We start from the raw sequence: 112,111 nt of genomic DNA, 5'->3' as shown, positions 1-112,111 counted from the left end.
CTTGGTGCTAGCTGTTGGCTTTACTGAGAGCTTTGCTCTTTAGCTTGGTGTGTGCGATGTTTCTGTACTGCTGTGCAAACAGCTAATGCTGTTTATACTGTTTTGTTTTATACTGTTTTGTTTCTACTGGGTCAATAACTTTGACCCAGTAAAGAGCCCCCACACGTTTAGTGTATCGAAGTGGAGGCCTGCGGGGGCGGTTTGGTCCTGCTTCGAAGGTGAAGGCGGGAGGATGGACAGAGCAACGGGTGCGGGAGGGAAGGAGGAGGCCTGACAAAGGCCTGGGGCCAAATCCATGTCTGAGCTGTTCTGCTGCGGGTGCGTACTGCAGAAGGTGCTCGCGGAGGGATGTGCTGGTGCCCTCATGAAAACTTTGATTTTTTTTTTCTCTAGAGGCGCTCTGTGTTGTTACCAACCTTGAGGGCTGGTTACTGCGAAGGCAGGTTGGTGTGGGGGAGCGAAACCGCTCTCCTCAGCACCACAACCCGCTCACCCTGTCAGCGTACAATCCGCTGTTGTTTGGACTAACACCCCAGTACCACCCCCTTACTATGACGAGCAGAAATGCGTGGAAAAAGGGGTTTAACGGTGCACATCGCACCGCGAAGGATGAGGGGAAAACACTCCCAACACGCCCGCACCGCCGGCAGACTACAACCCCCAGCCTGCACCGCGCCGCGCCGCCAGCACCGCGCCGCGCTATTGGCCGTCCGGAAGCCATCCACCAATGGCAGGCGGGCGTGTTGGCAGGCGGCGGAAAGGGAGTGTTGCCGCTCGGGTCGGAGCGGGGGAGAGCGGTGTCCCCGGCGGCCGCCCCGGCGGCATGGGGGGCAGCGGGAGCCGGCCGGGCGACAGGAGCGTCTCCTTCGGCCGGGACGAGCGCGACCGCGTCCGGGTGCTGCAGGGCGTCAGGGTGAGGGGGCGCGGAGGGGCCGGGCCCGGCGCCGGGGGGGCGCCTCCGCGTTGGATCCCGTTGTTTTTTTATTGCTATCGCCTCGTCCCCGCCCTTTTCTCCCTAAAATTCCTTTGGAGCGAGCCCTCGCGGGGAGTCCCGTCAGGGTCGGCTCTGAGGTTTTCACTGCTCGCCCTGCAGAAGTCACCCGAGGCCGTGCCGGGCTCCTTTCGGGGCGCTCAGCGCGGGTGAGGGGGCTCGCGCCCGGCTCCTCGTGACTGAGGAGCACCAAAGGAGCAGAGGAGAGGGGCAGCCCCTTGGGGTCTGCCCGGTGCCCCTCTGCTCAGCACCCCCAGGGCCGGGGGAACCTGCTGCTGCTGCTGCTGGTGGTGGTACAGCGACCTCCGTCAGCTCGCCGTGAAGGTGGCCATCTGCGTTGCCCGGTGCCTGGCCGTCTGCAGCTCCTCGTGAGGTCCCGGTGGCTGTGCGCAGGCTTGTAGGCCTCTCTGCCTGGCTTCCAGGAGGAAGAGTTTCTCTTCTGTTGGTTCTTCTGTTAGTTTGTTTTGTGAAATGAAATAGCCCTTCCCAACTCTTCGTACCAAAGAGGTTCCTTGCCTTGTGCAGTTGTATATACAGAAGTAATTCTGCTCGGCCTGCCCATAACTAAGTCTGGCTTTGTACAGGCCTGTGCATTTCAAGAAAAGCAGAACAAAAGTTGCCATAGCCCCTTTATTTCTCTGTTCCTTTGGACATCTCTCAGGGTAAGAGGGACTGGTGCAGAGCACCGTGCCTATACGTGCCTGCGGACTCACTGCCCGGGGTTGCCGAAGGCCGACTGCTGTCGGTGTGTGCTTCCACGGGATGCTGACGTAGGATTCTGGCTTTCAACCACCACTAATTTCCATTAAATTCACGTGGAACTGAATTATTTTTGAGATACCTACTATCTAGTACTGTGTATTATCTAATAAGGCTGGTTTTCCATAGAGAATAAGGTTAAATTCCTAAAACAAGTAGATGCTGTCCTTAGCTTTCAGCTGTATTGGAATCGATACCGATAGTCCTCCCGTTATCATCCCCTGCTGTGGGGATGCCTTGGCATTGCTGCTTGTCATTGCCTTGCTGCCCTGTCATTTCTCTTGTGGTAGGCGTTACATATCTGGGGTTATTTCTCACCAAATCCTATTGCAAAGGCACTGTGCGCATACACGTGTATTTGTAAACAGTGAAAGTGTAAAGCGGGAGGGCAGAACACCCATGACGTAAGTGGCAATATTTGGTCTCCTTCTATGATAAGGTCAGCTTCTTAATGGCACCTAGTCCTTCTGGACTTTAGCAAAGCCTTTGATACTCTCCCTCACAGCATCCTTCTGGATGAATTGTTCACCTGTGAGAGAAACAAGCTCACGTACACTGGGTGATGAACTGGCTCAACAGCAGAGCTCAACACTAGCGGTGCTCCCCAGGGCTCAGTTCTAGGGCCAGTCCTGTCCAACGTTGTTATCAATGCTTCTTATCAGCATCAAGGTGCTGGTAAAAGGGCTGGAAGGCCACTTGGGTTGCATAGTCTGGAGAAAACAAGGCTCTGAGGTGGCCTCTGCTCTCTGCATCTTCCTGAGGAGGGGAAGCAGAGAGGGAGAGGTGCCGGTCTCCGCTCCCTGGGAACCGATGGCAGTTCGCAGGGGAACGGCACAAAGCTGCGTCAGGGAAGGTTCAGACTGGATAGACAGAACAGCTTCTTCACCAGGAGGGTGGTCAGGCACTGGAACAGGCTTCCCAGAGAGGTGGCTGATGCCCCAGGCTTGTCAGTGCCAAGAGGTATTTGGATAATGCCCGCATTAATATGCTTTACCTTTTTGGTTAGCCCTGATGTGGTCAGGCAGTTGGAGTAGATGGGCTTTGAAGGCACCCTCTGTTCTATATTTGATTCTATGTTCAATTCTATTCTTGCAGTGACATGAAAACTAACAAGTTGGGTACTTTTATACTGAAATATATGTGTGCTAAGTGCTAAATTGATTCCTTTCGCATGTATGCATGTTTCAGCTCTCTGAAGATGTAGTAAACCGAATGAAAGAAACTCCACAAAGTAAAAGGGACAACCAGAGATCATCCAGCGGCACAGCTCCGTTTTCATCATCTGCAGAAGGGAAGCCCAAATCCCCTACAGGTACCTGTCCCTGTCAGGTCTACTCTTTTGACACACCTCTCTGCTAACTGACTGACTAACTAAGCTAACTAACTGCTGCTGGATGTTACATAGCATGTGTGTATCTTTTCAAGGCTGCCCTGTTACGAGAGGAGCTCTTTGATTAGCCTATAACACTTTTACATATGTAGGTATCGGCATCATTGAACATCTTGGCCGTTGCAGTCCTGTGACATTTCACGTGTTTCTGAAAGGTGGCTGTATCATCTGGCTGTCGGAGCAGTTGAAATGCTGTCCTTCTACTGCTGTTGTTGTGTGACCTTAAGTAAGACAGCGTGTTTTGCTAGGTCCTTTCCTTCTCTGGCTTTGGAATGCCACTCTTCTTAGATGCGTTAATGAACTTGTATCACTTTGTGAACGTTTCTAAGAATGATTTCAAATAAACATGAAGTAAGCGGGGCAGAATATTTTTATCTTTTATTTGTAGAAACTTGATTTATTGTCTCCTTTCCATGCCCAGGGAGTATGTTGTAGATGGGTGGGGAAATACTGCTTGTTGTTCTTTGGAAATAAGCTCGTGCTGTGGGGGCAGGATGGACTGACTAAGCACAGCTTATGTGACAGTCCAAGTGGATGGTGAGAACGTGATTTCTGAGCTTGTCTTTCTTTACAAGTCTCAAATGGATTTGATTTCTGTTAGTTTTCAAATATACTTTGTTGATAAACATTATTCGTATGTATTTAAGGCATCCAAAGTAATGTGAAGGTAATGAGCCAGGTGTTTGCTGTTAGAGTTTTGTTACTTGTGAGATCTTTCTAATTATAAGGAAAGCAGGAGCTTGACGGTAAGACTTAGTTGAGCTAGAAGAAGCAAATAGAAAGTAGGACTAAAACTATGCTTATGTTTCAGTATAAAACAGGGCGTGGGGAGGGTAGGTTAACATTTTTACCTAGATACTTCTATAGCGTGCCTTGTTCAGTGTGCCTTGTGAAAGACGGTGTTGTCAGGGTCTTTCTTTCCTGAATTTTAACTCTATCAAATTTAGATTTTCTTCAGACTTTTTTATGTGTATTGTTTTTTTCTCTTGATGGGATAACACTCACATATGAAGTGTTCTCTTCTTATCAAATAATTTATGATGTGATGACGGACTGTTTTCTATGACACTTGTCACAGGCTTCTGTTCTTCTTTCTAGGAATCCGGCCACCAATGGCAAGTAACTCTGGTCAGAAGGCTTCAGTTGCGGAGCAGGAATTGTACAGGAGGTGAGGTGAAGTTTGTGAAAAAGGCATAGTTTAGCTCCTTTTCGACTGTATATATGATTTATTTCACTCTGAGTGCGGTGACTGTAAATTTTAGTGCCTGAGAATCCTCTTTGAAGCCTTGTTCAGCTAAGGGCTACTGAACACCTTTTTTAGATAAGCCTGTACCTTAGCCAAAAGGAGCGACTGGGGGAGCTGTGAGCAGATGGAGTGGTGTTTGGAGAAACAGATAGGGAGGACCAACGTAAAGAGTTGGTAACTGTAGAAAATGTGTATTATGTGCATTGCAGGACCAGTTAAGCCTAAATTTGAGTATAGTTGCCTTTTCTGAGACAAATGAGGGAAAGTGTTTGATACTAAGGGATTTTTAAATCTCAGATGTGGTCATGGGTTTAATTCAGTTTACACCTAACATTATCAGATCCATTTTATGTATCTGACTCCTTTTCATAGACTAGACTTACTGCCAGTCAGCCAGTACTAGAGTGCTATGAATTTTTTCATTCAAGGGTATTTAAATTTTTTATATTCATTTATCTTTAAAGATATTCATAAGAGCGAGGAAAAAAACGTACAAGAAGAATGTCCTCTATCAAAACCAGAGGAGTCTACTCCTAGTTCTAGGTATGCAGGGCCGTGAGAACTTCAGTGTCTGTGTAACTCAGTGGCTTTCTGCTACAAAACTGCTGGCCTGTTTTCTGCTCTGTTTCCTTTCTTAAAGATGCTGTAAAAATCGGTCTTTTCCTGAAGAGCAGGCCAGCAGTTTTGTAGCAGAAAGCCACTGAGTTACCCAGACACTGAAGGTGCTTGCTTGTAGAATTCCCCAGGCTTGAATTAGACTGAATTTCCTTCATGGCAGTCTCTGAGATGCTGGTGTCCAGGCGATAGACGTGACAAGGATGCTCTCTCAGCACTGTCACTGTATTTGTTCTGTGATTTTTTTTTCCCTTGTAGAATAGAAGAAGCCCTGTCAGACCAACTCCTTTTATTGTAGTACGTTTCTTGATTTTTTCCAAAGCAGTATCTATTTATTTAGCTAACTACCTTCTATTATCACCGTTTTCAGGTGATAATTAAGCACTTAATAGAGCTAAATATAACTGAAATATAAGCTTCTAAGGTGCTCAGTGTACTGTTGTTGTCTGTGCTGTGTGACAGTGAAGTTTGCAGGTCGTGTTTACAGTTTGTTGGACTTGGAATTCCTGCTGATAATGGAGGGGCTGTGAGCAGGCTTTGTACCAAATCGATAACGCGTTTGCACTTTGGCTCTGGTCAGGGCTAGTTCGTGCTAAGCCGTGACCCTGTTGCCAGAAGTCTGCTGATCGCCTTCTCTGATCTCTTACAGGTATGAGCAGGAACAGGCCCTGGTCCAAGAGGAGCTGCTCCGGCTGGCCAAAAGAGAGAGGGAAGCGGCCGGTGAGGCGCTGAACACTGCCCTTCAGCGGGAAAGGAGCAGCACTAATGAAGAAAGGCAGAGAGCAGCCCAGCTGGTGAGTAACAAAAACCTCCAGTGTGCTCCCACGCAGGACAGACTGAAATCTCTCAGCTCGAAGGGATGCACTGAATGTCACTCGTGTGATGAGTTTAGAACCTGACTGAGGCCGAGGCACTCATCACCTCGTAACTCCTCACTTTACTCTTTGGCTTACAGTGCAGTTGGCAAGCTGCGCTTGCAGCCTGTCACGCAGTGGTTCCAAGGCCAAGCTCGCAGGGAAAGGCAGGAGCAGTGACTGTGCTGAGGACAGCCTTAGCTGTGGGGGAAAAAGGATGCACGGTAGGTCAGCGTGGTGCGAGCCTGTACGAGGTGGTTGTCTCAGGTAGTGCAAGCATATGAAGTGCGTGTTTCAGTATAGCCCGGGTAAGGTGATGCTGATTGTGCTTGCCGCAGTGAAGTCAAACTGCCTGCTCATGCAGACTGTGTGGTGGTTTCACCCTGATGGGCAGCTAAGCTCCACCACAACTGCTCCTTCACTCCTCCTGCTCAAAGGGGGAGGGAAGAAAATAATGATTGGGAAAAAAAAGCTCACAGGTTAAGATAAGGATAATTTAATTAAAGGGAAAAGAAAGAGGAGGGGAAAAAAACAAGCAAAAGGCTGCACAGAAGCAAGGAGAGAACAATTCTCTACTTCCCATCAGCAAGCAATGTTTGGCCACACCTTGGGCCTCAATACGCCCAGTGGCTGTTTGGGAGGACGGATGTCTTCATAACAAGCCCCCCCCCCTTCCCCTTCCCCAGCTTTTATTGCTGAATATGATGTGATATGGTATGGAATATCCCTTCGGTTGGTTTAGGTCAGCTGCCCTGGTGGTGTCTCTTCCCCACCTCTTGCTCCCACCCCCAGATGGCTCTGGGGGTGTGTGGAGAGGGTCTTGGTGCTGTGCCAGCACGGCTCAGCAGCGGGCAGAGCAGTGGTGTGATGTGATCGCTGCTCCAGCCACCGGTGCAGAGCACGGCACTACACGGGCTGCTGGGGAGGAAGTTAATTCTGTCAGCCACTCCCAGTACAGGCTGTGGCGTTTGAAAAGTTTATTGAGAGAGCTAGGCTGAGGGTAATTCGCTTTGCCTACTGCATGCTGAAGGGACAGCTTAGGAAGAGGGCAGACTTGAGGAATGTTATCTTTATTTGTGTGTCTTCCATCCTACTGATGTGTTGCACGCACTTGATTTAAGCGAAGAGCCCTTCTGTGAGCATGTTTTCTGCCTGGTGAATAGCAATAGGCATGGCTTACCCGGGCTCGTGACTGGGCTGGGAAGCAGTTTGAGGTTATAAATCTGCGGGGTGAATAAATAAAATGTAAGTGAGCATCGCTGTAATGGTTTGGACAGAAGGTTCTAGCTGTAGTCCGTCTCTAACAGTGACCCACGGCGGATGCTTACGCAGAATGTGAGAACAGGGCAGACGTAGAGTGGTGCTTCCCACCTCCATACCCTGGCAACTTCTGGGGTTTAGAGCCTTCTTGGACAAGAGGCTGTTTTATTGCCTTGGTGCTTAACAGTCGCTGACGAGCGTGCCTTCTGTGAGGATGTCCACATGGGGGTTTGGACCCATGTACGCTCTGACTGTCTGGCAGCCTGCTGCACGTGGCTGAGTTGGTAGGTCTCAGGCCGCTCTGCTGGGTGTAGCTTGGGAATTGCTGTGTTGTAGGAAGCTTCTGCTTGGCGGCTTGTACCCGGACCACGGGAGGTCGGTGAGTGCTGAGCCTTAGGAGAGCCACGTCTGAGGCAGGTGACTGCCATTCCTCTGAACAGCAGGTCTGGGCCAGCGGACACGATATTAACTCTCTTCCCGCTAGAAAGAGAATGTTATCTTTATGAATGCAATTAACAAAGCTCTGTAAAGGGGGCTGGGAGGGTGGGGGAGGCTGGTGGATTTAGTGCCCAGCCTGAAGATAAGGCCCAGCTCAGAAATAGAGCCTGCCCTCCCGCAGTGAGACGCAGAGAGTAACCTCGGAGATGCGTGACTAGCAAAGGCAGGCAATATTTGTGGAGTGCGAGGAGGGCACCTCTAAAATGAGTAGGGACCTGACCTCTAACATACAGAAGCTGTTCTATTATCTGAATTAGCTTTTAATCCTGCACTGTCACATACCCAGATATTGCAAACTTGATGGTCTGCAAAAATCTGATCAGGCTCTCTCTGTGTAACCCATAAAAGATAAATAGTGGCCATGGAATGCGGCGCAAGAATGAGAAACTGTTAAATTTCATTGCTCTTTAACTATCTCTTTATCAGTCATAAATTTAAGATCCTTAAAAATGGAATAGTCTAGCCTGTCCTTCCAAAGATGAGGTCAAAGCTATTGTCTGTTGGTTTCTAGGTGTCTTCCTAAGCAGTAACTGTTCTTGCCAGCCTTTTTAAATGATTGGAATCCCTATCAGATTTGCTTTATCTCAGCTACAGTTTCCTTTCAGGCATGGTCACCTTATTCTACTTTCTTAATCCTACTCAAATCATATCTGTCCTCTGTCTTCCAGTATTGTTTTCTTCCTTTATTTGGAGCAGTGTTCGAATGGTTTTTGCTCACTTTTTTGCTTTCTAGCCCCAGAATATGAAGCAAATAATGGATGTGAGCTGCTCTTTCATCTCATCTGTATCTGTCTTCTCTTTCAAACAGAAGAGTAGTGGAATTAGGTGTACCTGGTGGTAGTCTAGGTGCAGATGGAACTGGAAATTATCTGCTGAAGTTTATAAGGGAAACAGCTTTCAGTTTTTAGTGTGTTTTTGTGGTGTTTTTTTTTTTTTGTTCTGTTTTGTTTGTTATGACCTACTAGGGAAACCAGTGAAAAATGGGACAACTCCTATGAAGGAAATAACAAATGAATAATTTGCTTCTAACAGCACTTAATTTAGTAAGAATTGAAAATGATGCCGTGTATCAGTAGTAAGGTTTAGTTTTATTATTGTTTTGATACTTGCAGTAAGGTCTTGCGCTGCTCTGTGCCCTCACTGTATCAGTAGCTTGGTCGCTGGTAGCCTTCCCTCGTACAGTTGTCTCTAGTAGTGCTGCAATATTCTCCTGTAACTTTACCACTTGTGGACCTTAAATCCAAATATGATAGCTGTATTTTGAAACAATTTCATTTTGCTTGTGTTGGACATAACTTGTCATTTAATCTGCTTTTTGCGGTTTTTGTCCTGACTTCTATTATTAACAGCATCTCTGTAACGTGCTTCTGTGATACTGTGCAGTGTCCTGCTGAGAGCACGGACTACAAATAACGTTCGGTAGGGAACTTGCTGTCAGTTTCTGGGGCCAGTTACTTCGTCATTGATGGGGCAGGGTGCAGATTAAAACTGGTTGTTTTTTTTCTTAGCGGTTCACTGGTTGCAAGAGGGTTTGAGAGTTAAGAACGTGGGTTCTGTTCTACATTTTTGTCTTGATCTTTTTTTTTATGACTTTGAACAAGGTACTTAGCTTCTGAACAGGGCACGTAGATTCTAGATACCTTTAGGTTTTGACTAAAACTCCATGAAGTTTAAGAAGCTAAACACCTCTGTAAGTGGAAACACTGCAGCATTCACTTCACTCTTGGAGTGAATATGGGTTTTGATTAACCACGTGGGACTGGCTCAGATGGAAGCAGTCTGCTAAGCTCCTGTGGAAGAAGTCTCACCAGTTTATATTAGAGAGAACGTGTTTTGTTTGTACGTTGCTGCAGGATCATGGTGCTGGCTGGATTCTTAAATAATTTAATGCCATGAGCACTTTGAGTACAACAGGGATAATATGTACAGAACTTCAGAGCAGTGCCTAGGATGTTTAACTGATGCTAGTAGCATACCTTAAGTCTCGTGTGAAATAAACAAGAATCAGTACAGCCATCTTTTTTTTATTTTTTAATTCTAGCACAAGGAATTTCTGAAGTTGTCATAGTCAAGTTATTTAATTGCTTGGATGTGTTGTGAATAGTCTCGCCTTTTCCTAAACCTTGAATCTTTCCTATTTAATTTCCAGTTAATCAAAACCTAATCTCTCAACTTCTTGGTTCTTCAGGCTTGCTTTCTTTTCTTTTTTTCTTTCTTTATTTTTTTATTTTTTTACCAACAAAAGAAACTTTTTTTCCCTTTCTGCTTTTGTGATCTCCTAAGGCTGTGCAGCATATGCATCATGAGCCTTCGTCTTGGAGCCAGTGACTCCCAGCCTGATGGTTTTTGCTGAAACCTTTGAAACAAATCAATGTGGAATGGGGATGGAGAAAAGCAGGAGCTGGGGGGGGGAGAATAAACGCGATTAAGCGAAGACATCTCATTACTACTCTAGAAAGGGAGGATTATAACTTATAAAATAGGAGGATCTCATTTAGGGGCCATGTGTGCCTGTGTTATCAGGACAGAGGGAGAGCAAATAGAATAAATGAAATTAATACTTTGAAAAGAAGCATTACGCGGATTTCAGAATTGAACTAATATGATTTGTGCAAAGCCCTGAAGTTCTTATCTCCCCATTTAATACCCCTCGGATAATGGCTTTGTCAGAGTTATTGACCAAGAGTCGTCGTCTTCCTTACCACTTTGAAAGAATGAATTCAGAAATGGGGTGATGGTAGGACAAACTTTGCACCATAATTAGCTGTTTCAGACAAGACTGAAGGGCATTACTTGCTGTGCGAAACCAGCCTGGACACAACTCCTAAATTGCTGGGAAAGCCGTTCGCCAGCGGTTGATGACAAATGGTTCACCGTTCCCAGTGCTCCCGGGAATTTGGTGACTTCTATAAATTTACAAATAAATAACGTGCTCTGCTCGCTGGGCGGCAGCCCCTGCTTTCTGGTGGCTCCAGCTCTGCACCGTTGTGGTTAGTCAGGCCTGGGATGTGAGTGTGGGAGGAAATCCTCACAGGAGGAAGGGTTTGTCCTGTTGCTCCAGCGGCTGGTGATAAGTGGTCATAGGCTGCTGGGTTCTTTTTTGAATGATTTGCTGGCCAGAAATGAGCTGTGTGCTCTTCGGAGCCCTCCTGAATCAGTGAGAGAGGAAGGGCGTGTGTTGAGCAGGAGCGACTTTGATCAGGACAGTGGGTTTTGATATCGGTGTGGTCTTGTGCGTGTGGGATTCTGAACTCTTGAGCTTTCCACGTTGAGTGCATTGGATGCTTACACCCTTGTTTTAGTGTACATAGCGTATATGTTTAATGCGTACCAGTTAAAAATGCCTGTTGCCATTTTAACTGTTATGTTTTCTTCTCCAATTCAAAGAATGTGGAGGTAAAATTGGTGAAAGCTTAATAGCCTGTACATTGCTTGCTATAAAGTGGTGGTAGTAGGGGAGCGATCAGCTGGAATAGTGTGGGTTGGGGGCGGTTGGCCCCCAGGAGGGAAAGGAATAAGTCAATGCCCATTTCTGGAAAGTTTTTGTTAGGTTTCAAGGTCACCGATGAAGTTTCAGGCCAACTTTATGCTTTTTGCCCAGTGTTGTCAACCAGTATCAGCTGCAGAGAGATGCAGCTGAACTGGGACTGAAGATGGCTTTAAACATGGTGCTGAACACGATTTAGTTTTGTTAAGGCTTTCATTTACTTTGTGGTAAGCTGGGGATCAGCTTCATCCTGGCTGATTAACCCACAGGTAAACATCCCTGGATTAGGCTGGGCTTTTGTTGCGCGTAATCTCTTCCCATTGTGACAACGAGCTGCAGCGGCCAACTGAGGCCCAGGAGCAGCGGGGTGTTTGTGACAGCGTGGGGACAGCAGTGAGGCGAGGCTGCGTTTTTAAGGTCAGGCCTCTATCACCAACACTTGGCCTTGGTTTGTGTACTTTTTTTTCCCTCCCTGGGTATATGAACTGATGTAGTGAAAGCCCCAGGTACCGCCCCTGTGAGTTTTGCCTTAGGTTTGGATGCTGCTCACCTCAGGGCAGTTTTGTGGTCTGTTTGCTTTCAGTTAAAATGTAGCACATTGAGCTAAAACCCTTCTATTTTAAGAGTTGCAAGTCTGTATGTAGGAAATAGTTGGTTCTTGGGGGAGACTTTGCTGACACAGATGTTGGGTTTTAGTCTTGAGTTGTTCTTTCTGTAAATGGTTCTTGACTGAAACTTTTTTTTTTTGTGGGTGAAGCAGAAAACACTGAATTAAGTCAGGAAATAATAGTGCAAAATGAGGAAAAAGTCCAGTTATTTGTCTTCACATTTGATTTTTTTCAGGGATGTTATCACTTGTGATTAGCAACAAGTACCTACGTGTGTTTGTTACAGGAATGACACTTTCTTCAGATCCGTTTTTATACTTTGTTTGGAAAATGACTGGTGCATTTAGCTACTAGAACACAAATTGGTACGTGTAATTTGGGTAGTGCCAGTGGTAGGAGCAGCACCTCCTAGCGGTTTGGCTGTTTGCGGAGCACTCACATACCCTTAGTGCGTGCACAACCAGCTAGGAAATCTGCCTGGGTTAGCATGAGTGGTGGTGGCTTTGGCTAGAAGTTGCAATGTGGTTGTTTCCGATTGCTTTCACTAACTGAATAAAACTGCCTTTTAAAGATGTTGACATACATGGAAGGATGTAGATTTTTTTTTTTGATTTAAGCCTTAGTGATTTATTACAAAAAAGGCCCTGTCATTGTCTCTTAACGTGTATATTGAAGCAAAACCAGGGCACGTGTACGTGTGACACTCCCAGATGGTTTCTCTCTGTGAAGAACTACGTGTTGAGCAGAGCTGGCTGAAGGTATGGCACCTCTGGAAGGGGCTCCTGCTGGCAAAAGCCGATCCCACTAGGCAGTAACTGCTGCTAGCTGAGAGCTTGTGGCACACAAAACTTCAGAAACAAATGTGTGCCTTGAAAACAGCTGAAGTGTTTGAACAGATCTTAGGAAATTCAGATCTTAACCTGTAGTGTCATAACTGGTGTTTATTTTTAAATAGCCTTAATTTTTTAAAATTGCTTTTTAAAATTCTTTCTGGGTCAGGACTTGGTAATTAACAGATGTGCAGTATTCCTTTGCCTTTACCAAAGGCTGCCTCAGCCTCTGATGAGCTGTCTGCTGCGAGGCGCGTGGTCGAGCACGGTCTCTTTGGTGTTGGTGCTTCTAATTAGCAGGCGGTGTGTCACCGAGTGCCAACGGGCTATCCGAAGAGTCAGACAGCCCTTAGTTCTGAGTCTCCTGTCTTTATTTTTATATTTTAGACTATTTTTTGACCTGAAAAAGTCTATTTAGTAGCAGCATTAATAAGGTTATGCGTTCCGTTTCTCTGCGTTTTTAATGCTTGATATGGAGACCTCCTGCTGCATACGAGGCAGAGTCAGAACACTTGGAAGCAGTCTGCTCTTCTTCCCCTGGTGAGGACTCTGGGCTGGGTTTTGTAGCTCCATGTGTTGTTTTCTGTGTTGCAAGCTATTGATAGGGGAATTAAATAGCTGGATTACGAGTAGCTTCAGATCTTGTTCCTTCTATTCCTCTCAGTCTCGCTGTCTTTTTTTTTTTCTTTTATTTTCTGCACTTTCCTTTGAGGAATGCATGTTAATCAGCAGAGTCTTGAAAGTTAGTGGCCTGTTAATCTATATAGCCTCTGGACAGAACATCCCTCGTTCTCCTCCACGGTTGGGTTCTTCTCTGGCTGCTGTCTTCTGTAGCAGAAGTGGGTGCGCTTCTGCAGTGAAAGAATTAATTCTTTTTATGAAACCATTAAATGTTTAAGGAATCCCTATAGAAAGTAATCTTGCAGTATTAGATAATGGACTTCGGAAAGGTTTGCGTTAAGTTTAAACTTGGCATGACAAGGATCTACATGTGTGTAACCTCCAGCAAGCTACTAACTTTTGGCCTCTGAAGCATCAGTGAGGTCTAAGTTTAACTAAGACAATTGTGCAGAATGTTTAATAAAACCAACCAGGATTTTAAAAGAGTAAATTCTTTCTCCATCTTCTCTTGAGGAAAGGCAAAGGTGTTATCTGGCTGGGGGTAAGATGCTGCATCTGTACTCCTTATTTTCCCTGCTACTGCTGCTATGATTTGTCAGACATTTATAGCATTTTTTTGAACAACTTCCAATTTTTGCAGCTAGTCTTTTATCTCCCGACTCTGAAGGTTAATTTGTGTTTGGAGAGTTTTTGCAGATTTCAGCAGCTGATGGTCGTTTGTGAGCTTCTCATTTTTGTAGTCTCTTGGGCTAAGGGACGTTATCACAAGGTTGGCCTCTTTTTAAATCCTACAGCTGCAACAAATTGAAGTTGTCTGTGGTGCTGCCTAATTCCCCTGTCTCGGCTTCAATTCTCTTTTCCCTATGTTTCACTTCCTTTTGTCTACAAAGTTCATATATTCCACAGAAACTTCTTCCAGATTAATTCCTTCTAGTTACGGGTTACAGTAAAGCCATTCTGTTGTTTAAGAAGCAAAAGATAGGATTAGTCTTCCTTTTTCCCTATCTACAACTAGATATTACATTTGATAGTGCATGGGGGTGTTTCAGTAGCCTTTCCTTCTGTACGAGCCAGCACGGCTTGTGGTATAAGATTGTTGTAGGTGTAAAGTACAAAATACAGTTCCCACAAGCTTGGTTAAACTTTTTATTTTTGGATTATCATTTTGTTTTTCTGTTTTATGTATTTGGGAGCGTGCATCTCACTTGTTACTTGGTTATAACTTCCCAGCGTTTGTTGTATTCTATCTACAAAATGACAGTGTTTGAATCCTGAATCAATGAGCCTTAGAAACAAGCTTGAAAATATCCTTGAGATGTTTGAGAATGAAAGTGTTATTAAAAAGAGAGCAAGATTACAAATTTAAAGGGCTAATATAATAGCTAGGAGATAAGTTTGCGCTGAATGGAAATCAGATTGGTCTTGCACTCGGATGATGGGGATGTGAGGTAGGTGACCGCTTGCCGGATGTCATTTCTGTCACATTCCCTAAATGCCATGAAAACTAGCTTTGATGCTTCTGCTGCCTTGCTTTGGAGCCTTGATGTACATGTCTTGAAGTGAGCCTCGCTGGCAACAGAGGGGGTGGTAAGGAAGTTGCTTGTATCTGAGATGGGAAGAGGCTTCTGCACCAGGATGCTGAGAGAGAAATGGTGCAGGGTTCTTTCTGGATCCTGATACGAGGGGCTAATAAAACAGCTCTTTCAATGAGGTAGAATAAAAAGAGTACAGATAGCAAGTAAATCTGACACCCCTTCATGTGCTGGGAGCCCTGCTTTACACAGCATGGACCCTCTAGATTTTCCCATGGCATGCTGCACAGATCCCATCTGTGGAGAGGTTCCTCTTTTTCTGTCAGTCAAGCTATTATATTTTTATAATATAACTGTATTACATTCTTGTAATACGGCTGTTTAAGAAGCAACTATTCATAAAGGATGTTCACATGAGAGCTTCTTGCTGCGCTTTTAGATAAAGGTGCCATTAACTGCCGGTCCCGAGGGCGAGCTGCCCGCAGACTCCTGGGTTGTGCTGAGCTGGGCGGTTTCATCCTGCAGCACAGCACAGGCCTGAAGGCCATGCTGCATGAGCAACACCGCACGGCACTGTGCCTGCGTGGGTTCGGTCTCTACCTCCTCAGTACGCAGTGGTCTCCTGGTCAGGATCACCGCCTTCCACGCCTTGACCCACAGGCAGTTAAGCTGCAGGTTATGCACCTAAGCTGTTCAGCTAGTAGGTTTCCTGACCGCCTGGACGTTACTGTGTGTAACGCCCATCTGTGCACAGCACAGCCCACGTGGGGTGTTCCAGCGGGTTCCCATACAGCAGCTGCTCGTGCTGGTGCGTGGGCTTCTCAAGCCCTGAATGCCAGGCCCAGCAGACCAGTTGTGCCCTGTTCAGGATCACAGCTCCTCGAATCAAATGTCTCCGACAAGGCTCCCATTACAAATAGCCTTCCTGGATTGTACTAGGAGACGAAGCTGAGAGTACATGGTATGAGGGGGAAAAGCAAAGTAAGCACTGAGGTTATTTCTTTATTTGTCATCTTCAAAGAAAGTTACAGCAAGCTGATACGAAGAGCAAATTTCACTGAGGCTTTTCCCAGTTCAATTATACCCTGTGCTACTGCTGGACATCCTACAACATGCTTCTGTTCGCTGATGAAGTTTATTTCAATTCTTGTGTGCTTCCCTCTCCCTCCCTGTCTCTCTCTGCCTTTTTAGTTTCCCGAAGCTGCAGGACGGTTTGCTCCAGCTGCCGCTCTCGGTGGTGGCGTTATCAGCCACGTGTGCGGAGGGTGAGATTGCAAGCGCCACTGTTCTCCGCGATTCTAAGTACCAGACAATGTTTTACACGGCGTCCCATTCTCTAGCTGGCTGGTTGGACATGATGTTGGTACCTTATCTTCACGCTGACACACACTGGACATTAATAGAAATACATCGCTGAGGCACATGTGTGGAATTTCAAGCAGCCTTTCTAGCTGTGCTTTAGATAGTCTATTGTGTGCTTAACCTCTTGGAAGAGGTTTTGATGAGAAATGCATTATGTTAACTCTTGGGCAGCTGGCTGGACTCTCTTAGAGTTTCTTATTACAGTCAGCATAATATCTTCCTAATTGCACAGTGCTGATGTATTTTGGAGTTTCAGCGGATTTAAACCTATCTTTCCATGAGCAGCATTCCCACTTCCTAATGCAAACACATAGAGAAGAAATAGCTATGCATATTGCTCGGGGGGAGGGGATGGGAAATAAATGCTTCAGAGGGGAGCGAGCTGCCAGCAGCCTTGTTTAACTTTGTCTGAAGTCTGTCTCTGTATTATTTTTGGCTCCGATTGCCTTACATCAACTAAAAACATGACCTGGACGCAACTTCTGCTATTTGCCAGGAATTCCTTCTGCTTTTGGAGCACCTCAGAATTTTTATTGCTTCCTTTGCACTATATATGTACACTTTCTTGCTTGTTTGTTATGGCCATCTGCAATTATCTGTATTATTTATGAGTGCTGAGTAAAACTTGATGGAGAGTAGCTTCTTGAAAGGGACTGTACTAGGGGAGAGGAAATGAGCTTATGATTTTCTCTTTGATTTTTAGACAATGAAAATAGAACACCTGCAAGCTTATGAGGGAGAGAAGGAATTAGAGAATTAACTGGCTTTCTTCCTGTCTGCATGTTGCATTGGGGGGTTGGAGCCTTTTTAGCCTTGAAGACTTTGTGATAATGGGCAAACTTGAAGGATGATGCTGTATGAGTTGAGAGTAAAAATTGATCAAACAGACAGATAGAGCAGGGCTATGTATAATTACTGTCCAGAAGAAAAAAGCTCCATGGTTTAATACCTGCTCAAATAGCACTTTATGGTAAGGATACATTTGTTAAATAACCACTGCTCTTGTAGTTAGGAACGAGAGCTTGCCGTGTATATTCGCTGTATCTTCAGTCTAATGCTTTTGCCATGGAAAATGTCGTTCACTTTCTAGCAGATAACTTCAAGCCCCTTTCTTTTCCTAAACACACGGGCTCATCTCTCTTCTCTCTCCTTTTCCCTTCTGTCCAACCTCTGAGCAGAATGGATTTGTTTCTCGGTGTTCATCTTGCTATAGCTGTAATTTGGCACTGTCAAACTGAAACCAGCTCCCCTCTCTATTTTCTGAACTTCCAATACACAAACAGTTCCCTATAAGAGCTGTTCTCTTCCCTGTTGAGGACCTGAACAATCACTCATTTTTCTGTTTTCCTATGATATGCTCTCCCATTTCAACGGCTAGATGTGGGAAAGGGGAATTGGGAACACTTTTTTGTTTCAAACAACAAAACCATATAGTTGCAATTGAACTTTAATATTTCCTAAATCCTCTTCCCTGATTTTTTTCAGGGCAAAATATATATTTTTTTCAGGTACAAAACTTGAAAAAGCGTGAGAGCCTCAAGCTGCAAAGCCAACTGATTTTTTTAAAGATAATGAATGTCATTCCAGCCTATAGTTTTCTATCATTTAAAAATTTGCCCTCCTCACCCTGCATGCCATTTCCTGTTCAAGGCTCTGCATTTGTAGTGTAATTTTCCTAAGTTTTGTGCTACTGAAGGTTGTCATAGAGTTCTGTTAAAACCGTACTTCCCTGTGATTTCCTGTTGTAGGGTGACCTGTAAGAGGTGGTTCCCAGCGTTCCCATAAGAACGTGATCTGGTTCCTTCACTGGTAACAGAAGTGAAGCATATCAGCACCTCTTACCCTGCCTGTGTAACTAACTACCAGGCTCTCAGGTCACCGTGGCCTTGTGCCAGGTGATGCAGAAGGTCTAAGTGCAGCCTTGAAGTTGTTAACAGCAACTTGCATTTTCTTTTCTTTAGAATAGCTTAGAAGTAGTTTGCCGAGTTTTATGCATCTGGGGTAAAAATGAGAGTTTTCACTGTAATTAATCTAGAGTGTCAGTTTGTGCTCAAATTAAGTGAGGACCATTAGCTGTTCTCATGCTCCAATAATGTCATTCTGCTGTAGCAGGCTTATTTTCTAAGGTTAATAAGGAATGTGTTAAGGTGTCTGGAGGGAAGGGAGCTCTAATGGCCCTAGCTATCGTTCTCTTGTAAGGTGGGGCTTGTGTAGTTGGTAAATACCTTGCTGCCTCAGGCCTTTCACACGCTGGTTGCTCCCTTGGGAAAGAAAGCAGTTCAGGAGGTACCTTGGGTGTTCTTCAGATGCGACTGAAGCAGTTGGACAGAAGACATTTTCTCCTGCATAGTCTCACTAGCATGAATTTTAACCCCTCTTAATTTCAGTGTTTTGATGTCAAATATTTCGGGGGTAGGTAATGGTAGATGACGTTTTTCTGACTATGTGTGCATGCAAAGTTGTGCCTTTTGTTGTTTGCGCGTGTTTAGCAGTTAGATCTGTTTTCTGCACATCAAATACATCTTACTGGGCATTCTTAAACTGCAGTGAAAATTCACATCTTTGTCTAGAACAAAACCAAAGCCTTCCATATAATTAAACGAATCTGATATTGTTGCTCGCTGGCCAGCAGATGTTGCTGTTGAGCTGGGTTAGGCTTCACTGTAGAGTTCAGCAAGTCATTTGCCTATTTTAAGAGTTAAAATGCACACTGATTTGGACCGAAATTTCATGCTTGATAATTCCAGTCATCTACTGGCAAATCAATATACTGGTGCGTCATGTATGCTTGTGTGTATGTAAAGAAACGGCATTAGAATGTCTTTTTTGACCTGCATTTTTAAATTTCATTATTGACTCTGAATTCTTAGGAAACTTCACTTTCAGTGAAGCAGTTTTGATTTTTTTTTTTTTTTTGAGGGAGGGGGGTTTGTTGGCCATTCAAGTGAGTCTTTAAGGTGTGTTGCTGCAAATGGAGTCTAATAATCCGAGCAGCAGATCCTCATTAATACCCCTTTGACTCTAGGATCTGGGAAGAAATCTATTCGCTACCTCGTGGAGAATCTGGGAGATGAATTACGTATATTATTTGGGGTCAAAACCACTGCTCAGCCTGGGCTGCTCTGTGTATTCATCTTGCAGACTGGTCTGCTGCTCACTTCTTTGGGATGGGATTCTAGATGTAGTTCTCCTATTTTGTGACCGGCGATTTTTAATAAACATTTTGGTTGCGTGCCAGTGCTGCTACCTAAGCTGAGCTCGTACGTGTTTTTCCTGCTGAGAGCAGTTTGGAAGCATCGAGTATTTCCAGAAGGTGGCAGTGAAGGGACACCCATGAAGACTGCCAGGAGTGGACCAGGAACTGCTGAGCTCTCAAATTGCTTGCATACCAATGAAACGTCTCAAAGTTTTTACTTATTTGTTTTCATTCTGACTCTAGCTTCTCCTGGAATTACTGTAATATTTTTCAGAATGAGTTTACCCTGTGCATTTGCAGTCCATTGGTTTCTGTAGAAATAGATCGTTTAGAACTGCGAGGCCACTGCACGCTGGCATAATTTACAAATTGGAGATCTGTGTTGAATGAACCTGCTTCTGTCTTCTCACATGCTTGCTGGGGCTCGCTGTCATGCCCAAATGCACGGGGTCTGGCAGCTCGCGCGGCTGCCCTGTGTTCAAGCTGCGGAGGAAAAGGGCAAGGCTGTTGTCAGGACAGCGCAGGTTTCCTCACAAGTGACGTGGGATGTCCTTAGCCACCTCAGATTTGTCTTTAGTCCCCAGGTCCCTGGCTGGTTTCCATTAATACTTTCCAGAGGGGGAGGTAACTACTGCGGACTGCAAGTTGGGGTTTGGAAGTGGTGGGAGGACAGCAGCAGATGCTGTCCTGATCTTGTCTCGTGCTAGGTATCAAGGCGCCTCTATTCCTCAGATCCTCTTCAAGATTTGCTGTTTTGATATTATCTGTGAAACTTGGTCTGTAAAGAAAGAAAAAAAGAAAAGGAAAAGAAATTGACTAAATAGCTGTGTCCCTTTGGCTGTCTGCACTCAGACTATGCAGGCTGTCTGAGAAGGCCAATAGCAAGAAGACACCTGAGTTTAAGCAGAAGTTAAACATGTGCGTGCTGTGCTGTTGTAAAAGCAGGATCTCAGGTCGGTCTTCACTGATATTGCAGGTTTCTGACCGACTTGAGTGGTTCGGAGTTTAAGACATAAAGATGATCTAGCTGGCCGTGGACAAAGTGAATTACTGCGCTGGGGCAGAATCTTCTCTTGAGCAAGAAGTTGGTGGCTGGCTTGAATCCCTGCAGATTTTTAGGGAGGAGATTTGTATCTTTTCATCTGTTTTCAAGACGGAGAAACAAGAGTTATAAAAACCACTTAAAGGTTCAGTTAAGATTTATTCTGGCTGCATAACTGCCTCCTGTAATAACTTTAATATGCATCATCCTGAAACTCCTAATTGGCCTCAGTGTTGGCAGGGCTTTCAGACCCCGCAGAATCTCCAACGTTCAGCAGCTTTTAGGAAGGACTGTAGCCAGAGAAGCACAAAAGATGAAATGGCTGCCTTATAAATTCTGACTGACCTTGATAGTCCTTGCTTTAACAAGCCAGGAGGACACTGTGGAGGGCCATCTCGAGAGAGCAGCGGCGGGAGGGCGTGTGGGAGCGCCCCTGGTAAGGTGAGAGGAGAGGCTGGGGGAGGCCTCGTGCACTCGGTGAGAGAAGATGGCTGTGTTTTGGGTCAGATACCTTCTTATCCCAATGTTTTTGTTGTTGACTGGAGTCTATTGGCTATGGAAGACCTGTGGGTTGAGTTAATTTGACCCATCCGAGCCAGTGCCTTCACTTGGGAAGTGACCCCAGACAGTTTTCCCTCACTAGTTAGTGACTGGCTGGTCCTTGGGTGGGCTCTCACCAGACAGACCAGAGACTGGGTGACTGGGCAGGCTGAAATGTTCTCCAGCTCTCCTCCGTTCCCCTCCATGCCTGGGTGGATGGTGGCAGCCTGCTGTGTGGTGTATCGCTGCTGTGAATGACACAGGGCTGTCATTCTCGCTCTCCCGGGCTGTCAGTTGGGCACCTTTTGCAGACCCCGAATTCCCTTTAAAACAAAACATTTGGCTTAGTTTATTTTATCCATTAAGTAATTTAACTGCTAATGCATAATTATCTACAGCAGTGACACTCGTCTATGCTTTAATTATCACAGAGCCGCACAATTCCCCCTCCCCCCTGCCTGGAAGTTGTCACTTGTGCAGGGTGGTTTTGCAGAGATAAGTGTGTAATAACGTGGCGGTGCTTTGGGTCTCTCACAATACTCGGGCAGTCGCTGATTGCTAAATGTAGGCAATAGAGAAGAGGAGGATTTTGGTCTCTGTCTTCTATTAGTGGCTCTTACTGATGTGGAGCGAGACATTGGGAAGGAATAAGCTTATAAAAACGTCATAATACAGGCTTGAAGATGAAGATGTGAGCAAGTGCTGATTGAAGGCATTACGCTTAAAGGTGTTCAGAAAATTTAGAAGCACAAGTATTTGTTTTTCTTCTGAAGAAATTTAAGAAATGAGGTGACCATGATCTTGGGCAGCAGCCCAGGAGCCCTGGCTGTGTTTGAGAGAGTTTCTTTGTATTTCGCATTTTCTTTTTTCTTTTAGCCTTCAAGCTTTACTTCCAGCTCTGTTTTCTGTAAACACCCTCTCTGAGTGCAGAAGAGCCCGGCAGAAGTCTTTGATGCCGTCCCTCATAATGAGGAAATGCAGCTGAGCTACAGGTTGTTTACTCCTGGGTTGGGAGAGGATACATACTTGAGTGAAAGACCTGCTTTTTCTTAACACCTCACTCCCTTGCCTGTTAAGGAGTGATTTTGTTGGTAGAGAGGACGTGGTCAGTCCTGTCTGAATAAAGGGCAAGTGGGCAGCATGACAGCTGTGTCCCTGGAAGGTAAAGGTCTGTGTGGGAACAAAATGTTCTTTGAGATTTCTAAAAACCTTGCAAAATCTGAATGAAGAAGAAGATGGAGGGGACTTATAATTGCACTTGCCTAGTTCCACAAAGCTAAGAGAAGTGGGTCGTAGACACCTCATTTAGCTTGCAAGGATGCACTGAGGCTTGTGAATGAAGAAAACCTGGAGCATGTGTCACAGAGGTAGCAAACTGTGAGAAGGACCTTCTCTTGATAGAAACGAGGACAGTATGAGGAAGCAAGGTCTGTTTATTATCTTTTAATAGATGGAAATGAGGCCATTTATTGGTGTTATCTGCTGACAGAGACGTTCTGCCAACTACCTTTGTTTGGAGCGCTGACCAGGGCGTGTAATACGTAATTGTGTTCCAGTTTCCATCCTGACGGTTCTTAGGACTGAAATTACTCTTTCATATACAATAGCATTGAAATCTTTTCCTGTATTGTTACGATGAAAGTCAATTTCTGGTTGCTGACTGGCAGGAATGAGGAGGGGAGGACTTTACAGCTTGTGTTACAACAAACGTCCTCGGTCACCATGTATCTGCTGCACTTCGCTGGCAGCAGTTGCACCTGTTAAAGCACGATTTCTTTGGCCTAGATGTATGTCATATATTTTCTTTGGCCCAAGGACATTGTCTTAAGTGTGACACTTGAAGACTTCACAGCTTGCTGATTTCTAAATCTTTCCATCAATGATATGCTTGTTTTCTGTGCTATTTATCACCACAGTGCTTTATGGACTTTCCAGATAAAGGAGGCTGGCGTGCAGTGGTCAGTTTGGCTTTCTTCCTCTCAGGAAAGGACGTTATAATAAGAATCGTATTTTTTGCAGGAGGTTATATACTCACCCTTTGGTAATGTAGTCTCTCAAAACTTTCTTTCCAGGCACCTAAACACCATTGCCTAACTTCCAAATGTCTCTCCTGTAAATACTACTAGTTGAAATGCCTTTCACATCTGGCAGTGGCTGTTCACATTTTGAAGGTGGCAGAACAAATCCCAGAACAGGTGCTTTGGCTTTTGGTTTTGTTTAAAGCATGCTGGAAAACCTCCCTGTACAGGCATGGAGGTAAATACTGCCTTAGTGACTTTTTGGACTCATCTTGTGAAAATCACTTGTCAGGTTTAAAGTTTCATCAGCCTTTGTTAGTAGTTTCTTTGGAGCTGCATTCATATTGAAGAGCTGTAATATACTTTCCAAATAGGAATGAGATGAGATGTCTCTTTTAAAAGTACTAGTTCATGCAAAGATAAAAAGAAAAATGAGGAGACAAGGAGGGCTACGTAACGGAGGTGATAGAGCTCATTGCCTCACTTCTCTGTTCTGGCATGAGTGGGAAAACATGGGGAGAGCATTTCTTACCCACGTGGCTGGTTGGCCAACTTCGGGGGGAGCACCTGGGGAAAGCATTCATAAATGATTCAGAGGGGTCATGTGTGCTTGTTGGGTAAAAGCAATAATAAAGCATACCTTGTGAAAGAAAAGTGGGGTAAGGGGGCGAATGGCACTTCCCGGCTCTGCGTGCCTATGCGATGTTTTTGCCTGCTGTATGTTGGTGGGTGTGGAGAGAAAGGATCCCCAGCCTGGCAAGTCAGCTGCCAGTGTGGCTGATGATTAATTGCCCTTTTTAAATTGCAATTATGTCAGTCATGGAACCCGTGAATATTAATTCCTGATTTGCTGCTTGAAAAATGGAACAATGATGAGCCGGCTCCATTTTCCTGATGTCTCCAAAGTGGGCTAGGTGCTACAGCCAGGAGTTAGTACCGAAAAGGAGCGGTGCTGTGACTCTTTGTGTTGTGTTGTCACTTACCTCTTCTTGTTCCGTGTTTCTCTTCCTTTCCTCAGAATCCTCTTGGTGCTTACAGCAAATTTTCCGTACTGACGTTAGTAGGCGGTGGGCTGGCACCTAGAGCGAGCTAGTCACTGCAGGCAGCGCTGGTTACCTGGACGTGGTGCATGGCTTGCCACCATTCACTGCTGCTTCCCGAGTCCCTTCGAGACTTCGGAGTGAAACAGGGATTGCTTTCTGGCTGCTCCAGCTCTTTCTCTTCATCCCAGATGTGTGTAACCTTTCGTTCCGTTTTACTTAAATCTTTTGAAGTAATTTTCTGATTGTGCCAACTTGGAAGGATATTAACAGGCGAGCATCACTACGCTGTGACTGTTTTCCTTTCAGTAATCTGCACAAATGCATGGTTGATGAAAATACTTTTCTTCTATGGTTTGGGTCTCAGTTATCAGTCATGATCATGTCTCGTATTTTCTGCATGAACCAAGACAAATTATTGCTTGTGCTTTAGTTTCCTTGGAACAGTAGTTACCTCAAGAAGTGTTGTTGTGATGTGTTGATATTCATTGAGATCTTTAAAGGTGAACAGATTGCTTTTTGTTTTTTGTTTTAAACAAAGCAAATTGCTCCTCCCCCCCAAGCCTTAGAACATTCTGCTTGTTTAGATCTTGGTGCTTTGCAGGGTTTTAAAACTTCTTTGAATTTCTTTCAAAGCTTTTCCAAGCCTTCAGTTATAAATGACTTCAAATGCCTACATATTTCATTGTTTGCTTCTCGGGTTGGTATCTGCTGCCTTATCAAATTGACCTTTGATGTGTAAGAAACATAATTATATGGTGGAAGTTGCAGAAATTCAGCCTTTACTATTTGTTCTTTCAGTTGTCCATTTTGCGTGGCAGGTAAAAGTTGGCTGTTTCCTGAAAAATTTTCAGAATGGGGCTGTGGACTAAAGAGCTGAAAGAGGGTGTGTAAATGGCAGGTTATTACGTGGTGTTGCTGGAAAAAGAGACTGTTACTTGGTGAATGCTCTCATTTTTACCTTTTTCATTTTTTTTTTAAGCTGAAGTGGTGTGGTACTCACTTTCACATCTCAATGTTCTGCGTATAAGAGAGAAGGCCTTGCAGGAGACCCATGCAATTTGTAGTAAGGAAGATCATTAGTTTGTTAATTTTGATCATTGTTTAGTGCTTAGCTTCATAAACCGCTATCGTTATAGTTCGGTTTAGACATCCCTCACTCCAGGTACTGTCCTGCTGCATTAAAGGCACTGAGTGATTGCCCCTACAGAAGCAAGGGATTGGACTTGAAGGCTGCTGGAGGCCACTTTTAGGTCTGTGTTCGAAGAAAAACAGCTGCAGCAGGGAATAGGTTAAAAAATAAAAATGTTTTCAGTTTTTGCTTAGCATTGCCCTTTCCTGGAGGAAAAGCATGTAGCAGACACTTAGTTGATTGCGGTAAAGACTTCTTACCAGCCTGAAAAGGCGTCGAGGGCAGCCCTAGGACTGCAGGTTCAGCGCTGCGTTCTGACTTCTCTGCTTTCCCTGCTTTCCAGCTCTCTAATTCAATGGTAAACCGCTCGTTTTCATTGGGCCCTTTCATTTTGGAAAGCTCCAAGCAGTCTTGTGTCGCTACTGTTGCCCTTTCGGGTGAAAATGAAGCATTTCATTTTACAAAACAAGGATGTTGGGTAGAGGGCTGTTTAACAACCAAGTTAGTTTTTGTCACTGGTTCTCGTGGGTGTTACTTTTATCCTCCTTCTCATTCTTCCTGTTTCCTTGGTGCACTTTATCTTGATTCTCTGGTGGAGGAGCTACTTTGTCTAGCGCTTAATTTAGGGCCCCTAAGCATGACTGTCAGATGAAGAAGTGGTTGCTTTTACTACAGCTCTGCAGAGACACCAGAACTGCCAGACAGCCCTGGCTCCTCAAAATGTTGTTTTATTTGTAAGGAGAACGCACTTAAAAGTCTGCAAAAGGCAAAGTTTTCAGTTGCGCCTGGCTAATACAAAAGTTTCCACTGTGTGATAGGACTGGAGCAATCAAATGCTGCAGCCTTTATTTCTCTTGGAGCAGCGTCTGTTTTACCCAAAAATGCTTTGAAAACTTTGTGCTGTCCTTAGGAACCGAGCTTCAGTGTCACACCACTTGCCCTTAGGATAACGTTTCCTAGCTAAGTGGGTACTCTAAACACTGAAATAAGCATTAAAATAGTTTTGAAATAGATTTTTTTTAAAACTTATTTTAGTCGGATTTGTTTCTGTAGTTCTCCTTAACAGCACACGTTACAAGCTCTCCTTACAGGGTGGAATGCTCGCTGTTGTAGGTGTCAGCCCGACAGACGAGCACGTAGCCCGTGTCACAAAAGCGTAAGGTGTGTTCGCTCATTCTACTGACACAAGGTGCAAATACCAGCTCTTCCTCAAAAGTGCCAAGGGAACATCGTGTTTAAAGACCATGCAGGCTCACGGGTGATCTCTGGCTTTAAAAACACGTTTAATTATCTGGCAAAGAGGGGGCGGTGTGATGCTCCAGTGCTTTGCATTGAAAAGGAGTTGAAGCGTACGTGGCCGGGAGCTGCAGGTTCCCATCAGAAAGTACAGGCGTTTTGGAACAAAATGCACTGACTGTCACTGGTAATTCTGATTGTTAGGGACAATAAATTTGCTTGTTAGGGACTGCAGGTAAAAACTAAAATTTGGAACGGCTCTTTTTGTTGTACAAAATAAAGAAATGACCAACTTGTATTGTGACTTAGGGAACAACCAGTGTTGGGGAATACTTGGCAGGAGAAGGGAACCTGCTTTTGTGTGTGTTTTTTGTGTGTGGGTGGTTTTTATCCTTTTTTTTTTTCCTTTTTCCAACGTGATGTTAATAGACCTTGTCCTTTTTACTTGGCAATTCCAGAGCTTGTGAGTTCAAGGTAAGCTCTGCTTCCTCTGGGGCTGTGGTCTGAAAAGGATCCTGCTCTCACTGCTCAAGCACTGTGACCAGCAGCAAGAGGAGGCTGGGGGCAGAGGAGGACGACTTTGGCTGCTGCCTGTCTCTCATTTCTGTCAATGCAAAGAGCTTTAGAGACAAGTAATATTTTGCAATTGAGTTTCTCTTTTAAAGACACTCTGATGCTAATGTTGATTTAATAAGGTTCTCTCATTCTCTCTCCTTGCTTAATTTGAAACGTCTAATTTTGTGCTTCACAGTTCTGAACACAGAATTAGCAAGGGAAGAAGAGCCAGAGGCAGGGGGAGCAGAGTGCCACACCAGAAGTTGCCAGGGGAGATTGATTCAATAGAGTGAAAAGGTGCAAAAGGTTATATGACCACAGTTCAGAACAACGTGACGGTGGTGCTAATGAGAAGGAAAGCTTGATCCTTTAAAATGTTTTAAGGTCTCTGTAGGTGCATAACCAACACTAAATGGAAAATGGAGCACTGGAGCATTGGCTCTTTGAATTGGCTTTTCTTTTAATTTTATATATGTGTATATGTGACAGGAAAGAGAATATTATGAGATAAATACGCTTTTAAAGGTTTTTATTTTAAAGGTTGTTTTGATAAGTGTGGCATTCACTTTCAAAAATGCTGAGAGGTTATGACAGATAGTGAATGTGGTCTTGCTATTTTATTTTGTCTGCACCTGGCTGTTTTTTCCTGCTTTAGCTTTATGCTAGTGGAAAAAGATATTGTTAGCCTCGGACATTTAATTCCTTTGTTGATCTGGGGTTAAATTTAAACTCTTCAGTGACACAACGCAAAAAGATTATCTAAAATATTGTACAAACAATAGTAGTAATGCAAGTTTTTTCCTTTGCTTCCTGCTTTGTTTGTGTACCTTTCCTCTACCTGTTAGGAAACCACTCCTTCAGCTGGGTGACAGCTCTTCTAACGACCTAGTGGACAGTGGAAATGAGTACAAGTTGTGCTCAGCTTCGTTTGATGAAAAGCTGCCAACATGTTTCATTGAAAACCTCATTAAATCACAATTAAATCTATAGGAAAAAACAGGCCGTCACAGTGAACACTTGATTGATGAGATATATGGTTTTCAGTAAATCGGCTCCTTGCTGTTGGAGCTCGCTGAAAGCTGCAGTGAAGTCTCACCACAGAATTCCCAAAAATCTGTCCAGAGCGCTGTGGGAGATGATCGCTGCCTGTGTTTCTCCAGTCCCACGGCCTTGGTTTGGTACAACTCTCCCTTTTTTCTCTCAAACTCTACCCCTCTGCCCACCCTCACTGTTCTTTGGCAATAGGAGCTGAACTTCTGCTGAATTGAGTGTCGGACTGGGCAGAGTTACCCCAAACACCTGTCTGGGGACTGCACTTGACCAAGCAGCCAGCATATAGAGTGAAGTTGTAGGGCCAGCTCTTAGCAGAGAGCCTAAAAAACCCCGAACCCACCTTGAAAGGTAGGTTTCTTTTTCCTTTCCTTTCAGCGCCTTCAGTGACAAGTCTCCAGCAATATTTGTCAAATCACTTAGCAGTCTGGTTGTTTCTAGTCTACTGCGCCGGTCAACTTATTTGATCAATAAATCAATCAACGGGTTCTTAAAATTACTTTCATTGACTTTGGAGGTGTAGTGTACAAAAGGAGCTCACAAAATAAATGATTGTATGTGTTCCAACTGTAATTAGAGAGCAAACAGTGTGGAGATATGTTTGTAAATAGTATCTGGTACAATAAATACAGCAATCTGTCTTTAGGGTTCTGCGATACTCTGAGCTGGATTGACTCTTTCAATTTGCAAACTCGTGAAGCATGAATCTTGGCTCTGTCAGGTCATCCGACTGGTATAGTTAGAGCATACAGTATTTTAAAGCTACATTTCAAGCTTCTTGCTTTTGATCAAAAGGTCTAGGAGTAAATACTTTGGTTCCTTAGCATGTGGCATCATGTTCATGCTTCAGGAGCTCCACTGAGAAGGAAACAACGTTTCTTTTTTTTCCTAAATAAAATTCTTCGAACTGCTTAACTCTTCCTGCTGCACCCGGTCTATACTCTCTTCCTTGCGATAGCAACAACACCTGGCTTGTGATCCTTGCTGAGAGACTGACAGTTACTGCTCCTTTGTAGAGGGAGAATGGTCTCCCCCCTGATTTTTCCGAGCCACCTGCCTAGAGCAAGAGTGTGTTGCATTACCCAGTAAATGGGCATTGAATCAGCATTGAATCCTTGTAGTTCTTACAAATGTTAAGCACTTGCACAATGTGGAAAACTGCTGTTTGCAAATTGTCCTATCAAATGGAAATCAAAATTTTGCTGGCAGTGACATAGATTTGCAAGTTGCTCTTGATACAATCATGCCCCGGAGGTTGCAATAGAAAAATAAAGAATTCAGTTTTACAATAGCCTGAAATTCTTGTTGTCGCTGAATCTATACTCTTCTTCTTGCAAATAATTTCATTATGATTTATGTGGGCTTCATTAAAACATGCAACCTTCCAGCATCTTCTCTGATTCCAGCCTTCTGGGGAGCCAGGAGAGTATGTAGCTGAGAACCAGCACGTTCACTTCCTAAAACACACAGTGGGATGCAAGTGCTTTTGAAGCAAGAATCGGAGTCTCTAGTGGACTTTTTGTCTGTAGCTCAAAACCACAATTTAATTGGCAGCCTTTTCATAACACTGACCACGGCCTAGGATGTGGGGAATGCTGCAGGCCAAGACAGAGATACGTTTTCAGAACTGGTTGTAGGGAAATGTAGTGCTGCCTGCTCGTCTCTCTACGGTAATCATGGGAATGAGGGAGACTGCATTGAAGTCCGTGCTCTCTGTGGTCCTTTCAGTAAGGCCTTGGAATCCACTTGATTTATTCTAAATCTTGATTGCTCTTTCATGCAAACGTCCTGGGAAACTGGGAGGTTGGATTTTTACCCCCAGAAGGACACCGACCTTGTAATGCTGCATAAAGTGTGCCCTGTCTAGGATGAAGGAGCAGAGAGAACAGGAAAATTCACAAGACTGTTGAAGTGGGTAAAGACATGTTCTGTAATGTTTGAAAGTCCTGAGTCTTCACCTGCAGAAGGATTCGTAGAGACAGACAGGGGATGTGTGATCATGACTGAAGGTTTTCAAGAATTTTCCTACTCAAGCGTGTAATTAAGACAGTCTTTGCCTTATTAAAAAGTAGATTCAAAGTCAACTGAATTTCTCTTAAACTGTGTAGTATTTGAGATAATCTTTTTTTAAATAAAAATAAATTAGTTTTCTAATCTTGTAGAAGGAACTCTGGATTCGCTGTACTATATTAAACCTGTATCCAGTGGCTGGTCCCTATAAATATCTGTTTTGTTTAGACACAGGTAAAAATTGCATTAGTGTCTGGGAGCATGTGCGGATTGGGAATTCCTTCTCAGCTCGCATGGCTCATTGTTTTTGCTGCTTGGAGGCACGTGGGTTGATTATTCATGTCATCATGATTTCTTGCAAAATAGTGGTTGTGTTTGAAGTAATGTTTGACTGTTTGACTTGGGAGCTAATATATTTAGTATTTAAGAACCTGGCAAGAGAAAGCTATATCCCCAAATGCATGCGCAGAAATGAGATTGGGATGCAAGCATGCGTAACTGTTATTTTCCCCCGTCTGTACTGTCCCTAGAAAGCCATATGCCACCCTTAGGCTGGCATAATGAGAATCAGTATTAATGATTACGAGCTAGAAATAATCCAGGAAGAGTTGAGTGGCCTTTGATTCTAGCTTTTTGAGAAAATACCTCATTGACTCAGCAGGGTCTGAAATACTTTCTGGGATAGAAAGTCATAATTAATGGAGAATTTCCTGATGCCCTCCCTTGGGAGCGTGTGTTTTTTGGGTGCTTTTTTGGTTAAATTGGTCAGGAACTAGGAGTCTTATGTCTAATAGGCAGAGCAGGGATTTCAGCAAGGAGGTAAAAATTTAGAGGGAGTTGTTGACTCACCTGCTACCAGCTCTGAGCATCTTGAGTGTACATCTCTGGAGAGCCAACGCTCTGCAAGATTCCTATAGACATCGAGTGCCTTGTCTGTTGGCAGCCTACAAAATGAAAGCTCTGTATGTATGTATGCGTCTGGAGAAGTGGTGATGGGAAAAGGAGAATGTGGGAATGGGCTGCGGTATTAAAGCAGGCAACAAAAGCAGATGGTTTACTTTGGATTTTATAAAAATAGGTTTCTCTTTATTTTGTTTCAAATGAAAACTATCAACTGTCAGCAACGCAAACCTATTTGCAGCAGCGCCATAAGTATTAGAAGTGCGGTTGTCCCTGAATCGTGAAAGGGCAGAAGGTTTTTCTGATACTTCCTACCTCCATATTTATAGGATTGTGTACGCTCTGTATACATTAGCGGAGCAATTTCATCTCAGCCTTTTCTTAAAATTGATTGCTGTTCAGTTTCGTCTCTTCCTGCTTCCTTTCCTGTGTCAGTTGGTTACATCTCTGACTTTCATTACATTTAATAGTGATACTGTTCAATTTTCCGCGAAACTGGAGGTGTTTAAGGGTCTGGAGTGGGTACTGAATGTCTAGATAGATTCTTTAAATTCTTTAATTCCTACCATCATGGAAAAGCTTAGAGCTGGATTATTGCCGCATGGAGAAATGACTCTTTGCTCATTCAGTGATGAAGTCTGGTCATCAAGATGTTAGAATATGTGCTGCAGAGCTCTTCAGATACCGACACGAGTGCAAAGAGTTGTTGCCAGCAGCTGTCTTAGGTTTTGGGCACCTGCTGCCTCTCATTTCTCGCATCTCCCACTCTATCTTCCACTCCCAAAGCTGGCAGTGCCCCTAAAAGTATTCTGAATTGAGTTCTTCAGTGGGTGATCTCTACTAAGCTGGCAGTCTGATTCTCAAGTCATTGGTCATGCCGTAGTGAGATTAATTATACGACAGTGTTAGTGTCCATGGCGAAGGAATGGACTTCTGGGGTGAAACTGGTTCCAGTCGGGTTCCAGCGGTGTTGCCCTCCCTCAGGCCACTTCTGCACCACGCTGATCCCTTCTGCCCATGCCACCAATTGCAGAATTGTATTTTGATTCTTAACCACCTTTTTAACGTTTCTCCAGACCATGGCAGACGTGAGTGGTGTGGCTGTTACGGCAGTCGTGCGTGGGCGATGCGGTGAATGCATCTGGAAAAAGAAAGCGCTGGTAATTGTCCATATGCGTGAGATAGTTTTGGCGCTGCGTTCATGATTTCATTGGAAGTCGGACTGTTGATACATGTGTGGGAAAACATCCCCTGCTTGCAGAATCCGTGCTCAAATGCAAATTTTTTTTGTACCAAAATGTATTTTGTACCAAAAATGCATTACTAATGTAGTTCCCATATCCAGCCACACTCTTCTCGAAGCAGACTGTGTCTTGTCTTCCGTATATACCAAGGACGACAGGGGTTGCTGGTTTGACCTTGGGTCCCATTTCAGTAACAGCCTTTTACTTCTGGTACAATCAAAGGGAGTATCTTGGTTTGATTTTGCCCTCAAATGATTAAGTTCAATATTTATTCAGCTTCCAGTGATTGCTATCCAGAGGGTTATCTGGAAGAGAAATTAACCCTTGCTTTAGCAGACGAGTGCAGCAGTATTGACCAACAGTGCTAAAAGCTGGCTTGTGTCCACGGGAGGGCATCATAAAACTAGCAAGCCTCGAGCTGGGAGCTGGAAGTGACTTGTGCATGGTTAGGAAGCAAGGAACCCAGATAAGTTAAACTTTAAAAATATTTGTGGACATGATGTGTTTTTGTTTATCAATGATGGTAAATGCTGGTCTACTAGAAGATCTTAGCATAGACTTAAGTAGGTAGCAAAACTTAAACCAGTAGCCCTCTTGAGATTTTATTTTTGTACTTTATTATATTTTATTAAGTGTGTGCTTCACTCCAAAAGTATTTTTTTTTCCCAGCACAGGATTATACCCTATTGCATCTGTTGCCTTTCCGTGGAGTATATCCATCTATTCTTGGGGTAATCATTTTTCTCCCTCATCAAGGGTGGCAAAATGCCCACCTTTGGCAGTACCTGCAGAGTAGATGCCCTGTGGTTAACAAGTGTAATTCTGTTGTGCGTTATAGTTTACAGGGATAGAAGAGAGACTACCTCTTGGTGATGGGTTCCTTCTCCCTGCTCTCTTCTCAGCAACAGCCTGGTGCCACTGAGTCAGTGCCCTGTGATTATTTTGTCATATAAGCATTTGTCCACCCGGTTCGATGGCTTAGGTGTCCCAGGAATAACATGCAAATCCAGTGGGGAGCTAGCAGCGTGCATGACCTACCTGCTGAAATAATAATGTACACCATAAAGAGCCCGCTGTTCTTCCTGCCCATCTGCTGAGGATGGACAGCCTCACAACTGCTAAAATGTAAAAACAACTAAGCGCATCTGTCCCGACTGTAAAAATCAGTGGGAAGAAAAATGTTATTCAAATCAGGCTTTTGTCAAGATCGGTCAGTGATTACGGGTGAACACCTGTTGTGTGCTGGCTTGTTCGGCCAACGACCTGGTGCCAGTATATCAAACCTGTCTGCGGGAGGGGGGATTGGCTTCCCCAGCTGAACTTTCGGTGTTCGGATCCACCCTTCTCAGCTGTTGCAGAGGATGAGGACGGCCGAGGCACGCGGCGGGTGTTACCTCACCCCTCAGCTACCTGCAGTGGTCGCTCTGTGCCATGCGAGTGATGGCAGATCCCATAAACGCATTGCGCTCCGCCGTCTGCTCCCCCTGGCACTGAACTATGACCGAGAGGAAGGTTCCTCCTGCCTTGTCAGCCCCCGTCAAATAAATAATCGTAATAAAGCAGGCCGGCGTTGCCGAAGTTCCTGCGTAGCGAGTGTGCTGCTGATTGAATGGGGCCCTGAGAGGCAGGGAAGGCTCGCAGCCCTTGACAGCAAACGAGGGCTGTGCCTGCCTCGTAAATGCCTTGGCTTCGGGAGGAGGTGTTTATGGGCATGAAACGTTTATCATCCTGTACTTGCCTTGCTGCTGCTGGGTTACTGGAAGAGTAAAAAGTAGTAATAAGTAAATAAGAGGCGATACTGCAGCTTGCTCGATCTGCTTGTCTTTTTGCTTAATTTGGCTTGCCAACAGACGAAGGAGCGGTGGAAGGCAGCTTGGATTTAGCAGAGGGGTTTGGGCTGTGCACGAAGTATTTGGTTGCCTGTGGAGGGAGATCTGGTTGGAAATCCCACCAGTCAACTGACTTGCTGTGCGGAGGCACTCCTTGAAATTGTCCAGGAAAGATCCCTGGCTATTTGGGCGAGCTGGCCTTGCAAAAAGATGCTTGTTCTTCACAGGGAATTTGCAGACAGTGCAGTTGTTGGCCGCCTCCTTCCGAGTACGCCCAGCATTGCCCCGTTCCCTGGTGTGTGCCATGGGCATCAGCATCCCTAACAGCGTGCAGTGCCTTGCCTGGCTCCCTGGGACGGCTGCCTCGCAGCTGGCTGTGCTTAGCTCCTGCTCTAAAGGGGGATCTTGCGACAGTCTTTGGGGTTTTTGCTTTGTTTTTATTTGGGGGAACGTGTGCTTTTGTTTCTGCTTTAATAGCACAGTTCCCAACAGGGGACAGCACTGCACTGTTTAAGATGCTTGTCATTTTTAAGGAACTTTTCTAAACTTGTCATACTAAAAGCTGTATTGTGCAGCAGCAGGCGGCCTCCATAAATCACTGATTTCTCTTTTTCTTCTCTTTTCCTTCTTTTCTCTCTTGCGCTCTCTTTATTCCAAGCCTGCGGATTTGGCCGCCTGGGTAAGCTCTCTTTTTTGTCTGGATCTTGCTTATTCCAAGTGTCATGTTGTTACCGTGCGCATAGAGATTGTTATTGCTGAGCACAGATGCAGGATTTTATTTTCTGTCATTACATTTTAAAAGGTGTTCAGCTAGAAAATTGCATATTATTTCCTCCATAAAGGTTTTCACTGGTTCCTTTTGTGTAGCTTACAGCTGCTGAAACCAAACTTGATCTGGTGATGTGTGTAGTTGGCTAAGAGAGCAGCAGAAACAGGAGGAAATTAAGGTTACACCAGTACTGCTTTTTGAGGCTGCGAGTCTGCATCTGGGGTCTAAAAACAAAACAAACAGTCGCCTGCCTTCGAGAGAGTGCGAGAGAGGACAAAAAGCAAGCGATGCCGCGGGTCCCACGGGGCTGGGATGGCGGCCGCCGACAGCTCCCTGTTAACGGTGATGCTGCTGCAGGTGGAAGTTGGGCGAACGCTCCCCAGGGCTGCTCGTCCGGCAGCAGCTCCGTGGCCAGCTGGGCTGTTGGGTCTCAGGCACGGTGTGTGCGGGCTGCCCCGGCTGTCTTGGTGTTGCCCTTTCAGCCCTGCCCTTCCCCTTAGGATCGGTCAGGAACGTGCCAACTAGCTGGGTTTGGAGGTAGTTCTGTTCTTCAGCCAATTCCTTTGTCTGTCCTTGGAGCCTTTAATAGTGTTTGGTTTTCTTCCCCACCACCTGGGCTGCTACCAGGACTGGAGGAGCCCCAGGGAAGCATGAGCTGTGAGAATTTGCAGTTGGGAAGGTGGCAAGCGGAGGTGCCCGGCCCAAACGTCCCTGCCGTGTTGCTGCAGAGATGGAGGAAGCTGGTCACTCCTCAGCAAAGACAGGATGAGGTAGAAACAAGGCATCTGTAAGAGCCTTAAGGACCTTTCTTCATCCCTGTAGCTTGTTTCCTTGGATTGCCTCTGACTGTTTCTCTGGGTATCATCTCACTAGTTCATCTGGGGCTGGTGGATGTGTTTTGCCAAGAAGATAAATATTTTTGCACTGATCTTGCCAAGAGCTGTGACTTGCTTTTGAGGAAGTTCTTTATAGATAGAGGTATGGACCCTTCCCTCTAGCTTGACTCACCCTTTGCAGACAGAGTTTTTTTCTTTTTTTCCCCCAGCAGTCTCCCCAGATCCCCGAATCCCAACGGTATTGCAGGGAGGCATGTCCTGATGGTAGCCGTCAGCTGGGGGGGCTGTGCATTATTCCTCAGAGCCACGTTCCCTGCTGTAACCTGACCCTGCCAAGAAGCCCTTTTAAAGCAGATTTCCTTCTTAGTTTTCATGTTTAACAAAATGATGAGAAGGGCCTATGATTAAAATTAATAAAAATCTGGTGTTATTTCACAGGGGGGAACCAAAGCTCCTCTGTGAATGGCTGTAGCTCGAGCGAAGCTCGGCTCTGGAAGACCCAGGTGCACAGCCTGGCGTGTCGCATGTTGGCTGCAGCTCAGGATGGGGCTAGGAGCGTCTTGCTTTGTTCATAGAGAACGAACCAATGATATTTCATTACCTCAGTTAAGAAGCTTGTAAAATATTTCTTTTGGCCTGTCTGTCAGCTAGCGGGCCAGTGCTTGAATTCTTTAGCTGAGCCAGTATGTAATGCGTGGCTTTAAAAAGGTGCTTTCACAGCGAGTTCGAAGTGGGTTACTTGATAAAGGGAGGGGAGGAGGCAGGGAGTCGCGCAGGACTGTGCCCCAGCTCTTTGTCACGGTTCAAAGCGGCACCTACATAACCTGATAAAAATTTGGGCTCTGAAAAAAAAAGTGTAAAGATTAAAAACTAGGAAGAACTTGAAAGAGCCCCCAGCCAGTCCCTGTATCCACGCGTATCTATGCCCCTGGAAACTGTAGTAGTGTGCTTGTAGCCAACCTGCACTGTCCTTTTGTACGAATGTAATGCTTTTAACTTCTGGCACCATTACAGCGAATTCTTGGGCATTCCCTAAATATATCCTATAGCTCGTTTTTGTACAGAGGGAAATTGCCTATTTTATACATTCTGTTTTGCAAATACTTGGCTGTCCCAAGCTACTCTTCAAAATTTTGGGCGCGTTCCTGTATTCTACAACTAACTACACTCTGCCTCCCTTCCCTCTTCGTTTTGTGTCTTCTCACTCCTTGACGCAACCCTCTGCTGCATTCTACAGTGCAGTTTCTTAGATGTCATCTCCAGACTTTGGTCATCTGCTGCATGTTCACGCTCAGATGTCGTTTCAGCAGTGGGGATGAGAAATGCCGCTTTCCGATGTATGGTTTTCAAACCAGTGTGTTATCATGCACGTCTTCCCTCTTCCTTCCGTTCTCTAGTTCTGAAGGCCTTTATGCGAGAAGTGTATTTGATGCTTTGTTTGCCACCTGCAATCTCAATCCCCTGTGAAATTATTATCATCTCCATAGCAGCCAGTTCTGTCTGGGACATCACAGGCTTCTGACTTCAGGTAGGGAATAAGAGGCAGGACTAGAGGAACTCTTAATAAATATCCTGTATTCAGACAAAATGTCCCTTGTTGCCTAACCCAGTTTGGAACAGTGAATATTTCAAATGACACATGCTCTGACTGTACCATTCATACTTCAAACACCATCACAAAGTGTACTAAAGTTTCTAGTAATAACAGCTGGGGGGAGAGGGAAACAGACAGCAACTTTCAAGCAGAGATTTCACTAAATCGAATGTTTCTCAGTGTACTTGAACAGCCTGAAACAGTAGCAGCTCTCAAAAGATTTAAAATATGTTTGAGTTGCAAGTAGAAGTCTTCTCTGCTCCCCCTGGTTCATCCTGCAATTTAATGGTGATAACGTGGGAGAGATTAGCTAGGAAGCAGAGTGGTATCTCTACCGAGCTCTTGCACACCAGCGTTGTTACGTGTACTGTTTTCATGCTCCCAGAAAAGTCTGCTACCCCAGGAGATTACACTGCTACGTAATTCATTTGTTTAGACTAAAGAGACTCGTGTGTTTTTAGGAGTTGATCTTTTGACTGTTTTCATCCTGTATTACACTTCACACTGAAAGCACCTTCCGCCTGAGTTGTGCAGAAGGAACAGTACTATGTTACCCTTCTTTCTTTTCCTTAGTTGTTTGCTCCTTAAGGAGATGCAAGGCACTTGTTTAGTAATCTGATTTTATGGGCGTTATGCAGAAAAGCAGCCGGAGAATCAGGGTCCTTTGGTTATCCACCAGACCACTCTGCCTTCTTGCGTCTGTTTCATTTCAGTTGAAATTGCTTAGTCCTGTACAGAGGATGGATGGATCTTGGTTCAGAAGAACAGCTCTGTTTCTCTTATGAGAAAAATGGTAATAATTGTGGCACTTACAAAGTGCCTACTATCAGTGCCCCCGTTGTTGCTGTGCTGTCTCTTTGGAGCTCATCTCTGCCCTGGCCTCCTCCTGCCTGCTGCTGCAGCTGCTTTGCGAGGTGGAGGATATAGAACAGCTCTGGTTAAACCTAAGCCAGAGATTTTGCCATGGATCAAGCATCTCTGAGAGCAAGGGGATTTATATGTGAGTCTGTAGTGATTGTGCCTTACCCTGGCCCTGTTGTCTGGGATGACAAACGTGAGAACCATAATGATTTTTTTCCTTTAAAAACAAACTGCCCCCCCAACGCCTATTTCATGTGCTCGTACTTTACTCATTTACTCATCAACCATCCCTCACTGCCTAGCTCAATGTCTCTTCTTAGCCCTATTGTACAACTGCAGTTCCATCAGTAGGGGAGCAGAAAGGAGGAAATACACAGCAACTTGCTTTCCGATGTCATTTTTTCCATTAACAGTGGCACGGGGATGTTCCTGCCCCAGCTGCTTTATCACATGGGACCAGCATTTTCTGTGATTGTACCATCATTTAAGGTTAGGAGCAGTGCTGCTGGCATACTATGGGTTAGCAAGGTGCGTGTTCACGTTAAAAACAGCATTATTAGTCAGTTTGAAAGGTCTTCTGTCTGGTGGTAACTTATGAGGCCCCAGAGATCGTGGGGTGGGGTAGAGAGAGAAACACAAGTGCTGTTCTTCTTTCTATTGTTGCTTTTTATTTTTAGGTTTAAAAAGCTTGGTTCAGTTCCATCAATGCCATGTTTTCTTAATGCTCGTTCAGTTTAGGGGTGGGAATGCAGTGAAGTGCTGCCGGTCTTAAAGAGCTGAAAGGCAAAAGCCATTGCTAGAAACACAACTTGGTTTTTGTTTTTCTTTTAAATGGGCATTGTCTAGATGATGGCCGGGTTAGGCTTTGAGGACGTTTTCATATACCAAATTTGCTCTTATGGAACTGCCACAGTTAAACCTTGGAAGAACGAAGAGAAATTCCTACCCGTCTCCCTTCTAGATCTGCATCACCCAGCCGGAGGAGCCCTGGTGTTTGTGCAGAGAGCACATGAAGAGAATACTTAATTGTCGTAGCAGTCTTATACAGGTGTGTAAAAGCACATGCATAGGCTGTGAGGATGTGTTGCTTACAGAAATGCTGCTGTAGACTTCCGTTCGGTGTTTCCGTCGTGATCGTAGGGGTGTGTTATATCTCTAGGAGTTTGCTGACACTCCAAGGAGCAAGTGTTGATGAAGTGGAGGATTTGAGGTTTATTTTTAAGGCAATGTGAGGAATGTTGAAGTGGAGCAATAAACATCACGATTCATGTAACGCACTTTGATGAGGTGGACTTCTGAAAAAGATGATGGGAAAGGCCAGACATATCGCCCTTCTGTAATTACAGGTTTTCAGTTAAAAAGGAGAAATAAAAACAAGGTAATGAGCTTGAGTATGATACTACTTAGAGTGTTTCAGACTTGTGGGGATAGTCCAAAATGACCCAGAACACTGAAGGTTTGAAGTTCCCCTGGCAGGGATCCCATACGCCCGTCCTGAGCAATGTGGATTTTCCGCGTTCCTTCCAGCCTGCGTCCCATGTGCTTTCCTTGCCCTCGCGCTCTTTAATTGCTTCTTCTACTGATGCTCCTTTGTTCTTCTTCCCAGGCCATGGAGCTGCAAGGCAGGGAGGCAGAGCTGAAGAGGCAAGAAGCCTTCTATAAAGAGCAGTTGGCCCGCATTGAGAGGAAGGTAAGGCTAACTTGTCTTTTGTTTGTGGCCTCCAAATCCTAACGGGGTCAGTTGCGGATCTGAGCAGAGAAACAAGAAGCATTGTGCTGAAACCTGGAACTGTTAGCACCCTTTATCTGCACACACCCCCCCCCCCTTACATAATTAAATAATGATAAAGTTGTACAAACCAAATCTTCTGAAGAAGTCACTTTTGAGATGTATTTTTTTTTAACTAGATGATTTTTTTAAAAGGTTTATGGTAATTCAAACTCTTATTTTCTTTTTCACCATAGGGTTTAGGTGAAAGCTAGGTTTGCTGTGTTTTTTATTCCTTTTGTTAGAAATCCTTTGCTAAATTAAAAAAAAAAATCACAAATCTTGCTATAAATATGAATTAAAGTTGTATTATTAATTTTTCTCTGGGGACCCCAGCAGTTCAAACTATGTTGCTGCAGCACACTGCTGCTTGCTGGATAAGCCTCTGAAATGAACATGATTTAAAGAGGCACCGTCAAGCATCTTTTAAGCCTGAAATGACCTTTGAAAATCCATTTAGGGATTTGAATCTCTCCCCTAAACGTGGGATTTGCTTCTCTGTTTAATTGTTTACCATGATGAGTTTTTAAAAATTGATGCCTTAAAAATAGGAGCAGCCATGCTGTTCCTTATGAACTAATGTGGTTTTCACTTCCTGGCAAAATGAAATAATGTTATAAGTAGTCTTTGTTTTTTAATAAACGTGGAGAATAATCTTCTTCAATTTGAAACAATTAGACCTCCTGACAGGGAGTTGCATACATCCGACTTGTAGTTATGTGACTAAAAAGAAATGCAAAGCAATGAACAAGGTGGATCGTAAAGAGACAGAGAAATCAATCAGCTTTACTACCAATATGTAGCATGATGGTGAATATAGAATGCAGGAAAATTGCAGATTATAGAAATTGTAGAAAACTGTTGGGATATCTATTCCCTTTGCTACTGCATGATTGTCCATGCAGCTCTTTTTTAAAGCCGTTGATGATAAAACATGCCCATGAGCAATTTCACGTGATATGATTTTGCAACACTTTAATCCGTACAGTTCATTAAAAAATAAACTATTAGAACTACCACTCAGTGTTGCATTCAGATTTTAAATTCTATTTCTAGATAATGGGGATTGTTCAGTGAAATTGCAAACAATCTAGCAGCTATCGTTCTAATTATCACAGTTGTCCATATGTTCATACGCAAAGGGAATTTTTGCAATTTCTTGGTCTCATGCTGTGTGCTTCTATTATATTCTTCTCTCCAGATCTGGTCCCACAAAGCGGAAACCGCAGGGAAAATTTGTATGTGTGTCTGTCCTTTATGGACAGCGGAATGGGGAGAAGTTTGTGTCCAGTCTGCATTGTCATAGTCTGGAAGTCTTTTGTTGTGTTTTGAGTTTCCTTTTCAGAACTGTATTCCTTTTACAGGTAACCTTTTAAACAAGGTGATGGATATTTTAGCGCAGGATCTTCTCAGGGGGGTAAGGTGCTTGGCCATGGTCCTGTTCAAATTGTGGAGGTGCACAGAAACTGCCTTCTAGTTCTGAGGTGTACAAAAGCAAGGAGATATAAATTACAGGGTTTCTTTCCTCTCTTGAAACACTAGATAGTTTCTGACCCTTAAACACTAGCATTTTGCTGGTAATAAAGTGGAAGAATGCCTTCAACTGTTAGTCTGGATTGGAGTGGGAGGTGGTGGGGGCTAGGAGAAAGAGGAGAGAAATGTACTTGAAACAGTGTAATAAAGCTTAATTGTATTAGTTTTGAAAAAGGTTTTCGATCTCTCTGGATAATTTTATTCCTGTAATGGTTGGAAAGATGGAAAACACAGCACAGAACAATCTTTTTTATTAGCTGCTGCTTTTATATAATTCTGCTTTTATTTGTTGAATACACGCAGACCTTGACATTTATTTATTTATTTATTCCTTTCACTGTGCGAAAACCTTCCAACTATTATATATAAAAATATACGTATAAACATACATATGTATTTATAATGTATATATTAGGAAAAAAAATCAGGGGATGAGGTGGGAAGGAGCTCAGCAGTAGCAATTCGCTTTCTCTTCTCTTTTCAGGGGGATGGTCATTTGGAACATGGTTTGGAGGTGTTGGGCTGGGAGTTAATGGTTGTGATGGCTCAATGTGGAGCTAAAAAACCAAAATTTCTCCTTCTAGGGACCAGGCTGTCAGGAATTCTCCCTCTCCTCACCTTTTCCATAACTTCGTTTTGGCTTTGTCCCCGTTTCTGCATGACAGCAGAATTCAAGAACAGAAATCCTGCAGATTTGTTTGGAAAGGATATTTAGCACACTTGATTGAGACAACCAAGTACCTTCCTGGTAGGATGCTAAGAACAATAGCATTATGTCTGAGGAGCATTTTTCTTACGACATAGTAGCTGCTGCACTGAATCAGGCAGACTGTTCTTTTTCTTCTGACAGTGGTCAGTTTAAAAGACTTAGAAGGAAGATGCAAATAATCCCCAATCCCCTAAATAAATTAAAAAAAAAAAATGCTTGGAGAATGACTTGGAGAAAAGTCTTCCTAAGTGTTGTCAGTCAGAGGCTGACACATGCCCTGCTGCAAAACAGTTTATTTTCATTCAGTATTTTGATTCATTGTAATGGAGCTTGGATTACTGCCAGCACTCTTCTATGTGTCTCAGCCACTTTTTTCTGAACTTGTTTAGCTCTTTGCCATGATAGCACGTGGCGTTATGTGCCACAGGTTAACTACGTACTCTATAAATTCTGTTACCAATTTCAAATACTTTTTGTCACTTAATATGCCTTATGTGAAAGGAATAAAAGGAATTCTCTTCATTATTCATTATCTGTAGATTTCTGTTCTGTTCCCTTCCCATTAAGCTGAGCAGTCCTCACCTTTTTTCAGCCTCTGCTTGTATATGCTTGTATATGATTTTTTTTCCAGGTTTCTCATTCTACTTGGTTGTCTCTGAGCCCTTTTCCTCTTGCAGTTCTGTCTTTGAGATGTATTGACCAGAATTGAACTCAGTAGTTCCCTAGAATGCAGCAGATTGTGTGAATATATTATCCCTTTATTTTGTAATCTCTAAAAGAGTACTGTAATCTACTGGACAGAGCACAGAATTGGAAGCAAAAAACTCCACATTTTCTAATAGTTGTTTCTCTTTGGGGAGTTTGAAACAATTACTTAGCCCATCTATCTCAGTTATTCCATCTGTAAGATGGAATAGCTTATAATGGGAGGGCAAAGTGTTGTGAAACAGTAAAGCTACAGAAATGCTAAAAAGGCTTTGCCTTTAGTTTTGCATGAGGTGAACTATGGGTGTAACTTATTTCAAAGAGACCTTAAACACTGCTTCTCTAGACAGTCTTTTATTAAAGTTTTCACAGAAAAGGGCATGTATTAAGAAATAATTCCAGTGTTTCAACTTTGGAGTTTTTCCCTACATCTTCTACTAAAGCCCTGGAAAAAGTAAGACTGAGTGTCATGGTGCTTTGTCACAGCAAAAACGCATCTAGTTCAATGTGCTGGTCCTGAGTCACTAAAAGAGGATGTCCAGGGACTGAGTGCAAGATCAGGGCAAGTATGTGTGATACTTGTTCCACGTGCTTCTTCAGACTGTGGTCATTTGTGATTCAGATATCTGTGTGTTTACTAATCCTAGATGGTTTGTTTATTTTCCGTAGAGTTGTCTAGACTCTTCTTGCTCATTCTGTAGCAAGCAGTTCCCAGCACGGCTGTATGTTGTGTGAACAAATGCTTCCTTCTGCGTGTTTTGAACCAGAAAGCTTGAACCTGTTAATTTCATTTGATGTCCTTTCTTCATGACAACTGGATCAGTGACAGTAAGTCTTCATCTCCTTCCTGCCTCTCATGGTGTTGCAGATCTCTGCCGTATCTCCTGATGCCCTCTCTTGTTGGGCTGAAAGGTTCTGGTTCCTTAGTTGCTTCCTATGGAAGACTTACCATACTTTAATCATCCTGGCTGGTCATGTATGAAACTTTTCCATATCTACTTAATCCTCTCTGAGAGGTGGGAACCAGAACTGCACGCACAGTGGTCAAGATGCAAGTGGACGGTAACTTTGTATGGTAGCCTTATGAGAATCGTTGTTCTGTTCTGCTTCTTTCTTAGGGGTGCCTAATGCTTGATTTGCATTTCCGACTTAGGTTGAGTAAATGCTCAATGCTGCTTGCCACTGCTTCCAGTAGCACTCAGCTCTTCTGAGCGCATGAAGCAGCTGTCCTAGGGTTGAACCCACACTGTCATTCGTTGTTGGGAGATATTCTGCTCAGTCCGCCTTTATTTAGGGTGGTCTTATTATGTATCAGATTGTCAGGGATTGTATGTGTGTGAAGGGCTGTTAGGTTTTGTTCTGCCTGCAGTGGATGCTTTATTGATCGCTTTTCTCTTTTTAAAAAAAAAACAAACAAACACCATTTTTATTCAACAAATGCTTTGCAGACGATTGGGATACTGGTGTGCTCTTGATCTTCCATGGTAGTTCATTGTAGTTGTTGGTTTCAGTCTCTTGGGTTGCTTGGAAGTTTTTGTTTTGGAGTGCCTGAAGTATTTTGGTAACTGGGAAAATTGCAGGAAATGGATCCTTTGAACCGACCATTTCTTACGTGACTGTGTAATTGCTGGAGTTTGAAGCTGATGATGCAGACATTCCCTTCCAGGCCGATGTTTCCAGTTTGGCTGTCTTAATCTCCAGTAAGTAATCCAGTAATGAGACCTGGGTAATTGGGTAGAAGCGGTTAAACTTCTAACTCTAATTTGTCAGAGTGATTTTACACGTCATCCATGTAATCTGGAGTTGTTTCACAAAAAGTGGGTCTTGTCTCAACTGCTGCGAAGGCAGCTTTGTACTGTGGAGGTTCTCTGGGTAGAGGGGATGAGAGCTGGGCCTGGTTCTCAGAAAGGAGAACCTTAGAAACATGCAATTTGAGAAGCTTAAGCTGACGTAGTTTCATGCCTATATACATGCCCTGAGAAGCAGGGGCAGGAAGGAGATGAAAGGAGCTTGGTAGCACTAGTTAGCATACATACTGCTGAGAGATGGTATTTGTATTAAGGATTCTGGGTATTCGTGGTCCTGCCATCTCCTAATGGTAGAAACATCCTTAAAGTACAATCAGAAAGAAATGCAGGTACCAGGGGATTTCACTTAGCATATTCGTTGTATACATTCTCCCAGAAAAATGTTTGATTTGTTTTGCTGTTTGGCCTCTTACTCGGTTTAACCTAACAAAAGGTAAGGGTGGTGCTACAATACAGAAAAACCTGGGTAGCTCTTTGGAGTCGTGTAAAACAGCAAAGAGGCTGGAGGTAATCTCGGCAGATGAAGTGAAACTCTGTGCTATAAATTGATGTCTCTTCTTTGTTTGGATTTTCCTAAGCTCCAGCTCCCACGTTATCTTTTATTATGTGGCTATGGACTACCGTGAGCAGTAGGTACATTAATATGCAACGTTTTCTGCTTGTAGCTTTTCAGAGCAGTACGTAGCAGAAGCATTCATAAGATGTAGCGTATTTATGCAAGTGGGAAAGGAATGCATTAAACAAATACAATTTTTTATTAATAAGGTAGACTGAACCTCTTTCTCTGCATAACTTCACAAATCTTGTAATTTTGTATGTAGTATTCACCTTGTTTGTTTTGTTTAAATTAATCTCCTTTTGCCCATGCACTTAGCATTTAATTTGCGTTTGTAAGGCGTTTAGGGTGCATAAAGAATGGGAGGAGGTGAACTTATTTTGGCTTGTTACTGTTGGCCTTGATCCTTGTTCTTGGAGCAGTTTCCCACTTCAGATGCACCAGGGTCACCCCTGCGTGCGAGTTCCTTGTCACTTCTGTGCCTTTCGGCCAGTAACTCATCTCAATAAAAATACTGCCAGAGAAAATGACAGTTCCCTGAAGAGAGGGGGAAAAAAATTCCTTCCAGAATAATCTTTTCATAGGGGCTCTTCACGATCGATTTTCAGCCCATTCTGTGGGGCTGAACAACCTGATGTCCCTTGGCAAAGATGGCAGGGGATGTCTGTTGAAGGGGACAGGGAATCCATTCCTCAGTTGGGATCCCCGGATGCGTTTGTATCCACGAGACCTGAAGAGCGCACACCTGGCTTTGAAAAAGAAAGCTGCATTAAGGTGTTAGTCTTCAGCTGGGCCCCTTGCCCTCTCAGTGGGAGTTAAAGATTCAGTGCCCTTTTCTAAAGGAGTGGATGTGTCTTGGGGTCACCTGCCAAGACACCACTTATTTTCTCAATAAAATGGCCTGTAACATCTTAGGGCTGCACGTGAGCTGTTGCTGTGTGTAATGGCTGCTTTGTTTGCCTCCAGTCACTAACTTACTGCTCCGGAAAGTGCTGGGGGGCACTCGAGGAAGAACAGCAAGGGTGAAACAGAGTTCTCCACAAATGCGTTTTCCATTCAGAAGTAGTTCTTGTCCCCTCCTTCATAACTGAGTCTTACAGAATTTACAATTTGTGTTTTTTTCTAACTTAATTTGTTGAAATTTTATCTCATGGCCTGCTACAAACTCTTCCTCCCACTAAAACAGCAGTTTTATGTGAACCTGAAACAGCTGCGATCCGAAAAAGCAGTTTGCCGTTCAGGCCAGTGTAGCAATATAACGAAGCACCCAGTTCATCGAACTGTTGATTTCACCTTCTGAGCACAAGAAGGATAATCCCCGGTATAGTTTTCTGAAGTGGGCTGATAAGATCCTTCCTAATCATCCAGATCACTTCCCAGTTGCTTGGGCTGTCTGTCCGAGGCTGTGACGTTCCCTTTCAGGTGGCGGTGGCTCTAGCAGTCTCTCAGGGCACAGCCTCTGGTATTTAGAGAAGGAATATATTTAGGGAGGTTTTGTCCCGTTTGTGAGTTAAATGTCTGAGCAGGAACAAAATGGGAAAAAAAGAATGAACCTGGAATCGCCGTCTGAACCGCTCCTGACCCCCATCCTCTTCCTCTTTCCAGTTATTCACAGACAATAAATGTCATACAGGGCGAGGAGGGAACACAGCATCCCTGATTCCCCCCTTTTCCCTGGCATCCGTCAGGGCTGAAGAGCACGGCGAGGAGCTGCCTTTCCATCGCCGCCCGGCAGCGTCCCTGCCTGCAGGGAGAGGTCGCTTTGCTGTCGCCACTGGCCAACTTGCGAGCTGACATCAGTCCCCTGTGCTCAATCCACCCATTTAATGGTTGTTTTGCTGAAAGCTTGTAAAGTTTAATAGTTAATATACCTCAGTACACCAGCTTTCAGAGATCAGATAAATTGATTGGTAATTTGATGAGCTCAAAGAACATCTATAATAGGGTAAATAAAATGTGTTAGATGTCAGCACTGCCTCTCTGCCTTCTCTGCAGCGTGTGCGCTCTCTCTTCAATATGTGTTGACTGATGTACAGTACATTACATCAAATTACGAGCAGCCTCTATGCAAACAGCAACTAAGTGTTTGCTTCCTTTTCAGTCTTCACGATTAGTGTAGAGATGCATTTGCAGTCTGCGTGCTGAAGGGTGAACTGTCAGAGCCTTACGGGTGATTTTGTTTCTCTGGCATTTAGAGTACCTTTGCAGAGGGAGAACGATGCTTATGGGCTGCTTCGTCTTGAAGGAATCCATCCTCAGGCTCAACTTGTGAAATAAATGTGGCAACGTGTGGTTTGAACTTAGTGTCTTAACACTGAATTTAGCAGCTGAATTTAGATAACAATCTGGTATCTGGTCTCATCAGTGTATCACTATGAAGACTTGTTAAAGGCAGAACAAAAAGACCTAGAATGTAATCTTGCCTCTTTGTTAGAACTGAGCACCAGAGTGTGCGTCCAGTCTGGTCCAAAAAGAGCAAAACGAGCCATGCTTTTTGTTTTCCCTTTGGGAGCTTTGTCCATTATCTAACATTTCTGATACCACCCCCCCATTTATATTCACCCCAATTTTCCCTTCATTCGTTCATTTGCTTATTGCCTATTAGCGTAGACTTCTGTTTTGTCTTTTTGCTGTTGATAAGCTTGTTTATTAGCAGAAAGGTATTTATAAGTGTGTGTATATACAGGGAGCACTATTAGCAGTAAAGACAGAGCTATGTTCTGGTGGAAAGCAGGGCGCACATGCGCACACACATACACTCTCTCAGCTATTTTTTACTGTGGTGTAGTTGTACCCTAGCACCAAGTACATTATCCTGCTGCAATAAATACCAGTGCTGCCTGTTATTTCTGTGTAATTGGCCAACCAGTGTACAATTAATTTTTGGCCCTGTTACTGCAGCATTGGCTACTTTATGAAACTGTAGAGAGTTAGCACAGTGAATTGATTAAATATGTTCCAGACCTTAGGCTGGAGTCTGTGTGTCTGCTGGGATTTGGATGATTGAAGCTTGCGTTCCTCTTGGGACATTCCAGATTTAGACTTGGTCTTGGAAATTGTTTCAGGTAGACAAAACTTCCCTGTGTGTGGGATCCACTTGTATAAGACCCTGACTTTGGGGACTGTGAGATTTCTGTTTCAGCCCGCAGCGTTCCTTCCGCATGTGGCAGGAAAAAAGGCATCAATATTGTGACCGAGGCCCAGGTCCATTTCGAAAATGTCCACGAAATTCTAGCTTTGCCCTTATAGAATATGCGTTCGTCATGTTGCTGGAAAACATAGCTAATAATTAATCTGAAAATTGGGCAGACTCCACAGAACATCTCAAATTTGTGCTGAATTAAGTAGTCCAGAGATGGAGCTTTAAAAAGGGACTACTCTGCATTTACAGTGGCTATACCTTCTGAAGTGAGGGTGTTTAGTGGTTTACCGTGGGTGTGTTAAATACATGTTTCATGAAAGCCCAGGGCCTCTTCTCCGAAGGTTTTCCCCCATCTGTCAGTCATTTTAAAGAAACATACAAATAAGAGCTATTCCAGTTTCTTGAACATATAATGCGCGTTCCCAGAATGACTCAGAAGTAGCTTGTAAATAACATGTTTTAATGTTCTTAAATATATGGGCACCATCAAGCTCACTGTGAGGTCTTGAACCACTACAACTTGTATTTGTTTTGCCTGTCTCAATCTCCAGACCCCGGGATGATGTCTGGTGGGTTTCTTTTGCGTGCTTGTTTTGGGGGGTTAGCTGCTTGTTTCACTACCTATTCTGCTGCCCCCAAAATGATTCCCATCTCCGTTTACCATTAAACGCCTTGACTCTAATGGGGATTACCCGAGTCACCCATTCGCAGTCTAGCTCTATTATAAATAAATCCAAACTAATGACTGATTTTGTGTGGTGTTTTTATTGAAGATAAACATGTCTCAGACACCCATGTGCAGCGTCCAACCCTGACGAAGGCTGAGAGGGGAGTTTTGTCCTGTTACGTGCTCACCAGTAGCCACCAGGTAGAAGATGCTGCCCTGCATAGGGGCTGACCCCAGGGAGAGGCCAGAGCCAGAAAATGCCGGGTGGCCACTTGTCCCCTGTCTGTCTGCAAGGGGCAGTGGGGGGGCGAGAGACGGGAGAAGTAAATGCAGGAGCTGAGGTAAAACCCTCAGCCCAGATTTAAGAAGACTTGTAGTAACTAGGTCATTTTAAGAGAAGAGCTAGCTTTCCTTTTCCTTCCCAATTACTGCATTTCAGGCCTTTTCATAAGGAAGAAAGGCTTAATTCCTCCTCCCTCCTCTTCCCTCCCCATTCTTCTCAACAGAAGCCGCGTTTTGCTTATATAACTTCAAGCTGCAATGTTGCTGTGAGCTCTCATGCCTGGGTCAGTCCTGGAGTGCCTGGATTTTCTTCCCCTGGAGATGTCTCATGATGTATTGGCTGGTATACAGAAATCATCTAATTTGCCCTGACAGGCAGCAAGCCTTGAACTGGCTGGACTGTGGTTTCTGAACCAGGGAAGAAGACTCATGTATGGGTGTACAGAACTGCTGTGTCGTGTCCCCGCCCGGGCATGTCTATGAATCGAGAACCTTCAGCTGCTCTCCAGAGCCATTATTTTCTAACTTTCGTTTTCATAGCAGCTATGTATACCATAAACTTTCCTTTGGCCTCTCAGGGGATTAAGAACAGTACGGGAGGCCTTTCACCTTTAGGTCATTCCTTCAGATACAGCTTCCGTTAGCAGCAGCAAAAAGCCATTACTTCTGAGGGCTAATCAGTCATTTGGGTGGCACCGAGATAATAACTCTTCTGCCAGTTAGAGGCAAGTGTTTATTGCAGCAAGGAAAAAAAAAAGTGACCTGGCTGTTGATTCTATGATAGGCAACGTGCGTCCCAGTGAGGAATACCGAGTTTGTCCTTGCGAGGTGAAGCTAGGACAGGGCTGGGTTGTAGGTTTGTGAGCACTTGCTCTGCGGAGAGAGGATTTTTTTTCAGGTCTGCAGTGTTTGTGTTGGTTTCTTGTTTTCTTCCTGTTGATCTCCAGCAAAAGCATAGTTGTGTCCCGTCTTAATGTGCCTCTTATCCGATTTCTGGGCTCAAGCCATCCCCAGCTGAAGGGCCAGGATGCTCTTGGTCAATAGTTACGGGGGAAAAAAAAAGATATACATATACACTTTGTTCATGAGCCTGAAAAATCCACTTAGAGCACCGTTTCCCAAGCCTTTTCCTATAATACCCTTTACCAGCTATGGCAACAAACCCCAAGTAATTACGGATGCTTATGCCAAAATAATTCTTTTGGAGCTTTGAGCTTCCTTTCATTGCTACCTCATTTAGTCCCCAAGACAAAGCCTGGTGCTGTTTGCATGCAGTGCACCTTGCTGTTAGAGATTGTTCAGAGGTTAAGTTCGGAGAGTAGATTTAGCTTAAATCTGGGAGTATGATGCCCTGCGTATGCGACGTTCTGCCCTTCACGTTCTTGAGATGCCCTGGCAGCAAGGCTTTATGGGACCCGTCTGGTTTCAAGTTAATAAGTGATTATTCCTATTATTCTGTGCTGGGCCAAAAGTGAGAAATGCCTTGTTCCTCTCCCTCCGCCTGGACCCTGTACTGGACAGTTTGAGGCCGGTGGTGCCCAAATGGCGTTCGAGGCTGTGGGAGACGTCGCGCACCAGGGCTGTGGCAGCCACCGGCAGGGAAGGAGCAGCCCTTGCCGGAGGACGGAAGGATGTGCCCGTGTGGCTGCCTGCGCTCTGCCCGGGGGTGTTTGATTTCCATATTAATATTTACTTCTCAGCAGCCCCACTGTGAAAGCGCCTTTCAGCTCACTGGCAGCCCATGGTCCTTCTGCTCGGAGGAGCTTCTCTTTGGAGGCTTCACAAGCTCTTTGCCAGCTGCAGAGGTGTCTTTTCAATGCCTCGTCCTCTTCAGAGGAGGCAAAACTACTCTGCTGAAAGCCACGTGAAAGAAAAGATCACTAAAAGCAGAGAGAATGAGACTGCCAAAGATGGAAAGGAAATTGCTCACAAATACTTTCTGATTTCTTTCTTATCCCTTTTACCATCCCTCCTCCTTTGTCCTCCTTGGCTTTTTATCTCAGGATAAACATCGTGTTTATTTTCAGTTTACTGTGGGGAGGATTTCAATCCATTTTGAATAGCAAAATAAATACAAAATGATACTGGTGTTCTTTTCTCTGGAATAGCTGCTGCCTTGCGGGGAGAACAGGCAGTTTTGTGAGAGGTATTGTAAAGACAGGCCCAAAGAATCTGTGTTACTCCATTTTCTTTTTCTTGTTAGCAGCGTTTTATATTGTATTTTGTTTTCCTTTTTAGATAATAATCAATGTTTCTTGGTAGAAATCATCTAATAACTTGTTTCCAACTGTAAAATAAATATATCATTACTTTATGATGTTTGTCTATGTATTTATTAATAAAGGGGTATGAAATCAAGTCATCCTAGTAAAACTACTTTTGAGCTGTGGAGCTGGGAGCTTTTTCCAGGTATTCATTAACTAAGATTTCCAGCTCACTGAAAGATAAGTGAACATTGTCTCCATTAAAAAAAAAAAAAAAGTGAGACCCCAATGCTTAAGGTTAGTATTTTCTATAATGGCTTTTGTTACTTTTTGGTTGTCTGTGTGCAGCTTATTTTTTCAGATGTGCTGATTACCAGTAACCTGAGCTTGAAGTTTTGAATAATGAGCTCCTGAGCATCTCCAGACAGAGCCACAAGCCAGCGGGCACTTCTGAAAGTATGGATTTGTCTGTGTCATTAACCATGTACAGTGACCTGTAAAGTCCTAGCGGTCTTTTTGGCTGTAATCATTAAACCAGCCTCTACTACAGGAGAAAATGGGAAGAGAAGCTGCAAGCAGAGTGAGAGAAACCTGACTGAAAATACAAATATCTTCAGAAAATGCTCTGGGAGTAATAATAATAAAGAAAAAGTACGGTGGCAAAATAAATTGCTGCTGATACGATTTTTCTTCCTCTCCCAAGTTTGCCTCTAGTATGGCAGGTTCTCTCCCTTCGATAAATAAATGCAAAGATGAGAATTGCTGCCAAAAACTGTCACATTTCTGGAACTTTCAGCCCCTGATTATTCACATTAAGCCTCCCCCCCCGGCAGTACAGTATTCTGAATATGTACACCCACCGTTCTGTCAGATCTGTGCAGTCTGCGTCTGGTTCATCTTCTGTGTCTTTGATGTGCTCCATAACGTAGGCAAAGAGAGGTCTGATAGTCTCTCTAAAAACCTGACAGTTTGTGTGACAATCTGTCCACGAATCCACAGGCTCCTTGTCAACCAAATGAGCCTTTGAATATCCGAGGTTTTCGGAACAGTGCTTGCAGCATTGCATATGCACTGAGGGGAGAGTACAACAGGCTTCCTCGTAACCTGAGAGATGTCTGCATTTTCCTTAATCATTTCAGGGACATCTCATCATTGCTTGTTGGCTGGTTCTCAGCCCCGCACATGTCGGGGTTATTTAGCAAAGCTTGATTTACTGGAAACTGCACATGGAGAGTGATTTGCGATTGGGGGTAGAGGAGAGACCCTGGGAGGGGGGTGGGACTTGCAGGCTTTGGTGTGCTTCTGGCTTTTTGTTTGTTTGTTTCTTACAGTGACTCTCTTCCTTGCAGTTCCCTTTGCCCATGGATGTGATGCATTTGCTTCAGTATTTTGTAGTCCTCTTGCACGTTCCTCTGCCCTGGGTCCCTTCTCCTGCTCTGGCTTCCCCTGGGACTGCAGCACGTTGCTTCCCTTAGCTACCTGTTGTGGAAAAGGATGGGATCGTGAATACAATTTAGGTTCTGAGAAATGGGACAGGACCTGTTAGCAGGGCCAGTTGCCTGCAGTTCGGAAATGGCCTGAGGGATATTCTCAGCAGCGAAAGCAGGGAGTTTTAGCTGCCGCATTGCCGTCCGAGGTGGTGGGAGTTCTGCTGGAGGCTCTGTCAAATCCCAGCTTTGGTGTGATGGCAGCAAACCTTAGCTATAATATTCTCCTTGTTTCTTCCCAAAATAAGCTTCCGTGATGGGTCTGACAGGGAAATGTACTTAATATATATATTTTTAAATGTATGACAAGTACTTGATGACTGCCAACTTTCTATTTTTTCCCCCTCTGAAGTGCTGGTCAGCCTCCTAGTGAAACTTTTACTGTGGTACTGCTGATATTCCGGTAACTCACTTCTTCCCCTCTCCTCCCCTTCCATTGCCGTTGATTCTCCGCACGTGTCAGTCTTTCCCAGACAACGCCTAGCTGGTAGAGGCAGCATCCTGTGCTCCTGTACTTTGTTCCCGGTGTTGTGACAGCTCTGCAGACAGGACCTGTACATCACAGTCTGTGAGTGGTGGTGCGTCTTTGCAGCCTGGCCTGGGGATTCAGCAGCCCTGGCAGTGCCCACGGGCTGCGGGCACTGCATTATCTGCGCGGCTCAGCCGGGTTTCCGAGGTCTCCAAAGCAGATGCTGAAAACCCTTGATGTTTAATCGATGCGTGGGAAGCCTGTTTACCTGCACTTGTCAGGTATAATTGATTCGGGCATTTACTGTGAATTCTTCACCTAGGACTTCTCTCTCCTATATTAAACTTTCTGCTAGGAGAGAGCGGAGCGATGCTCTCCCGGCGGTTTTAACATTAATCTGGGCCTTTCACATTGCTAGTGCTGTCCTTGTCAGAAAGCCTGGGTTGCCTGCTGGCATTTTATGGCCTTTCTCTTTGAAGGTGCTTTTTACCTTCCAGAGTTTGTGTTTAAAGAATTACTAATGCTATATTTGCAGTCTTTTAGAACAGCGTGCCATAAAGCAATCTCATAGAAATGCAGCGTTTAATTCTTTCTGGTGTTTTTTTGCTGCTTCTTCGCCTTTTAATCACTCCTTTAGTAATAGTTTCTTCACGTCGTTGGCTGTCTTTCTGACGTGAAGATAATGTGAGGCTTTTCTGCACGTTTCCAGTGAGGCACTCACCAAGCTTGCAGCTTTTTGCAGAAGTTCTACTATCGTCTGGTCACGAGGTACGTGTGTTAACTGGGCTTCTTCCAGGGTACCTTCCCGGAGACAGTCAGACTCCGGTGTGCAGAGTTGGTCTGGGACTGTAAACCCATTCTCACCCTGATGGTGTATCTCAGTGTGGGACCCGGTTTTGGGGTGTAGCCTTGTTGATTCACTGCGTGGTGCAGGGCCAGCAGCTTAACCTTTTTGTGACTAGCTTGTTATCCACAGATTAAACCTGGCTGTGGCACGTCTCCCCAGATCTACCTCCTTAAACTTTTGTGAGGATTGGTATTTTGTGGGATCTTATCTTTGGGACTCTGTCTAGATATGTTACAGAGTTAATATTTTGCTTTAATTGCAAGATAACATTGCAGTCATGAGAAGATCTGTTCGAACAGGAACGTAGTTCTGCCCAGAACTAGTTTAACTTCCCTGTGTTGTTACTGTGGACATTGCTCTTTTTCTGGCGTCTCTGAATCTTAATCCAAAATTTATGATCTCACAGCCTATTGCCGAAGGAAAGAATAGAATGACACAAATTCAATGCTCTCATTTCATTATTGGTCTCAGCGGGAGGAGTGGATGAACCCACACATGAACAGCAAACAACAGAGCTGTGTTTAGAAGTTGGCTTTGGCTAAAAAAAAATCTTTTCTCCTTATCAGCAAGCTGTAGTTGCTTGCATCTCTTCTTTATTACCTTTTGAGAAAAAAAACACTTGAATTCTCATAAAAGCAGTTTAACCCTTGGCTTCTGTGCTCTTCTGATGTGCTTTATATGCAATTTTCTCTTCCTTGTTAATCAGCCTCTGTGTGTACGAGCACTTGTGCTTGATAGGAATGAGAAAACGCGAGCGATATCTTTTAGCTAACTGCTGGCTGATACCAACAAATGGGCTGAGCAGGAACTCGGGAGGAGCGAGCTCAGGAGGTGAAGAGATTGCTTCTTGCAATGTGTCCTGAAATTCCCGAGCTCCCTGTTCTGGACCAAGGTTGATAGCAGTGATTGATGGTGTAGGTTGATTGCAACAGATCCAAGGGGTCATCCGGCAAAAAGATCGGTTCAGCTCATCTGCCTCTGTACCTGTGGGAGGGGTCCGGGTAGATGGGGTAATTTTTCAAACCTGTTAGGAGCCATTTGCATGAGGCTTCAGAGAGATGAGAACTAACAGCCTGATTTATGGCGCGTGCGAACCAGCAGCCTGGGCAAGTCCGGGGGGCCTGGGTGTACCTTCGCTTCCCTTCGGCAGCGATGCGAGCAGTTTTCCAACGCCTGCACTGACCGAGGTTTTTTGGTACCTTTCTGCTACTGCCCGCGGCAGCCGCCGTGTCCCAGGCACGTGCGCGTTCCCTGTCCCCAGGCAGGCGGGCAGCAGCCGTGCCGACTTACTGGGAAGACGTGAGATCTTATTTCTGACTTCAGAAGCAGTTGGAAGGAGGAACTGGAACGTCTTCCAGTTGATGTTGGATACAGAGCAGTAACCTCTGCTTTCCTTTCCCTTTTCTCTCCCAGTTTTGCAGTGTTCCCTTCCCCTGGGGCACACCGTGCCTGCCCCATAACACAGCACTGGCTCTTGCTCTCCTCCCGGCCCGACTGGGGCTTGTGCCTGGAGGTTTGCTGGAAGCTGCTGAGCGCCTACAGCAGGAGAGGGCTCGAAGCGATGCGTCTGTCAGGTGCGAGGCAGATTGTACCGTGTAATCCCCTGGCTGTCGTCTGCAGCATTTGTCAAGGCCTCCGCTGGCCTGCTCCGTTTCATCAGAGGTATCGCTAGCAATCATCTAGGCTGGCAGCGTTTCAACAGCTGCTAATCCTCTTTGTATCTTTAAGCACTGTGACCACTGACAAGCTTCTATACTCCGAGGTGTCAAAATATCTGAAGATAGCTGTGGTGGTTGTTATTTATTTATTTATTTAATCCAAACACACTCTGATCTATTGACCCGGCCTGAACCTGGTGGAGAAATCTGTATCCGGGTCTTGTTTTTTTTGCTGCTGCTGCTGTTTGATGTTCACAAAGAATTTTGCCTAAAATCTGATTCATTTCTAGTTCCTTGTGCTCACGTTGCTTGGTTTTCTGTTTTACGTGTTACCGCAAGTAGTGCATGTTTTGCTGAAGTTGTAAGGAATGTGGTTTAATGTCAGTGTGAGAATGAGCTGGCAGGGTTTTCTCTTTACGCTTCAATTACTTTCCCTCCTGAAATAGCCTAGAGAACTCCTTTTGCTGTGTTGTTTTCTTGCTTCCTTTGCTATGTGTTGTGGAAAAGACCTGGGCAATGTAGCGAGATGTAGCTGCGAGTGCAGGAGTTTCTCTGCGTGTTTGCAGCAGTGGAGGAATGCTGAATTAAAATTACTCCAAATTTAGCTTTAAGTTTTAAAATCAGTTCCCTTTGGAAAGGGAATTTTTAGTCCCAGGGTTTTTTGGGAAGAGTGGGGAGCAAGGGCATAGCGGCAAAGCTGTCGTAGAAAAGAAGCAGCGTAAAGGAAAATGGCTCTGTTGGTCTTTAGGCTCTAGTTATGTATTTTTATAACTTCTTGGTGTTTTTATTATTTGCTACGAACCATCATTTAATAGCAAGGGAGAATCTTTCAAACAAACATTTCTTTGTTTAGGTTGTTTGTCCTCTCTGGAGAGCTCTCTCCCCATATGACAAACCTCTGATGTTCTGGAGTTGGCTCCCCTAAGGCTCAGCTTTATTGAGAGAAGTGAAACATTTTAGGTGGTTCATTCATTCTTTCTTTGTTTCTTGTTATTTGAGCCCTTATGGTGTCCTTTGGTCATGTTTTTAAACTTATTTCTGCAACTAAGACTGCCAGGAGCTTTATTTAATAATAGTTGAGGTCTCATGTTCAACTTTTTCTTTGTGAGCTGCCATTTTATCTCAAGCATCAAATATTGCGAGAGTAAATTAAAAGCAGCGTTGGTGTCTTGTAATTTTGTGTTGAATGTTCTGTTTTACTGTGCGGCTGAATATCTTTTTATGAAGCCGAAGGACTTCACTGAGATTATGGGCAGCTCAGTCTTTGTTTCAAGTGCAAATGCGGCACCTTGATGCTGCCGAGCGGCCTTCAGGAGCGGGTGGCTCTGCTCGAGTCACCAGAAGTCTAGAGGTGGTTCCTGGCGTGGCTCCTCGTTTGCAACCTCATTATGAAGTCCTAGGTTTTTGTTCGGCCTTGTAACATCATGCACGGGCACAGTGTGATGGGGCAGAACAGTGAAACGAAGATCTTGCATCTCAGGTTGCATAGGTGAGGATACCTGGAAACTTGTTCTGTGAGCAGAGGCCCCCCATCACAGAGCCTGCCGTGACTGTGCCACGCTGGAAGCCCCTTGCCTGCTGCTCATTCAGCCCCTCTTTGGGACAAAAGTCAGTGCCCCTTTCCCAAGGTAGGAAGAGGCCTAGAGGCGTAGGGAAACCTGTTTAACAAGTCCACTTGTTGAACAAACTCGGGTTTAAATGGTAAAACTCTGTTCTTCTTACTCGAGGAAGCATTTGAAGATAATGATCCAGAGCGTCAGAAATACTGCTTCACTGGGTTTCGGGTTTCTGACGGGCAGAAGAAAGAAGACAGGTTTGATCCAACGCAAGAGGGTCACCTGGATCGCGTGCAAAGATGTTTCCTTTTCATTTTTAAAACCGAGCAGCTTTGAGCTTCGGGTTGAACATCGTCTGTGCCCCTCTTTGATCTTTGCATCATGCCATGTTCCTCGCGGTTTCTTTGAGGCCAGGGCTCCCCTCCTTCCCCTCGCTGAGATTCTTGCCTCTCCGTTCAGGTTCTCACTTGCCTGCTTTTCATCAGCCTTAGGATCCAGAGCTATTTCGTACTGGTTTCTTTCCCAGCTCTTTTTGTCCCCGTTTGTAGTTGATTTTGTTGAAGATGGGGCTGACCATAGCACTGGGCAGGCGAGCGCTCTCTCTAATAACCTGGGCAAGGTTGTGCCACAACCACTTTAATCGACAGTGCAACCAGCAAATGAATCTGTTGGCTAGTTTTTCTTTCCCTAGGCGGGTTAAATGCCAACCTCATGCTGGGTCTCACGTACAACATATTTGTTCCTGTTTTCCTCTCCTGCTGCTGTTTCACTGCAGAGTGCTGCAAGCTAATAGTATCTGACGGGGCTACTTCCTATTGCCTGAAAAATGTTTAATTTTACTACCTTGCTTTCTCTCTTTCCCACTTTCTCTCATTTTGATCTCTCAAATCCAGTCCCTTTGAGAAATCAGACAGTATGAAATATGAAAATTGCTTGGTTAGTAATCGGAGAATGGTGAGACTTACGAAACCCATGGAGATAACGCTTACATCTACTTATTCATATTATTTAATTTTTAATGGCAAATTTAATTAATGGAACACAGGTCTTGTGGTTTCATGCGTGAATAAGTAACAGCAGGGATCTGAAAGTCATGAGGTCTGTTTACAGGACAGAGAAAAAGTCTCCATTAAAAGCTGAACTTTTCATTATAGGAAGGAGTAAAATGGGTTTAACAGTGTAGAAGTTTGACCATTATGTAACAAGTAAGTAAATGAAAACATTAATGGCAATTTTGCTGGCCAAATGCATCTTGAAGTGGTTACTCATCCATGATTTTTCACTTTAAGTCTGTCTCCTAGGTCAAAGTTTGGAAATGCAAAGCCTGTTCTGGTTGTTTTTCAGTACGTGACATAAATTCAGGCACCAGAGATAAATGCTTAAATATAGCACCTTGAAGTCTAGGCTTTGAAAACCTTTATAAGCCTTCCAATTAGCTGAGCTTCACACAACTTCAGTGATACAGGCAGCTGTTATCCCTAGCTTGCAGATGGAAAATGGTGACTTGCCCAAGATTGCCCAAGTGGCAGAACCGCTAATAGAACTTGAGTTATATCTGTCCTTTCCTTTTTCTAACCACTGAGCAGTATGTGTAGTCTCATCATTTGCAGGACCGCAGCTGCATTTGTGGGAAAATAAATGAAGAAAGGCAAGAATAGTGTTCTATATAGCATGAGCAAATTTGAGGAGAGACAAGACAGCAGCTAGGACTGGCCCTAAATGAATAGCTGTCCTTGCTTTCAGTGCCATTTTGTCACTTTTTTGATTGATCGTTGCATATTTTCTGCATGTGCCTTTTCAGACGAAGGGCCTTGCAGATTGAGCTTTGAGTGAGGCAATTGCAGCTATTTCGGTATGAAATCCAGAGGCTTTGCCTGAAGCAGCTTGATCAGCAGTTCAGTGACACGAGCCCTTGCAGCGAAGTCGCTGGGGGTGTGCAGCGGTTCCCTCCTGCTGTCTGTGCTTGGGAGGCCTCTCGGTGCAGCAGAGAGAAGGAATTCATCCTCCATGCTCAGCGGCTGAGCAGCTCTGAACTAAGACTCCTTCTGTGCAAGCTCAGGAGAATTTAATGCAAACGTCTTAAGCCCTGCAGCAAGACACTCCAGACTCTGTTTGGCAGAGCCTTAACTGATACCTGATATGCCTCCCTACGTTGTTAAAAGGGAAACAGGCTGCATAATTTTCTTCTAAAGAATAAGTAACATAAGCAGAGGCACTGAAATGTAAAATGGATTTTCCCGTGCTAGCAGCCAATTTTGATACTTGCAAGTCAGTAACTTACAACATTCTTCACGGCAATTAGTGAAAAAGAACAAAACACAGCCTAACTCAAAATAACTCGGTGCAGGAAACACCTTGTTTTTGTGGTTGCATGGAATAATCAAAGCTGACTGTTGGTTGTTGGCGACCTTTCCCCTCTTCTTTTCCTTCACAAAGGTGAAGCTTATAACGGAGGACATGTTGCAGCCTTGATGCATTTTCTTGGAAATAAAATGAACTTTTTGTGCATTTTTTTGTGTTCTTTGAACTGAATATGCTGTTTGTTGTTGGAAATCGTTATTAATTATAGAAGATAACTACCTGACGGGATAAGATCTGAGACGCCTTTCATTTTTCAAGCTGAGCATTATGTTCTTTGTTTCAGAACGCCGAAATCTACAAGCTGACGTCTGAGCAGTACCAGGAGGCAGCCACCAAGGCAGAGGAGTGGATAAAGTGAGAAACCATTTTTGTTCTTTTCTGCAGTTCCGGTTGCGTTTCCTAACGTTGTGTGTGTGTACAGGCTCTGGATATCCCTGTAACCAGAGTGCAAAGTTACCTCGTGTCAGGTAGTTAGGGGGCTGAGGAGCTGTACGCCAGCATCCTTTCTTTCTGTGCCAAACTTGACAGAATTTAGTATAAAGATGTTAGATCTTGGAAGGGGAGAGCAAGAGGGAAGACATGGAATAGAAAATTGAAATTAAATGGGAATATTTACCGGGGTTTTCAAAGAGGCAATGGAACCTGTTCGATCTGCTCAAACTTTGACCCAATGTATTTAGCCTTCACTTTGCAGCATTGGGCTTGCGTATAGAGTATGAAAAATGTCAATTCTAAAGTTTTTCGTTGTCCAGGGAAGAAAAAAGGTAAATAGCCTAAATCAGCCCTGTAAATTTCAATCAAAATAGAGTTGTAATTATCATAAATGTTTTCTTAGAACAGATGCAGTGATTTTTCTGATCTCTTTAATTGGCCTTGGCATAATTAGTGAACCTTTAATGTTGTCTTTTTACCAGGAGCCTATTTAATGTCTAAATTCCGTTTGTATTTGCACGTAGTGTTATATAGCTTATTGTTCCACATGCACTAACAGCTGTCCAAGAAAAAATATTTTCTGTAATTCTTTATTATTAATGAGTCCAAAGCAATTACACTGTCACGAGCAGCACTCAGATCTCAGTTGGGTAAACAGTTGGCCAACACGCAGTAAACTGGAGTAGCAACATATGTAGTCCAGTTGGGTCCAGTCCAGATTGTATGAAACTTAATTGCATAAATAGATAATATAGCAATGATGAATATATTAGTAGGGTGTGCAGTACATTGTGCTGTCTTTATTTAAAATTGTGTTTGGCTGCCAAAGTATCACATAACCTGTTGTAATTTCGCATTTTTGTTTGGACAGTCAAGTAATAAGTTGCTAAAGAAGCCAAACCAAGGCAGCTAACACATCACATGCGTTTTCATACGGTTCTCCATAGTAGAATTCTTAAGTTCTGTTTTTAAATAAAATTAAAAAAAAAATCATAATCCATAAAGTTCTGAGAGTCTTTGATCAGTTCAGTCTTCGCTTGAATTTGCTTCTACAGGTGTGTGATCAGATGTAAATTCTTACAACTTTGTAAAGGAAGAGGTGTGACCTTGGGTTACGTTCTTTACTTGCTATTACACACTGTAACAAATCTATATTTACAGCAGTTGTAAGTTGAGTTACTGAGGTTTTATTTAGTGTCTTCTGATTCTTAAAGGGGTTGAATATTGGCAATGTGGGAAACCCTCTGGTAACAAGCATTTCTCACAAAGGTCAGTGGCTGAGACCACAAATGCTAATGACTTCTTGCTTTCAAGATTCAAAAAATGCCTTTATGATTTCTTAGGGGTCCCTTCCACTTTACTTTGAGTCCCTAATGTCTGCCAGTCCCTGGCTTCTGGCCTTATTGTACATTGCTTTTCTGCGTGAAGGGCATACGAATGTGAGCCGTTGTAAAGGGACAGTTTCCTTGGTCTGTCTTCCTCACAGCCAAAAAAGACACCGGCCCTGCCATGAATTTCACTGTGAAAATATAACATGGCTGAGAAGTGGCTTGAGAGCAGACAAGCTGTGTGGCACCAGCGAAGCTGAGGGAGGAAGAGAAGATCTTATTTTTTATTCCTTTTATAGGTAGAAGTTGTTGGCTGTAACCGGTGTTGCATTGAGCTGCGTGTTGGAGCACACAGTCTGGGACTGATCATGCCCTTTGATAATTGTATGTGAGGGAAGAACCATTGCTTTAGGTTACCAGCTCGCAGTGTGTGTGACTCTTCAGCAGTACGCAGCCATCCTTTTTGGGATTGTTGCCCTGATCTGCAACATGCGGCTCAAACACCGAGTGCACGTGCCTCAGGTGTGGGTCATGATATGGGGCAGCGTCAGGGAACTTCCTTCGTACATTGGCATTCATGCTGATTTGCTAGGAATTGAAGTTTGCATGTTGTGAATACTCTTAGGTTTTGCACATTCGAGTCTTTGTACAGCCTGTTTATGGCCATAAATTACAAGATCCTGTGAATTCAGTGGAAATAATTGTTCATCTTGGTTTGCAATTTCATGTTAGACATACAAGCACAGTAAGTGCTAAGCTAGGTAAGACTGATTTATGCAGATCTGGTAACTTGGATGACATGAATAAACTGAAACTCCAGGAAAATTACATGAACTGGAATACAGCCAAATTAAGAACGAAGCACAGGTCCGCCTGCTTGCAGTGCTGGGCGACGACAGCTCCTGGAACAAAGGGAAATCGGGAGTGGCATTTTCTCTATCTAATGGGAAGAAAGCATCTCCTTTCCCTAGTGTCTCATCCCTGGCTTTACACCATCCTTGTGTTTCACGGTGAACTCTTAGCCCTGCCTCTGGCACTTGAACATGGTGAGACCAGTCTACCCTGTACTTGTTGCCTTTTTCCCCTGGATGTAGGTGTAGCTGATGGAGGAAGAGGGGACTGGAGTTGGGGCTGTTTCTGCAGTGAGTGCACTGCTTTTTCAGAGTCTGTGTTGAAGCAAAGATAAGAAATACCTGAAACAAAATTGTTTTCTTGGCATTTATTGACCTTTGTAAGTCCATTATCAGTACCTACAGCTCTGCACAAATGGTCAAGTTCCGTGGACTATTTCCTCTCCTTAGTGATTATCAAGCATTTCTGCATTTGAGAATATCGTGCAAGCTTTCTACCAGTGACCCTCTGCAGCACGCCTGTGAGGTAGGCAGGTAAACCAGCTCCAGTTGTATAGGAACAGAAGCGTGGAGCTTCATATTACAACACTGACATGGTCATCAGCTCTTGGTTCCTGCTTCAAGGAAAGATGCTAGGCTTGATGGTGTGATGCACTTTGTTCCCCATCTCTTCGCCTGAACCCATCTTCCTCTTGTCTCTGCATTCCCCCACCACAGCATCTCGTCCTTTGTTCTGGGCTCTATCCAACCTGTTTCTTTCTCCCTGGAAGAAGATCCTAGCAACAAGAAACCACTGAACACAGCTTTCAGCACCTTAAGCAACTTGCCCTTGTTGCTTACATGCTGTGGTGAATTGGACAGTTGCCACGGACATATTGTCTCTCCGATGCTATTATAATTGGTGCATTATTATTTTTCTCTTCTGTTAACCAGCAGAATTAAAGTCTAGGGACCTAGAACTTTTTTTTTCCTTCCTTCCTTCCCTGTTTAGCAAACTGCACATCAGTAACCACCCACAAAAGAAGCAGCGTGTAAATAAAAAGCCAGTGCTCTCCGCCCTTCACTTCGTTCCACATCCTTTTCTCAGTGTTCATAGAGCCATGACTCAGACTGGGTTTAGAGAAGACAACTTGCTAATCCCCTCCCTGCTACAGAGAATAAAATGGCATTTCGTTCCAAGCTCTATTAATGCGCTCGCTCCGGGGATAAAGCAGCACTCCCAAAAGGCAGTGCCCAAATTTTTTTTCTGTTGCATTGTCTTTGTCTTCTTTTGAGTGTTACATTTAGATTAGCTTCTGAGGATTAAATGTTATTACAGTCCCTGAATCTGTTAAGGGGAAGGAAAAAAAAATCAGTAAAGAGGTTATGGCTTAGTATAGGCACTCTAGATTTATCCTCAAAATGCTTTTTTTTTAAAAATGTGATTTATTTTCTTTTGTGAAGGCTGCCTTATCATATTTTTATTTTATTTTCATAGTTGTTAAATTTGGATGCAGGGATTGCCGTGGGTGGGGGTGTGACTCGCTCTACAGGGTATAGCTGCGGGAGTGGGGTGAGGGGATTAGGAAGCTGTTAAAAGATAAAATTGTTCTGAAGCTGAGTTTCCCTCCGAGATCTCCTTAGAGCTTGCTGAACCCTCCCTGAAGCTGCTTACCGACGGCCGTGTTGCTTTGCATGTTGTGCTGAGAGAACTGAGCAGGCTCCACGCTGCTATCGAGGAGCGCATAAAGAACGCCGGTATCTTACCCTGATAGAGATCAGCCTTGAGTCCAAGGCAGCTTTCCAGTGGAGAAACTGCCAAAGAGATTTACTCCATATGGGACTTCATATCTAAGAGTTCCATTTAATGGTCCTAAGATCTTTAAATTTAATGGACATCAGTATTTAAGGTGATTACATTAGGAAAATTGGCAAGTAGTAAGTATCCTCCTGGGCTGAACATGGAGCTGGGAACCAAACTGACTCGGTGGGGGTAGGGGGAGAAAGTTCAGAGATGGACTGTCTGCTGGGAACGGGGAATTTATGGCTCCCTTTCAGTACTCACGGAAACAAAGATTTTATTGAATTGCACAAGATTTTATGAGGCTGATGGTCCCTCAAATAAAATGGCATCAGTAACTGGAACCTCACTGTTCCGGTTCCAGAAACTGCCTTTTCTTCCTTTTTTTTTTTTTTTCCTTTGTGTAGATCTGGAAAGTTTATAAGATACTTACGTGGTGAAACTTGAATTTATTAATTTGAAATCTACTCCAAGGCCCCAGCTATTTCAACAGAGGGCTGTGCCCAGGAGTCAAGCTCTAAAGTAGTTATGTGGACAGCCATGAAGCCTGAGGAGAAGAAGGGTAAAGACATCATAGTTTTCAAACAAAATTGCTCTGGGATTTCTCGTGTCATTAGATTAGATAGATGATTAATTCAGTGTTGAAATTAAGAGCCTCTGCAATAGGGGTTTAAGAGTTTTCAGGAATAAAAGACTGATTAGTACTTGGAGCTCATCCTCAGCCTTATCTCAGCACAGTGCTTTTGTACGCTGCACTGATTACACCTTCAAAAAATGTTTTGGCTCCATCCCAGTCCTGTTCTTCCCTCAGAGCTTGGTTTGTGTTGATTGTTCCTACTTCTGTCAGTGGCGAGTCTGTTCCATGTAATCTCTAAGTAAAGAGATGAGTTATTAGTCAAAGCTTTGCTGTTTTTCACGTTCATAAAGTTGGTCTTTGTAGGAGATTGGAATATTGCTGTCAGAGACAATAAGGTACGAGCTTCCCCAAAGTTATTTCAACAGCAGGTAAAAGAGGAGGTGGATCAGTTTTGACTTTGTGTCATTTTTTATGGTGTGAATATCTCTGAAAGAAAACCTTCTGGGTCTTTGTGAAGCAGAAGTGAAAATGATTTTGTCTCATTTACATTAGCATGTAAGGATTTTCTTTACTAATTCTGGAAGGCGTGTTGTTAAGCAGCTGTGTCTACCAGTGCATTGATTTCCAGGAGCTGTATTGTTCCCCTACTACTTTAGGAATATAGCTTTTGGTAACAAAGTCAAATACACGTAACAAAGTTTTGTAAATGTTCCGCTTGGGCCAGATTATCCTTTTTTCAGCTTATCTTTAATTCCTGAAAATTGATTAGATTGCATACCTTACCCAGCTGTTGTATCTTCTTTCTGAAATCCAGTTCCTGAAGATTACAAAGCTGCTGCTTTCAAACAAGACTTTCCTTTTGCCCACTTAGTAAAATAATGTTCTAATAAAAAATAGTGTTAAATAATGTTCTAATAAAAAAAAATAGTGTTCACAATATCATCTTTCCTCTTACGCGTGTTGAGGGATGACTAATAAATCAGCCCGATGGACTGAGATTGCAGTTCTGTTAGTGCTGAAAAACTGGTGTAAAATATTAATACATCTTTTCAAAACTGCAAGGGTTTTTCTTCGCAGGTACGTGGGTAGAACTTGGGAGCTTATAAAATAAGACTTGAATAGCAAAGGAAGAGGTGCCAAAGACTCCATGGAGTCTATTAGGGATGTTTCTATTACTATCGATTTTTACATGGAAAGCACTTGTATTCTGCAGTAATGTTGCCATTATAAAACCCTTAGATCAGGGCTTGTTGGCAGGCCAGATCCAGATTGTTTTCAAAAGCACGGGTATTTGTGCAGCTGTTAAAACAAAACTCAGACATGCTTTGTGCATCGGAGTACATGAAGTATTTCGGTTCAAAGCTCTCCATCATGGTGAATGCAGGGAAAATTGAAGCAGATCGCTGCCCTCGGTTTGGGAATTATGTATGCCACTGGGTACCTTGGTGGAAGGGAGATTTCTCCAAGGTTCACAGTATTTTATTATGGTTTTAGATGTAATGACAGGTCTGCAGCCAAGCCCACAAGTTCTCTGTGCCTTTGCTGCATCCCTCCCCTTGGCTTCAGTTAGGAGAGGTATTGTGAATATTAACGAAGGGCCCAGCCACGCTCGTGCCCGCTGTGTTTCTCTGCCTCTGTCTTCCTGCGTGTGTGTTATGTAGCGTGCTGCTGGTACTGGCACGGGGCTGATTTGTAAAGGATTGAGGTTTACAGTTGTCTGGGGAAGCTTTCCAAAAAGACTGGTGAATTAAAGATGTCAGTAGCAATAATGCCTGAGAAACCACTTGTTACCAGTGAATTAATGACTTGTTTGCTAATTAGCGGCCTAAAGCAAAGTTGAGGTAACGCTCCTACCAATCCGGTCATTAATTCACTAACAACTGATTTCAAGGGCAGTGTTGCTGTTTTGAGCAGTAATTGTGTTCCCAATTCCGGATTACACGCTCCGTGCAAAACGTCACTGCTGCTGAGTCAGGCTCCTCCCGGAGGGGTGGAGGGATGCAGGCAGAGCCCGAAGGCAAGCGCTGGGGCGGGAAGTTTGAAGAAATAGTTTGTTCTGTGGCTCAGAGCTGCTCTGCTCCACTTGCCCAGGTGATAACCACAGCGGCAGGACGGGGACGGCTGTGGTCACCCTACCGCATGGTGGTCAGCCTGCACGGAGGAAGGTGCTGGGGCTCGATATTACCGGCTGCTGAGAGGCTGAGGTCTGTCCCTCCCTTATGAAGGGACAGAAAAACCATCCCTGCCACCAGACCAGGCTTCGATGTCTTTTCTTTCTTTATTTGGTGTGCTTTTGGTAATTGCTGAGGTTACGCTGAAACCACCAGTTTTTGGGCTAAGGGCTCCGTCAGCAATGAAGTCCCAAGATGAGGCGATGCTCAGCCTGCTGTCAGAGCACCTCGCTGGGGCTGTTTCCTCCTTCCCATCCTTTCCTTTTCCTCCTTAGTCCTGGAAGCGTCTCCTGCCTGCCCAAGCATCTCCTGTCTGCCCGTCTGGAGCACACATACACCACACCAACCAGAATTGTAGCTGATTTGGCCCAAACCAGTGACATTCGGAAGACGGTAGCACTTCTTTTCAGGGGAGAATATTGTTTCCTTGGAGAGAGCACGCCGAGATGTGCTCCTGGGGGCTGAAGCTGCCCGTGAGCCCCACTGACGGCACAGTGGGGCAGCTCCAAGTAGGCGCTGGTCTCATTAACTCACCCGAGATGTTTCACGTCTTCTCTGAATTTAAAAGCACGTTATCGAAATGATTTTCTATAAGGGCTTTTTCAGTTCCCTGAGGGCTTCTCGAAATTATAATATTTATTTAAAAACCAAAAAAAAAAAAAAAAGAAAAAATCCCAACCTCTCCCCAAACCCAAACGTGAAGGCTTTGTGCTTCCTCTGTGAAAGTGCCATTACCCCGCTCTCTGGGGGGATGAGTGGCTGCTTAATGGGGATCTTGCTGAGTCAGTGCTCGGCAAATTGCGCAGCGTGGTGCCAGGGGGCACTGCGGGTTCGGAGATTAGAGCACGCGCACAGAACCAAGGGGATTTTTTAATAAGGTGGATGTTTAGCTTCAGATCCCACCTGAACTCTAATGCTGGCAGCCTCGTTCTCCTCCCAGGATTTCTCTACATCTTCAGCAGGTTACGCCGCTGTCAGTGCTGAATATCCTAATGGAGCCGTGGTTTTGGCCATCACCAGTGCCCCTTTGTGTAGTCTGCTGTAACGCCTGTAACGAAGGGACCTAGCGCAGTGCTTAGGAAAGTAGTATCTTAGGAAAGTAACTGCTGGAAAATTTAGAAAAGTAACAGGGCTTCTAAAAAGAAGCGTTTTGTTAGCAGTCTGACATCATTACAAGATCTTCTTACATAAGAAAAATGTACTGGACCTGTCCGTCCCTCAAGTCTTGTGGTTATATGAAATTAGCGTAACAGATACCTAAGGATATTTTTGGGAAAGGTTTTAATATACCAAAAAGAATACAGGTCCAGCATTCTTTCAGCAGGCAGTTCCCCAGCTAACCCGGAGATCATACAGCATTATCACAGCCCATATATTCGTAGGGTCACTGCTGAATGCATTCTATAAGCTGCATGCGTTTGCTTCCTGACCTGAGATCTTAACCAGTTTTTAGATGATGTTTTTTTATCATGAGAAAGAAAATCCCTATTCGGGTCACTTGTTGGACTGTGTGTTGTTTTCAGATGCAGTTATTGCTTGCTATATTGCTTTTCTGCCTTGTGGGAGCTGAGCCAGCTTCCCTTCTGATTCAGAGAACTCCTTCCAGCAACAAGATTCTGACTCATTCCTGCTTGGCTTCCAGAGACCATTTTGCTGCTAACTTTAGGCTCTTCATCTCTGCTAGTCAACTTTTAGTAGCTTGGCATCTTTGGGAAAAAATGGCGCATGGCTTTGTGGGCAGGAGATCCAGTTCTGATAACTTCTGGATCTCTTGGCAAGGCAGGGAAGAGGCTGTAGTTTTCCTTTCATCTTCCAAACTGACAGTTTCTCATAACTCAGTATTCTGCCATCATAATCAGTAAAGAATTCACATCCAAACGTATGCTGAAATTATGCACTTGCGGGGAAAAGTCTCTCATTATTCCAAACCACTTGCCATGTCCCGTGCGGAATACTAATAGGGACGGTTAGTTACTGGATTTGCAGGTTCAGTGGGGTCTTGCTTTCCCTGCTATCCACCCCAGAAGACTTAAAGCCACCACCAAACCCCAGGACCTGCAGCTTTCGGGGTGCTGCTAAGGAAGCCAGCTAAATCTGGCTGAAACCGCACCTGTACGAAGAAGTATAAATTGAAGACGTTTAGGCTTATTTGGTCAAACGGGAAGTGGCTGCTTGTGTATGAGGTTCAACCATGAAGGAGGACAAGAGAGTTTATGCTGTGTTGGGGTAAGCGAGACACAGAGCTGGGACCTGTGCTGGAGGGGTCGCTACTGCTTTACATCAGTTTCATCACTGTAATGGAGAGACTTGTTGCCTTCTGTGGACGTTTCAGAATTATACATTATATAAAACTGCTAACTATTAGTTATATTCCACTTCAGTCTGTATGTTTTGGATGGGGGTTTTGTTGTTTCGTAAAGAAAATGTGGCTGGGTTCGGCTGTTTGCACTGACAGCCAAACCGTTTGAGCAGTGCAGTGACACAACAAGTTGCTGACACTACTGAGATTGGATATTTGTTTTAGCTTTGGGTCTCGGTGATAGAATCTAATTAGTTACACGGGGGAAGATTTCAGAACAGTTTCTGAGTATCCGTGATTGGAAGGGAAGGAGTTATCTGTCCTGGAAAGGACAAGGGTGCAGCGAGTGCACAAATTGCAGCAGGGAATTGTGTGACAGCTTCAAACAAGCTGTCAGAAGAGGAAAGGAGACTGGGAAGTGCTTGAGTGACAAATTTTCTAGGATCACAGAGTCACACAGAAACTCACAGTACTTCATAAATATGTATTCATTAGGCAGCTCCATGGACAAGGTAGGGAAAAGGAGAATCAGGTGGCCTGGTACTGAAGTGCAGCTGTCAGGGGGGAGAAAGGGAGAGGGGAATTAGTGCACCGTGCAGTGTTGTGCTGCAGCCAGCGTGGAAGGACGTGTGCGAAGGATTTCGGAATAAAACCACTTCAGCTGAAATTTGGAGACGATGCCCCTATTATGGAAATTGTCACGAGGCTCCACCTTTCCTTCTAATCTATCTCCTTTACACAACGTTACTTCTACACCCCGTGCGTTCCATCCAGATCAGTGCAAAGCCTGGTGCGCAGGGTTTTCAATCCGTGAGGCTGATCAGAGGCGTTTTCTTCCTGATCAGGTTAGTTTATTCTCACGAGGCATGCAGTTTGTTTACACTATGCTAGATTAGCTAGCTAAAATATTACTGAGTTTTTAGTAGATATTTGGGTAATCTATTAGGCATCCTCCATCTCTGACTTCTCTTGCCAAACAGCTGCAAATGACTCTTCCCTCTTTCATTCAAGCCACGTTATCAGTCTCACATCCAGGGTCAGGGAATTCCATAGGTTGTGGTGAGGCCGGCGTGTTTGCTTTGTGACAGTGCCGCGTCCTGGAGCCTGTGATGAAAGTGAGCTTTCTTGGCTGTTTGTTCTGTGCTGATGAGTTTGTTACATGTGAATGAAATGCTTCAATTGTGTTTAATTTTCTGCTGTAAATGTCAAGGATGCAATAATGAGAGAGGATGGAACCTTTCTATGTGCTGTGTACTGCATCTGTCTGGAGTTATTTTCCTGACATGTTAAAGAGGAGCCATCAGAGCCAACTGCTACCCAAGGGAGAAAGCAGTTTTACAGGTCAGTTAACCACTTAGCGGCTTTTGTGTATGTACAGTACTGCGTGGCTGCACACCACATTTATGTGACCAAAACATCACCAGGCTTACTCTGAAATGCGTGTGGCCTACCCTGGATATACAGACGTGCTAACCAACTCTTTGACACGTCTCTGTTTCCTTCCTGACACGTGGAAGCTGCTGCTGCCTGCCCTGGGCTTTGCTCTGTGCTGCCCGTGCACCTCGTTGCTGACCTCCGAGGTTGTCTGCGCTGTGCTAACCGTGGTGACTAATGCGGTTTGCTCGAGTTAGCTCAGACACTGCTTGCAGTCAAATAACGCAGCAGAAAGTAGCTAAGCCAGTTGTTGCGGGGTTTTGCAGCCCACAGGAAATTCCAGGTTGCTGCACCATTTAGGCTGCTTCTTGCAGCTACGTGCTGGAGCTAGCTACCCTCAAGTTGGCATGTGCAAGGGACCCTGTGTAGCTTTGGCTTTCATGTTCTGAGTAGAGGTATCTAAATGTCTAGGTTTAGATACCTTCCATCTCAGTCTTGAGTTTTTTCTCAGCTTGAATGGTTTCCCAGAGTAAAAGGTAAGAAGAGGATCTTGCTCTTACCTCCATCTGGAATCACTGTTCTACCCAGGAAAGCCAAGCGGCGGTGCGCTGCTCACTGTGGAGCTACTGATTTTGCACTAGTCGAAAGAACTGCCAAGTCCTAAGGTTTTAAAGTTGTATCTTCACTTGGCTAGCCTGATCTTTCGGCAGAGTGGAAGCGCTAGCATATATATACACATCTTCCAGCTTCCCCTTGCATTCCCATACCGAGTCCCTAATTCTCCTCCCGAAAGGGGAAGCCGTCAGCAGCACTAGCAAGTAGCCATCGTGCTATGCTTGAAACCTGCTTGTGGGATCTGTATCCTGGTGATACTGCCTTGATCAGCTCTTGAAATGAGGTTGTATGTTTGTCTTCGAGAGCTGTGTGGCTCCTTGATTAATCGGCGGACGTTTAGACCAGCGCACTACCTACTGTTGCAGAGCTTATGATGGAAATTCCTGAAGAACCTTGCTTTAACCTCCCAGACGCGCAGCACTTCTTCATGGGGTTTATAGCCATGTAGAAATGAATTTGCCAGGACAAATGAATGCAGTTACTGACTGGAGCAGCAGTTACCTGCCGCTATTGAACAGGTAGGAGAGGGTTAAGAAGAAAACCTCTTCTGAGCCACTAGATTGGCCCCGACTAAGATGAATGTCTAATTCACTCCCAGCGTCCTTACTGCTGCCAGTAATAAAAAGCTTGCTTCACATATTCACCCCACTGCAGACGTTTCTCTTAAATTAAATATCAAGAGGACATATAATAGCACGATTCCACGCCAAGCCAATATTATCAGATTGATGTCAGCAGTGATAATAGAAGAAGGATAAGTTGATGAGATTTCATTTATTAAATAAAGTAAAGGGAATACGCAGCGATAGAGAGGATTTGGTAACTCTTGATGTGTCAAAATGCAGCGAGATCACACTCGTTCTGTCGTACCTCGAGGGATCGCAGAGAGAAGGATGCCCTTTGTTTCATTTTACGAAAACCTCTTCCTTCTTTTGCAGTCAGACCTGATTTAGCCCCCTCACTGGGAGGGGGGAGCAAGATCTGAAATCACGGACTTCCCGTGTACCTCGCCTTCTGTCCCGCTGCAGAGCAGCGGAGGTTTTTCCCCACTGTGATGGGGCAGGCACTGCTAATGAGTTTTATTCCTAGATTCATCCTTTTCTTTTTCTGCCTGTCATCTTTTATCCGTTCTTCTTTTTCTCTTCCTTTAAACAGATGAGAGCACGCATTACTGGTTTAATCTTTCCTATTCTGTATGACCTGCAGTTGTTTCTGAGGTACTGTCCCCTACCTCCCTGTCTGTATATTCCCCTGGCCTTCCCACCCCAGCCCTTCTCTTTTGCCTTTTTCCTATAAACGAGCCTCTTGCATCTGTTTTCATAATAGCAGCAGCAATTACAAGGCATTTTATTTTAGACAGAGGCTAATTGCCTACCTTCTTGGTGGGAGCATATTATGCTTAAAACCATGCCCCGTTTTAGGAGAAAGGTCAAAGCTTGCTGGTGTTCTGCTCTTTCTGTATTCAAAGCTCGTCCCTTCTCCACCACGTTCCTTTCCCATCACTGCTTAAGAAATAATAATAAAAGATGTTTGCAGTTAGATGCTGCTGGGCTCCGCCAGGTTTTTTGTGTTTAGTTCCTTTTCCTTGCAGATATGGATGCGTAGAGCTGGGCAGCAACTGGTGTGCGGGGCTGTAGTTCCCACTGCTGTGCAAAGGTTGCAACCTAAAATAAATAAAAGGCTTAATGGGAGCAGGAGGGTGACGTCCCTGAGTCAGTAGATGGGACAGGAGTAGTGGTTGCTCTGCTGGGAGGAAAGCTTCTCCGAACCGCTCACCAAAGCAGTCCAAATACCCTTTTTGCTCCAAATGGGTATGGGAACTGCTCTGTTGGACGTGGATGACTTGGGTGTTCCTGGACTCTGCGGGATGTGCTTCCTCGTGCCGAGCTGGCCCTCACTTCTCGTCCCCTTGTTTGATAGATCCCGCTGCATGGTGCAGCACGGTGACAGTTCTCCCCGAGCAGCAGTCGCGTCCCGTTTCAAAGTGAAATGCCATTCGCAGTAGGATTTAACTGGTTTTGTTGAATTTCCAGTTCACTTACGAATGCACTCGTAAGTTGGTTTGTGTGATTCGTATTGATAATTACCTCGGCTGACTTCGTGGTGCATTGATTAGTTTCTCTAAATCTCTTCTGAGAAGGTGGTGCAACTGATGCAGAACTAGACTTGGAGATTTTATTTTGAAGACACAGCAACGTATTGATGCAAAGTGAATATTGTTTATGGCTCTGGGTACCCGCCTTTCAGTCGCCCAAGAAATCCTCTGCGTGGTGAGAAGACACATGTACCAGTGCTGATGGAGGTGCAGGCTTGGCAACGTGCTCTTCTGTGCTCAGTGATCCCTTGCCTCTGGTAGGCTTGAGGCAGTAGCAGGTGCTCGGTAGCTTCTTTTTTTATCATTTCTTGGCTTTTAAATAGCCCTCTGCGCTGGGGGCTGGCTACCAGGGGGCTCCTCGAGCAGAGGGGCACCGAGTTTGTGCTGCTGTCCGTCCCCCAGCTGGCTCCTACCTTTGTTGTTACTCCAGGTAATGCAGACTGATGCCACAGGAGACACAGTGAACGAAAACATAGAAAAACCCTTAATTATGGTAGCTTAATTATGATGGCTCTCCATGCTGACAATGTCAACCTCAAGCATTCTTCTCTATATTTCTCCAAGATATTTGTGCCGTGCTGTTGCAATGAGTACAGAGCGTTTTGTGGCATGCTCTACCTTTTTCTTCCCCCAGCTCTCTGCATGAAAATTACAAAATGCCCTTCAGTTTAACATGGCTGAGTGTAAAAAACCTAATTTTAAAAGTCTTAACTTCTTCATTGAATGGAGGGATTTGGTGGTATTTCCTGACCTGGTATTGTTTGGTATCGTTTCCACAGTCTCGCTGATTTGATTAGAGTGATATTAAAGTTAGTGACAAAGCAAAATGCCAACGTTATGAGTTTCTGAAGCTCCCTCTGAGTTCTCTTCTATTCCAAAATTTGAAGATTTTTTGGAATATGGATTTTTAGGGGATTTAAAGGTGATTTGCTAGAGAACATAGAAATTACAAATGCACGCTAACCTCTAGGGGCTGTGTGTGGAATAAGTTTCTTCTAAAAGCTGTAAGGTGGAAAAAGAAGTCGGTGTCATATTTTGGTGGTTTCTGATCCAAATATTGGTGTTTTAGGGTGTGGCTGTCACACTGGTACTGAAGAAGCCTCAGTCTGTCCGTGTCTGTTGGCAGAGGAGGGCTGAGGACTGAAGAAATGTCCTTTGGAGTATGTCCCTGCCAAACTGTTTGGAGGAAGCAGTGGGGTTGCTGATATGGAAAGGACAATTTCTTTTTTCTTCCTTTGTTCCTTCCACTTGCCTTCCTGAGCACCTTACAGAAATGAGCGTGATTTGGAAACTTATATCTGCGCTCTCCAAAAAAATTTTCAATGATCTTGCTTGAAGATTTCGTGTTTCTTTGAAATCTGTTTCACCTGAGAGAATGAGACATGCCCAGGAACAGGTCATGTTTTCTTCCTGCTTGATTATGAAGCACTGCTGCTGAATGAGTGCCTGTTGTTGTTCCTGGGGAAATGAATATATCATAGCATGGCATTCGTGCCTGCCTGCAGCATCAGGTGCTTTGGGAAGAAGAGGTGCATCTGATATTTGGGCACAGATCTCTTTAAGCCCGTTGGGGCAGGAAATGCAAGGAATTAACTGGATTTATGGTTTAGAAGGCAGCATCTGAGGGCTGCTACACCTAAGCATATGTTCTCTGGTAAAATGTACCGGCGCGATTGTGCTGCAAATTCCTGCAATTTGCGTCTGCCTGGCTGTGCAGCTGATGACACTGTTGTCACTGTGTTTGTGCCATTGTTGCTCGTATTGTTTTACAGTGACCTTCCCTTTATCGGTGCGGTTTCTTATGATGTGCCATATGCACACAGGCACATGATGGTATAAGAGCATCATCCCTAATTGTTCCTGGGTAGCTGTCATTGCCTCTTATGGGGTATGAGTACCACTTCCTTCAGAAATAAAGAAACAGATATCTGGTCTTGCTATTATTCCCTGTTTTTTCGAGTCACTAGGAGAATTACAGTGCTTCCAACCATGTTGGATGTTTTTTTTCAAGTGTTTAAATAGATGAGAATTCGATAGGTGGAGGTAGCTCATTCAACAAGTCCATTCAGTTCCCTGTCAGCCTGTAACAGATCCAGTGCAGGCCCAGCCAGGACTCCGGAGTTCTGCCAAAGATTTCCAATGTGACTTGGGGAAATCATTGAACCTCTTGGAATTGATTTTTCCTAACTGCAGAGGAGATATGATGTTTTATCTATGGGTAAGAACCTTCCCCACCAACCTAGAAAGAATGTGTTCCTTCTTTCTGCTTAGTACTCTGGATTTTTCAGCCAAAAGGCACTGTTGGTCATTTAACCCATTTTGGTGATCGCTGTTTTTACTGGTTTCTTTATTTTTTAGGGCTAGGTGACTCTCAATACAACAGTAGTGACTGTGCCACTAGTAATGTAGTAGTAAGTGGGTGAAAACTCCCCTTTGCACATCTTTCTGTTCTTGTTTTCCCTGCAGGAGGAGGAATACTGATCCTGTCTGTGCAGGTCTGCAGTCTGAAATCCTGAAGTGCTACCAAGAAAACAAATGTGAAGTGCTCAAATGCTCGGAACTGGCTAAGGAGTATCAGCGCTGCGTTAGTGCAGCTCAGAAGGTAACAAAAGCTTCCCTGATATACTTGTGGGCTTTGCTGACTTGTTTTGCATGGTGTTTTCTTCTGGGAAATGTCTCTGAGATCTGTAGTATCTGATAGTTAAACTGTGGTGTTCATAGGAGGCAATTTTTCCTCAGGATCCATTTTGCACATTCACATTCATTCCACGTTTCTCAGTCATGCTGTGGTATGTCCCAGCAGTGGGTCCTGGGGTACTGAGCTGCTACCAAAACATTAGTGCTGATGCTCCTTGGTTTCAAAGTCAGCCACAGTGATTTTCCCACGTTTTGCCTTCTTGGATGCTGTGTTCTGCAAACAGTAGGGAAATCCATTTTGCCAGTGTTGGCAACATTTTGAACGGGCTCCAAACATCCTCGCTCCCATTATGGGACCTCACAATTGGAGGTCTTGCTTCCTTTCTTGGCTGCATGAGGAAAGCTGCTTTACTGGGCAGAGTTGCTGCCCCTTGAAGGAACTGCACGCTCCTGAAAGCTCTTTGTCATGTGCAGAGGTCCAGCAAGGCCACAGCTCTGCCGTCAGAGATGCAGAGCCCTACTAGCTTCTGTTGATGCCTTAGGACAGTGACTGCTCAGCACCTTGGAAAATCTGTGGCTATTAAAACAGGTGAAGGAGAAATGAAAAAAAAAAACAGTATTTGAATGTTACAACTAGGATATAGTCTTGGAAAAAGAGCATGGTAAGACAAGCTGCTGCTTGGGATGTCCGGAGTGTAAAGGATGTTCTCCATGTGAGAATTCAGCCAGCTGTCCCTCCAGGGCAGACTTTTTTTTTTTTTTTTTAAATTCTTGAAGGGTGTTGAAACTCTATAGTAAGGTGGATTTGGGGAAAGCATAGAGCCTTCTGGGAATAGAGAACTGAGACTCCTCTCCTGGGATTATTAATATGAAGGCAGGGGGTGGGGGGAGGTGGAGATCTCATCGAAGCAGTCTTTCTCTGTCGCATTAGCATTGTGAGGGGAAGCTGTATGGCTGATTTAAGTATAACATGAAACAAGCTGCCAGCCGGCTCCCAGAAGAAGCCCGACAGAAGGAGATGGGAAAATTGTCAGGATATATTAGACCAAATGTTGTTGCTAGTCCTGGTGGAATTTTTTTCCTTCCTGTTTACAAAGAAGGTCTTTGTATGTCTGCAAATCAGCAAGGTTAAAGCTGCCAGGGAAAGGGCTTCTCTCTGATATCTTTAAAGCCCCCAGCTCCCAAAACGTGTGGTTTCTTTTTCTTTCTCAGCTTTAAAGTAAAGCAGTGCCTTTGCTGCTGCACAATCTGTGCCCTCTGTTGCTGTGTGCAGAGCACTGGCGCATCTACTGCCAGCCTCCGTTACCTGATGCTTCCTCCTTGCCTCCTGTAAATCAGGCTTGTAGCCTTTTCAGTGGAGTATATCTTTAGCAAATGCATTTACCAATACATCTTTATTGCATGCAGTGCGGGCGGAATGTGATTACCAAAGAAGACAGATTGCATTAAACTTCAGCATATTTGCAAGCTGCGGCTCCAAGCCGCCTGAGAAAGGGGCTGGGATGCTGCCAGCCCTGAGCCCCAGCCCGACATTATTAAAGAGCAAATTGGAAGCTAAATGACTGGTAACAGCAGAGGGCAGTGAAAGATCCTATTAACTTGGAGCTTGTTTGGATTTGTGTGATTTTTGTATTTTTGGGGGGGAGGGCGTATGCTTTCTGTATAAACCAAAAGCTGGGGGTGGTCTGGGTTCCCAGAGTGTTCAGTGAACTTCAGAAATTTTTTCCCCACTCTTTTGGAAACTTCTTGGAAGGAGCAGTACACAGGAGATGAACTTGCTGTGTAGATTATGACAGGGAATCTCCTTGCCCTGCTTTAAGAAGGGGCTAGAGATACTAAGGCACAGGTAACTAAACCTTGCAGCTAGATATAGGCACTAAAAGGCTCTGCATGTGCAAATTCCAAAAGACTTGTGCGAGGAAATACATGTTCTGTAGTTCCCTTTATCCCAGGACAGCTCGAGCCCTGACAATTTGCCTTACTGCTCTTACCGAGTCCTCTGACTCGTGAGATATATATGTAATGATCACAAGCTGTTGTGTTTTTTCATGAAGGACTATAAAACTCCCTCCTCCCTTCCCCATTTAAGCTGTTATTTTTCTTTAAGTTTAAATTAGCATCTTCTACCAAATGGCTTTCTGTCTCACGCATTCCTCATTCAGGAAATTCGGGTTGGAGGAATGTGGGAAAGAAGGGTCAGAATCTCTTGATATTTTTTTCTTTTCCTTTTTTTTTTAAACATGATATGTTTGCCAGTATAGAGGATGTTGTAATCAAAGCTGGATGCGGGACTTAGCTCACTTGCATGCTGGTGATTTGTTCTTCTGCTTCTTACTAAAGGTTTTATAAGGCTTGGTGAATATTCTTTAATGAAGCATCTGGTTCTCTGCAAGTTCTTTTTGATGGCTGGTTAAATGTCTCCAAGGCATGGTATACATTAGACGCACAGAAAGCAAGCTCTAGATTTCTAGGCTGAAAATTACAGTTTACAGCGGATTACTGTAATTCCTTGCATCTTCCCCCGTACTGTGCTGCTCCGAGACCATTCCTTTGGGCACCCATTTCCCTTTGCCTATTGCTACGCGCGCTTCTGGTCCAGGAGGTGAGATGCACCCTCAATTACCTCAGCCCCACGGACGGATAGATCGGGAAATAATTTCAGGAGTTTGGAAATCTATTTTCTGCTCCCATTTCCTGTGGAGGCCCTCGCACTGGAGCAGGTTACTACGTACCGTAGTGCAGGATAGAGACGTAAATGGTGTTACCTGGTTTGTATGTGGTCATCTGGGCTTCTTTTGCAGTCAAGGGAGAGAAAGAGGCACAGCTAGAGCACGGTGCGTCTGGTCCTAAAACAGTCATGTAAAATAGGCCAGCTGAATTGCCATCCTCGGGTGAGTATTTCTCTCTGCTGTGTAGGAGGCATACCCAGCCCATGAACTCCAAAGTTAACACGTACAGTTGGATGTTACTTAGGGGAGCAGGATCCTCTCCTGGATGTAGCTAGCACGCTCGCGACGTGCTCTGTGTACCCTGCTCACTAGCTTTGCCGGTTTTGCTCTCCTGAATGTTAAATTTTGCTTGTGTCATCACGGGCTCGCTGCAGCAGCAGCAGCCCGCGTGGGCTCTGGGTTGCTTTCTGCATCCTGAGCTTTGCTTATGTCAAAGCCCTCTGACTTTAGAGGACGTTACTGTAATGTCTCCTGTTTAATTTAGGAGTGTTTTATCTTTTCTGGTGGTCTGTTTTCGTGGCTCTGCAGAACTTCAGCTACAGCCTAAGAATCGCTGGTTTTAAATCTAATAAAAGCTGGGATAATGGGACAGCTGTGGGAGGGGCAGTTCCCATTGTGTCTTTTAAAATTGCCTGTAGTTTATTGACCGCAAGTTTCACCAAGAGCTACTGCTGCCGCTAGATAATGAGAATTGAAAATTGCTGCTGCTGTTTCCCCGAGGTTTTATCTTGTGCCAATGAGAAGAGGGTGTGGAAGGAAAAAGGAGAGTGGGCAGTGGAAATCTGCGTAATTTCTTATTTTGAGCCCAGATGGAAGGGAAAAACAAATTATTTTTTTGAAGTCAGAGCCCTGTTACTGAATTGCTCCCCCACCCTGCGAATGCGCGCTCACATGCGAGCTTTTCAGAATATTTGTGACCCCCTTCTGCTTCCTCTACGTCCTCTTCACACCAGCAGGCAAATCTGAATTTCCATAGAATTTTACTTAGCTAATTTGTTATGTAATTGGTGGCTATACAAGGGAATCTCCGACCAGCTGCCACTTGAAAACTGTGGCCTCTGGTGACCACGTATTAACGCGGTGTGCGATTTTGAAGAGTGCTGCTTCTCGCAACTGCGTGCGAAGAAATGTCTGCTGGTAAAGAGCATGTAGCCCTTTTTTTTCCCAGGTGTTCTCTTAATGTCTCTAGGTGCCTGTCTTTCACAGAGGGACCAAGGTGAAATATTTTGCGCTCTAGCTCCTGGCCAAACCAAGTTATAAAGAGCTGCATAGTCAGACACATGTATTCCCTTGTCAATAGGAGGGGTACACATTGAGCTGGGAGCCCTTCATAATTCCGCTCTCTTTCTCCCTGTTCTACATCCAGCTTCTCACAAGCCTGCTATTCATAACAGACAAAGGTAAACCTACTTCTATCAAGGCTTTAGGGCTTGTCTACATAAGGAAATTACAATGCAATAAACTGGCGAGCGAGTTTATTGTGCAGCAACTTCGCTGTATGTGAACGGTCTTGGTTGGTAATGGCAGGACGGGAAAATTCGCCCTCGTTTGCTGTGAGTCACTCTGCTATGCAAACAAGCCCGTGCAAAACACTGCCCGGATTCCAGCGGAGGTAGCCTTGTAACGTAACCTTGAGTCTGCTGCATTCTCCTTTACCCTTGGCTGTAATAAAAAGTAATGTGGTCAATTTACTGCTCTTACTTTTCCAAGCGATCCCTGTGAAGGCCCGTTTAACACACAGAGCATTGCAACTCTGCCTCAAGTTTACTTCTGCTCCGTGGGCAGTGACCTAGGTTGCCGTTACTGAGCAGATGCAGCAGATAGCCGTGCAGCATCCCAGCCTGCTGGAGCAGTTCTGCTCAAGCTTTTTGGATCCCGCTGGAGTGTGGTGTGCTGGGAACTGCTGTTTCCAGACCTCAAATCTCTGCTGAAGATAATCAACTCCAGGAGGCATTGGGTGCCGCGGGCAGGTGTCTCTGACCAGCAGGTATCGTTAGACTCATGTATAGAGCTGTTGCCATTCTGTTGGGTTGCAGAATGCTTTGTAGATTGTTTTATGTAGAGGTCAGTGGTCAGTGTGCATGCCTGGGGGAACTTTGACCAGGTATACTGAGAAATGCTGGGATTCTGCCTCCCTCCCTGAGGTTCTGCAGAGGTAGATCCTAGCTGTCAGAGTCTGGTAGAGAAGATACAAATATATCACAAGGTATGCTGCTTTCAATACAGTATATCTAACTTGGAAGGCTCTAGGGTTGTTTGAGCTTTCTGAAATCCAACTTTGTGGTTTGAGATAAATCTGTGTTCAGATCAGGAGCGTGATGCACGCAGCCATCCTCAGCCAGGTATTTGCCTGCCCTGCCTCTCGTCTGTCTGTCCTTGTTCAAAGCAAACATATCTGTAAAGTGTTTTTCTTGCTTTCTCTGTAAAGTCAATTCTCTTTTTTAATCTTTCTCTCTCCCAACCTTTATTTGTGCAAATGCTGTGGTGATAACACTATCGGAGGAGTTTATGACTCAATAAATGGCCCCCACAAGGGAATCGGTGGAGAGGCCGCAAGCTGCAGGCAGCTGCTGTTTATTTAGTCGTAAACACAGAGGAGAGCGGCGCTGGATTAACTGTACCCGAGCATCCCCTGACCTGTTATTTGCAAAGGTGAAAATGATCCATATTTTGCTTCTATTTATAAAGGATAGAAATGGTTATTGTTTTGATTTTTTTTCAAGGCAGCGATTCCTGGTTCCGGTGAGTCTTTGGTCCTTACACGTTTCCTATCCCCTGAGTTCATCAGTTGATAAACTAAAAATACAGAGCTGCCTGAAAGGACATAAACCGCCATCTTAATATATGAGGCATGTCCCAGAATAAAATGCTGGCCTACTTAAAATGGAAATGGCTGCTGCATATACCCGGTATTCATGAAACTGGAGGCATAAGTTCTTTATTTGCTCTGTATCTCAGCACTTCACAAAGCCCTGATGTTCCTCACAGCTTGGCATATTGTCAGCACTTATTAACCCAACTACCTTCTCTCTCTGCTGTTTGCCCAAACATAAAAAATAAAGCCCAAACACGACACATTCTGGAGTTTGCCATTTTCGTAGAAAACAAGAGCACAGATAAGCTTAAAACTTTATTTTGCTCAGTTGGCCGTGCTTCAAGGCTCCTCTTCTAGAGGTATTTTGTCCATACCCTCCGACATTTTTCTCTCAAGTTCTTGTAGGCTTTGCCTGGTCTGGAAGGAAGACTGCCTGACCCCGTTTCTCTCCTCCAAAACAATCCATTGTCTGACAGTCTAACTCACAGTCTGCATTTATTTATTTTGGCTCTGTTTTTTGCTTTTTTGTCTTTTTGTTTATTTTTTGACATCATTGTAGTGAGGCAGAATTGCCTTTGGGTCTAATTTCTCACTTAATGATTCCGATCTCAGATATACTTACAGGTAAAGTTAATCTAAATGTGCATGTTTCACAGATGGTTTTGAAGGAAGCTGTTAAAAGAGGGAAAGAAGTCAGAACATCATTACAGTTTCTGGAGTTGGACTAGATGGCATCTCATTACGTTTAAAATGTGGTCTGTGCTATAGCTCTTTCTGATTTAAAAGTTAGTTTGCCTGAATCTGTTTGAAAGCAGCCTGAAAAATATTCTGCAGTAAAAAATACCGTAAGAGCTGGCCAGTGAGGAACAGAAGTCAGAGCTGACTTTACGTGGTGTGGTCTTTGGGAGGGTGAATCTGAAAACAGGCATTTGAAGTTGGGAAATCAAAATCTCGTTTATCGTTCTCTCTTTTAAAATTATTTCTTTATTAGCTTCAATTAATGGGACCTACGTGGATCTACTTCATCTAAGAGGTTTCCCAGGTTCTGGGTTCTCTGTATGGCGTATTAGGAGGTGTTTTCCTGAGAACTGTAGCCTGTTTGCAGCCAGGCTTATCTACTATGGGAAATAGTTGCTCGGGGGTGCGAGAGTGTTGTGATACATCATGCTGTTTTAATGCCAGATTTTTTCACAAAAGATTTGTAGCACTGTGTTGGCAAGTTGGAAGTGGAAATTCTTACTCAGATTAATTCTGGGAGACTGATGACCAAGCAGTCTTGGACAGAAAGAAGTTGATTTCCAATTTTTAAACTGCGTGTTTTGCTGCTGAAGTTAGATTGAAACAGATCCACAAAAATTGCTGTCGATAGCGACTGCTGGTTAGAAGCACAAGGTCAACGGTCAAATGCCTTCAGACTCCCAGGAAGTTCCAGAACTGCCCTGACTTCCATAACTTGGTGCTAATGTTACATCCATTCTCTGACAACTTGGCTATAACTTGGGAAATTGTATCCGCGATGCCAAAGCCTTCATGACAAACTGGGGAAACCAAAGATTTGTTATGCTTGTTGTTGGTCTTAGTCCATGCAAGAAGGTCTCCTGCTTCACGCAGCCCGCAGTTCTCACACACCATCCATCAGCTGTTTTATTAGCAGCTCTTGGGGCTGAATACCTTGAGGACTAATGGGATTTGCTGCTTTCCCCAATCCGTTGGATTTGTCTGTGTGGATAGCGTGTACAGGGGTTATTCTGGTGGCACTGGTCCTCATCAAGTGGAAGAGTTACTACCAAGCAAGCAAGACTGCTCTACCTAGACCTTTGCAGTGCCAAGGAGAACGTGGGAAGGTAATGAGCACCCCATGAGCCCTCTTAGTAGTAGGATGCCGATCCTCCTTTGACGTGCCATAGCTTGGATGAGAAAAGAAGGCCTAGGGAAGTTGTTCTGATGCTGCTTGCTTGCATTTGTTCTCCCAGAGAATCTCTGCCCAGGGCTGGGGAACATTCATCTGTTACAAAACCTAAACTTAGTGGGGAGAGTTCCTTGGGAATCCTGCCTGCGTTAATTGTGGATTTCATCTCTTTGTGGCTCTGTCTTTGTGCCCAACAGGCCTCCTTGCCTGGAGGTGTTACCTGCTATGCTTGGAGTGCTTCCAAAGCACTTTCAAGCCATCAGTCCTAGCTAGACCTTCTCAGGAGAGGTGAAGTAATGTTACTGGACTTCAGGGCTGTGGGTACAGGAGCAGGATGTGTCACAGAGAGCACCTTACAGCAATGTGCATATAGTAATAGAGGTAGCTCTGCTGCCACTACGCTGATCTGTTGGCAAGAAACATTTCAGGTTCTAACCTCTTTTTTGGTTAGAGGCCTCTGGGAGGCCTTTAAGGGTTGGGGAAAGGCTCTTAGACCTCTGTCAGCATTCACAGAAACTGTCCAGAAAACCAGCACTGCTAGGATTAGGATTTGTTTCCTTTGTAACGCGAGGGAAGCAGGTAGCGAAGTCTTGAGTCAGGGTGGTGTTGCAGCATCCTGTGTGTTTCGTTGTTTCTGAAGCTGGAGAAGAGTGCTGCTCTGCTGGGTTTAGCCTGAATGTGTCCAGCAATGCTGACGAAATTATTTTGACAATGTGTTCGCTCTTTGTCCCTGCTGAATGCCTGTTTGTCCTGCGTAAGTGGATTTCAGGATCAGCCAACCTCCAGCTCCGAATTGCTCTAATAAGGTAAGGTAGGTAGGGTTTAAAGGTCATTTTGCAAGCAGCTGGCTCCCTGCATGTATTAGGGGGAATGATTTTTAAAATAATGCTGTTGGAAAGCTGTTGATTTAACTTTTCAAATATCTGTACTCTGTAAAATCTCAGCTCTTCTGCCTCCGTCCTTCAAGCTCTCTGCTCGCCCTCTGCCTGCTTATCTTTCTGTCATTTCCGATTACCTCCGCCCATCTGCCTCTGCATTCTCTCCCACTCGGTTTATCAGGCTGTGTTTGCTGCCCGCAAGGACTGGTTTTATTTTTCGGAGCAGATCGTCTGCTGGGTTACTCCACTGAGCTGTGTAACAGAGAGATAAGGGTTACTTGGTTCAGTCTGTTAGTAAAGCATTATTATGCTGGTCCTTTATTGGGGGACTGGGAGCTCTGAACAACATCCGCTACATCTGCAGGCTTTTGGTGTGTTTGCATGTACCTCGTTCCCTTCTGAGAAGGAATTTAGCATTGGTTAATGCAGATCATGAGATTTATATTCTATTTTTTTGACTCCTGAACAGGTTAGCGTGTGCACAGTGATCATTCCAGCTTTCTGTCTGGGGAGTGTGTTTCAGTCCTTACCTGGTCTGAATGCTTCATGTGGAAATGGAGAAGATTTTCTTCAATTATTTGTTCCCTGGATTCTCTCTTAGAGAGTGCCAGCAAGAGTGACTGCAAGCATTCTGGTGATCTTTATGCTGTAGACATGCTGCCCCAAGCCATATTAGCAGGAACAGCTGAGAGCTTTTGTCTTCAGCAGTGCTAGAGGTGGCCTGCGTAAGGTTACCGTCGTTCAATAAGCTCGGTAATGTTTCTGGGCCCTGGGATGCTGGCAGTACCAGTACATCGTCTGTTAGTAATGAGCCTAAGTGTAGTCAGGAGTATTCCAAGGCTCAAAAAATCTTCTGAAGTCTTGTTAGAAATACAGAACCATTGAAAAATGTATTGGACACAGTGATTGAGGTGGGATTCATCCCAGCTGTGTGCGCCATGAGCTGCTATGGGGAAGGCGCTGTGATAGGGCTGGGGTGCACTAGAGGAATTTTGTGGTGACCCTGCACTGCACCAGTGGCCACTTTCCTGTTCTGCAGAAGCCAAGCACACGGGGCACCACGTTGTTCAGGAAGAATAAGCACTTTGGACACTACTGAACGTGAACCTTTACTCTGCTCCAGCCTGTGCCGACATGGGGCCTGTGCGCACACAAAGCGCTGTCATGGACGTGAGGTCTCAAGTTTCTTGTTTAATGCCGTATCAAATACCTGCTGCTTGGGAGATGGGCAAGAGAGAGGTCCCAGGCTGCCTGAGACGGTTCCTCGTGCTTCATTTTGCTGAGACTTGACATTTGCTGCAATAGAGACCCATAAAATGCGGGGAGGTCTCTCCAATCATGTAGGTATATTAGCAGGTTTCTTGCACTGATGGATTAAAGCCAGGCTGTGCTCAGTAAATGTGGATAAATAATAAAAGGTGAGATTGTGTGCAGTGATCCCAGGTCTCCTTCCTCCAGCTGCCACCTTCTGCCTGTTTGCTGGGAACCTTTGCACACACAAATGGTTTTGCTTGAGAGAACAGGCTGTGCACTATTTCTGACATAGCCAAAGGTGGCTGATACAAAGCCAAAGGAGAGCTTCTCTCTCAGGGACTGAAATGTCAACAGAGATGTAGTACTGCCTTACAGGGCCCTGACTTGCTTTTGTATAAAAACTGAACAGATGTTGGAAGGTCAGGAGCGTTACCATGTACAGAGCAAGCCCTAGAGAGCAGGGCAAAGCCTGCTCGAGTGTCCCAGGTAACGTTGCTCTGAGTTTAATGTGCCGGCACTTCCCCTCACGTGTGGCTGCTTGGTCTGTTCCCCTGCAGCCACGTCTGGATTTTTACCCCAGCTAAGAAAACAGGACTCGTGTAACCGTGTCGCGTGTCGGTGAGCGTGCTTTTCGTCCCGCTCTCCGAACCTGCTGGTGAGCTGCGGTGATGTTCCTCAGAAGGCACAAAGGCTCTGAAGTAATAAGTTCCTGTGTATCTTGTGAAAGCAGGCAATTAGGTGGAGGAAAGAGACCCCAGTGGTGCCTGTGCAGGGGGAATTGTATCGACTGACCCTTTATTAGACATCAGTTTGGTCACAAAGGAACTGAACTTTGAGAAGTGAATCTGGAAGAATCCAAGGGACATCAGCTCTGTTCCTGAAAGGGCTTGTTTCCACGTTAGGCTTTCCTAAATGTAGGGGGCTGACTCGCACTCACCGCTATCATCAGCTTCATTGAGGGGCTCAGCAAGGGTGGCACTGTAGCACAAGAGAGAACAGCCTGGTTTTTAGGGTCCTTTGGAATAAACCTTCTCTGTGTAATCAATTCCTTGCTCACTTTTGAGAAATGGAAGCAGACTTCTTGTTGTGAGAGAGGGCCCAGCCTCAGTTAATGCAAGTTGATAGCCCGATCCTTTAATACAAGTTCTCTTTTTTTAGGATGAGATAAAAGATACAGCATTGGGTGTGAGCAGCCTGGAAGAAGAAAGAGCTGACAGGAGGAAGACCACAAGCTACTTTAAACCCTGCACATCTCTCCGTGCTGCCCGGTCAAATGTTTCACCAGGAAATGTACGCCCTGGTCCAGATCCTAGCTGGCCTGAGCTCCTTCTCCTGCACATCGCCAAGACCTATGCTTAGATGTCAGTTGTCAGCTTCTTGGTGTCTTGTTTTTGCTGCTGCATTTTGAGGCAGGACAGCAGCTGAGATGGGGGAAGAGGAATGGTGAGTCCAAGGACTGAAAAGACAGCTGTGAGCGACGTAGCCTAGGGCCTGTCGGTGTTCAGGTGGGTGGCCGTGGGATCATTGGCTGCAACCTGGGGGGCTGTCACATCTAGCAGTCATCATTCAGAACTTGCTGATAGGGTTGATGACTTTTGACCATCTTTTTTGGTCCCCCCTGGTCACCCTTGCCCGTCTATCATTAGGCACACTTTGACATGTCTGATGGGAGCTTGTTGCAAACCTTCGTGGCAGCGGGGAGCAGCAGTTGTGGAGCGTGGCCGTTGAGGAATTGGTCGTGTCAGCAGGTCTGCATGTGGGCTTTGGGCAGTGTAACAGGGGATCGTGTTTATGGAGTTTTCACAGCCCATGTGAGTACAATGATAGGCTTTGAAGCATGGTTTCCTCTGTGCTTCGCTTTCCCACAAAATCTTCAGGCATGATCCATCAAGGAGTGTGAAATATATTTAAAATCCCAGTGCAGCCTTTTTCTTGCAGTCAGCAGGGTTGTGCTTTCTTCTCTGGTGTGGAGTTGTTTGCTGTTGAGAATAAGCGGTCTCTTTTCTTGTGATTCCTTACCTCTCTTCGGGACGTGATACCATCAAGAAAACCAGCTGTTCCAATCTGAGAGTCTGCCTCTGCCTTCCTGCTCCCTTGTTGATTGTGTTGAATCAATGAATTGTTGCAGTACTACAGAAAAAAAGGATGTGAAGAAATGAAGAGTTAGATCACACAACAGAAGTATAGAGGAGAGGATTCAGTTCACAGTGGCTGTGTCTGGAACCAGATCTGCTCTGACAATAGCAATCCCCTCATAGCATCTTGAATCTCAGATCCAACTTCTTGCATCAGTAAGTTGTGGGGTGTGTGGGATCCCACGTGGAGAAGAGAGCTATCTGAGCTCCTGGGGAGACCTGACAGCCAGTCCTGACTGCTCCCGCTGGGAAGATGGTGGCTTTGATAGGTCTTAGGGAAAAAATACTTAAAAGAACAGAAGCAAGCAAGATAATTCCTGGATGGCAGCTGTGGCAGAAGGACGTGGTACAAAATATTCTTCTTGTAAATACTGCAAACTGGAGTTCTGACTCTCTTAGCATCCTGAACTGCTGTCTCAAACCTTTGTCAACATGGGCTTTTTGCCTGTGACTCAGGTTCAATGGCAACTCTGTTCAGCCAAGAAAACTGCCAGGTTGTGCTTTGACTTTGGTTCCAGCTGTTCAGGGCAAGAAGCTTTCACTGCTGCTATGAAAAGCTTTTCTTAGGGGACAACACAAAGCAGTAGGAGTGTTGTGGTGCTTGAAGGCTGGAGTAGACATCCTCCCCTGAGAAGTGTCTTCCAAAGCACAGCAGTCTAGTACACTGTCATGTGGATAAAAGGCTATAAGGATTCTGCATTAATCTGTAGCTGTCTCCAATTAATCTCTCTAGTAGTTTCGAATCCAACTGATGTTTGGACCCACCAGCCGGGTATGTAAAGGAATTTCTTCAGTAGCTCTGAACTGCTCCACAAGCCTCTAGGCTCTAACTGTGCATCTGGGGCCTGCCTGCTCTTTTTCACCATCCTTGGTTCTTGCTCCTTCTTGTTCTTGCTTCACTCTCTCTGTTGTTTCTTTCCTTGGCTCCATCAGTCTTGGTCTGTATTTGACCACAGTACCTGGTTGCACTTCCATCCTGACAGCAGGTTGGTAAGTCGATGCCATGCTGCATGTTACACCTCAATCAAGCTTGCATTCTTCTTGATAATTGCTTTAGAATGAACAGTTGGAAGCGTTTCTTGATCTTGGCACAAATTTCTCAAGTGCCCCTGAAGTTTTGACAGGCTTCTTTAATTGCATGTTGTAGAGCTGTAAGAACCTGTCCTGATTTCTGACTTGGGATTTATTATTTGCAAGCTTACTTTTAGGTATGCACTTGCTTCTCTTTTTTTTTTTTTTTTTTTTTTTAAGGTTTTCAAAACTATTTCCCTGAGGTTAACTACTTGGAATAATTGTCTTTAGCTTAAAACCCACAGAAATTTGCCATTCCCGTTGATCAGGATCTAGAAAAGTGCGTCATTGAGGAACCCCTACTTCGACCCACTGGCACTAGAATCAAGTGCTATATAGCACTGCCAAGTTACTCTCTCTGGTGTTTTCAGACTGTTTTGAGGTATGCTGAATTCAAGTCTGTTAGGAATGCCACGCTACCGCTGTAGTGGGTCTCTGTTAGCTCAGGACAGTGCATGGCAAATGTTCGAGCTATGGGCAGGGGTAAATTGTTCTGTGATGGAAGCTCAAACTTGGGAAATTATACCTATATTCTAAACCGTGGCTCTGTGGTACCTGTGAGTGATCTCTTCCTCACTACCTAGTATGAGTAGCTCTGGCCACCTATTGATTTTTTCTTTTAGTATGTGCAAGAAAGCTAGACACACACTATTGCCTACTTTTGCTGCTTCCTCCTCCCGTTTTCTCTTTATTTACTCACCCCTTTCTAGAGTCTGGGCTCAGATTTTCCCTTTCCCTCTGTTTTCATTTTTTTACCTGCTTCCTTCCAGCGTCCCTGCACCCTCTCCTTTCCTCTCTCCCTCCTCTCCTCTCTTCTGTCCCCTTCGTTTGAGTTCCTTTCATTTTAAAATCTGTATTGGAGCTGACACCAGCCTGCCTGTTCCCTGCAGCACTGAACTGGCAGTTTGGAAAGAGGAGGCTGCAGTTCCCTTAGGGGGCAAGACAGAGTTCAGTATCTGTCTTATTTTAAATGTGCATCTTAACATGGCTGATCAGAGGAGCAGAGAAATCTTTGGGCTCTGAGTACTGGAAGCTCATAAAGACGTAGAGTAATCCTCTGCATCCCCCTGCGCCCCTCAGTGAACGTGAAAGCTGCTTGGCACAGGGGAGACTGGCTCCAGGAACCACGGGCAAGATTGAGGGACTCTCCATCAAAGGAGGGTAGAACGGTGTGCATGCTCGTGTAAGCATCGCACCTTCTTTTTCTGCTTCAGCTTCCTTCTCATCTCGTCAGATTTAAATGCAATTTTTTAACCCTGAAGGATCCCAAGGTGCATTACCTAACTGCATACCAACCTTGTAGGATGCTGTTTGCCTTGGGCAGGTGAAAGATTGATCGCTGATCGTCTCGCTCCTATGGTACAGAGACAAGCTGGGGTATCCCTCTTCCGTGTCCTTACCACAACCAGTGCCACGGCAAGATGCAAGAGATGGGTTTGCTGGTTTCCCGGGATGAGTAGCAACACTTCTAAGGCAGGCTGCATACCCAGCTGGTGTATTCCCCAAATGGTTTTGCTGTGCAGCTCTCGCTGCTGGCATCTGTTCAGGCAGCGCTGCGACATACTCACCTAAAGAGCAAAACAAAAAGCGGGCGCGTAACGGTTCAGCAGCTCTCACCAGCACATTAGGATCAGAAGTGAGGGACAGCGTATTGAATTAAAGCTGCAGCCATAATTTTAGTTTGGACCAAATGCATGTAGTTTGGCAGAACAGCAGGGTCCTGATTCTTGTAAAAATGTCATGGCCCTGCAGGAATATGGGAATATGGGTCAGGACCTCTACTGGAAACCTTCTGCCAGCCATGTTACTTTCTGCTGCACAGGCTACTTTGGTTTAGCATAGACACAGGGGAAGAACTGCTTCTTCCTGCAACATATTGCAACTTTCTGATTCTTCAGGTGGTCAAATTGGTCTGCATTGCTGAGGGTGTTCAAGGTAATTGCAGCAAGAAGTGTGGGAGAGGCTGCAAGCTCATCCTTTTCATGTTTTCTTTTAGTATCATTGAATGGTGAGAAGCCTAACCCATCCGAGGAGATGCCTGGCAGCATCAGGACTCAATACCAGATGATTGTCAACTGGAGAAATACAATGACCATGCTCAGAGTAGGTTAAATAAAGTAGGTTCTGCTCCGGAGAGAAAGGAAATATGCAGATGGCTATGTCTCAGTTCTTCAGAAATGCTCTAATAAATTGGAGAAAAAGTACTCTGGTAGGATCTCAGTGTTTGTTCTGACTTTCCTTTTACTTAAGGAAAAAAGTAGTCGTTAAAACTTCCCAGTTGGAGACTGGTTTCCATTAGTGAAAAGATGTGTGTGAGAGATAGAAGAACTGACTGCTGGGCTGGATGGATTTGGCCTTCTGTTCTGCTTCTGCTTTTTTTTTGCCAGAGGATCCGTGGTTTTTGGACTGTGACGAGGTGTGTTCGGTTGCTGTCCTTGTAGCAGTTTGCTCAGTATTTGTGGAAGAGGTTGTGCATTTGAAGTGGGTGGGGAATGGAAACAAGAGCTGGCACCGTACAGCTGATTTCTTCTCTGCAGTGCTACATATTCAGTTGTCAAATTTTCCTCTACTTTCTGAAAATTTTTAGTTTTGTGGTTTAAAATAGCAAGTAGAGAAAGAGGATTCATTGCCTGCGAGAAGGGTTGCTGGAGCCAGGTGGCAGATAGACCTTCCCCAGCTGTGTTCTTTCAGCCCCTTCCTGCCCTGAAGATGGCTCTGCTGGAGCTTTGGGCCCCCTGGAGGTGTCTGTCCGTGTCCCCTGTCCTGACATAAAACTGCTGCTCATAGGCTGCAATCCTGACTTGGCATTATTCTTCCTCTCAGACCTTTCCTGACCAGTGAAGCTGCTCTTTACAGACTGTCAGTTTTTCTGAAACACGACATACCACCACGTCCTTCCCAGAGCAGCTTCTGTATGTGGGGGAGCTCTGGATGACGGGGTGGTAAAATCGCCTGAACTGCTCGAACACTGCCACCGTTGCTGCGCCCATGGAGGCTGTGCCGGAGATAGGAGAAGTCCTTGGGGAACAAACAAACTACTACAACTCGGGCAGGATGGTATGTGACCTTGTGTGGGCTGCGGGGTGGAAGTGCTTCCAAAAAAGTGGTAGAAAGGATATGTCCAAAGTCGCTCTCACGTGTAACTTAGAGCATTCAGGATTTGTCCCTGGATATCCAGAGGTGAAAGGCTGCTGTGTTAACCCCCCTACTTCATCTCTTGCCTGGTCTGAAAATCCAGGTACTTTCGAGGAGCTGTTATTTGTATGACCTTCATGCATGAAACAGTTTCTCTTTTAAAATGTTTTTTCCCCTTTATCAGTTATTCATTGAAGAGTCTCTTTGCATCTGTAGAATTTTGAAGGGTAGCTATTATTTTACCATTTTAATTTTCCCAGCTGTTCAAATAATTGTTTTAACCTCTCAGTGTCTGGAAATGCTTTTCACATTCCTGTTTGCTCTGCGTTGTATTTCCTTGGTTTCATATTTTACATTACCAACAAACATTTTTCCCCATTCCACATGGCTCTTCTGCGACTTTCTTCTCTGTGGCTTTAGGGGTTGGTCTGAACAAGACCCTGGGAGTAAGGAACTTGTGAACGTCCACTGTGTGATACTGGCCTTTCACACCCTGCTTGTTGATTCTTTTTTTTTCTCCCCCTCACCCCAAGAGTGGAGTTCAGGACTTGCAGATCCCGTTAGGACCAGAACAATGGGGGATTATTCAGGGAGACCTTGCCACTGACCTCTCCGGGTGACATTTCACTGTATGTAGGGAAGAGACAGCAAAGTGCGGTGTGCCCAGCCCCGCGTGGTGCTCGGAGGGCGGCACTTTTTGTGTGCTGTCTGGGGCAAAACACTTTGTTTGGGTGAACCTCGAGAGCAGCAGGGCCTCATTTCATAGCATTGGTTTTCCTGTTTGTTTCTTTTTTTCCCCCCAATGACCATTGCTTTTCTTAAGCCTGTCTTTAATGGCCTTGCCACAGGGACAGAGGTGGAATTTGAAATGAAGTGATTATATCGTGATATTTTGGACGCATTGCCATAGTTTCTCTTGCATGCTTTTCTCACGTGTTCAGAAAGTTCCAAGAGGTGATTTATATTTGATCAAACTAAGCGTAAAACATCTGACTGCAAAACCTATCAATCTGATCCCATCTCTTTCTAGCCCTTTAATTAGGGAAGCCCTGCTGAAAAATGTACCCATCAGCTACTGAGAAATGGTGCATTCCTGGACCCTTGGTATAAATCTTGAGTTATCCAGGTGCCAAAATGCTGTCAGAACTGACAGATCTTAGAAAATACACCCACAGGCAGAACATTATCCATTATACTAGCACTGAGCAGTGGGCAGTAAGGAAAAATCAGCAGAGGATGTGTCTTTATCAACTTTAATTGGCTTTTCCCGTTGATAAAAATCAGGGTACCTGGCAAGGAAGAGAACCTATCTAGCAGTTTGATCTTTCCATCCCCGAGCTGAAGGGTGCAGTCCATCTCCACTGACGTGTGATGTGGACTTGTCTCAGCACAGCTCCTCGCAGTGCAGTGGAGTCTGCAACCTACAGAGAAGGCTGCCAGTCTGTCTGCGGTGAGTGACCGTGCTTAAACAAGCATGAAGAACGAATTACTCTGGATAAGTTGGATTTCGTCTGTGCTCTAGTTGCTTGAAATTTACTTTGAGAGAACCAAACTTAGTTAAAGTTTTCTTCGGGTCCTGGTTTAAAGAACTCCTGGACTGCGAGTAGCTGGGCTAGTGAAGGATGTGGGTAATGGATGTTCTGGTGTGAAAAGGAGACCCTGGACAAAGGGAAGCAGCAACTTTGCAGGAGCTACTGGATATGGCATATGTAGAGGTCTGGGGAATAGAAGAAGCTTCTGCTGGGTCATTTAGCACCGCAGGTTTATATGGGACTTTACATCAAAGACAGAGGAGTCAGCAGCTGCCTGCATTTCTCCTGGGAAAGCTCTTCTGCAGCCTTGTTGCAGCATCTTCCATTTTCTGAACGACATAAAAATGTTTCAGTTTTTCCTTGGCACTGCTTTCGTCTATTGCTATTAGATTTATGAAAGTTTTATTAGAGTAAATAATACAGTAAAGATGATTGCAAGTCTATTACTACACTAGTCTTTTTCTAGTTGATTAATGAGAATGACTCATTTCTTTATTTATGATCAATTTGGCAGTGTGTAGCACTTCTCTTGCTAAATTCTGCAGGGTTTCTCAACATGGCTTTATTTTAAGTTTCTATTCTGCTAAACCAAACTTGTCTATCTTATTTTCCGTAAATAATGGAAAACAGAAGTAAGTCCATTTGAAATAGATTGTTTACTGAGTGAACTTCATTGCGAAAGTTTCCTTTCCACGGTACCTGGTGGTCATAAGTCAGACTGTGCGACCGTCACAGGGCTTCAATCAAATAAATACCAGTTTAACCCTTGCATTTAAAACTTTTTTTAAAACACAATTTATGAATATTTATTATCCAGCCAAATGAAGGAACAGCCCAGCGTCCAAAGCTGGCTGCACAGAAATCCTGATGTCCATTGGCACGGGTGACTGCGATCTTCTGGAGCACATCTGCCGTGCCATGGTGGCACAAGCCTCCTGTGCCCTGGCTGTGCCAGCCACTGTGGTGCTGAGAAGCGATGGTGCAGCAGCAGGACAAGCCATGTGCCCAGGCTGTGGCTGGATCCTGCGCCCGCACAGCTCCAGCACCCCTCCGGACACATGCTGCCTACCTGAGCACAGCCTCTGCTCTCACCTGGGTGATGCAGTGCCCGGCCCAGGAGCATCCCCATCGGGGTAACTGGAGAGCCTGCCGCTGCGCAAGCTGTAAGAATATGATGGACCCTATGGAAGAAAAGTGTTGATTGTGTGGTTTTTTTCTTCCTTTCCCCCTTCCTTTTCCTAGCCATATGATAAGCAGCTACATAGTGACTTCTTGTGTTCAGAAGGTTTCTTTAGAAACTTGCAGCAAGTGGGAGGGAAGGATAACAAAGTCCATTCTGTTCCTCTAATTCAATCTGCCTATTTACAAGCCCAGCCCGTCAAGTATGTTGTCACTGTTCTTTGCAGCAAGAGGAAGACTGAAGCTTTAAAAGACTTCTGGAGGATATATACAAATCCATGTGAATAGCCTAAAGCGTGATAATTCACATGGTTTCCATGGATGCTGGCCATAACGCAGTGTGGGCAGTTCTGTTGTGCCGATGTAAATGCCGCAGCAGATTTACCAGGACGCAATAGTCCTGACTGCCGGCCCCAAACTCGTCCGTGGTGTTGCTGACCATCTTAAAACAGCTGTCCTGTACCTGGGCGAAAGAAGGGCTTCCTGGGTGTGCAGCCCAAAGAGAGGGGAAAGAGCTACAAGGTTTATTATGCATTATAAAATAATGATTACAGATGAAATATAACAGAGGAAAGAGATCAGGATTTTGACTTTTTTTTTTCCTTTTTTTTTCCTACAATAGCAAACTAAGCACCTAGGACAGCATCACCGTAATAACTCTAGGCCACCAAAGAAGTGTTTTTGCCAAGTCTGCAGTGTAAGTGCCTGCCACTGGATCCTTCTCAATCATTTCCTAAATGCCTGATGGCACCTGAGTGACCAGCTCCCCAACCACCTCCCGCTTTAAAGCGAGGCTGCCTGATTTTTCTATTTTTCTAAACCTTTTGCTCTCTTTTAATTGAGCACTGGGAGCCATTGTGTGCATAGTGCCGCAGGATCCTTGTCTTGTAAGGGCCTTGATAAATATGTATTGCGTTGTCAAGTGTTTGTACCTACTCTGCAGGTAGCAGCGGAGAAGCAAGCTGCGTACAGCTGAGAGTCGTCGCGTCTCCAGGGTCACTAAAAACAGGATGGCACGGGGGATTGTGGGGAGAGGAGCTGGGATAGCTGCCTTCAGCATCACCTGCTAATAAACCAGCTATTTATAGATCAGCTGAGGCTTTGTCAACTAGATTGTTAAATTAATATTTACGTACTGGCTTCATTGTCTTTCACGGAAAATCTCATTTGCATTAGTGCCTGGACAGAAGCGCAGCTCTCTGCGCTCCAGCTATATGTGTGCTTGATAGAAGTTTCTGCTTTGCATTGCGTGTAGGAAACCAGTCCTGATGGATTCTTGCTTTGCAAATCCTCTCCTCCCTGTAGCAGCGTTTTCCCATCTTTCTGTGCCACTCGTTTCGCGCAGGAAAGCTCACCTTTGTTCCCAAATGTCCGCAACTCATCATGAGGCTGATCTCGCTGGAGAGAGAGATGAGCAGCATTTCTGCATAGCAATTCCTAGTTAATCTCTGCCTCTCGGAGAGACCTGAGTTGTTGATGGCTTGTGGGTAATTTAATAACTAACAGACAAATAGGACGTATAGATTGTGGAAACTTAGCCCAGATGCAAAATCCCCCGTCCCTATTTGCATCTGTTTGAATGAATTTCGTTACAAAGGTTTGATTTTTACATTTCAGCACCAGTGAAACGGCAGCAAGAGGAGTCGCTGCTCAGTGAAGCTGCGTTGATCACAGCAGGCTCCACACCTGGCTAAGCAGTTTCAATCCCCCTGTGCGTGCGCCTGTGTGCCTTTCAAAAGGGAAGAGTAATCCACTTGCTAGACGCGTGTGCGTCTGTCTCGTAGTCCTTGGATGACCTTGAGCAGTCATTTAACCCGTGTTTATTTGCCCGTCTCTCCCTGGGCAGATATTGCTTCTGTGGGCTGGAGGGCTGAGGTTGAACGGGTGTCTCAGAGACGTGGACGAGAAGCGAGACGCGGGGTGTTCACAGTGGCTTTGCAGACAGCCGAGCGCCGTCCAGATTCACCTGCCTGTCTTGCTGCTTCTTGCTTCAAAGGCGTTTGGACACTTGGGCTGGGCGGGAGCTCAGAGGGCGGTCGGAGCAGGGCAGTGCTGCAGGCAGGTGTCACAGCCTGCGCCGAGCTTCTGCTTCTTAGCACTCACAAGGCTGCTGATGAGGTCCCATCCTGCTGGTGCTGTGTTACTCTCCCTTTGTCCTGCAAAGGGTCTAATGGTAGCCGTTCCTCTGACTCCTCTGCAGGCTCACCGGGCACCTCATTACCCCTTTTTGGAAGACAATGGTGCAACCCAGTTACCCTCTGTGCAGAGAGCGAGCCCATCTTCCCATGCCAGCCCAGCTACCTGAACGTTAGGGCTGAGAGAGCAGGCTGCAGTTCAGCTCTCCGGGTGCACAAAGCCCGTAATATTGCAACGGTATCACAGTACGTTCTGAAACCATTTGCCTTTTATTTATTTTTTTTAAGCTAGCAAAGCCTCAATTTCCTCGTGTTCAAGATCTCTTCTCTGGGCTCACGAGAGGGAGAGGGGCAGGCCAGCTGCGGCCACGGGGCTGGGAAACCCGGCACTTGGCTCCTTGGCACTCCAGCTCCCGTGGCTCGTCCCGTGCCCGTTTCCCCACTGCCTCTCCCTTTTTAACTTTAATTCCTGCCGAAGGCAGCACCTGATTCTTACATCACTCAGATCTGCCTGTTTTTTTCTGCCTTATGCTGATATTCGGGGGGAGATTGGGATGTGGTTTTCTGCAAAATGTCAAGGTCTTTTCCTAGAGAGCTGACAGGATAGGTGTTTTATATGTACACGGGCTATCGGGACTAGACATTCTTGCTCAGAAACATTGGCTGAGACAGACAGACATTCCTCCTGCCACAGAGAGGCAGGCAGGCACTCGCTGTTGCCAAGCCTTGAAGTATTTGGCATGTTTTCTTTTGCCCTAGTTTTGTAGAGTTGTTCCTGAAGTTTTGCAAATATATGAGAACCTTAGTTCTGTTTAAAAAATGAAAACAAAGTAAAAAATTATATTTCTCACCGTTTGCCTAGAAGGCAGCGGTCTGAGAACGTGACTCAGGTGCTTATAACCAGAAGGCAAATGAAATGACCCCAGAGCATTTCTGAACAGTTTTACAAGTCAACCGTGTGGTTTTGGGAGAGGTTCTGGCTTCTCTCTTGGGTTTTGAATATGTGAAGAGTGTGCAGTAGGGCTCATTTGCTCGAGTGAGAGAGTGTTTGCAGCTATGCAGGGGTTCCCACATCTGCGGCGTCCCCTGCAAGCAGTAACGAACCGACCGAAACAATCAGTCTCCCCAAATTAGAGGAGCCCTGCATTTCCAAATCTCGTTTGCATTCTAATTTGTGCTTTTTCAGTTGTTCCGCTTCCCAAGCTCTCCCTGCAAGCGTGTGGATCTCAGGCTCTGTACTTTTCAACGGGAGCCAAGATTTCATGTAGGAACATGATTCTGGGCGCCGGAGCTTTGACATTTCCGTGGTTATGTCATATACCAGCAGACTTCACGCGAGCTGGCAACACCATTTACGCGGAGTTGAACGCAGTTATTCACAGAGGGGGCCTGCTGGGCTCCGTGCCCCTTGGTGGATCTGTGGAGAAGACTCGGTGGCTGCTCTGTACATCGCAGGCCCGTGGCTTTGTCCCTCGGGAGAGGCACGCCGGGCTGGCGCGCTCACGCTGCTGGGCTGCTTCTATAGGCAGCCGCGGAGGCACGTGCCCTGGAAATTGCAGATGGATTCGTAGGCACACACTCGCACCTCTGCGTTGCCTGAGCGGAGGGGCACATGCAGTCAGCCTCCCACAACATAAAGGTTTCCAATAAAGCTGAAACACAGAGGTATTGTTTGTCCAATCGCTGGCAAATGCACAGAGCCATTGTGTGGGTCCTGAAAGCCTTGGCGCTTTATTCTCCGCAGACTGAATGGCAGCCGTGGGTAATAATAACACAAGATTAAAAAAGCCAACATTATAGGGGCATTTACAACCCGCTGAGAGAGTGAAATCTCAGCAAGGCTGAGCCGCGTCTCTAGTGATCTACGTTTTTACCGCTTGATAAGGAAATGATGGGCAGCTCGGGAGAAATGGCCACCGCGGGGCGGATGAAAGGGGAGCGGGTTGTCTGCTCAAACGCCGTGCTAAGAGCGGGACAAATGGAGCAGCTCTCTGCAAATCGAGGGACCGGCCTGTCCCCCGCGTGCTGGGTGGGCCGGGGTGTGTGTGTGTGCATTTATTTGCATGCCTGCCTTTCCTTTGCGGGGTGAAAAGCAAAGGCTGGCTGGCAGCACCGGGGCTGGGCTCGGTTTGTGCAATTCAGAGCCTGGTGCCTGCGGGCTCTTGGTCGGCATCGTCCGGGGATGGTGCTTTGGCAGCTGGGAGTAGATCCGCTGAAGGCTGTTGGTGTGTGAGAATATAGCTGTTGACCGATCGTGGTAAGAGACGGTGGGATTAGCCTTCCTCCTGCAGGAGCAGCCAGTCTTTTCTGTTAACTTCAATTCTCCGACACAATAAATACTGAGCTTTCTGAGTGTAAGCCTCAGTTTTCAGTCAGACAGCAGTGACATCCACCTTCCACAAGTTAAGCTCAGCTGACTGATACCATCTAACATGTGGAATTTAATTATTTTCAAAACAAACATGCCTAGAAACCCACCCTGCCTGTGGGGAAAAAAGAAAACCCGCACATTTTAACGGGCAGTTTCTTATATTAAAAGTCAAGCCTTTAATTCAGTGTTGGTTCTAGCAATTCTTTGACTCAAGTGTCTTACAAAGCTTTTTGTGTACATATATCAATCTGAACAGCTTTAAAAGACCCAGCTTCCCTCAGCACACACGTGGAAGTTGTGTTCAGTAAACCAGAGGCAGAGGACCAGCCTGTAGGAGCATCCTCTCCAGAAATGCCTAGGCTGCAGAGTAGTGATGAGGTATCAATGCCAGCTCTAACCGTGCTAGCTTGGTGTCACCAGCAGGCTAACCCTGGCAGCGCAGAGCCGTTGGAACGTGTGCTCACCTTTTCAGATGGGTTTTGGAGCTGCCTGCTGCTCAGCAGGGCTCACAGATGTGACCTTGGTCTTTGGTACTACCGATGGAGTGAGCGAAATGGCGGTAGGTGTTTTAAGGCTTGATGTAATAAAACACGTTTTAATAAGAATGCTTGCCTACCTGGCTAGGGCAGCTATGGTTCATGACTGCAGTTTTCCTTTCTAAAAACATTCTCTTCTGTTCATGTTTCTTGCTTTGCCTTGTGCCAGGCAGGGCGGCATGAAAGTTGCTGGGATCTGGGATTACCGAATGCTGTTTCTTGTGTGGGCATGGTGGGGATTCAGCAAGCCAGCCTGCTTCACAGAGTCCTTTACTTGGATTAATGAATCTGTCCCTGCCTCTGTTTCCCCCAAAGTAATGTGAAGGTACTTAGGTCGCAGGGATTTGTGAGCTTCTTTTTATATTGGCTATTTTTGGGGGGATGCAGTTCAGCTCGGAGGGCTCTGCGGAAGGGTGAAAGGTTTGAGGTGGTTTTGTTCCAATCCTGCTTGCAGAAAATTGGCAAATTCCTGCTTTAAATCTCTTTAAACACAAAATGTAAATACCCTTTGATTGCAGGGCATTTTTTTTCCTTCTCTCTTTTTGTCCCCTTTATCTCCTTTTACTTCCTTTGTTTTGTTTTTAATTTTCTTTTAAACACGACTTGTCTTAAGCTCTGAACCGTTCAGGTTGGGACCTGAGAGTTGCGCTGCGCTGGCACAGACCCGTGGAAGAAAGCTGTGGGCTTTTTGTTTCCACAGGTTGCAAGTATGAACTGAAACGCATGTTAATGGTAAGGCCTTTGTGGGAAGAGGGTGTAAAGAGGTGTTGAGTGACACTAGAAAAGAATGGCCTAGGAGGTGGGAAGAGAGGATGGAGCTAAAAGTAAATGTGATGCTTGCTTTTTGCCAAATCCTTTGCAGCAGAATTATGGACATATTCCCAGCTGACAGCTCCTCATCTCTCTTTCCCCCTCCCTTTTCTCTCTTCCCCCTCTGGGGCTACTCTTTTAGGATGAGTTAGTTCCAAGCAGACAATACTTTTCTAGCAGATAAATCGACACCTAAGCAGCTGTGCTGGTATCTATCATGAACAGACATGCTGCACGGTGAGGGAAGTTACAGGATGGGACCAGCATCATTTGTCATAAAGGGAAAAAAAATAAAAATTCTCCCCCTCCACTCGAGCGGTGTCCAGAAGACAAGCAAGCAGAACACTCAGAAACTGTCATTTTCTTTTCCAGTTCCTTAATACGTTGTAAAAAGCTCCAGTTAAACATTCCACCTCAGGTCCTGTTTGTAAAGGATGTGTTTTAGACAGATGGAAGCAGGTCTCTGTCCTGATGCAGATGCAGGACTATAAATCTGGAACGGAGAAGATGGGGAGATACTTATTTAGGAGGCTTTTGTGGTTTTTTTCCAGCATCTGGCACTCTACCAGGGCACCTTCTGAGGAGGGAAAGGGGCAGGCAGGAGCTAGAGAAACGCTGAGCTTGTTTATCACTTGGGAAAGGATTTTGATGTTGAAAGAAGGATTTGGGATTCATGTGTGGGGAGACGACTGGGAAATAAAGACGCGTCTCCCAGGGTTCGCCATTCTCCCTTTGTTTGCTCAGATCCGTGTGTAAGGTCGTAGGGCATCTGATCTGCACTCCTCTTAGTTGTGTTGGCGTTGTGGGACGCTGGTGGGCAGTTGCTCAGAGCAAATCCATCCCGCAGAAATTCTGACGGGGATGGTTCCTGCACGCAAGGCTTCGTGCGTGCTGCTGCCGGGTGTGCCTGTGGTTGGGCACCCGCGTGTAATTGCACGTCTGCATGTCTCCACGGCCCTTAAATCTGTCCGCAGCCTCTTCGGTCCTGTTCACACGCCGTGCCCAGCAGAGCGCCTGCCTGCCTGGCCCGCAGATCCTCTGCCCTGTGCCCTGGCAGCAGGGATGGCTTCCGCACGTCTGGGCTCCTTGGTGTTGTAAAAGGGGAGTGGCAGGGTGAAATATTTCGGGTTTATTGAGCGACTTCTGATATCTCTATCTCAGAGGTGTGGTTGAGCCATTTGGCTGTCTCAGTGCAGCTCGTTAACATCCCAGAACATCTCTTGTTTTTCTCCCTGGTTGCCTGAGCTTGGTGCAGGATTGTCAAATTGGTGCAGGCCAAACAACCAGACTTCTCTTCCTTGGGATCTAAGCAGATCTTGCAGCTCCTGCAACCAGGTATTTCAAGATATTTAAAGATTGCCAAGAGTTAGACATATAATTAATTCTTAAAAGTCTGATACTCGGATAGCATAAACGCCCAGTCAGCAACACTCAGCTGGTTGCAGTGGTGAGTCAAGGGGGCTGATTCTGCTCAAAAGTATTTCAGTTCCTGGTTTTGTACCTGGGCAGTTGAGGAAGGCTCCCTCTACATTCATTTATTTAATTAATTTGCCTGTAGTCTCTTTACTGTGACCCAAAACCAAGCAGAAGCTGTAACCCACAGCGATGTGCCAACAGGTGTGTGAAGTCGCAGTCCTCCCCCTGCTCCATCACAGCTGATTTTTGTCTCTTCTGCCAGAAGAAAAGGAGAGCGACATCTACACCCGTACGGGCGAGATGAATATGGCTATCACACAAATAAAATTACTGGCTGCCGAATAGCAACAGTTTAATGAAAATGTGAACTGTTAAACAAATAAAGCCGGTCAAGCTCATAATACTTCTGCGTGGAATTTCACTGTATTGCTGAGCAGAAATAGAATTAGACACAGAAAAAGGGTATCGGCAGAAGTCATCTCTGCCTGCCTCGCTGTGCTTGCTATATGAAACTGGAGTAGACAGGGGTGAGTGGATGTGGACTTGCTCCCCTTGACATGGAGAGGAAATCTCTTCATCCAGTGCAGGAATCTTCTAAAGCAAGGTGGAAAGGGACAGGTTAAAGCACTAGATTTCCTCTGAAACCTCAATGCAAATTGTACTGAGGGGATGGATCCCTTAAAGGCGTGATTTTCTTTCATTCTTTCATTTCCCATTTCTTTAGCATCTTCTGCTCATGTTATTGCACACTTGTGTGGTTGGTAAGTAGCATTGCTCTTATCTACAAGAAGGGAGACTCAGATGGGGATTTACCTACAGCTGCTGGGAGAAGTCTGACAGCAGAGCCCAGGACTCCCGCTCACGCCCTCCAGGCAGAGTTTACCTCGTTGTAGCTCAAGGGACAACTGCAAGGTTTGGTGGCATTCACAAGTGGCAGGTGAAATCCCCAGGAGGAGAACTGAACAAACACTCGAGTTCCCATCGAGGAGGCGCAGTGCCATGGCTGAGGGCTGTGAGCTGTTTTCAGCAGCTTTGTGCCTTGGCCCAAGGACTGGCCTGGTCTGTGCTTTCGTGTTCATGAAAATCCCCAGAGATAAGACGTGCTCAGTGGAACCAGTGCAAGGTGGCAGGCTGTTCCAGGGCGAGATCTGGAAATGCAAAACGCAGCACGTGAAGCTGAGATCAGCTTGTGAAGTTCCAGCAGTGAAGGAGCTGCTGTAGCTGCCTCCAAACCAAAAGCCATCCTCTTCTCCCAAGTGATGTGTTCAGTGTGACAAGTGAGGGGCAGGAGGTGAGGGGGGTGAACCCTAGGAGTTCAACCAGGGTTGCTCTTTCTGTCTCCATCTCTCTCTTTTCTTTTTCTTTTTCTTTTTTTTCCCTCTCGTCCTGGAGGCATTTCTTTGCAAGAAATCATGTCTGAGCTGGGCTTGGTCTCAGACTTGCACGGAGTCACCAGTGTGTTGAAGATGTATAGTGTCTGGGGCACACGAAGCTTTAATGAACTCTGGAATTAGAGATGTTGTTGTATGAGTTTGTGTTCGAAGTGTATTTATTTTTCTGGGTGACTTTGTGAAATTTCCTTGCACCAGATCTGTATCTTGCTGTCCTGCTGCCTTTACCTAATTTGTTTTCTTGTGTGTGTTACTGACATCCAGTGAAGTGTAATTTGTTTGAGAAGTGGTACTCGTAACAAGGATCCTGCTAGTAATCCCTGCTTTGAGTCCCTGTGTACACAATGTTCCAGGAGTAATTAAAGTCACAAACTTCAATCTTGAGGGATGCACGGGGGAAACCTGTCCTGAAATGAGGCTTGGCGTATCCGACTTCTATACTTCCGAGGCTCTTTGGAAGGATTTGCTATTTTTGTTCTAGGACTGAAGTAGATAAAAGTCTGACATCCTGAATTTACACGTCCTAACAACAGTGTTCATCAGTCAGTGTTGTTACCGTATCCTTTCTCTACGCTTTCTCTCTATTAATTTTCCTCAGTAGTCTGCAGGGATCGTTTGCTAGCTTGATTCAAATTCCTGCATTTTCCTGGCACCTTGTTTTGTACATCTCGCATCATGTACTTTCCATTTCTGTAATTCAGTTAATCTGAAGCACTGGAATGGCTTTGCAGGTATTTATTGCATCTCTTTCTTCCCCCTGATAGGAGGTAACAGGTCATTTATACAACTTAATCCAAAGTCTCTTGGTTTCTGGGATTATTTTTTTTTCCTTTTATTTTCCACCTGGTTATCCTGGGGCCTGGTGGCAAGAGCAGGAATGAGTACAGGGAAGGTGCCTTTTTTGTGTATGCTGTTTCGTTATGTTTTGCTCAGGGCACGGCTTGGCAGCTCCGCAGGTAAACTCCTGCAGCCAATTGTCCCCAGCCACAACGCTAATGTTGCCTGTCCTTAATTTTTGGATATGTCGGGCTTAGGGTTTGAAATAATGAAATTCTGTTGCATCAGTGAGTGCTTTTCCATTCCTTTTGGCTCTGGAAACGGATATTCACAGTTGGGTGAAGTTCATTTTAATTCTTACAAAACCAGAGCTGAATTTGTACAAGTTCCCGTTGTTCCGCTTTGGAAATGCGCTCCGCGTCCTGGAGCTCGTCCTCCCTCCTGGGGACTACTCCACGAGCTTGCAAAACGCGAGGGGTGCCTCCAGCTGTGGAGCAGAGGGGTGCCCAGGGTTATCTCCCTTTCCCCGTGCATTCCTGTCTCCCAGCTTGTTGCAGAAGTGCGGCATTGTGCTGGCAGTGTGTACCTTCTGATGGGGACAGATAGCGGGATGTAATTACCACCCCCGAGGCAGAATCGTTATGCCGGCTGTAAAGAGAGAGGGTCGCAGTCCTAAAGGGAAATGATTTTAAAGCAATCTTGACCAAGTCTAGTGGAGCCATTTCAGACCACTTAAAACTGAGCCAGTCCTTCACGGCACTTGTGATATGTTCTCTTTATGCGGCGAGAGGCGATGGGACTAACACTCGTCGAGGGATAAAGGAAATCTCTGATAAACTGCAGCACCGGCTTGGGCAAGCGGGGCGTGCCGCCGTGGGGGAAAGGCGCAGATGGTGCCCAGCCTCGATTGTTATTGCTCTTGATACTGATTTGGAAAAATGCAAGGCACTCGCAGAAGCAATAAGACGGTACTTGTGCAGTCTGCCACCCCGGGCTCCCCGTGCTGCACGAGCTGTCCCCGTGCCCCGAGGCCGGGCGCCTGCAGGTGGGAGCGGGTCGCTCCCGCTTCCCGAGCAGGCAGCTGTGCGCGCGGGTCCTGTCCCGAGATCAAAGCCAAGCTGCTCGTGCATGTGCTGCTGGTTTGCCTCGGACGTTCAGGCTTCAAACGTGCCCTGAGTTACGAGGCAAATGAGGTCAGAGGTTGTTCAGTAGCAAATACCGCTTCGTGTTTTCGTGGAAGGCAGAGTTCAGCGTCCTTCGGCACGCGGTGGAGCTGTGGGCAGCAGCAAGCGGAGGAGAGATGCTGTGGCTGAGCCGATGGCCGTGGCAGTCAGCAGCTGCACGTCTTTCGGAGGGGCATGGGCAGGTCTGCTGGGATCAGCCCGGCCCTGAAAAGCAGGCACCTCTCCGCAGAAGCGATTTTCTTAATTTCAGCTCTTTACGGAGGCTGGATAGCCAGGGCTGTGTGGGTTAGCCAAGCTCTGAGCCAGTACCCAGGAGAGCAAGAACAACTAGCAGTGAAATGCTCCATGTCTGATTTTCATCCTTTGAGCTCCTGTGTAATTTTATTGGAAAACAAAAATTGTTTAAATAATGGAACAGACCCAATGAAATTGTGCAGCGATGCAGAAGGGGCGAGGAAGGGTTATTTCCCTTCTTGCCGTTACTTTTCTCCTCCTGCCTCGCCTCCCAAACATGGGTGGAATCTGCATGGCAGGCGCCGGCAACATCAGCCCGGCCCGGTGGCTTTTCTTAACGGTGAGAATGAGATTAAATGCAATTAACATCGATCGAACAAAAACCCGTCCTCAGTCTGTACGCTGATTAATTAACAGCCATCCTTTCGGCAGTGACCCTCCGCAGAAGGGTGTTTGTTCCTCCTGGCCCCGCTATTTTCCAGCACATGTCCAAAATCAAAAGAGCCAAGCGTTGCCTTCCTTGCTCCCTGCTGTGGCGGCCGGGGCTCGCGGCTCAGCGGGGAGGTGCAGCCCCCAGCTGGGCTGATTTTTCCTGCAGCCTGGGGACTGCCGAGCTGCTCAGTCGGTGGCAAAACATTTCCTGTTAAGCAAGGCTAATGACGGGAGCTCTCTCCGAGTTAGAACAATGATCAGAACAATCGGCTGGAGGAAATCGATGTTGTAATGCATGAACAAACAGGTGAGTCTCAGAACAGCCAGAGATGAGCCGTGCTAGAAAATAACTTGCGATGCCGGCAGTGCGGAGCGATGGGAGGCGTCAGGGCAGAGCAAAGCAAACAGCGTGGCGGCTCTCCTGAGTCAAGAGAGAACAAGGAGCGGGGAGGCGACCAGAAAAGCTGTTTCTCTTTCTCGCGCTCTGTTTGTGGGGCGTGTGGACTGGGGGACTTCCACGTGAAAGCACTCTCTGGGGCGTTCTGACAGCACGTCCTGCAAGCGTGTTGGAAGGCGCCTTCGCCGCCGGTAGGCTGACTTTGAAGGCACCATCTGGGGAAGTAGCCAAGAAGTCATCGGGTGAACTTCTCTGCTTTGCAAAGCTATTAACACCAGCACAGAGAAGAGGGAAGACAAAACTCTCTTCATAGCTTTTTGAATTAATGCTTTTTGTTGCTGCCAGGCATGCTGCTGCCCCTTCGTATTCCAAACCCAAGGACAGCAAGTGTTGGGCTCCTGAAGGATGAGGGAGACAGAGCGGCTTTTCTGCGCGATAGCTATATGGCATGGAAGTGCTGGGATCCATTAGTCAGCACAGCTGCTCTGCAAAATAGCCAATACCGGGCGTGTAACAGAACAAATTGCACATAACCGAAAAATACCTACAGCATACATCACAACAAAGTGACTCAAATGTCCCTTGCAATGCGTCGGGGTGCTAATAGCCACACAACAAATGCCTTCCCCAGCTGAAAGGCCTTGAACACCCGCCTTAGGACAGGTGAGGATTGTTGTAGTTTGTTAGTGCCTCTTCCCAAACTAACAGAGGTGCAGAAGTTGGGCGGTCATGTTCCTGAAGTCGTGTGCCAACAGGTATTCTGGTTTTGAGAAAGCTGCCTGCGCATGGTGGAGAGCTAGGAACTACGGAGATTAATTTCTACTTTGTCACTGACACTCCGAGTGCACGGCGTCATTTGTCATGGGGATCTGCCTTCTGATTTCCTTGTAGCTATGCAGAGCCCATATGTGTGAGCGCCCTGGTGTGACTGCTTGAAGGAACATTAGAACAAAGGTATGGTATTCGCTGGAGGAGACCTGCAGGGTTTGCCCCTGTGAGACTGAAGGCTGGGTAAATAAATACATCTTCGCACAGCTGAGGCTTGGCAAACAGCATCCTTGGCAAACCCAGGGGGAGGAATTTCTTCAAGGCCTGGCTTTTGGGGAGGAAGGTTCCTCCTCGAGGCTGAGAGCTGAGGCGCAGGGCAAGGCAGCGGGAGGCGGAGAGGACGCTGGGCAGCCCGAGCTCTGGTGCTGGGATGTCGCTGACAGCAAAGGAGGAGGAACACGAGAGTGGTGCATTGAAAAATCTTCTCGCTGAGACTCACTGGCCCTGAGGCCGCTGCTCTCCCATATGGGAGAAGGACGGTGCTGGGCTTTGACTGGGCTCCCTTCTCAGCGGGGTGGAACGTGGAGCAGATGTGCTTTCTGAGTTTGACCCTTCCTCCTCACTCAGCTGGAACCAGCCCTGGAAAGCTACCGGCTTCCCCGCAGCTGCTGCGAAGTGGCGGCTGTGTGAGCTGAGCAGCAAGCCAGCTCTGACCGCGGTCAGTTCAAAACCAGGGTTTCACAGGGCTGGAAGAGCGTGGGTTGGTGCCTCGGGTTCCTGCTTGCCAGGAGAGGCGTGGAGGAGGTCGCTGCCTGCCCTCCAGCTGGACTGGCTCTCGGGGCTGAGCAGCTTGCCATGTCTGTTTTACTGCAGCCACAGCTGTGACGAATTGCCTCGAACCCCTTTGTATGAACACAGTTCTTGTGTGTAGAGGCGCTGGAGTTCCTCACGCCTGGAACCTGGTCTCTGCCTGGTGTTGCATTGGCAGTGGCATCAAAAATAATCTGTCCTCCCTGTGCAAGAAGGGCAGCATCCCCTCTCATCAGTGAGCGCAGTGCACCCTCTAAGGCTTTCTGAGACTGCAGCAGAGACAGCTACCTGCCAGCTGTGGGGCAGCTCCGTCGTGATGCATCTCTCAACTTCAGGCTGAGCCTCAACTTGATTAATTGGGAGCATCCCGTCGTGTGAGAACAGCTCTTGGTTGCAAGCTGCCTGGGCTTGCTGCACATGCAACTTGGCTGGTGCATACCTAAAGATAAGGGCGTGTAGTAGAGGAAAGGCTTCTCCTTCCCTTTCTGGGCTCCTCCTGCCCAAGGTAAGTGTTGTGGCAGTCCATTGGCATCTTGCATGGAGGGTTCCACCACCAAGGGGTGCCGAATCTGTATCTGCATGGCTGCAGAGCTAGCTGGAAATGAAACGCTGGTGTAAACGGCTGGCTTAGTGAAGAGTTGGTCTAGGCTTGGAGATGTGGCGTCCTTCCATGCTATTACGCAGCGTGCGAGGCATGAAATCAACACCACTGTGCTTTTAGGTAGTTAGCCACAGGTTTATGAACTGATGGCCCAGGAACAGTGAAAACAATTACGTGCATATGGTAACGAGCATATTCTTATACGATATGCTAACAGACCACGAGGCCTTCAGAGCTTCCTCTGTGCAGTGTGCAGCAGCTGTGCGACACTCAGCGGTGGCTGGCAGAGGAGACCTCTGGTCTCTGCCTCTGGCCCCCACGTTGTTAGCTCATACTGGTGCCTGCCCTGCCCAGAACGGGCAAGAACGGGCCCCTGCCAGGCAGGATGGCAGTGGTCTACATGGACTTGGCAAATGCTGTGAGATCTGGGTTGGCATCTGAGCCAAAAAGTCCGAAACAGCTGGGAAGTCACCCCCTGTGCAGTCCGTGGTGCGCTGGGAGCGCTCCAGTTCCCGAGAAATGCCAACCTCCCCGAGCACTCTGTGCCCTGAGGAGGGAAGGGAAATTCATCAGTCACTCCATCCAGCGCAGGCTGGACTTTGAGGCAGTTGGATCTGGCCGCTACTGGGAGCAGCGTGGGCTGATTGACGGTATCGTTACCTGCATCCTTCGTTCACAGAAACTTTCCTTGGTGCGAGCTGCACGGCAGGAAATTGGTGTCTCGCCTGTCTGGCATCTCATCAGCTCTGGGTCCAGCGCACACTGTGCGAAAGGTTTTCAGAAAGCTTAGTCATCCAAAGTGAGACGGAGCCTGGTGTTTCTGCAGGAGGAGGGTTTGTGAGCCTCCAGCTGGACGTGTCCCCAGTACGTGGATGGGCTGGGCTGGAAAGAATTGATTGAGGTTAAGTGCTGGCTCTTGGCATTTTCTCCTGAAACAAGTAAAAGAATGTAGTTATGATTAAGAACATGAAATTGTGTAACTGTGCTTTTTTTTTAAGAAAAAATTACTTGAAAGAAAAGGCTTTAGTGCCTTCTATAAGGGTTAACGGCAGAGTGGCCACATCAGTGGCTTTGTCACAAAACGTAGCGTTCCTTGACACTTAACTGAAGTGTTACAGTGTGAATGCAGCAAATTACTGTATTGCAAAATTGATTGTGAGTTGTTGCTGCTTTGCTCATTACAATTTGTGTGAATGCTGTTGGAGTTTTTAAAATGTATTGCTCTGTGCAAAACTTTTAAGTCAGTAATGATGAGAAAAATTACCTGGGAAATTAGAGTCAGTTGAGTAATATTGATGGTTCATTTGTCAGATTTCTGGATAAGCTTTGTCTAAATAATTTGGCAAACAATTTTCTCTTAATTCTCAAATCCTTTGAAGCTTTTCCATTTCATTGTTGTTAGAGACAGGGCTGTCTTTGGAGATGCATGGTCAATGTAGGCTGAATACGCTGACTTCGCAGGTGTAAGGCACTGAATATCAGCCTGCTGTGCAGAAGTAGCCTAGATGACACCCTCACCTTCTGATAGATATTGCCGAGTGTGGTAGCAGCATTAATCTGTGATGTTCTCCGTTCTGATTCACTTTCAAGGAAGCACAGCCTCTTTCCTAAGAAAGTCTTGTTACACAAGGAGTAGAACGAGCACCAGTCCAGCCCTAGGCAGCTGGGTGACGAAATCACATGCAGCTAACCCTGTGGTCATCTGTCTGTAGTTGGCTTTAGCAAGGTGCTATGAATGTGGGTAAGTACTCTCTGCTCTGTCTTCCATTTTGGAAGCGTATCTAGCCAGAGCATGAGAAGAAGGCAGCAAGCTGATGGGATCACCCTATGCGATTCTCCTGTTTGTGTCGCTACACCAGCAGGTCGTTGTTACAAAGGAGTCGGTGCTGCCCCATGAGAGCTGATTACCTGGGGTTTGAGGTAGGGTCCAATGTTGATACCACAGATCGCCAGTGGGGAGAGGCGTTACAGCTGATGCCACGTGTGTGCTCGTCCACAGGTGATGGTGCTATTGGATTGATTTCTTTGAATTTTTAGGAGTGAGAAGATAAAATAGGATGAGACCATAGCTAGCTCTGCAACCTCCATCTTAAAAGGTCTAAAGCCTCTTGCTTCTAGCCCCAGAAAGTCCACAGCTCTGAACAGATACCTGCAGGATCTGAGGAGTTATCACTTACAACAGAGGCGATTGCTGTGAGGACAAAGCAGACATGAGTTTACTTTGAATTTTCGAAGGGTTTGGGTCTTAAGAAGAAGACTCTCAGTAGGGTAGTCTCTGGGTCCCTCTTTTCTGGTCCTGCTCCAAGTGTTGGGATGAGAAGTGTGTGCATGTTTGGCAGCAGCTAATCAAAGTGCTCCCCTGTCCTGCTGAGGCTGGGACTTAGAGCTATGTTTACTCCTGGTTAGCCGAGTCTGTGGCCTTTCCTGCTGTAGGCCATCAGATTTATAAGTCCTAAGCATTTACAACTGACCATATATTCTAGTTCACAGGATCAGTCTTGCCTTTGATATCATGACCTACTCTCTTGCTTCTACAGTCCTCTGTCCCCCTGAGTGTCTTATTGTGCTTTGCAGAAGGCAATACCTGATAAATTTTCTGAGGGATTCTCTGTAGTCTCACCCCAGCCAGCATCGCTCCTTTGTTCCTGAAAGAAGCAGTCCAAGGTCAACAGCCGCATAGCTAACTTGCTGCCTTTTCCTTTGTCTCCTTTTCCTTCCAGGAGCTGTTAGTTAACTCTGGATAAATGTCAGCCGCCAAAGAGCAGAGGACAGGGACCACAGACGCCTTTGGAAGGCCCAGCACCCTTCTGGATAGACGCTGACCAAAACCGGTGCCTTCTGCCCTTCACGGTCCAAGACAACGACGTGATTCCTCTTCTAATTGCCTGCATGTATTGGTCTCGGTGGATGCTTCTGGAGTTGGGAGGAAGGTCCTGGGAGAGGGGAACACTATTGCTTCCTTTTTTTATTGTAATACAATGCAAAAAGCTGTCTTGACCCCAGCACAGCTTATAGCTTGGAGGTTTGCCCCGCACAGGCCTAGTTCACCCTGTGCTAGCTTTTGTTTCACCAACCCATGTCTGAGTTTCAAGAGCTGTTATCTTTGTCCATTTGCTCCAGAAAAAGGGGTCTGAAATACTTGGAAATAACCCTGACTGGCCTGTTGGGATTAACTGTTCCTAGCATGCTCCCATTGGTTACACCAGCAGGCTTGTTTCTTCCCTTCTAAAGTTCCCTCCTAAACAATAAAGTGTTTAATGGTCACTGCGTGCTGTGAGATGCTTTCAGTCCCATGAGTTTGTAGATTGCCATTTTCTGCCTCCTACCTGTGCCAACAAAAACTCCCACCAAGTGTGGGGAATAGAACTATTTCCAGTCGTAGTTTATAAATCACAGAACTCGTTCATTTTGGTCTCAGGCTGAATGAATTTGGCTTATTTGAAAGTACTTGGAAGAGTGCAAAGTCCTGGCTGGTGTTGGTGAATCATACTGAAAAACCCTTTTCCTGCTGAATGCAGAGCCCTAGTTATCTTTCTTTGCACCAACTCTTGTGCACAGCTCCTCCTTTCTCTGCCGCGAAACACATCCCTTTCAGCCTTGTGCTGGTTTTGTGCCCTCTGTGTGGAGCCGAGGCACAGCGGGAGCTGTGTGTGTCTGACTTCTCATCCTCCAAGAGGTAGGTGCAACAGATTTGCTAAAGACCTGTCAGCAAAACAGGGGAGCAGGTCTAGCTTGGTAACTTCATCCCCTTTCTCTGGCTGTGGCCTCTCCTCCATTTGGCAGTTTGCTGCTCGTG

The 112,111-nt window shown here is 45.4% G+C and overlaps 1 protein-coding gene across 3 annotated transcripts; it reads left to right on the top strand.

Annotated features, from left to right (window-relative positions):
- The first annotated feature begins 617 nt into the window (after nt 1-617).
- CHCHD6 (coiled-coil-helix-coiled-coil-helix domain containing 6) lies at nt 618-111,579 on the top strand. 3 transcript variants are annotated; one of them, XM_035546667.2, is made up of 9 exons: nt 729-913; nt 2,939-3,062; nt 4,239-4,308; nt 5,651-5,795; nt 38,867-38,953; nt 39,512-39,595; nt 59,941-60,011; nt 75,646-75,781; nt 90,604-90,811. In XM_035546667.2, the coding sequence occupies exons 1-9, from the start codon at nt 824-826 to the stop codon at nt 90,610-90,612; spliced, it is 816 nt and encodes a 271-aa protein (XP_035402560.1). In that variant the 5' UTR covers nt 729-823; the 3' UTR covers nt 90,613-90,811. The 3 variants fall into 3 exon arrangements, with proteins under 3 accessions (XP_035402558.1, XP_035402560.1, XP_035402559.1); XM_035546666.2 differs by lacking the exon at nt 90,604-90,811 and adding an exon at nt 111,036-111,579 and having other exon boundaries at nt 733-913; XM_035546665.1 differs by lacking the exons at nt 38,867-38,953; nt 90,604-90,811 and adding an exon at nt 111,036-111,579 and having other exon boundaries at nt 618-913.
- Nucleotides 111,580-112,111: the final 532 nt, after the last annotated feature.

The sequence above is a fragment of the Cygnus atratus genome, chromosome 10 (assembly GCF_013377495.2).
Source record: "Cygnus atratus isolate AKBS03 ecotype Queensland, Australia chromosome 10, CAtr_DNAZoo_HiC_assembly, whole genome shotgun sequence".
Lineage (NCBI taxonomy): Eukaryota > Metazoa > Chordata > Aves > Anseriformes > Anatidae > Cygnus > Cygnus atratus.
The sequence above is the reverse complement of the archived record's forward strand: the minus strand, read 5'-3'. Positions and strand labels throughout refer to the sequence as shown.

Bases quoted from the DNA above. Each gene is read 5' to 3' on its own strand.
- CHCHD6 (XM_035546665.1), top strand. From the start codon at position 728: ATGGCAGGCGGGCGTGTTGGCAGGCGGCGGAAAGGGAGTGTTGCCGCT. The intron at 914-2,938 runs GTGAGGGGGCGC...TGCATGTTTCAG, and splicing joins GGGTGCTGCAGGGCGTCAGG to CTCTCTGAAGATGTAGTAAA. The intron at 75,782-111,035 runs GTAACAAAAGCT...TTTTCCTTCCAG, and splicing joins GCGTTAGTGCAGCTCAGAAG to GAGCTGTTAGTTAACTCTGG.